The 144,179-nt window shown below is 32.6% G+C and overlaps 2 protein-coding genes and 2 long non-coding RNA genes across 4 annotated transcripts; all 4 read left to right on the forward strand.

The window, feature by feature from the left end:
- The first annotated feature begins 9,788 nt into the window (after nucleotides 1-9,788).
- LOC143069369 (uncharacterized) lies at nucleotides 9,789-10,965 on the forward strand. The gene is made up of 2 exons (XR_012976383.1): nucleotides 9,789-9,902; nucleotides 10,526-10,965. It is a non-coding gene; the product is annotated as an uncharacterized LOC143069369 (long non-coding RNA).
- Nucleotides 10,966-40,101: 29,136 nt separating this feature from the next.
- On the forward strand, nucleotides 40,102-60,025 carry LOC143061841 (uncharacterized). Its single transcript, XM_076233780.1, has 7 exons — nucleotides 40,102-40,124; nucleotides 41,646-41,757; nucleotides 44,018-44,190; nucleotides 47,011-47,210; nucleotides 48,829-49,179; nucleotides 51,120-51,203; nucleotides 59,811-60,025. Exons 1-7 carry the CDS (start codon nucleotides 40,102-40,104, stop codon nucleotides 60,023-60,025), a joined length of 1,158 nt encoding a protein of 385 aa, XP_076089895.1.
- A 20,948-nt stretch (nucleotides 60,026-80,973) lies between these two features.
- Nucleotides 80,974-95,908, forward strand: LOC143069421 (uncharacterized). Its single transcript, XM_076244080.1, has 8 exons — nucleotides 80,974-81,114; nucleotides 81,696-81,868; nucleotides 85,798-85,909; nucleotides 87,757-87,929; nucleotides 88,957-89,156; nucleotides 90,625-90,975; nucleotides 93,040-93,123; nucleotides 95,603-95,908. Exons 1-8 carry the CDS (start codon nucleotides 81,067-81,069, stop codon nucleotides 95,818-95,820), a joined length of 1,359 nt encoding a protein of 452 aa, XP_076100195.1. The 5' UTR covers nucleotides 80,974-81,066; the 3' UTR covers nucleotides 95,821-95,908.
- A 1,213-nt stretch (nucleotides 95,909-97,121) lies between these two features.
- On the forward strand, nucleotides 97,122-104,044 carry LOC143069545 (uncharacterized). Its single transcript, XR_012976437.1, has 3 exons — nucleotides 97,122-98,601; nucleotides 103,017-103,066; nucleotides 103,852-104,044. It is a non-coding gene; the product is annotated as an uncharacterized LOC143069545 (long non-coding RNA).
- The last annotated feature ends 40,135 nt before the right edge of the window (nucleotides 104,045-144,179 follow it).

Below are 144,179 nucleotides of genomic sequence, written 5' to 3' on the forward strand. Positions count from 1 at the left end.
GTTTATCATCTTAACAACGTGTTTTATTGTTCTTTCATTTGTTTTTGTTCAATTAATAATATTACTTTTTCAGTTGGATTGTTTTATGTAATATTTGACGTGGCTCGGTACTTATACATCACGTCAATGTGTTTGTATTGTCTTTCATTTTTTTTGTGGTGTGTTTTGTATATGCAACTTTTTGTGTTTCTTTGGTTCTTATAACGTGACTCTGTACTTTATAAGATCCCGTCAGTATGATATTGTTCTATTTCATGTCATTATGATATACTTCTATTATGAATTACAAAATGCGTTGAACTATAAACGTCAAAATCATTCATTCGCGTAGTGGAATTAGCTATTTGTGGAGTCTTATAAATTCAATATATAACTTTTGGACTATTTTAAATCTCGATCTATTTCTGAAATTTATTCTTACATACTTTTAATTTTTTAACCCTGTATGCTAACATTGCCTATGTGAAATTTTAAAATTGTTTTTTCAGTACATTAAACGACAAATATATGTTACGTATAAATTTTCTGACGTCAGACACGCAAATACACTTATGTGCAGCATAGGTGACTTTATGGTACAAATAAAGACTGTAATTTTTTATTGTATTCAGTCTTGTGTTATCATGTTTTGTAATTTTTAGAAATATGTAAAAAATAGTTAAGTTGGGACATATGTGATTATCTGACTTGAAACTCTTTGGAATTCTCTAATTGAAAGGGGGCGCTACTTCAAGCACATGTTTTAATATCCAGCCTCTTTTCCAAATTGCTGCCGAAGGAGAAACAAGTACAGAAATTTGGTGACATTCAATTTCATAAAATATTTTTATCCCCTCCCCCTTCCCCTTCTTCCACCTTGTAAAGAGGTTCGTTAATGGTGGATTTGAATGAGGACAATTAGAGCGGTATCTACTCCCAAAAGTTGCGATGTTACACTATTATTAACAAATTTATAGTCAAGGGGAGATAACTCTAAATTAATTGACTTTTCAAAAAATTCAATTTCAATAATTGATGACATTTGTCTTTTTATTATTACATAATATACTCATTGGTTCAGACTGTGATGAAAGTATTGTATATTTAAATTCATAATTGGTACTTATAATTGTAGTGTATGCAAATTTTATACATGTATCTTTTGATATGATTGATTCTGAAACATAAACTGTCACATCTGTGGCCTGCATCATCATAATATGTGTTAGTTGTTATTTCACATTTAGCGGACCATAAATCAATGAATGTGTTGTAGATAGATGTTTTTGTGTTTGTTAAATTGTTCCTTTTAAAATTGTTACACGATGATGACTGCTGTTCCCATATTTTGGCTATTTTACCAATTTATTTATATTGTAATCCTGTGTTGTCATTTTGATGTTATATTTCACATGGCCATAAAGTGCGAGGTTTGGCATGCCACAAAACCAGGTTCAACCCACCATTTTTTCCTTTAAAAATGCCCTGTACCAAGTCGGGAATATGGCCATTGTTATATTATAGTTCGTTTCTGTGTGTATTACATTATAACGTTGTGTCGTTTGTTTTCTCTTATTTTTGAGTGTAAATTCACATTGCGATAAGACGTGTCACGGTACTTGTCTATCCCAAATTCATGTATTTGGTTTTGATGTTATATATATATGTTATATTTGTTATTCTCGTGGGATTTTGTCTATGTGTGTTACATTTTAGTGTTATGTCGTTGTTCTCCTCTTATATTAAATGCGTTTCCCTCGGTTTTAGTTTGTTACCCCTGATTTTGTTTTTTGTCCATGGATTTATGATTTTTGAACAGCGGTATACTACTGTTGCCTTTATTTATTTATTGCCTCTGTTTAATTAACGCATCATTGTAAATATAACGGAATTTGACGAAACTATCATCAAAGTGACAGGATTAGCGCTATAGAACCAGGTTTAATCCACCATTTTCTACATTTGAAAATGCCTGTACCAAGTCAGGAATATGACAGTTCTTGTCCATTTGTTTTTGATGCGTTTTGTATTTTAATTTTGCCATGTGATTATGGACTTTCCGAATTGATTTCCCTCTAATTTCAGTGTTTTTGTGATTTGACTTTTTTCATTAAGATGCAAAAACAGTTATACATTTCATTGTCTTTTTTAATAGTTGATTTTATTTGTATATTTAGATATATGATATATATTTGTGTAAAATACAGAAAGATCTCTTTTTAATTAGAAATCTTTAAACGGATACTATGAAAATCGTATAAATGACACAGATATGATTTTTTTTTCATATCAATGAATCCCAGTATGTTTCTATAGCAAAAAGTCATTTATTTATATTAACAGTCATACGTCTCTGATATTAATAATCCGACTAAATTTTTCATATTAAAAATTTATGTTCTTTCAAATTAGGTTTTTGGCTTATAACTCAAAAACCGAAGCATTTAGAGAAAATCTGACAGGGTTAAATTGTCTATCAGGTCAAGATCTATCTGCCCTGATATTTTCACATGGATCGGACAACCCGTTGTTAGGTTACTGCCCTGAGTTGGTAATTTTAAGGAAATTTTGCCGTTTTTTGTTATTATCTTGAATATTATTATAGATAGAGATAAAAAATATAAAACAACACGTTTAATAATTTATTGCGTCCGAAGCGCTTTTCTGGATTTACCTTCATCAGGAACGCTCAAAGCCAAACATTTGAAATCCGAAGATGTATAAGTACCGAAAATCGTTGAAGAGCTATATGTTAAAAATACCTAAAATAAATAGCCAAATTCATCTAAAGCCAACTTTGCCTGAGGGAGTTGAAACCTTAGTTTCATAATAATTTCAAAATTTATAAACGGACAATTTTAGTAAAGTTTGTTTAATCATATCAGTACCGAAGCACTGACTACTGAGCTGATGATACCCTCGGGGACTGATAGTCCACCAGCAGAGGTATCGACCCAGTGATGTAAAAATATAAAACAACACGTTTAATAATTTATTGCGTCCGAAGCGCTTTTCTGGATTTACCTTCATCAGGAACGCTCAAAGCCAAACATTTGAAATCCGAAGATGTATAAGTACCGAAAATCGTTGAAGAGCGATATGTTAAAAATACCTAAAATAAATAGCCAAATTCATCTAAAGCCAACTTTGCCTGAGGGAGTTGAAACCTTAGTTTCATAAAAATTTCAAAATTTATAAACGGACAATTTTAGTAAAGTTTGTTTAATCATGTCAGTACCGAAGCACTGACTACTGAGCTGATGATACCCTCGGGGACTGATAGTCTACCAGCAGAGGTATCGACCCAGTGATGTAAAAATATAAAACAACACGTTTAATAATTTATTGCGTCCGAAGCGCTTTTCTGGATTTACCTTCATCAGGAACGCTCAAAGCCAAACATTTGAAATCCGAAGATGTATAAGTACCGATAAACTGTAAACAGCAATAATGTTCAGCAAAACAAGATCTACAAATACATTTCATGATCAAAATAGTCAATTGACCCCTTAAGGAGTTATTGCCCTTTATAGTTATTTTTAGCATTTTTCATAAATTTTTGTAAATATTTAGAAAATATTTTCCACTGTAATTACTGGGCCAAGTTCATTATAGATAGAGATAATTGTAGCAACAAGAATGTTCAGTAAAGTAAGATCTACAAACACATCACCATCACCAAAACACAATTATGTCATGAATTTATCTGTGTCCATTGTTTAATATGCACATAGACCAAGGTGAGCGACACAGGCTCTTGAGAGCCTCTAGTTTTTTTTCAAATTAAAGAAAATGATATGATTCTTTAATATCAATAAATGATTTTTTTTAATACTAAAAACATAGGGAATACATTTCTGAACAGCTTGCCATACTTTCTTTATTTTGAATCATAAATATTGTAGGTGTAGCCTTTTCATCAAAATTTGGGTTTTTAATGTAAAATTAGAATAATAGGTGAAAAAGCCTTTGTGAGACCTCGAAATTGAAGGTATTATCCTTTTCTTTTATTAAGTTATTGTTAATCAATAAAAAAAATCACTAAACAAATAATCGTGCTTTGGTACTAGCTGTTATCAAAGGGAGACAATTCAATCTCAATCTCAATGTGTTTAAATCCAAGGAAAAATAAATCTTGTTACACGTGGCGATAGCTCATCAACTATAGTCTATTTTTAAAACATCTTCTAGATATGTATTTTGCTTATCCATGTTTTATAATTAATTCCTCATTTTGGGCTCGCAAAGTAAACTTTAGTAGAAACCCTGAATATGTATTTGCTTTGTAATCTTTGTGGTTTTGTGAAAAGATAGTTTGTATTGTGTGCGTTGAGGACATGTAGTTGATAGTTAAAAACAGGATGTGTGAAAAAATGGCCATTATTTCAAGGCAAACAAATCTGACTCGTAATTTTTGCATGTAGGAAAGAAATCAGGTGGTATAATATAATTTGTCGCCGAATGATGGGTTGTTAATGGGTGCGAGTCATTGTGACACTGATAAGGGGGTGGACATAATTATGGGAACTATGGAATCAAAGCACTATAGAAATGAGAATTTGATGGATGAAAGGTTGAGACAGGGTGTTTTTAATAGTGAGAAAAGTGTCGTTAAAACAGGGATAATGCATGTTGATGAAAAAAAAGGAGTGCAGAGGAACAGAATATGTAGTGAAGTAGGAGTTTAGGGAGGGAACTGGGAATTCCCCTGTCCACCAAATAATTGAAAGCCATTAAAGAAATAAGGGAGCGGGGGTCTGACATGTATGTATACGTAAAAGGATCAATTATGCAGGGAATGCAGACCACAGATTGGTCTTATTTGACAACTGATAAATAGGAAGACGAAGGTAATAGTGCTATCTAAATTAAAAAAAAAATGAAACCAATATATGATTCAATCAGTATATTTTTGATTATGTAGACCAACAGTAGAGAAATGTAGCTTTGCATGACCATATTACTTAAAAATGCATCCAGTAGTACACAGCTACCCTTGGTGGCACTGAACTTCAGCCCACAAACATCTCAATCAGTTAGAGATGTCAACAAACCATGTATAGCTTTAGCCTAGGCAGCCCTGTATAGCGCTATAGACTGCTTTCAATCAACAATATTCTTCCAAACAACTTAGGGAGCTACCATTTGATTTTTATGGGGGGGGGGGGGGGGGGGGGGGGGCTAGGATGAAATTTGAAAAAAATAGGCAGGACAGGAGTTTTGAGTAAAAAAAAAGGCAGGATGAGACACTTGCAAAAAAAAAAGTCAGGACGACAATTAACGTAAGAAAAAGTCAGGATAAACTAAAAAAAAAAGGCAGGACCGAACAGAGTAAAAAATAAAAAGGCAGGACAGAGATTACAGCTAAAAAAAATGCAGGACAAAATTTTTCATCCTAGCCCCCCCATAAAAATCAAATGGTAGCTCCCTTATATAAAATGATTAAGACTTTCAACAAAGGTTATAAATGATAAGCAACGCTGCAAATATTGAACTTTAGAACATAAATAATTATCTTAAATAATGAATTTAAAACAGCAATATCTATTCAATTTATCAAATATGTACTGAAAAGTGGCATGTAAATTGTTAAATAAGGAAACACGCAATTTCTATTTTTAAACAAGGGAAATAATATTAACATGACAATCCTGTCTTTCAAATGTATTTTAAACATTTTGTTTTTATCAACAATTACTAATTAAAAAAAAAACACACACATTCACACACTGAAGATAACATGTATTTTAGTTGCAACAACTTTATTATGGATTAAGAACTGCCAACATGTACCAGAAACAACTAATGGTTTGGAACAAACTATACACTATGAACGACAACTCGACCTAGAATGTTACTCACATTTGTTCATAATGTAAACAAAACGCATATAAAAAAAACGGTAGTATATAGCAATTAAAAACAACCAGAAAGTTGTAGTAAAGATCATCGGGAAATTGATCTGGTTTGCCGCCCGGAGATGCCGATAAGTGATGTTTTACAAAATCATGTTTTCAGGGGAAGGGATGCATTGTCCTTGCCAAAATTACAATTAATTCAGGTATCTAGCATTACTAACGTATATCGATACCACGATAATACATCGATAATATTGCCTTGTTAAATATGTCTTAGAGTCAAAGAATGCAGCAATAATTCTGTCGTCAACGGCCAAAGAAAAAAATCGTGATGATAAAGCATGCAATTCCGGAAATTGACCGTCTCCAAAAATATCAAATTCTAAAATTGAGTTATCGTCCTTTTCGCGCCAGTCGACTATTGAAAAGGCTAGTAGGTGTAATCCACATAATCGTATTAAGGTAACTTACTATAAAATTATTTCAAGATTTACTTAAAAACTAAAAACCACAAAAAACATAGATGAACCTCTATAAAAAAAAGTATTGAAACTATTTTTAATCCGTAATGAAATGAGTCAAATATAATAATAGCCAATACGGAATAATAATCTCTTTTTTTAAATAAAGTATAAATATGTTGTGCAGTTTATACGATGTGTTATATTTTGAAAAAAAGACAAGTAAGGTAAATCAATTGAAATTTTCATTACTGTAGCGTACTGTTAATTTGACTTCAATATAGTTGCAGATACAATTCTTAAAAATTAATTTTCATAAATTAATATTTATTTCCTCGATGTATGTTTAAATATGAAATATAAGAACTCTGACATTTTATTTATTTTATATTTTTTGTTTAATAATTAATAAAGTTTTCTATTAGGTATCTATGTTAATTTTCTTTTTTAAAGTATTGATTACATGATGCAGTAAGTATAAATAGTGTCGGCGTTATGCATTTGCGCCGATCTGCATTTCATTTGCACCGATTTTTTCTGTCATTTGCGGCAATTTTCTGTTTCATCTGCGTTGATTTTTTCTACAGGTAAATTACAGGTGAATGTTATTTTTCATTTATCATCATAGACCTCTTCCGTTAGCCAGTTGTACAAATGTTATTATCATCAATCAATTGAGATAGCATAACAACTTACTAGATTTTCCTCCACCAGTTATGAGCCAGAGGAAAACGATAACAATCTATTCTACATCGTGGAAAGCATCCATAATTGCGTTATGCATTGCGTGTTCAAAGTCAATAGGGGAGGGTTGGGATCTCATAAACATGTTTAACCCCGCCGTATTTTTGCGCCTGTCCCAAGTCAGGAGCCTCTGGCCTTTGTTAGTAATGTATTATTTTTAATTTTAGTTTATTGTGTACAATTTGGAGTTTAGTATAGCATTAATTATCACTGAACTAGTATATATATTTGTTTAGGAGTCGGCGGAAGGACGCTTCCGGGTGGGGGAGTTTTTCGCTGCATTGAAGACCTGTTGGTGATCTTCTGCTGTTTTCTGTTTTAGTTTTAGCTGAATGCATGGTCGGGTTGTTGTCTCCTTTACACAATCCCCATTTCCATTCTTAATTTAAAAACCTCCAATGAAAAAAATGAAAATTTAAAAAAACGGCGCAAATGTCACCTAATGGGAAACTGTTTTAATTATTGACCAAAAAAATATGAAATTAATAGTTAGACTTCGTATATATCATATACTAACATACATCAAGGAAAAATGTTTTAATTTGAAAAAAATAATATTTAAGATTTTTTGTCTGCAAATACACAGAAGTCAAATGCACAATAGGAAAAACTCAAATTACATGTGGAAAGATATTTGAGGAGTCACATTTGTGAATGAGCAGTAATGAGTTTGAGTTGCCTTCCCTTCTACTATTCATCAATGTATTAAAATAAACAGATCCTAGAGCTCACAAGGGTCCACATATACCTTTTCACGTGCGTAGTTTTCAAGATTAGCATCGTGATGAGGGCAGCTGCAAGAAGTCATAGCATTGATAAAGGGATACAAAAACCTATGGAATAGGTTGCTGAAAATAGATTTTCATTGCAATATGAAAACAAAATAAACAGCACATAAAAGCTAAAGTAACACGCGATATATGATACTGGTTAGTTTGCTATAAACATACAACATAGTTCCGATTGAAAAGTTGTCAAAGGTACCAGGATTATAATTTAGTACGCCAGACGAGCTTTTCGTTTACGTACGATTCATCAGTGGCGTTTATATCAAAATATTTATAAAGCTGAACTTTTCAAAAGTTTGGTAACTTATATTTTTTTATAAATCTGATTTACTGAAAGAAGACCAGGTAAGACATACCTTGGACTTTTATCATTAAAAATTAGATATAAATATAAAGAGCAGAATATTCAGATATATAAACCAACATCTTTGAATTTAATGAATTCATAAAATAACCGACTCTGAATGATTTGTGGAATAATACCGACAAAGATAATAATAAACGACCATAAATGAGATTGAGGTTATTTACTGTAGATATACATGATTGACAATATTCAGACACTAGAAAGCATGGTTATCTTCTAAGGAAGTGCAGTTTAAATATTTTTAAAAAGTTGTCTCTATTATTTGGCTTTTGCATCATTCGGTAGAATTCATTTTTTCACCAGCAAGGTTTTATAAATTGTGTTTAACCCCTTTTCCCTGTCCGTAGCATCCATATTTTCTGAAGCATAATATCATCGTTAAGAACTTAAGATCTAAAATACGGCATCCCAAAAAAATGAAGGATACAATAGACAATATCCTGTAAATAAAACAATGATAGAATATCCCTATCTTGCCTTAAACAAGTCAAATAACCTCATGCAACGCAGAATCATTTTTAATTATCTATTTATTATAACATATTTACACGTACCTAGGATAATTTGGACTTTCTTATTAAAAGATATTTACGCCGTCCGCCTCTTGACTTTCAAATAATTGCATATCATGAGTATATCATTTGTTGTAATATTCTAATAAATATGATACAAACATTAAGGGAGAAAATTGATATTCGTTGGTACATGTACACATTACAAAAAAATCTCACGAATGCAAGGAATTTAACAAAACAACTTTTAGCCAGAAAAAAAGCGAAAGAGATAATCATTTTAAAGAATAATTGAAATCATAGATGTATAAAAAAAAAAAGTTTAGCAAAAATACCGATTTCAAAACCAAATTAAAAAAGGGGAAGTGTACAAAAATCAAACGTTGTCAATCAACAACAGTAGTATACCGCGGTTCGAAATTCATAAATCGATAGAGAAAAAACAAATCCGAGTTTCAAACCAAAACCGAGGGAAACGCATCAAATATAATAAGGAGAACTACGACACAACAGAAACACAATATTAAAATGTAACACACATAGAAACGAACTATAAAGGCAACAGTAGTATACCGCTGTTCAAAACTCATAAATCCATGGTCAAAAAACAAAATCGGGGTAACAAACTAAAACCGAGGGAAACGCATTAAATATAAGAGGAGAACAACGACACAACAGTAAAATGTAACACACACAGAAACGGACCAAGCATCAGACAAATCCCACGAGAATAACAAATATAACATCAAAACCAAATACATGAATTTGGGATAGACAAGTACCGTGACACGTCTTATCGCAATGTGAAATTACACTCAAAAATAAGAGAAAACATACGACGCAACGTTATAATATAACAATAGCGAAACCCACTATATAAACCCTACTATGTTTAAACCAAGACAGTACGATTTATGTTTGATTTTGTTAAATTGGGTTTGCTTTTTAATATTCAAAATTATACTCTTTCACTTTCTCTCAATTACAAAGATGTGTGGAATGATACCGACAAAGATAACAATAAACAAACATAAATAAGATTTGGTTTACTAATATGATACGCCTTTTATTTCTCTCCCAGATGGCTGGGAGTAAAATATTGCTCCTTTTGACAGCAATGGTATTAATCATAATGGTGCCAAGCTCTTCATCCCAATTTGGAATAGTAGATGAAACATGGGACGACAACAGTAGTAAGTTAAATAGTCTATGTATTATAGAAACAACGAATGAGCGTCGATTCTTGAAAATTAGAACTCACCCTTTCTCGTCCAATGCAAACTCAGATTTGTTTTCTCCTAATTTGCATAGTAAATTGCTTTCCATGCACTATTGAATGCTTATACATTGATAACGTTTTTGGTAGATTTATTTTGAAAGTGGATTCTTAATAACCACACTAATGAAGTAAACAGTGCCCTGAGGCATTTTCCTTAGGAAAACGGTGTACTGATTAAAGATGAAGAGGACAGATTTTTTTTTTTAAATTCTAACATTGCTAATCTTTTTAATGGTACATATATGGAACAACGGCAAATATTATGAAATGGTGTAGGTAAAATAATCTCTAAATTCATTTATACCAGACATTAGAACAAACAAAATATTTATTGAAAGAAAACAATGCCAGACTGCTGATATATAAAGCAAAGGAAATTTTACAAATAGAAAAAAATATTAGTAAGGGCTGATGTTGCGACACAATGTGGACATCCTGTACATCTGTTGACTCGGAAATCGCATGAGGAAACTTGCTAGCTTCTCCTTTGTTTGACTGCATTCACCAAACTCTTGCTTCTTTTTCCTTTTTTTTTAGTGTTTTTAGTGAATTCTGAGGGATGTTGTTGTCCTACTTGTCACAGTGAATGTACCTGCTGCTGTGCCTTTGCTTGGACTAAATGAACTAAAACAGAACTATTTTATACAAATGAAATAAATAAAATTATATAAATTATATACATGTACTTCTACTGTGATTTCTGTCTATTTGTACGTGTTTTGTACAAGATATATGAATTGTAGTAAGATGTCAATTATTTATAGGTATGACGGGCCTACTTTACAGATGTAATGGCGTTTTGACATATTGAAAATAGGGGAAGCAGTGGAGATTGAACATGCACTTACAAACTTTGACTAAGTTTTGAGATTATTGATTTCATAATTTTTGACATATGAGAGGAGAAAATTTATTATAATTTCAAATTGTTTATTTTATGTGAGAATGAAAATTTAAATAAAAGAAAACTTGCATAATATTATTTATATTTTTCTCATTATCTACGAAATGCTTTGTAAAAGCAAGATAACATTTTATTATTGAAAACAATATTTGGCCATCGGATGTCTTAACGTATTGTAACTAAGAAAATGTATCTGTCAGATGTAACCCTTCAATCTTCTAAGATAATCAAATATTAAGTTTGGTGCACGTATCATTGTGTTGTTTTTTCGTTGTTCTAGTTTGGAGCTATAATTTGAATAAATGAACCAGTTCCAATAAAACTGTTTTTCAGAATATGATTCTAAAATTAAAAAGAACTATTACTTGGAATAATTGGGGTCTAACAGCTGCATACACATTATAAAGAATAAAAAGAGTTATCCCTAGTTTAACATATAAATGAAAGTTACTATGCATAAAACTTGGGGGTAAGATAAAAATTTAGGATAGAATTATACAATTTAATCAAAAAGTTAAGTAAATTATACGTCTCGGCATGATAAGGTTATTGAGAACTCATATAAGCATGATTCCACTAAACCCGATGCTAGGGGCCGTATTAAACTTGCAGTGTGGTAAGATTTTTTTTGGCTATGTGTTGAAGGCCTCTTTGACTTTGAGATGAAGAACATCAACAAAAGCGGTTTTCCAATTACATCATCAACTTTGATGCAACTATGTGAACATAGATATAAGTCTATCATATCATTAACACTTTCATGCTCACAGCTTTTTGTGTGAAGAGAAAAGTTCGAAGATAAGTGTTTTTTTTTTAAAATAATATCTATGTACATCAATAACAATAGAGCTAATTCGTATAACAGAAAGAGGGGTGTAAAAATGTTCACTGCACGAAGCTTTCTCTAATTCATCAGCAATAACAGATGTGACTGAATAAGGATAACAAAGCATTTTTACTTTCAAATGTTAAAATATAAATATCAGATACACATATTATCAATTTCCCATTTCTCAGCAGTAACATACCATCTGCCCCTTCGTATGGTGTTTACATATCACAATTGATACGTTATTCACGTGCTTGTTCACACTATACGGACTTCATATACAGGAGTGTGCTACTTACGCAGAAACTTCTCCAACATAGTTATGAGGAGGACAGATTAAAATTGACACTCCGTAAATTTTATGGACTCCATCACGAATTGGTGGATCCATACGATGTGTGTTTAACCAAACTAGCTACGGACATTTTTACCACTTGGTAGATTGTGGTTTGTCGTCTAATCTTTTAATTACCAAACGTGACTTATTCCCGATTGTGACTGTTTTGCTGAGTGTGAATTCGCATTACTATAAGACGTGTTACGGTACTTGTCTATCCCAAATTCATGTATTTAGTTTAAATGTTTAATGTTATATTTTGTAATTCTCATCGGATTTTGTCAAATGTGTTGACGTCTTTTCTATTATATTTATGTGTTATGGAAACAAAAATTATTCACCGCCGTCATTTATTAGATTTAATTTTGGTCAACATAATCTGTACGATAATTTACGTTTGAAGTTGGATTCATAACAAACTGCACATATATATATATATATATATATATATATATATATATATATATATATATATATATATATATATATATATATATATATATATATATATATTATAGTTAATTGCTATTAATAAGTATTGCAATATTCATTGTGTTTAAAAACAATATCAGTATTTAGTTCTATTTTAATCTTTAATCAATCCTAATTCTATCTTACTTTTGAGATATAGTTTTTCATATGTGACGTAATTTTTAATGCCTTTTCACCATCGTATGTGACGTCATTTTCATAATTAACTGCGTTGAGGCCTGGACTGAGTCGGGTGTGTCTATTCTGTGTTGGTCATTCATTATGTATTCGTGTTTGTTTTATGTAATGAGTTAATACTTCAGTTTCATTATGTATATCTGTTATATTCATTTGATAAAATTTACTGATTGCAATAGCATTAATATGATATTATTACGTAAGTATTTCTGTATTGGCCTTGTTATTGGTCCGAGGCTTGCTGTATTGGCCTGAGGCGAAGCCGAAGGCCAATACAGCTGGCCGAGGACCAATAACAAGGCCAATACAGAAATACACGTAATAATATCTTTATTAATTAACTACAGTGTTACAATATTTTCTTAATATCATTTCAAGAGATAAATATTTTTACCTTGAAGTGGAACTATCCAAATCTCAGTTTGTTTCTTTGTATTAGATGCAATACATAATGATCTGGTGCTGTTTCCAGGTGTCTTCAGCATTTTCTCATCTGATGAATTTTTCTACCCTTTTCAGTCACTATAAAGTGTTACAACTTAAATTTAGACGCAACACATAAATAGTAATTGGAAAGGTACTGCCATTGCATGTGTTATGCAGAAACTAATTTAAAATCGATGTGTACAATCGTGAAATTATGAGGTCGTCAAGAAATGAACTTTGTGATAATCTACTCGTTCCCCAAACCTGAAATAGTTCTATCGTCTGCTTTCAAAATACCTTTTAAATGAATGTGACCGTCTTTCGCCTGAAATGTATGCCATACTGACATTTTCAGCATGTTTAAGATCACTATTAAAAAAATGACAACTGCGTCTTCAAAACAACTGTTTACCTTCAGTTTGTGTTTATCGTGACTTTCGATGTAAAATCTAGAGACGTTCCGAATTCCTGCACTTGTGTCAACTCGGCCAATATAGAATAACTCGGCCAATACAGAAAAAAATCTGTATTGGCCGAGTTATTCTGTATTGGCCTAGTTTACACATTATATTGCATAGGCAGTTTTCATCATATTAAGTCCAATAACAGTGTAGTTAATTAATAATTGTTCTAAATAATAAGGATGTTCTTATCCCATGCATAAAAACTTAGCCGTATTTGACACAACCTTTTTCAACTTTTGATCTTCAGTGCTGTACAATTTTGTATTTTTTTTTCGCTTTCGATCTTTTATATCTGAGCGTCACTGGTGAGTCTTGTGTGGACGAGGCGCGTTTTTGACGTATTAAATTTTAAACCTGATGCTTTTTGTTATTCATTAATCATGTGTTTCTTTGTCCAATACGTTTTCCTATTTATTTGCATTGTAGTCCTGTAATATTTTGTTGTCATTTCTATGTTATATTTAACATTGCCATTAAAGTGCGAGGTTTGGCATGCCACAAAACCAGGTTCAACCCACCATTTTTTCCTTTAAAAATGTCCTGTACCAAGTCAGGAATATGGCCATTGTTATATTATAGTTTGTTTCTGTGTGTGTTACAATTTAACGTTGTGTCGTTTGTTTTCTCTTATTTTTGAGTGTAAATTGACATTGCGATAAGACGTGTCACGGTACTTGTCTATCCCAAATTCATGTATTTGGTTTTGATGTTATATTTGTTATTCTCGTGGGATTTTGTCTGATGCTTGGTCCGTTTCTGTGTGTGTTAGTTACATTGTAGTGTTGTGTCGTTGTTCTCCTCTTATATTTATGCGTTTCCCTCAGTTTTAGTTTGTTACCCCGATTTTGTTTTTTGTCCATGGATTTATGAGTTTGAACAGCGGTATACTACTGTTGCCTTTATGGAATAGGACTTGTTAATTAACAGGTTGGTAGTTCGTGAGGATTTATATTGTACTTTGTGCTATGAAATCCAAGACTAAAAAATAAAAAAGGGAGAACAAGTCTTTCTCAACCACTTTTGTACTACTTCTGGTTACTTGAATTAATACAAAACCAGTGAGAGAAATAATTAAAAATATTTCTGTAAATAACTATATGTAATTTATAAATAGGTTCATGTAATTTGAACCAATATAAAAATGTCACATATTCCTTAAACATCCCTACTGTAGATATTTGAAAAGACGGACCTTTTAAATAATAACAAGAATGTGTCCATAGTACACGGATGCCTCACTCGCACTATCATTTTCTATGTTTAGTGGACCGTGAAATCGGGGTAAAAACTCTAATTGGCATTTTAATTAGAAAGATCATATCATAGGGTACATGTGTACTAAGTTTTAAGTTGATTGGACTTCAACTTCACCAAAAACAACCTTGACCAAAAACTTTAACGTGAAATTTGCACTATCATTTTCTATGTTCATTGGACCGTGAAATTGGGGTAAAAACTCTAATTTGGCATTAAAGTTAGAAAGATCATATCATAGGGCACATGTATACTAAGTTTCAAGTTGATTGGACTTCAACTTCATCAAAAACTACCTTGACCAAAAACTTTAACCTGAAGCGGGACAGACGGTCAAACGAACGGACGGACGAACGAACGGACAGACAGACGTACGAAAGGACGCACATACCAGAAAACATAATGCCTCTCTACTATCGTAGGTGGGGCATAAAAAAATCATGTCTTTTTCAGGACATCTGATCCAACCATGTAGTATGGCATGTTATTGAGATATGGTTCTGGTTGATGGATGTTCATGAAGGACCTGTAGTACAAAGTATATCACTGGATTGAGCTCTCTGTCTTAGTGTATTATTAAAGTGCATTGCTTTGAGCTCGGTTCATTGTTATGCAATTCATTCTTTGTGAAATAAAGATTTGACAGATAACTCTCATGTACAAGGATTTCTCAAATTCTTATCATTTCTATGTACAATGTAAGTAACAGGGAGATAAAAGCATTTTATTTTTGTTTGAACCAAACATTATTTGTCCATTGACTAAATTAAAAAAAAAAGAGAACAAATTTACACAACAATGCTACTCCCGCTACTAGAAAAATGATGCTAGGTTGTATTAATACATCTGTAATGCCTACTGATGACTCGGTCCTGAGTGTAAATGGTCATTCAATTATGTTAAAAATAAGACCAAAATTTATAAGGCCTATCTGGCGTAATTGATTTCTGAAACTATATTTCATTGTACATGTTCAACATTTTTCACTCGTTTGTTTATTTTGTGTGAATTAACATTGTAACAGTAAATGTTAATTACAACAGTAACACTTTCATACCACAACAAATACTGGATTGGTATCACTTATATTTGTATCCACATATTAACAAAAAAAAAAATGAAAAGAGAATAATTTTGCAATACCATTTTCATATTGAATACTATAACTTTTTAGATATTTGGACATATTAAGTAAATGTTTATAATATCCACTTGACATGCTTGAAATTCTTTCAGATAACTTTTGGAGCAGTTATGAGTCTTTGAAGTGCTCAGAAAGTTTCTTTCGGTGATATCATTTTCATATTGGTCAAAACTTTGTTTTGCTTTCACCAGCTTTGAAGGAGATATTATCAAAAAATTGATAGAAAACGGCACAGAAGCTTACTTTCTAGCTCATCAGGCCCAAGCATCATGTTAGGCATTGTCATTACTATAAACCAATAAATGTCTTCTAATCTGAGGATGAATTCAACATTTTAAAGTGTTTTACTAATGATACTGACAAGCCACCACAAAGATATATAAATAGAACCATACAAATAGTTAGCAAATACATATAAAAAAAGATGTGATATGATTGCCAATGAGACAATTCTCCACAACAGACCAAAATGACATAGAAATTAACAATTACAGGTCACCGCACAACCTTCAACAATGAGCAAAGCTAATACAGCATAGTCAGATATAAAAGGTCTCGAAATGACAATGTAAAACAATTGAAAGGAGAAAAATAACAGGCTTATTTATGTACAAATAATAAAGAAAAAACGAATATGTAACACATGAACAAACGACAACCACTGAATTACAGGCTCCTTATATCATGTTCTCAGATATCATCTCCCAATTTTTTAAAAAAAAACACGAAAAATTGAACCTATTATGTGTTGCTCTCCTAGCTATAAGATGTATCCAAAATCAAAGATGTGGGACATATTCTATCATTATCATTTGGTAACTAATGCAATTAGTGTCTCTTCCATGCCCGTCTTGAACATACAAATTAAACTTTGCAATATCTGAATATGCATTTTCGTACCGTGAAACCTTTTTTTCTGAAATATTTGCGAGAGTGGAATACCTGTGCTGCAGTAGACTCGGAAACGGAATAAGGAAATTTACTAGCTGTAACTTTGTTCGACTGTATTCATCAATTTTTCTTATTTTTCTTATCTTTTTAGAGTTTCCGTTTCCAACTACGTCCAGATGTTGTTGTCCTAATTGCCACAGAGGTTGTAGCTGCTGCTGCGCCAAATGAAATAAAAATAAAGAAGATTGCACATTTGCATAAATGATATAGATGTACATGTTTTCTTTTTGTCATTTCTGTTTATTTGTGCCTGTTTCAATTTTAAGATAGATGAATATTATTATTATCAAAAGATTTGTACGAACGTAATTTACAATTGTTTTGCCGTTTAGACATTTTGACAATAGCGCAAATCAGTGGAGATTATACATGTAATTTTAAAATGATGTCAAAGTTTTAAGATCAATTTTATTAAAATTTCAAAGATTTTTTTGGTCATGTGAGAATGGAAATTCTAACATGACGTCATTCAAACGCTTTGAGTACACACCCGTGGTAAAATATGAATATATTAATTTGGCTGTTCCGACCGTACACCCACGTCATATGCTTTTTTATGAATGAATATAAGCATGTTACGTGCAAATGCACGTTTGTGAAACCGAAAATCATCGAAAATCATCCCTCTGGGTAAAATATTTGTCATAAAGGGCCAACCCATGGAAAAATCGAGATAAATTCAAGCCCCCATGAATTATTTCTTAAATAAACTAAAAGAAATATCGCCTAATGTTATTTATATTCATACTCATTGTTGAAGCCTTGAAGACTATGATTATCCTTCGACACCTTATATAAACGCAATTAACTTCATTCTTGAAAGAAGTATTTAACCGTAGGATGTCTAAACTTATCGTGGAAAAGAAAAACAATGTCTCGCAGATGTATAAACAAGTGGTAGTATTTACAACTTTTTATAATAGAACCTGAACAAAACAGTGTGGCCACTTACACGTAATATACAGTAAAAATAATTTAACCCTTTTGACATATAAATGAAAATAAATACACACAAAATGTTCGGGATAAGATTACAATTGTGGATAGAAATGTACAATCTGATTGAAAAGTCAAGTAAATAAACTCATCATAGATACCAGGATTAAATTTCGCATTTACGCCAGACGCGCGTTTCGTCTAAGTTTAATCTAATTTATAAATATGCCTATATCAACTATAGTTCATGTCAGCATAGAAGTGCTGACTACTGGGCTGGTGATACTCTTCGGAAATTAAAACTCCACCATCAGTGGCATCGACCCAGTGGTTGTAAATAAACTCATCAGATACCAAGATTAAATTTTGTATTAAAGCCAGACGCGCGTTTCGTCAAAAAAAGACTAATCAGTGACGCTCAAAAAGTTAAAAAGGCTAAATAATGTACGAAGTTGAAGAGCATTGAGGACCAAAATTCCTAAATGTTTTGCCAAATACAGCTAAGGTTATATATTCCTGAGGTAGAAAAGCCTTAGTATTTCAAAATTTTTGTAAACGGTTAATTTATAAATATGACCATATCAATGATAGTTCATGTCAGCACAGAAGTAAATTGTACGTCGGAAGGGCTAGAATTCCTATACAGGCATGATTTCGATCAAACTGGTGCTAGGAGCCATCTTAAACTTTAACAGGAATATGTGAAAATAATATCAGTCTTTTATATCGTTAACGGATCTCATGCTCAAATTTTTGGAATCAGGATCTCTCCTGGGTGACAATGGATTTTTATTTTCACATTTTGAAAAATTGATATCAGACACAAAATGTCAAAATCATATCAAACACTACTACACAGTAATTTGCTGATAACCTTTTTGTCAGTGTTATTTCTTAATGTAGAATCGAACTGGTCATACCCAATAGGCGAAAAGCTGCATGGGTATGGTTATTTGTTAAGTTTTCAGTTCTTTTTTACTACTTTGTTTAGAGTTTTACTTTGACAAATTTTACAATATGAAAATAAGACACAACTCATTGTCTTGGTAGTGAAGTGGTTAATGTAAATTGTTGTTTTATTTGTTAACAGAAATAATTGGTTTGACGGTTGCATTAATTTTCCTCAGAGTACAGTAGTTTTGTGATTTTCCTTTTTACATGTTGTTATGTGCTGTTATTGAATAGACTCTTTTATCTAAATAAAATGTGCATGCTGTTTATTACCAACATAGCATAACTTATAGGAAAAGAGATCATTGATAACGTATTTGTTTATCGCTACAACAAATAACAAACACGGGTTTATTTTGGTTCTTGAATTGTCATGGCAACATTTAATCAAAATTCACAAAAAACAACAACAAAAACAATAACAACAAACATAACACAACAAAAATATTTGAAAGTCAACATTACATTGACGAAGATTGAACTGATCATTGTATCACAGCATGGCAATTCAGGGCTGGTTTACTAAGGCAGCATTATTTCGAAATTCAGTAGCAGCTGGGATATCACGTAAATAACGCTCCTTTACTGTAAATATCTTTTCTATGTTTCTATGATGTCACAATGACATATAAATGTAATAAGACTGGAGCATCAGAAAAATATATAATAACTGCAACAAACTAAGCTCAATTTATAAAGGTCGAAGAAGGATGGGTCAAAATTTGCCAACGTCTTTTGTCTGCTTTGTTTTATGAGTAAAAAGTAAATTCACAAAACTCCGAAGAAAATTCATAAAGGAAAGACCCTAATCAAATGGCAAAATCAAAAGCTCATACACATCAAACGATTGGATAACAACTTTTATTTTCCTGACTTGGTACAGGCATTTTCTTGTGTAGAAATGGTGGAATGAAACTTGTTTTATAGCTATCTAAACCTCTCACATGTATGACAGTCGCATCAAATTTCATTTTACAGACAACGATGAGTGAATGAAACACAAAGACATAATAGGTATAAATGTCAAAAATAAGGGTATAGCAGTCAATATTGCATTATAATCTTAATCACTATGAAAACAAGCAAATATGGATCAAAGAAGAACAAAAAGGAATAATTTAAATTTAACATTCTCTTTCATAGCTTTTTAGCTCACCTGATCTGAATTTTTTAACTAGACCACGGTACAAGAGATTCAGACAATGAAAACCATTTTCATATTTTACGAGTTACCATGGCAACAAACTATGACGAAGTTGGTATATTTTGCAAATTCTTTAGATTCAACTTATTTTTCTTCAAATGTGTAAGTAGATTTTAGATTGGCAAAGTCTATCCGCACCCAAGAAACATCTTTATATTTTAATAGTAGGTGAGATTAAGTCAATAGGTATAATAAACCAACTCTCCAATTATTTTGTGGTTTCTTGGCTGCGCACGATGGTTGTGTTATTCAAATGATGATGGAAAACTGCTCATATTATGTAATGTTCACCGTTTTCGTAAAAACTGTTCATCCTATATGATGAAATTGTGATGTAATCAGTTTAAAAATCTTATGGTTTTTCATTTATATTTCTTAACGTTATGCATTGCAAAACATTATGTGCCATTTTGAAATTATTTCCCAACATTTTTTTTCTTCATGGGCATCACAATTATATATTTTATAGGGTGGTAAATGAATTTTAATAGAAAGTCCCATTACATTATTAATAGTGACTAATATCAGTTGTACCAATAGAGTATCAGTAAATCATCATCAATCCTAGTACCAATCGAAGCCGGGATAAAATTAAAAGGGTCGGTATTTAATAAAATCTGTACAAGCTATATGAGACATGAATGTGTAAAAAAAAAGTCTTTTCATTGTGTTTTCCGCGTTAGACCAACGATTACAAAAAACTAAAAACGTTTAAGCATCAAAACCAAATTTTCATAAAAAGTAGAGCAAATACCGTTTTATGCCAATTAATACATGTGAGTTGCATCCTTACTTTTAATACAATTATGTAAAAACAATATGTATCAAGTATAATACCGATATTAAATTAAAGTATTAACACAAGTTGTTAAGATGGTGTTATTTGACATTTTCAAGAATAATACATTTATAATGAATGTACACTAAGGAAACTTTATGCGTTTAAAAAGTAAAGGGGTCCAAATAAGGTCAAAAATAAAAAGGTGAGAAAATACAAAATTCATTTTTAGCTTTGAAGAAGCTAAACGAACTAGAAAGACTATAACTATAGAAGAAAAAGGAGTCTTGTAAAAATAATCTGAGGGAAACACAGCAAATATAAGAGGCGAACTACGACACAACAGAAACACAACATTAAAGTGTAACACACACAGAAACGAACTGTAATAAAACACTGACCATTTTCCTGACTTGGTACAGGACGTTTTAATAAAACTAGAGGCACTCAAGAGCCTGTATCGCTCACCTGATTCTACTTGGGTTTTTGAAATCATATAAAAAAATATAAAATTTGGTTAAAAGTAACAACACTTGGCCAGTACCTCATAAAGAAAGGAACATTCATGCTATGCTTGATTTCATTCAATTCAGTGGATTTTTAGAAGAAGACTTTTGTATACATTTCCCATAGGGTCCAATGTTAAACTAAGTCCCCCACTGCCGGCCATCTTGGATGTTGCAATGGCGACAAAGTAACAACACTTGGTCAGTATCTCATTAAGAACATTCATGCTATGTTTGGTTTCATTTCATTTAGTGTTTCACTAAAAGAAGACATTTGTATGTATTTCCCGTAGGGTCCTATGTTAAACTAAGTCCCCCGCTGGCGGCCATCGTGGTTAATAGGTCGGCTACAAAGTAACACCACTTGGTCAGCACCTCATAAGTAACACTCATGCTATGTTTGTTTATTTCATTCAGTGGTTCTCTTAAAGAAGTCATTTGTATGCATTTCCCATAGGGTCCTATGTCAAACTGAGTCCCCATGCTGGCGGCCATTTTGGATGTTGGATCGGCTACACAGTAACAACACTTAGTCAGCAACTCATAAGGAAAATTAATGCCATGTTTGGTTTCATTCCATACAGTGGTTCTCTAAAAGAACCATTTGGATATATTTCCCATAGGGTCCTATGTTAAACTAAGTCCCCTGCTGACGCCATCTTGGACGATGGATTGGCTACAAAGAAACAACACTTGGTCAGCACCTCATAAGGAACATTCATGCCCTGTTTGGTTTCATTCCATTCAGTGGTTCTCTAAAAGAAGACATTTGTATATATTTCCCATAGGGTCCTATGTTAAACTAAGTCCCCATGCTAGCGGCCATCTTGATTGATGGATCGGCTACAAAGTAACAAGACTTGGTCAGCATCTTATAAGGAACATTCTCGCATGTTTGGTGTCATTCCATTTAGTGGTTCTCTAAAAGAAGACATTTGGATATATTTCCCATATCGTCCTATGTTAAACTAAGTCTCCCGCTGGCAGCCATCTTGGATGATAGATCGACTACAAAGTCACAACACTTGGTCAGCACCTTATAAGTAACATTCATGCCGTGTTTTGATTCATTCAATTCAGTTGTTCTCTTAAAGAAGACATTTGTATGTATTTCCCATAGGGTCCTTTGTTAAAGTAAGTCCCCCACTGGTGACCATCTTGGATGATGGATCGGTAACAAAGTTACAACACTTGGTCAGAACCTGATAAGGAACATTAATGCCATGTTTGGTTTCATTCCATACAGTGGTTCTCTAAAAGAAACCATTTGTATGCATTTCCCATAGGGTCCTATGTTAAACTAAGTCCCCCGCTGGCGACCATTTTGGATGATGGATCGGCTACAAAGTAACAACACTTGGTCAGCACCTCATAAGGAACATTCATGCCATGTTTGGTTTCATTCCATACAGTGGTTCTCTAAAAGAAGTCATTTGTATGCATTTCCCATAGGGTCCTATGTTAAACTAAGTCCCCCGCTGGCAGCCATCTTGGATAATGGATTGGCTACAAAGTAACAACACTTGGTCAGCATCTCATATGGAGCATTCATGACATGTTTGGTTTCATTCGATTCAGTGGTTCTTTAGAAGAAGTTTAAAATGTAAAAAGTTAACGATGACGACGACGACGGACGCCAAGTGATGAGAAAAGCTCACTTAGCCCTTCGGGCCAAGTGAGCTAAAAAATGGTGGGTTGAACCTTTTGCTGTTATGGCAATGTTAAATATAACATAAAAATGACAACATTACATGATAGTCCTACAATACAAATAAATGGGAGAACATACAGGAGAGAGAAACACAGGAATAATAGCTAACTAAAGGTGCCAGGTTTAAAATGTAATACGTCAGACGTGCGTTTCATCCACACAAGACTAACCAGTGACGCTCTGATGAAAAAAGTTCGAAAGCCAAAAAAAAATTACAAAGTTGAAGAGCATTGAGAACCAAAAGTTCTAAAAAGTTATGCCCAATACGGTTAGGATTTTCTGCCTGGGATAAGAACATCCTTATTATTTAGAATAATTCATACTTTTGCAAACTGTATTTTTTATAAAAAGACTATATAATACATATAATTGATAAAACTGGTGACTAACTACCAAATAAAAACGGATAGATAAATAACCTAAAACAGCACATAAAAAATTCACAGCCGCGTTATTCAAATCGATAAACGCACAAATTTAAGTGACTTCACATTTGAATTTCAAAATTTTTTCCAAAAACTAGCATATAATAAGGATAGAATTAAAGATTATGTAATGTTGATATAACATTTTTTAATAACAATGAAAATTACAATACTATTAATATCGAATTGTGGTAGTAATTAGATAATTAATTTGAAATTATCTACTTATGTCGGTATTTCTTCTAAATCAAACTGTAAACAAAATATATCGTATAAATTTAGTTGAACCAAACAAATATTGATCATAAATTAAATACACAATAAAGTGATACTATAAAGGGAACTATAATCATTGATGAATGTATAGATTCATTATTCTAGAAAAAACTCAACAAAGCTCCTGGATTTGATGGACTTAAGAGTGGAATTATAAAGAACACTTTGTGAAGAATTTCAAAAGCAAATGACACCTTAAGGGCATACGATACAGTTTTGATCCCGTATTTACATTGTAATACAATTTTCCATATAGACTATTTTTTACCTGATTAAATCAAATATGTTACAAAAATTAAACCTTCATGTGCTACTTTTTGAGTAAAATGAGGTCGAAATTTTGTATATTTGCTCAAAATTCGGATTTGTTGCCGTATTTGTTCTTTCGAAAGAAAGACATAACTTTTTTTGTTTTAAAAGATAAGCACAAATAGGTTTTTGTTAAATAATTTGTAGTTTCTGTATTTTATAAGTATCCTTAAAATGTATACATTTTATATTCAGAAATATCTCATAATTATCAAATATTCATGAATATAGAAAAAAAAACATAATTTTTTGCTGTATATTTATCAAATTTAAAAAAAATGCACTATTTACGTTTTCATGAAAATTGGCACATATAATCTTCTCGCGTAATCATACCAAATGGAATTTTTAAAAAGAGGGGTCCATAAACTCGTTTTCAAGTTAAATAATTTTGAATAATAAATTCCAGTCGAAAACTGAATCTTTTCCCGATAAGTCATAGTGTGACGTCGCGAGAATAATAATTTACGTTCGCAACGTCATTACATCCCCTGTAACTGTATCGTATGCCCTTAAGAATGATATTTGTTTGTTTACAGCGTGAAAGAAAATGTGGGTTTCAAAATGACTTAAAACTGTATATATAGAAACAAAAGGCGTAGTGATAAATTACTGGTAGATATCTGAACCCATCAACATTCATCAGTGTAATTATTTTCGTTACTGCTGTGCTGTAGAGATAACAGATTGTAAGCTAAGGAATGTATTGCAATAGATGGGAAAACATAATCATTTAAAAACAGTCATGTTTAAAAAAAAAACACCACACTTTATCTATCACAAAAAAAAACATACAAAAGGTTTTAAATATGATTGAAATTTTTGGCACATTATCGGGGCCTTAATCATAACAGAAGGCATTTCGTCGGAAACATATAAAAACTGCAATGGAAATTATAAAAAGCAACAAGTGGACAGACAAACCGGTAAAATGTTTTTTTCTTGAAAGAAAAAAGTGTGCTAAAAATCTGAGTAGATGATTGAAAATTGAGAGAAAAAAAAACTATACCATGTTGGGGAAAACAGTAATCAAATCACTGAGTATATCAAATAGCATTAGTTTGTTTCACATATAGAAAAAGAATGCATTGTTAAAACCTAAAAGTGTATTTATAAATTTTTTATGGAAAAGCAAAACATAATAATACATAGAATCTATCAAAATTTGGCTGGATTAAAATATTGATGTATTGTGATTCGCAACTGGAAAGTTACACATTAACTCAAGACTTTTTACAATTAAATAAAGTTTTTTAAAGATATTTTTCCGGAATAGATATTTAGAAAAAAAAATGATAGATGATATGTATTGTATATCTATAGATTATCGTTGGTTAACTCAACGAGATTGATTTTATCGCTTGAACGGCACGGCGAAAGTGAAAAAAAATAATCGAGTTGAGATGACGATGATAATCCGATTATCGCTATTTTATCTATGAAGACGTTGTAATTTCATTGATAACGGCACGTGTTCCCTTAAATTCTAGCGATAATTTTTCATATATCACTCGACTCCGTTGAGAAAGAGAATTATCAGTCAGCAAGACCAAAGTAAATTTCGTTAAATAGCGATCATGTTAAATAAATGAGTCTTATCTATATATCTGCATATTTCATAGTTGGTAATGTAATAATTTAGCTGTAACAAAAACTAATGTAGATGTCATATAATGATGCCCTGTATTGTTTATATTTACAAATAGGGACTCTTAACTGGAATTTTTTACTAATGAAGAACATTGTTAACAGCAAAAGTGCAATTTGTTGTTGAAAAAACCCCACAATATAATGGACTAAGATATGTTAGTCGCGGGTAGTGACACTGCACTTGCTGTGGTACCGACCCAACTTCTGCAATATTTCAATTGATGTACAGAAGATGAAAAATAGATTATTTTAGAATTAAACCGTTATACATACTTTTGTGATTGTGCCTAATATTGTGCAATGAATTTGATTACACAGTTTTACTTACGTACCATTTATTCTTATTCTTATTTTTTAAATGAACCCATGAAAAGCAGATAATGATTCGATCCAAAATGTATCAGCGTCAAAGGGTTCAAACATGACAATAAAAGTGTGTTGAATCTGAAAGAATAATAAGTCTTTAACTCCTTGCCTAATTTCAGTTTTTATTGAAATTGTCAAGTCTTGTAACAGAAATCTGAAAACTTTTCATGACATCGAAAATGATGTGCCAAATTAGAATTCACTGAAGCATTCTATTGATTAACATCTGCAAAAGATATATTCTTCCCAGTGACCTTTAAATGCTTTATACGTGGATTTGTTTTAAACAAAAGATGGAGGATTGTAGTGGATTTGTATAATAGCGTTAACTCATCTGACATCAAACTTAATCTTTCAAAGATTGTAAAATATATTAAAAAAAACCTGGAAGAAATGAAATGAAACTATAAAATTATTACTCAATATAATTGGTATGACGATAATTCATATAAAACACTGTACAGCAAATAAAAAATAGAGAGGAAACAACATTGTCGTTTGTTTTTGTTGCACCTCAGTGTGTCTGTTGGTTCGTTGTTTTCGTCTTATAATTGTTGTGCTTCCCTTGGTTTTAGTTTGTTATCCTGATTTTTTTTCTCTCAATCGATTTTTGACTTTTGAACAGCGGTATACTACTGTTGCCTTTATTTATTTAAATGCCCTATTGTTTTCAACAAATTCTGTAACTGCAGTTACAGATTGACAAACATAAGGAGCTAGTCCAGATAAGTAGGAATTTTTATGAAGGAAGGTGGGATGGGTTCTCAATATTGTCTGTAAATATCATGTCTTAGAATCAACGTTTCCGTCTTGCAAATGTTTGATGTTCCGTTTTTTACGACATATTAACGGTTGAAAATCTGTAAAGATAATGTTAACATATATTTGGTATTGAATTAATCTTAGGGATATATGTATATCTAATCTTGACCCCATTGTTATTATCATTAACTGATGAATATTAGGTTTTCATGATTAGGGAATGTCTATTATATACTAGATTTAAAAGATGAACTATGAATGGTTCATATAATGTTTGTAAGGGGAACATATATGTTGGAGTCTAAAGTGCGATGGTACTCTAAAGTGCGATGGTCACGCTAAAGTGCGATGGTCTACGCTAAAGTACGATTGTGTCTCACGCTAAAGTGCGATGTTATTTTTTTTGCTAATGTACGATGGTATATCACGATAAAATACAATGGACCAATAGTATAGGTCTGGGGGATTTAAACGTTGAAGTACATGGATTTTGAAAAATATTCTTTTTTGCAATAGCTAGTATATATATATGCTAAGGTATAACATAATGTGATAGGCTTAGTTATAATTTCCCGATAGGCTTAAGTATGTTTCTTAAATTTAGAAGACCAACCACGTACTAATTTCTAAAAAAATATGTTAGGTGTCACAAAATACTGTATTTCCTTTAAAATGTGTTTTTTTTTCACAATTCGAGCATATTAAATATTTGAATAATTGGTTTAGCTTGCCGTACACACATTCTATAACTACTGTGAAACTTTCTTACAGTCGTCACTGTACGTTACAAATACCTTTATTTTCAATAAAATCGACATTACTTTAATGAGATCCCTAAGTAGACTGCAACGTAAACAATGATATAAATGTATCTGTTCGTTTCCAACAGAAGCAGGATACAGGATACCTATGCGTATACTATTTTGTATCTATATAGAAATTTGGTCAACTGCATGACACAGTCCTTCTTCAAGCACCCGAAAATAAACACATCCGTGCCAGCCGACAAAGCCCGGTCCGGTTTGAAATTAAGTCATGGACATTCCGGTTTAAAAGTTGTTAATCAATTATTCCTAATCTATCTTAGCTTCCGGCATGTACATTAATTTTTGGTTTGTATAGACGTTTGTTAACGTCATGATCCAACTACGTTTTTACGTCTATTGTTTTTGCGGACCATCGGACTTTAGCGAATGTAGGCATCGTACTTTAGCGTAGATCATCGCACTTTAGCGTGACCATCGTACTTAAGCGTCCCCATCGCACTTTATAGTCCTACATATATATCTGAAAGGGTCCATTTAACCTTGTCCTCTTTTTAATGGTTAATTGATCAACACTAAATATTGTAATAAGTCACATTATCGGATACTGCTATTAATGTGTCGAATAGTTTTTATGTAGATGTCTGTCTGTCTAAAAGGGTTCATCGAAGCTCGACCTACATATCCTTGTTCATTAATCAATAAATAATAATTTTAGTGATTTGTTCTGTTTATTATATACTTGATATGAAATATCAACTATCTGGCATGTAGAATATGATTGTAAGGATTACACGTTTTTTAATGGTTTTGCTGGAAATAAACTCATCATAGATACCAGGACTAAATTTTGTATATACGACAGACGCGCGTTTCGTGTACAAAAGACTCATCAGTGACGCTCGAATCCAAAAAAGTTAAAAAGGCCAAATAAAGTACAAAGTTGAAGAGCATTAAGGATCAAAATTCCTAAACGTTATGCCAAATACAGCTAAGGTAATCTATGCTTGAGGTAGAAAATAAAATTGAGAATGGAAATGGGGAATGTGTCAAAGAGACAACAACCCGCCCAAATAAAAAACAACAGCAGAGGGTCACCAACAGGTCTTCAATGTAGCGAGAAATTCCCACACCCGGAGGCGTCCTTCAGCTGGCCCCTAAACAAATATATACTAGTCCAGTGATAATGAACGCCATACTAATTTCCAAATTGTACACAAGAAACTAAAATTAAAATAATACAAGACTAACAAAGGCCAGAGGCTCCTGACTTGGGACAGGCGCAAAAATGCGGCGGGGTTAAACATGTTTGTGAGATCTCAACCCTCCCCCTATACCTCTAACCAATGTAGTTAAGTAAACGCATAACAATACGTACATTAAAATTCAGTTCAAGAGAAATCCGAGTCTGATGTCAGAAGATGTAACCAAAGAAAATAAACAAAATGACAATAATACATAAATAACAACAGACTACTAGCAGTTAACTGACATGCCAGCTCCAGACTTCAACTAAACTGACTGAAAGATTATGATTTCATCATATGAACATCAGGCACAATCCTTCCCGTTAGGGGTTTAGTATCATACCATCATAACATATATGCGAAGAACATTACCCGTGTCATGCCAACAACTGTTTTTAGAATAAATGTGTTTAGTTCCGATGCAAAGACCTTATCAATGACTCAATATTAACGCCAAAATATGCAATCTTTAATGACTTGACAACAGTATCGTAATTATATCCCTTCTTAATAAGTCTATTCAAAGGTTTTGTAAGTTTCTGAGGTGAATACTGACACCTTTGTGCTTTATAAAGAATATTACCATAAAAAATTGGATGTGAAATACCTGAACGTATTAAAAGTCTGCATGTTGAGCTATATTTACGAATAATGTCTTTATACCGATGATAAAATTTAGTAAATGTTTTGACTAGTTTGTGATATCGAAAACCCTGGTGTAATAATTTTTCAGTAATACATAAATTTCTCTCGTTAAAATCTAAAACATTGTTACATACACGAGCGAATCGTACAAGTTGAGATATATAAACACCGTAAGATGGTGACAAGGGAACGTCACCATCTAAAAACGGATAATTAACGATAGGAAATGAAAAATCATCCCTTTTATCATAAATTTTAGTATTCAGCTTTCCATTAGTGATATAGATATCAAGATCGAGAAAAGGGCAGTGGTCATTGTTAGTATTAGCTTTATTTAAAGTAAGTTCAACAGGATAAATTTCATTAATATACATACTGAAATCGTCATTATTGAGAGCCAAAATATCATCCAAATATCTAAAAGTATTATTAAATTTGTTTATCAGATGTTGTTTCGATGGGTCTTTGCTTATTTTTGTCATAAATTGTAACTCATAACAATACAAAAACAGGTCCGCAATAAGTGGTGCACAGTTAGTCCCCATTGGAATTCCGATAATCTGACGATATACGGAATCCCCAAAGCGAACAAAAATGTTATCTAGTAAAAATTCAAGGGCATATATAGTATCAAAGCATGTCCAATTAACATAGTTTTTTTGTTTATTGCTACTAAAAAATGACCTAAAAGAGTTTGAACATATATATACACATTCTGATTTTTTGAATGCCCATTTAATTAGGTGTGTGAATTTTTTCTTAATGAGAATGTGAGGCAATGTGGTATACAGGGTAGAAAAATCAAAACTTTGAACAGATTCAAAATCACCAATATAAGCATGCAATTTATCAAGTACTTCCAACGAGTTCTTGACACTCCAAAAGTAATTTATTCCACTATTTTCGAAGGCCTTATTTGAACAATTTATTATCAGGTTTTTAATTGTACCAAGTGTGCTGGTAAGAAGAATAGACAATTTAGTAGTTGAACAATGGCTTGAAGACGAAATAAATCTATATTTGTAAGGGGTTTTGTGTAGCTTCGGAAGCCAATACATAGTTGGGACTTTCATTGTATTTGGCTCTGCTTGTAAAGCGGTGCCTAAAAGTTTATGTTTGTTACAGATTTCGTTTTCTGAAAATGGAGTCAGTTGGAATGTTGGTGAATTGGTGATTTCCTTTTTCAGAACCTCAATGTAAAATTTACGTCAAACAATAATAATATTATTAGCAGCTTTATCTGCCGGGACAAAAACAAATTCCTTGGCTAGTTCTTTTAGTTTATGTTTGATACGAGAAATAGGTTTATTGTTGTAAGGGTTTATAGTAAAATGTTCTTTAAAATGTTGAATACGTATATCAACTATCTTCATTACTGAATTAAAAAAAGAGTCCAAAGATTTTTTGTCAGCTTTTTCCCGTTTTATCCATTTCATACAGTAAGTATGGAGTGAGTCGTGGATGATATTACGACACTCATTCCAATTAATAATTGACGGGGGACGATATTTAGGTCCTTTACTGAGGAATGATTTTAACTCTCGGTCTTGAACGATGTTAAGATCTCCTGTTATAACATGGGAAATGGGGCCATAAATATATTCGGAATTACTGCAAGTACATGAAGTAGGTGTATTTTCACTGATATTAACATCTTTACACAATTGACTATAATTAAACACAAATTTCCGGGTAGATTTCTTGTAAATATAACAAATAAGAGGTAGCTCAGTTTTGTCAAAATATCCAGGAATTTGTTCTTTAACAGAATGGTCGTTAAATATACCGGCAATATTTACAAAATCAAAGCCTTTATTGACATACTTAATTTTAATAAAATGTTTTTTATGATCTTCAGGGCGATCAATTTTGGGAAATAGTTTTGAATAACAATATGCCATAATAATTTGAACAATTTCATACTTAGGACTGCTATATGAAATTGTGTTGCAATCCTCCAAAATTTTATTTAACTTATTAACCGGTAAGCCTTAGTTTTTCAAAAATTCAAAATTTTGTAAACAATTAATTTATATATATAACCATATCCAGGGCCGTAACTACCTATGAGGCAGGGGAGGAACTGCCTCCCCTGAAATTTCTACACCAATTTTTTTTTTAAGTAATAAAATGAAATATGTACACGAAGAACTTGAATTTAAATTATAAACAACACAAGTTTACAGTTTTAACAGTGTGATATATCTGTCATTTTCCGGATTTTTGATCGAAAGTTAACCGTTTCAGTATAATTTTATTTCTTTTTTCGTGTGGCCGTCTGTCTGTTATTCAGTATATATTCGTACGAGAACACATATGATACTTTGCTTTCGACAATTTTGAATAAAACTGAACTATTCACATTCATTTAAGGGCTCAATTAAGCAGAGGAAGTTTCCTTCCTATTGTAAGTCTTTTATGATATCGGAAATTCGTTACCGGCTGAATCAGCTGTTGGATCGTTTTTTTAACGTCACCCGATCGTACGAGTTCATTATGGTCAATGCCTTAGTAGTTAAACACTCCCATTCGTTGTAGCAGGGACTTTCTATACTAAGTATATACTTAGAATAGAAAGTCCCTGGTTGTAGTTATATACATGTCTGTTCAGCTTACAACGATATTGAAATTCAAGGTCCTCGATAAAAAAAAAATATCTTGCGTTCTATGATCTTGCCTTATATGCTTTGATTTGTACCAGTTTGATTTCTAACAAAATTATCTTACAATACAGATAATAATTGTTTGCATAAAAATTGCTTCCAGGATCCAGCAATACTGATGTGTTTCTTAAAGTAAGAAAATCGAATGAAACGGGTTATTTTTAGACATTTTACTGAGAGAAAAAAATCAGTGGTCACAATGTATTTAATGTTAATAATTATAGGTCAAAGTACGACCATCAAAACGGAGCTAGCCTTGGCTCACCACGAACAGCAATCTCAGGCTCAGACAGCTTGTTTTTGCATAAAAATTGCTTCCAGGTTCAAGCAATACTGATGTTACTTAAAGTAAGGAAATCGAAAGAATACGGGTTACTTTTAGCCATTTTAGGGAGAAGAAAAAATCGGCGGGGGCTGTGCGCCCAACCCCCCTTCCGCAATTGGCGGCCCCCAAACCCCTTCCTCCCCTGAATTCGAACCCTAGTTACGGCCCTGATATCAATGATAATTCATGTCAGCAGAAAAAGTGCTGACTACTAGGCTGGTGATACCCTCGGGGTAATAAATCTCCACCAGCAGTGGCATCGACCCAGTGGTTAATAATTATAGGTCAAAGTACGACCATCAAAACGGAGCTAGCCTTGGCTCACCACGAACAGCAATCTCAGGCTCAGACAGCTTGCTTTTGCATAAAAATTGCTTCCAGGTTCAAGCAATTCTGATGTTACTAAAAGTAAGGAAATCGAAGGAATACGGGTTACTTTTAGCCATTTTAGCGAGAAGAAAAAATCGGCGGGGGCTGTGCGCCCAACCCCCCTTCCGCAATTGGCGGCCCCCAAACCCCTTCCTCCCCTGAATTCGAACCCTAGTTACGGCCCTGATATCAATGATAATTCATGTCAGCAGAAAAAGTGCTGACTACTAGGCTGGTGATACCCTCGGGGAAATAAATCTCCACCAGCAGTGGCATCGACCCAGTGGTTGTAAATAAACTCATCATAGAAACCAGGACTAAATTTTGTATATACGCCAGACGCGCGTTTCGTCTACAAAAGACTCATCAGTGACGCTCGAATCCAAAAAAGTTAAAAAGGCCAAATAAAGTACGAAGTTGAAGAGCATTAAGAACCTTTCCTTATTTTCATGAATCATAAATATTGATAAAAGATGTAAATATAACCAATATTATTTCAACTGATCGGGAGTAGCTTAGATTTTCATTTGCATAAGGGTTGTCTATTTGAAGGTGTGTTTGATGCTGTTATACTTATTATTGATTTCTAATCACCTATCAGTGTCACCAAACGGATGAACAAAAAAAAATAGAGTAGTTTACAACTTATATCATTTATATGTGTTATAGCTAAGTACGTTGAATACATTGCATGTTTTTCAACTCCGTTTTACAAAAAAAATTAACGACTGGGTTTCACTACTAGTATTTCCTTTTTGAATACACATACAGTGTTAACATATTTCAACCTAATCAATGACCATAATTGGTCACTTTATTAATGAGCTTATCCCAAACCACCTTTCTATAGATTGACTGCTCTTTGATGAGCGAACCGGTTAAACCCCGTCGAATTAATGCCGGCATCACACATTTGCGTATAGACCGGCGTGCATCAAACGTACAGAGAAACTTGACAAAGTCGGTATACATTAGTTCCACGCCAGAGGAACGCTAAGCAATCGTTAAACGCGCGTTGCATAAGTTTAAAGTACGTCGAAATACAAAGGTATACGCTTGGTGAACGCTACAACTCGAGGAAATTTTTAAGCAGCATAAAAAATTTCATATAGCTCAAGCGTGTGTCTAGCGTATATCTGTACGCTTTACGCACGTAATTACATACGCTAGAAGCGCGTTGAAAACGCTACAGATAAGTTTGAGACACGTTTAGGGCACGTTGTATAGGCTTCAAGAACGTTCGACTTTAACTATAACGTATGCGGATGTGTTTGTAACAAACACCAAATATTAGAACGTCCAAGGTACGACCGGGACGCGTCTTAAATACATTCAAGAAACTTTTTATCTTTGTAGCGTGCATTCTATCTACGTTAGACAAACGACAGGCATACGCCAACATACGTTTCTCAAACGCCAGATAAACGCTTACGTACGCTTCTCGTACTCCCAATACACGATTAAAGCTCGTTGTGCACACGTTACAGATATGATTGACAGGTTAAATGCATCCAAAATTACTAGCGTGTTGGCAGCGTACAGGATTTTTTTAACACGCCCGGCGTACGTCGGAGCTATACGCTGATGTGTGACGCCGGTATAAGTGAAATACATTAAGTAATACCAGTAACAGGACATCGATTTCAAAGACTTTTACTCAAATTCAGTCATCAGTCAACAGACAAAACATATAACTCTTTCTTTATGGTTGATGATGAAAGGACCTCCTTTAAACTTGCCTTATTTTATCTTTCTTGAATGAATTGAGTGTCATGTATTTAAAGCCTCATAAAAACGTTCGTGAGTTGCCATGGATTACGTGAGCCTCTATTGCTCACCTTGGTTCATAGATATAGGAAGATGTGGTGTGAGTGCCAATGAGACAACTCTCCATCCAAATAACAAATTATAAAAGTAAACCATTATAGGTCAATGTACGGCCTTCAACACGGAGCCTTGGCTCACACCGAACAACAAGCTATAAAGGGCCCCAAAATTACTAGTGTAAAACCATTCAAACGGGAAAACCAACGGTCTAATCCATATAAAAAACGAGAAACGAGAAACACGTATAAATTACATAAACAAATGACAACTACTGTACATTAGATTCCTGACTTAGGACAGGTGCAAACATTTGCAGCGGGATTAAACGTTTTTATGGTACCAATGTTTATATTCAACAAAGGTCAATTGCCAACAATATAGTTCATGAAAAAAAAATCTTTGTCTGTTTAGGTTCTCCCTATCTTCTTTAATTTTTGCACAACACGAACGAGAGGGTAAAATAATCCTCATTTGAAGACGAAAAGTCTGATAACATAATCAACACAATTTGACTGATTTAAAGATATTGCCTTGCTAATAAAACTAATAATCAAGCATATTTAAAGTCGAAAACTTCTATGTAATACAATTTCACATTTGTTTATATTTCTGTGGTTCCTTACACATAATTCTCATACCCCAAAAAATGTTAATTATTCTATAAAGACATTTCTGTCATTCGTAAAGTTATTAACACGTTCTGTGATAAATTGTGCATGTCAATAATGTGTATTAATGCCAATTATATATGTAGGACTCTAAAGTGCGATGGGGACGATAAAGTACGATGGTCAAGCTAAAGTGCGATGGTCTATAGCTACGCTAAAGTGCGATTCTTCCATACGCTAAAGTCCGATGGTCCGCAAAAGTATAGACGTTATAAACGTAGTTTGATTATGACGTTAACAGTCGTTTATACAAACAAAAAAAGAACACGCCGGTAGACAAATTACAAATATTTGATTAAAAACTTTTGAACCAATAACTTAGATAATTTAAATCTAACCAGGCTTTGTCGGCTAGAGAAAATGTGTTTTATTTCGGTAGCTGGAAGAAGAACTTGTAACCTGCTGCAGTCAATCGTTTTACTATAGGCATAATAGATACAAGTAGTATTCGCAGAGATATCCTGTATCCTGCTTTTATTGGAAGCGAACGGATACATTTGAATCATTGTTTATGTTTCAGTTTATTTTGCGGTTCCCTTTAAAATGTCGCTTTTATTGAAAAGTAACGTGTACAATATAAAGGTACATATTTTTCATGCGTAAGTTATAACTAATCGCCGAAAACATTAGTTTGTACATTGCCTGAAAATATAACATGGATGTGTAGTTGCTACAAAAAAGAAGAAAAATAAGCTCGGAAAACATCGCCTTTCTCTCTCATTTAAATTAAACAAATAAATGTTACATATTCCGACAATAATCGAATTTTGTATCTTTTAACTTACAAAGACGACTGTAAGGGGAGGTGTACCCATAAGCGATAGACTGTGTACGGCAAGCTACACCAATTATAACAATATTTAATACGCAAGAGTTGTCAAAAAATCATTTACAAGAAATATATAGTATTCTGTGACACGTAAATTACCTTTTTAGCAATTATTACGTGGTCGGTCTTTGAGAATTATTCACTTAAGGCTACTGTTAAATTATACTGCCTTTCAAATCTATGGTATACACCTTATAATACTAGATAATACAAAAGGGCTACTGTTGCATTGAGTGTTCTTTAAAACGTCTTTTTTATAAAGCCCTCGAACCTAACCCTTTGGTACATCGCACTTTAGCATGATATACCATCGAACTTTAGCGAACAAACAACCATCGCACTTTAGCGTGCGACACCATCGTACTTTAGCGTAGACCATCGCACTTTAGAGTACCATCGCACTTTAGAGTCCTACATATATATATGACAAAGCAGAATTAAAACTTCAGTAAAAACGAATTTAAGGAAGAATATTAACAAAAACAAACAAAGTGACAGATATTAATTGATTATTGAAAACCCCCTTTATTTCCGTTAGATAAAAAAAAGTATCCTGTATTTGATATCTTATGACAAAAAAGAAAAAAATCGTGAATATATGCCGGGTTCATAACGGTAGACGTTTGCCAAAACTCTTGTGCTGGAGATTTGTTAGATTCAAAATTTTGTGAATAATAGATTAGGATTAATTCGAAAATGATTATGTACAAATGTGGGATATGGCTAATGGTATTATTCGTTCAGGTATTTCATTTTACTATATTTTTGATTCAACAAGACTCTTCTATGATATTTACATAGACGGTAGTAGTTAATGCAATTTGCCAGAAAGAGATCTTATTCCAGAACAAAAAATACCGCAAAAGAAATAGTATCAGGGCAAAACAATTAATATTGAGAAAATAAAGCCACCACTGAAGTAAAAGATGTATATTTACGTACATGATATAGGATAGCACTTAAGTAAGATTCATGCACAAAAATATGGGAATGTTGTATCATTGTCAATGAGTCTTCTATCCAACAACGACCAGAAACTAGGATTTATACAACTTAAGGTCACCATATGGCCTTAAACAATGATAAAAAAAACTAAACTGAAGACTTAAGACATGGGTACAAATAAAATTGAGAATATAAAGACTGTTACCCCAAGGGTATCACCTGCCCAATAGTCAGCACTTCTATGTTGACTTGAGTTATCATTGATATGTTTATAATTATAAATTAACTGCTAACAAAACTTGGAATTTTTGAAAAACTAAGGCTTTTCTACCTACGGAATATATTAGCTTAGCTGTATTTGGCCAAACTTTTAGGAATTTTTAGTCCTCAATACTCTTTAACTTTGTACTCTATTTGGCCTTTTAAACAGTTTTTGATTCGAGCGTCACTGATGAGTCTTTTGTAGACGAAAAGCGCTTCTGTCGTAAATATGAAATTTTAATCCTGAATGATTAAGAAATTTTAACTACGCGTTAGCACTAACGACAAGTTGAACAACAGACCCTTGGTATCTATGATGAGTCTATTTACAAGGTTACATATGTTATGAGCAAAGTTTTATAACAGCATACCATTAGAACAAACTGTTGAAAGGGCTTAGCCCATTAAATCAATAGGAGAAACCAAAGAAATAATCTTACAAAAAGACAAAAATCAAGTTCTGACCTCAGAGATATCGCAGTTACTGAAAATAAGTTCCTGTTAGATTCAAATAAAAGATAAACCATGTTTCAAAGTTTAATATCAATCGATGTAAATCCAACAGATTTAGTGAAAAGGAAATTATGATTATTCTAAGTAAAGTTCGAATATGTAATATAACAACATACAAGTATTATTTTATTTGTCTGTATGTATAAGTATTACTTTTACTGTTTAGTCTGTGTTTTTGTGATATCAATTGAAGTGACGCTGTACTTATATATCTCATCATTTTTTTTTTTATTTTCTATTAAAATTTTGTATTCTTGTCTTTCCTTTTTACATAGTAGTTTGTCATGTGTCACGGTACCTTCCTATCCCAAATTCATGTATTTGGTTTTGATGTTATATTGGTTATTCTCATCGGATTTTGTCTAATGCTTAGTTCGTTGCTGTGTGCGTTACATTTTAATGTTGTGTCGTTGTTCTCCTCTGATATTTAATGCGTTTCCCTCAGTTTTAGTTTGTTACACCGATGTTGTTTTTTGTCCATATATTTATGAGTTTTGAACAGCGGTATACTACTGTTGCCTTTATTTGTCTTTATGCCTTCTAGTATTTCTTTGGTACATATGACGTGGCTCTGTACTAAAATATCCCGTCATTGTGTTATTGTGCTATTGTAAATTTTTAAGTTTTTGTCTTTCATTTTTGCTAATGTATTCTGTCTTTATTCCTTCTTGTGCTATTTTGATACATATTGTTTTGATTTTATAGAGATTAAGATTATAACACAATGTTGACTGCGGTCCCCTATTTTTGACATCTTTACCTATTATGTCTGTTTGTTTTTATCACACGTCATTGTCAATATAATGGTCTATTGATCCTGTCTAATTCTAAAATACGCCAAACTTATTGATTTATTGACTAATTTTACTTTTTTTAAAGGTGATTTTTTTTTTAAAAAGGTTATCAATATAATACCGTAGTAATAGCTTTGAATACTGTAAAAATAAAGATATGATAACCCGTTTACAATAAAATTTCTACAACTAAAGACAAACTTCCAAACCAAATCTTCTTATCTATGAAAAGATAAATATGTTATGCTAGTTATGGTATTAAACCCTTGGCTTAATAATGCCTAGATATACATACATTGTAGATCCATTAATTGGACTTTGAATGTTTCGTAAATTATTGAATAAACTTTCTATTTTTAAACTCAATGATCTAAATGTAGAAAGAATATTCATTGCTGCTTATGTTCAATGTGTTAAAGTTAGGTTAGTTCACTTTGGTGAATAGTTGCAGTAATATTGAAGAATATAATCAAGGCTATAGTAGGTATTTCTTTAATGAAATAGTATTGAAACAGATATCTACTGAGTTTGGCCATATGAATCGTGGCAACACAGATTCAAGTTAATTTTCAATAGGTGCAACTGGGACCAGTCGGAATACCTAAGATCTGATGTTGATTTTTTTTGCCGAAACTCACATTAATGTTGTCATTAATGAACACTTCCTATATCCTAGATACTTACTAATTAGCATTGCACGATCCCATGCCTTTTCTATACTATCATTGACGTTGTTACACTGATTTCATTGGATTTGTTCTGAAGTATCTCTCGGACACGTCTCATTGTATTAGTTGAGATAACACGCCATCTGTATTCGTCAGTCTAAAACTCTATTGCCATCGACATGTAGCAAATAATTGCGTTCAATCGGTGCTAGAATTCTACTTTAACTTGCAGTTCTGTGTTGATAATAAACAAACTCGTCATACATACTAGGATCGCCTCACATTTGTTATGAAGATAAGAAGAATAACAAATGCGCTGTTCCTTTGGTTTTGGCTTAGTTAAGTGTGTAAGAAACTCGTGATTTTATTTAAAACACGAAATTTAATATTTTCATCTCACATAATTGCATATTCATTTTAAATCAATTTTCCGATATTTCACGTTTATGAATACTTTCGACTTCTCTAATGTAGATAGAAGAAACATATTGCAAAGGGACAATACGCTTGAAGTTCTTAGAATATGATAACCCTACAGGGACTGATGCTAAAGGAGACTGTTGTGATTCACCTGTTAATACTCCTGGTTGTACTATAGGAACTTGTGATCACTTATTTAGGATATGTTTTTTGGACAGTTTGTATCCGTAAGTATTCTGTAAATACAAACAAAACAAACAAAGATCTTTTTCAAATGAAAAGTTCTAAGATCTAGTAAAAAAGACTTCGAAAGATGGGTATTAATGTCTAGCTGTTATAACTTGATGTAAGTTAGTTGGTTCGGAAAGTAATATAGTCATTTAAGTTAAAAATTGAAAAAGACAACGGTATGAATACATCAAATATAGTTGACTTATATGAGAAATTATTGTTGCAAATGGAGTTAAATGTATAAATCACGTTCCAACAAATTATTTGATCATCTCAAGTACGTGGTTCGGTACTTATACTTTCCAATATTGTTTTATTGTGCTATTGTCAATTGTGTTTTCTTGTTTTTCATTTTTGCTTATTTATTTTGTCTATAGAATGTCTTTCTGCCATTTTTTATTTGTTTTGACAGTTATTTGTTTTATATTGATTAGAATATTAACAGTTTTTTGACATTTTGACATTTTATGTGGTTTTTTTTGTTTGCTCTCAAACTGTTGTCAAAATAATAGGCGACTTTTATACAAGTAAGAGGTTTAGCTAGCTATAATAGCTGATTTAATCTATCATTTTCGTCATTAGGAAATAATTGTACTAAACCAGGAATATGACAGTGGTCTTCCCTTTCGTTTGATGTTTTTCCGTTTTATTAGTACTATAAGTTTGGTTCTAGTAACTGCAGACATCTTTATATGCTTTGTATTTTAAGCAATGATTATTATGAAGCATTAACTTGATCTCCTTTATAACAAATTCAAAATTCCGGCCTATGATACAAGCATAAGTCAATAAGGCACATATTTTGTTGTATTTTGAGTTCTTTTACAGTAGCCCTTTTAAAAAAAATCTTAAGTGTAAAATTAATCTTACGATAAAAATATTTAGTTGAATTGTCAAGAAATATTTTAGACTTACGATAAATTTAACACTTAAGATTTTTTGTGAAAAGGGCTACATATTCTTATTTCATATATATTCGGAACATAAGGCTAAGTCTCCCGCGCTGACGTCAACCCTAGATATCATCGGTAAAATGCGACGTTGTAACTCCCGCACTATTACATTGTATCAACGGGTTTTTTTTCTACGTCAAAACAAAAGACATTCAAATGCAAAATAAAAAAAATAATCTAGAAATTAATATATGGATGACAACAATATATTCATTGACGAGTTGTCCAATTTCGGAAATATACTAGAACATATGGTTTTGTAAAATCAACACACTACCATGCAACAGCATTGTTCCTAATGAAGTTAAATCCTAAAAATAGCTTAGGGCACGAGTATTATCATTTTTTATCAATAATTAGAGCTAAACAGAGGAACTAATAACAGGAACATCGAGTGATGTTGGATGTACCAGTGTTGCATATATTTCCAAAAAAGGTCTTTAGTATTCATCTTGTTTTCCTTTGTTTAATGAGTTCTTGCTTTAACTAACACAATTTTACTTTGGGAGCAAATCATATGTGACTATAATAGTTGACCCATCAAACACATACAACAATCTTAAATTGTGACGAGATATTTATATAAATGTCTTTATCATAACAATCAAAACTGGGATTTCGGCAAATGCATACTTTTAAAAGTTTTTATCCTGTGATAAAGTATTTTTTCTATTGTATTTCAGTTTGAATATAAGCAAATGCTTGCAGTCTTCCGAAATAATAACTTCAGATAAAAATGTTGTCAAGTTTGACCAGAATCAACAACATGTACAGTTTGTATTTGATACTTGGAAGGTATGTGATTTTCACAATTCTTTACAAAGTAGTCAACAAATTATAAATGTGTACACACTATAAAAGAATGAAATTTATTCTGTTTACAACGCAGGTTGCAAATCAAATTGTTATTTGCATTATTATTCTATAATCATATGAGACTGTTATATATTACCAAATTGATCATAAATGCATAATTAATCCTCGTCTAAACATCATAAATAAAGTTATTTTTTAATACTTTATTACAGTAATAGTACAAAATCTTGAAAGTATTTTGTTCATGGTAACTTTGATGTTTGAGAATGCATTTTGTGTTCAGTGCCTGATAAGATAATATTTTTTACTCCATTTTAATAAAAGTTCGTCTTGATTTTGTACACGTAGTTGCAGTCTTTTCGGTCTGTTCACATTCAATGTTGACACTAGAATAAGGTCCGTTTCTAAAAGAAATGAAAAGAATACTAGATAATTTTAATATCTCTATCTTTCTCTGAAAAAAATTCTTTGAACACTTTTGATTTTTCAACCCTGTATACCATCTTTTCCCATGAGAAATTGAGAATATCTTCGAAAAGAAATAATCCCCAATGCTTTTCAGCATAAAATGGTATACATTTATTACTTTTGGGAAACAAAACGGCATATTATGTTAATAGTGGACAAAAAAGTTAAACAAAATGCGTCGCAGAGGAGCTGGAATTCTTTATTGACAACATATTTTGTTCAGTCAATCAAATAGTTAACCCTTGATTCATCTCTAATATTGAAATTATTCTCCTTTTAATAACTGAACATATCGAAACCATTGGTAAATATATCTAGCTAAAGGGTTTAATTGAAGGTCATATGAATACGGATTAAACGAGGTTGATAATTCACTTGTATCAAGAATATTTCTTTGATTATGTTGATAAAATTGAATTATACTGTCTGCTTTAAGTGAATTTTCATTTCACCTTTTGAAAATCATTTATCATTTAAAAAACAATCACAATTTAATTTTTTGTTATGTCTCGTAGCTAATGCCCGTTCAAAATAAACCGGAAATAGGACGAATATCATTGTTTTTAAAGATCTAAGACTACCAAATTATTCCCTCGGTTTTAGTGTTTTACCCGGATTGTTTTTTGCCTAAGATAAATACAACTATTGAACAGCGGTAAATTTATGTTGCGTTATTTGGCAACTTTTAAGTTGAAAGTCAAAAAAGAATATTCAAAACTTTAAAAAAACAGGTGATTGTCTATTAACAATTAGAGTAATTGTGATTTATGTCTTTCTTATATACTGAAATGTATAAAATATTAACAATCAAAACTTAATAATACAAATGTTTTATGATTAAACATTTTTTGAAAATTCTAATCTAAAAAGGTAAGCATACATGCATTTGTATCTTGTATATATCCTTTGCAGTAAAATCAGTTTACCTTAATTATTTGTATTTGCATTAATGTTCACATCAATGAGTAGATATGTTGATAAAGATTCAAACTGGATATTAATAAGAATTTTCACTGTTTTATTTAAGATATAAATATACAATATATGTACATTGTCGGAAAAAATAAAACTTATTTGTATGAGCTTTAGAAACAGTTTCGTAGTGAGTACAAATACATTTTATATTTTCCGACAATTTTCTTATATTGTTTTTATCATGCAATTTACACCCAGCACTGGAAACGGTCGTTGTCACGTGTTAATCATTGTTTCTAGTGTTTCAAAGAAATCGACAGTTTAAACACGGACCGCGAAGAGGACACTGTAAATGAACTGGTTCACAAAAGAAAAACCCCATAACCCTGTGCTCAACATGAAGCGGGGTTACAGGAGACTTTTTTGTACATGTACAAATAAAGCAAAAAAATATTTGTATACCTGTTATTTGTACAATAGATGGCTGATTGCAGGATAAATTGTATGACAGAATTGATTTGCCAGATCATACTTTTAACCGAATTCCCTCAAATATTCAGATTATTTTCATTACTTAGTATTGTAATTGCGATATTGGAGAAGCTTTACAAATCATGTGTTTTCAGTTTGAAAAAAATATTTTGAATATAAATTTTAAAGTACTTATTTACGCACGTTTATACAAGTCAAGTAAGGTTTATATAAGCATATCTCGGACATTGTTAAAAATCAGTACGGATCAGGAAATAAAGAAGTGTTCATGCCCTTCAGAAATATAAACTAAGATGCTACAGATAAAATATGTGCAACAAGGGGGATATTGAAAATCTGTTATATAAATACAAATTCATTTCAGGGAGAAGCACCTATCAATATTGTGGTATTGGACTCTAATACAGATGACAAAACGAATGTCTTAATTGATCATTTCTATATGACATATAATTCAACAAAGGCAGGATTCAATCAGACCAGCACTACGGCAGATAACTTCAATCTTATTGGTACAAGAAGTAATAATCCTACAAGGTGATTAGGGATATAGGCTCTGTTTAGCATATATATTGTTTGATTGTGGAACTGGTTAAGCCATGTTTGGCCGTGTGAAGTTACTCTTTATATATGTCACTGTTTGTTCATAAGAATATTTTAAAAGCAGACATTATCATGAATAACCAATAGTAGTTGACCCAATGATAAAATTCAAAAACTGAATATATTAAATGATTTCAGCCATATTGGGAGACTTATGTAAATGCATAAAATCTTGGTAAATTGCTTCCATGAAAGGATAAACCATCTATCGAGGAAATCGTGACAGGAAGAAAATCCTTGGAATATGGAGATAAACATTCTGTATGCAGGAGCTACTGGTGGTTGCTCTATAGAAATGACGTATATTCATGACGTTATACATTCTGAGAAAAATACGTTAATCTCTATGCTTCCTTAAATACTAGCAATACTTTTCTATCTCAAGCTAGAATCATGATATGAAAGTCACACAAAAAAATATATTCAAAGGATTCACATCAAATAGCGAAAAATAAATTTGTTACGTTCGGAGGACGTGTTTTTCAACAGACTGTCGGTATTCCAATAGGAATAAATTGTGTCCCTCTTCTTGCTGACTGGTTTTTTTTTATTATTATGAGGCTGACTCAATACAGGAACTTTTTATGAAGAAAGATAAGAAGCTAGCAATATCCTTTAACTGTGACTCTGTGTTCTTTGATTAAATTATTAATTTTCGACACCTCCTTTTTAAATTTCCGCTATATAGATAATGTTCTTTCACTAAATAATTCAAAATTTGGTGACTATGTTGAGTGTGACTCTGTGTTATTTGATTAAATTAATAATTTACGACACCTCCTTTTTAAATTTCCGCTATATAGATAATGTTCTTTCACTAAATAATTCAAAATTTGGTGACTACAGTTAAGTCGACCTCGTATCTTGACTTACATTTAGAAATTGACAATGAGGGTCGGTTGAAAACAAAACTTTACAACAAAAGAGATGGTTTCACTATACCAATTGTGAACTTTCCATTTCTAAGTAGCAACATTCCAGTAGCACCTGCATATGGGGTATATATCATCCAATTAATACGATATTCCCGTACTTACATTTCCTATCATGATTTTCTTGATAGAGGGTTGCTGCTCACAAGGAAGCTATTAAACCAAGTGTTCTAAATGGTGAAGTTGAAATCATCCCTTCGTAAATTTTACGGACGTCATCACGAGTTGGTTGACCGTTTCACAAATGATATCGGATATGTTCCTTCCGTCGTAACTACAATCCCCTTCCTTTTCATGAATGTGACCTACCGAATTAGACTATTTACCGGATTTATTATCACATAAGCAACACGACGGGTGCCACATGTGGAGCAGGATCTGCTTACCCTTCCGGAGCACATGAGATCACCCCTAAATTTTGGTTTGGTTCGTGTTGCTTATTCTTTAGTTTTCTATGTTGTCTCGTGTGTACTGTTGTTGGACTGTTTGTCTTTTTCATTTTTAGACATGGCGTTGTCAGTTTATTTTCGATTTATGAGTTTGACTTTACCTTTGGTATCTTTCGTCCCTCTTTTAAATGAACACATTAAGTAATGTCAGTTTGAAAAACTCAATTTATTTACGTTGTCATGAAATAACCTTGTAATGTATGACACGATGTGAATACGATCCGTAGTCAACTTCATGAAAACGTCGTGTATGCTTTAAAATGAGATTGACATGTGTCCATAAAAGTAAACACCAGAAGAAATTGAATGTCTGTTAATGGTTATAAGAAGTTTTCCGAAACTTACAGGTAAACTTACCAGTGGGTCATCTCAAAATACATAATGTCTCGAAAATATGTCTACATGCTTAATAAATGAAAACAATGAGAGATAATTTTGATGAAAATCTGCTATTTTTCACCATTTTTATAAGCAAGCACTGTTTTTATTCGTCTGAATCAGACGAGGAGCTAACTCCCAATGCTTTTTTTTTTGTCATAATTTTTTTCAGGGAAGCTGATTTTTTTTACAGGCTGCATCAAAGTTGCTTTTTAATGCTGTGCTTTCTTTTTCTTAGACACACTAGGTCCGGACTGCTGCTTGTCAGGTAGTTGCACTCCTCAAGATCCTCTTTCACTGCAGGGCATTTATGATGGCCGCCATCCTCTTCCACTGCATGACATGTATGATGGACGCAATCCTCTTTCACTGCAGGACGTATTTGTAGCCTGCCATCTTTTTCAGCTGTTTTTTTTTTTTTTTTTTTTTTTGTGGTGTGTGGATTATCACCGGATGACATTTCTAACATGACACTCTCTCGTATGTCATCAGCCTGACTTTTGTGCAGCGGAAGTGGTGACATCATCTTTGGGTTTGACCAAACTTTGTGTTTTTTTGGGACATCAAAATGACGCTCAACAGTTTGCAATTATAAGGTCAATTGGTAGATATGCGGAGCTTGACTTTCTTAAGGAATAGTTTTACTGGCAGATAAAATATATTCTTATAGATATCCTCTCATGACACCTATAAACGCCAGCAAATACAGCGAAAAACGGACAATTTATAAAGGATGTCCCGTCATTCGGTTTTCAATTTGTTAACATTGTACACTTGACATTAAATGACCACTCTAGCATTATATGTAAATGTCATCATAAATGTATATTAACATAAAAGTTTAAAACACTTTCCGAAAATGTATATTAACAAACATATGTATGATCATATATTAAATAAGAGATATATGGTACTTTTTTTTTAAATAAGACAGCTCGGCGAAAATACAAAGTTGATTCACATTTTTGTGTATTTAGTTATGTTTTATTTTACAGTTTGAAGTTTTCTATGTTAGTATTTTGTGATCCAAACTACTATGGAGGTGATTGTTCCATCAAATGTGTTCCGACAAACAAATGCGAAGGTCATTACTCATGTGACCATCAGGGGAACAAAGTGTGTATGAGTGGATGGAGGGGGACAGACTGTACAGATCAGGTTCCAGGCAGTGATGTCGACTGTAGTGTATACACAAGTAAGTTGACTTTAGGAACTGTGTTGACCTGGTTGTAAGGTGTGGACTTTTAGACCTTTCAAAGCTAGCAACAATCAATTTTAAAAAAACCCATCAAAAGCATTGGTCGTTTGATAATTATTTAAATGTATACTTTTTATTTTTGTTTTACTGTTAATCGGCTTAAACTGAAACCATAAATGTTAGTTTGCAATGTCTGAATACATAAGAGAAAATATACAAACTTGTGGAAATCGTTCTACCTCTGCTGGTGGAGTTTTAATTCCCCCAAGGTATCACCAGCCCAGTAGTCAGCACTTCTGTGTTGACTTGAGTTATCATTGATATGTTCATAATTATAAACTAACTGTTAACAAAACTTGGATTTATTTAAGTACTAAGGCTTTTCTACCTCAGGAATAGTTACCTTAGCTGTATTTGGCACAAACTTTTAGGAATTTTTGGTCCTCAGTGCTCTTCAACTTCGTACTTTAATTAACCTTTTTAACATTTTTTATTTGAGCGTCACTGATGAGTCTTTTGTAGACTAAACGCGCGTCTGGCGTATATATAAAATTTCAATCCTGGTATCTATGATGAGTTTATTTTTTTTCCCTAAGCATGAAAACTTTTTTCAAAAAGATAGTAATGATGAGTAATGAAAGTAAAACAAGCCACTTAATACCACTCACGAATAAAACTAAAACTACCAAGGATAGTTGCTTGCCTGACTCATAATATTTACCTGTTTTTTATACATGAAATTAAACAGAAAAAAAAAGACACAAATGTTTATTTTACTGTTCCAGTTCCATTAAAACTATTAACAGTTTATTTTCGATAAATGAGTTTGACCGTTCCTCTGGTATCTTTCGTCGCTCTTTTAAGTCAGTTAGTAATGGACAAAATCAGTTCTCTTCCGTTTATCAAAACTACCAAAAACACGAGTTACTGAAGATCATGAAGTACATTTACAAAGGTGAAATACCAAAGTGCATATTTAAAGCGCATAAGCGTATGTAGAACTGAAGATGACATGACTTATACAAAAGATAAAAAAAACAAAAGACAAAACCAAGCTGAGCGACACAAACTCCTATAAAAATCAGGACTGATATTGGTTGATTTGTATTACTAGATTCATTTCACTTGACAGGGCGGGGTTTAAGAAGTTCGTTCATTTAAGACCAGTCCATCTATAGACAGGAGCTTTGGGATAAACTCATCAATGAAGTGGCCAGTTATTCGTCACATATCAAACACTCAGTTCTTTTGTATACGCGTTTGATGACACTGATAGATGATTTGATTTTAATGATAATTATAACGGCGATCATCCTTTGGAATGTCTTAAATTGTCCGCAGAGATTTGAAATAAAATTGATAGAAATGTCAATTTGGTTAAGTTAATATTTTTTGGAAACACTGCAGAAAGCATCTGTGTTCATATAATTATTTGAACCAACCCTATAGATAAAATGGTGATTTGTGCAGTAACATGTGAGTATGAACACCCTTCATAGAAGGACATGTATACCGATGACTAGCCAGATGAATCATCTTGACATTTAATATGCTATTTTGTGTGTGTTCATATTCGATACCATTTATTTGTAATATTTTCTTATTGACTCTACAGATAAAACAGAGTTTTCAACAAGTGAATGGGAAGGAATGTATTCATGTGACAATAAACAACACAGCTATCCGTTCTTCTTGAATGCCACAAAATCTAAACATACACTGAATTTTGTTGCAACTGTTTCCTTTAGGAACATCACAGTCCAAGTATCTGGGACATATTCAAATTTGAGTAAAGCATTATCTTTGCAAGTGGAGACATCATTTTTATATGAAGGTCACAATTTAACAAAGATTTCCTTAGAAACCAGGAAAATAAGTACATCTGGTATGATTGGACAGTTATCTTTATACAAAGCAGATGGTGGAAAACTCACCTGTATTGTTGATCCTCTGAGTTTGAAAAAAGGTATGATAATTGTTGCCAATTGTTATTTTTTCTATCTTTAATCATTTTTTAATGTGTTTTCAATGAAAACTACATTCACCTTGTGTCATAATGACTGCATCCCTGCGACCCTTATCAGCATAAGCAACCGTTTTAACATTTACTTGAGTGCTACAAAACCAAAACAAAGGCCTGGCTGTTGATGTAGCTATTACCTATATAGAAGAACTGACAAACTAATAAAAACTAACAACATGATGCATCAGTGCATAAAAGCAGTTTAAGAAACACCAACCCAAGCTGTGTATCACCGTAAAAATTTCAAGTTGTCTTCAAGTTTTTTTTTCCAGTAACTTAGATAAATACAACAATACTTGTTATGTGATTTTAAAAAGGAAGTCCAAATGCTCTAATTTATCGTAGTAATTATATGACATATGAGGAAAACATGGTCGTTAGTTCATGTTTGTTTTTGTATCCCCCTTAAAGCTACAAGCTTGCCTAAATACTTATTGTTATTTCTAAATATGAAGATCAGAAACCATAATATCTTGATTATAAACATTTGTAGAAGTATATCTTACATCCACACGATAGATATATTTAAGTCCGAAACTTGTATTTTCAGCGATCCGAGTAGAAAAAAGCCACATACGACTCTGTAAAGTTGGCTGACATTATAAAAATATATTTAGAAAATGAAGCTCCGAAGTGTTTATTCAGACTAACCGACAATAAACTCTTCATAGATACCAAGATAAAATTTGTATTTTCGCCGGACGCGCGTTTCGTCTAAAAAAGACTAATTAGTGACGCTCGAATCTAAAAAAAGTTAAAAAGGTCAAATAAAGTACGAAGTTGAAGAGCATTGAGGTCCAAAATTCCTTAAAGTTTTGCCTATAATGATTCTTGGTCGAAGTGAGTTGTGGGTAAGCGTGAATTACAAATATTGATGATTTTTTTTTTTTATGAAAAAGCTGACACATAGTTGCATTTCGAACATCAATCAACAGACTGGACCCTTAGATGATATGCTTTCAACTTGTCAATGAAGCCTTTGCTTTACAAAACTAATGTATTCAAAAAATAGGTCTAACAAGCTTAAGATCAAAGGAACACATAAAGACACGTTTATAACCAAAGACTCTCGAACAATTTTAGATATGTTTGTAATTTATCTCCTTCCATTAAATCTTTGTTTCCTTACACGGCACTTATATCACAATTTATGATGATAGAACTTTTCTCTGATAATGGTTGTCGGCTCCTTCTTTTCTGTGGAATGCACAGGTCTCCATTAGTTCTTTATTTGTGCGCTTACAGTTTTATCAGATAACTATGGCCGTCATACTTTCAATATATTTTACTGCAGGAACTAATGGGCAAAACTTGAACAAAACATATATATATATAAAATCGAAACTTAAGCTACCCGCAGATTTTAATCAAATTTTTAGTTTTTTTTTAACTATTGTATTGATTATAAATCTAGCAAGTCTAAAATTGATCCACGTATGTCCCTTACAAATTCAAGGTTATAATTATACTATCTAGTCTTGTCTTGTGTATAATTCGGAGTTTAATATGACGTCCGTTATCACTGAACTAGTATATATATATATGTTTTAAGGGGCCAGCTGAAGGACACCTACGGGTGCGGGAGTTTCTCGCTACATTGAAGACACATTGGTGGTCTTCGGCTGTTGTCTGCTCTATGGTCGGGTTGTTGTCGCTTTGACACATTCCCAAATTCCTTTCTCAATGTTATTTACTATATATCAAATATATAACCGAATGAAACTGATTAGAGTACGCATTTTTTGTCGAGTATTGTTACTTTATTACATGAAATGTGTTTTAATTAACAAAGATAACAAAAACAAAAGCACTAGCACTAGCAAGCTATAAGATAAATGAAATTTGCATGCCTATTCTAATATAATAAGTTTTTGCTATTACAGCATATTTTGATGGATGTGATTTTAAAGGAACTTGTGTGAGATATGGAAAGAGTAAACAGAACTATTACTGCTGTTGTAATGATGGTAATGTATTATAACTCATAAATTTACTGTTTGCAAAAGTATGAATTATTCCTCTGCTGGTGGACTGTTAGTACCCGAGGCTATCACCAGCCCAGTAGCCAGTACCAAAGTACTGGCATAAAAATCAAGAATTTCTGTGTTATTAAAATTTGCTGTTACAAAATGTTAGAAATTATAATAAATTAAGGAATGCTTCTCCCTCATGCAAATATCTGATTCCTTTCACGGATTTGGCTATACTTTTAGCTTTGGATTTCAAATACTTTGGCTACGAGCATCACTGAAGGGACATGTATTGTCGAAATGCGTATCTGGTGCAGGAAATTGGTACCGTTAATGTTATTATTCGAAATACTAACAAATTTTTATCCCAGGTGTTGAATTCATAAACTTTGATCAGTGCTCGGAGCAGAAAAAATCAAGCTCGAAACATGAAATCCAGCATTTTGATTGGTTGATTTTTTTTAGTATGAGTACAAAAAAACTGACTCATGGCCAGGCGTAGTTTACCTTAGCCATATGCGTATTAGGCACAACTTTTTTGAATTTTTGGTCCGCAATGCTCTTCAATATTATACTTGTTAGGCTTTTTAACTGTTTGAACTGAGCGTCGCTGATGAGTCCTAACGCGCTTCTGGCGTAAAAAATTATAAGCCTGGTACCTTTGATAACTTATTATATAATTTATTGAAAACAACAATTTGGTCTTTTTAACTCTGCATATTCATTCTTTTTTGTATAAATGAAAATGAAATATTAAGTTGCATGCAAACACTTGCGAATACTTACTTTTACAATTCAAGTTTGATCTTTTTCAATATTGTAATTTTCAAATAATAATAAACTGACAATTTCATGCCAAAAAAGGAAAACAAATGATAATAAGAGAAACAACAGTATACAAAACAAAACAACGAAAACTGACACGAATCCCACCTTAACCGGGTGCCCCGGAATAGTGCACAGATCCGAAGGGTAAAGATGCGATGGATATGTTTCAATTTTTCGTAACCATAATTCCTTCCTGTTTCACTAAAGCGTGACATAATCTAATAAGAATTATCCCCCAATCTGTTCTTATATGAGCAACACGATGTATGCTAGAGAAGCTTCTGATTATCATTCGAGAGTGTATTATTAGCAAGCAAAATCAATGGAATTGTGCAAATAATACAAGCATGAAAATTAGCACGAAGCATCATAATTATAACTTTTTAAGAAAAAACTGCTGGCCATAAAAAAAACCCACATTTTTCAAGATGGCCACAACCTTTACTAAAATGACTGTTTTTACAGATTGAAATACCTATTTTTCTAGAAAACGTTTTCTTTGACCTTCTTTGAGTAAAAAAATAATATCAGGTTTTGTGAATACCTTCTGTACATGTGACGTATATACAAGAAAAATGAATATTTGACATGTTCTGGGTTTGTGCATGCATGAAAATGTCACAAAATTCACACACAAACATTTGAACTATTTATACTTGTTTAGCGCTTTTGAATTTTTAATGATGTTATGAATTTGTTTAATGTCATTTTTTAAAGATTATGATACACATGCGTTTAACAATTTCGCACATGCGCAAACTACAGTCAAACCTGATTAAACCGGACCCTGAATAAACCGGTTTTCTGTCCATTCCGGCCGAAAATGAAAGTCCCATATTTTTCCATTCAAAGTCTTTGTTAAAATACCCTTTGTAAACCGGACCCTGTGTATTCCGAATTCCGTTCTAATTATGAAGTCCCAATACTCTTAATTACATTAATAAGTACCTGTCAAAACCGGTTTGTCTAATTAATTTCAATGATCGATATGCAATCAAAACATATTTGTTTATACAATATGGCTTTTCGTGATAATCAATTAGTCAGGTGTCAAACTGTGAACCTAAAATCGTACAGTAGTGAGCTGTATTATTTATTAAAACATTATAAACGTGTCAATTAAACGAAAACAAACACCGAATATATCTCGGATTGAACTTCCGTTTTAACTTGGATAAACAAATTAAAATCGCGGAGTAAGAAATTCACATCGTGATTTCGAAATCCTGGGTTCCCTGTTGTGAACCCCTAAACAAATGACCTTGATAATGAAAAACACCCGGATGACAACAATCAATGGATATTGTACACTGTACGACAACGTTTCGAAAGTGATGAAATTACGTTTGATAATATTCTGGCTTTTTAATCGGCCATTCCAACATTTCAAATTATTGATCATGGAAGTAAATCGAAACTATCGTCTTACAATCCAAACAACGCGAGCATTATGATGCAAATGCAAACAATGAAAAACGAAGTGAAAGTATTTTAATTTATCAGATATAATTTACAATCAGAGAGAACTTTTACATGCAAAATGTCATTAACTTCCGGTCAAAACGGAAACCTGAATAAACCGACTCACTGTCCAAACCGGCCCTTTTTCATAGTCCCGTAGCCGGCCGGTTTATACAGGTTTTACTGTATTTATAAATAAGAACGAATTACACGCATTACAAGGGCACAATGATGGAAATCGTAGTTCGTGTAACAGATGAGAATTTGAATTTCTTAAACATATCTTGGTCGTCATTCATTCTTCTAAGCATTCCATGGATAAGGTAAAAAAGGTGGTTAACTTTCTAAATATCTGGCAAACATCAATTATAGCTGCAGATAAACCCTTTGGTATTGGTGAAGCATTGTTAGTTGGAATGGCCAGATTTGTAAGAACATAATTGTATCGTCATGTTTGGTGGATTGTACATTAAAATGGCTTGTTTTAAAATTCTGAGTGATATATTGCGTGATAGTGGATGGGCAGGTGTCCTCACTGAAGCCGATATAGCAACACCTGGAATGGCAGATGCCTTTCATGTATGTTCAAATGTAATTATGAATAGACACGGCCATCAGATAACTGCATGTGGTTTGCTTGAATTGATAATGCCAGCCGTTATGACAGCGTAAACACAGAAAATATGGTTCATGACTATGTGAAGTTCAAGTATGTGATCAACGGGTGTAAGGAAGAGAGTCATATCGACCACAGTTTAATTTCTGGCGTTCAATAATGAATTAAGAACTTGATGTGCCTTCGGTAGTACGCTCACTGCACGAGTCAGATCTCGTACCTTACATACAGTCCATATCAAGCATGATACCACTCTTGGTTTTGATCGTGTAAATTATGCTCGATGGTTACCGAGCCATCTCCAAGATATGTCTTCCCTTCACGAACATCACCCACATGTGGTAATGAAATTGCTAATGGTAATTGTTATTGTATGTAAGACCAGCAACCTGATTTTTACAATTTATCAGGCACAAACACAAAATAATGAGTCGTGAACGGCGATTTTGGTACCATACGTTTAATCGAAGATACCGTCGAGACGATTGATGGTAGTTGGACCAGAAGTTATAATTAGTAGACTGGTAGATGAATTTGAAAGATTTAGTGGGTTGATTCTTTCTGCGACAGATGAACGACATCATGAAGACATTACGAAAACAAAAGGATTTCTTCAAAAAACAATAAAGGCTTTCTAAAGTGATGAACGAGTTTGGAAATCCATTTCTAGAATAGTCGTCAGATTTGTACAAAATGTACTCTTAAGGAAGTTGTAGATTCAAAATGTAAAGATATGTATATAAACTCCAAGATAGTGGACTCCAAACAGCATGATCTTTTGAAGCAAATGTGAAACGAAGGAAAATCTGCTTTTTTAACAAGATGAAAAAGAACGTTTCCATATAAAGTACTGGTGCTAGATTAAAAGTTGTTGGTTCTGGTAGAAGGCCAAGGGTTTTGAGAAGTTTTCTCTGTGAAGATGACAACAAAGCAGAATTGGTAAAGTGTCTTTATGACAGAATTGCTTCTTAATAGAATAATGAAACTGCTTATGCTACTCAAGGTGAAAACATTCTTTGCAATTTCAATAGGGATACTTCCTAGCTTTCCCCTTGTAACCATGAAAAGGATGATACACAAATGATTGTCCATGATAAACATGCTGCTATTAATGGTTGTAAAAAGTAATTTTAAGTAGTACTGACATAGATGTAGTAGTATTAGGAATTGCCGTACTCGCAATATTAGGTGTGGACAAATTATGGATAGGTTTTTGAAGGAAGACTGTCGATGGCTTCCAGTACTTGTCATATCAAATGCGTTTGGTCCTCGTGTAAACGTAGCAGCTATTCCTTTCTTCCATGCACTTAGTTGGTGTGACACTGTGTCGGCATTTTATCGGAAAGTGAAGAGGTCAGCTTGGCAGACATTGGAAGTATTCTCAGATGTAACGGACGTTTTTTTCGCTGAGGTGTAGGAAGACATAGACATGAACATCATAGAAGTATTTGTTTGCATCATGTAAAGAAACCGTTTGATGTTAACGAGGCACGATTAAAATCGTTTGCAAGGAAACAGCGGCCTTATGATGCTATTCAGCCTACTACAAAATCATTATCATTACCTGTGGTAGGCGGATAGCATCATAAGGTCGCTGATTCCTTGCAATCGATTTTATCTTCTGGAGCATATCAAAAGAGAAGCATATATATATCAAGGTGGACATGTTTAGGCTTGTCCGAAATTATGCATTCGACAGGTTCGTGTACGCATACCAAGTCATGAACACAGGAGTTGGGTTAAAAAGAAATGACAATTGGAAACCAAAATGGACTTCTTTGGTGGCCGCTGATCCTTGTGTCATGATGTTTTTGAAATGCGGATGCAAGAAATTCAGCTGTGTTGGTAACTGTAAATGCTACCGTTCTGGCCTTTCGTGTACAGGTTTGTGTATTGGTAACTGTCAGATAATTATAAGATAAGCAACCTGTCTTTTTAACAAACTATATATGCATTTGAACTTAACAAATCCAGTGATATCACTAGTTAAGTTGATAGAAATGAAAAAAATTGACATTTTCCACGTTTTGCCGCCGTTTTGGGACCGGAAGTCTGTTTTTTCTTTATGCAAGTATTGTTTTTCGTACATAAGGAACTGTAATTTAAATTTTATCAAAACTTACATCGGATTATACCTATACACAGCTTTCAAAAGATTTACGAAATGTAACTAATTGGAAATATCGCCATTTGCAGCATGACCGGTGGCCATCTTGAAAAAATAATTAATTTTTTTTATGGCCAGCAGCTGATTTTTTTTAATTACCATTTAGTCCACCCATATACAAAATTTGATGCTTGTATCACGATTTGCACAATTATGTCCATAATATCTCCCACATGTTAGATCATCAATTTTTTTTCATGATGTGTGACTGTCGGTGGATTATGTTTGGTAATCATTTGAAAAAGAATTCGAACAAAATAAACTCATCATAGATACCAGGACTTAATTTTATATATACGCCATACGCGCGTTTCGTCCACAAAAGACCCATCAGTGACGCTCGAATCCAAAAGAGTTTAAAAAAGTCAAATAAAGTACAAAGTTGAAGAGCTTTGAGATCCAAAATCTTTTGAGAAAAAAGTGTTGCCAAGTACAGCTAAGGTAATGTATGTCTGAGGTAGAAAAGCCTTAGTATTTCAAAAAATTCAAAATTTTGTAAACAGTTAATTTATAAATATAACAATATCAATGATAGTTCATGTCAGCACAAAAAAAAAAGTGCAATGAGAAAAAACGTCAAAATTTTTTTAGAATTACACTATCTGACATATTGATGATGCCCTGACACTTCCAGTGAGTTCTTGTATCTCATTAATCCCATTGAACCTAAGCTTTAACATAATATGGAAACTAGATGGTCTGCCTCGTAACCTGTTCTTTTCCGCGATCTGGACATAGATGGACAAATTCAAACTAGAATCACCTGTGACAAACGTAATGATTTCAATTTTCCAATTGTCAACATTCCATTCCCATTCACACACCATCAGCCCAAGTTTATGCCTTTACATATTTCAATAATACGTTATGTGTTGGCATTGTTATACTATGCCGATTATTTTACCAGAGGTGTGCACCTGATGTGCTATTTACACAAAAGCTACCGAGCAACCTTATAGGAAGGAACGAATTAAAACGATCCATATTATTTTACGGTTGTAATCATGAATTGGTTATCTAATGCAGCAGTTTTCTCAGTCTTAGATCTTCAAATACCAGAATAATCGTTCAGTTTGTAATTTTGATAATTATCTCCATTTTCCAATTAACATTTTGTCTGAATGTTGATTTTATTGCGAGGTATCTACGCATAACAGGAGATTCTAGCCATTTCGATGCACCTGGTCTATTTCTGAAATTAATTCTTACATACTTTTGTTTGTTTAACCCTGTATGATGGCATTGCCCATGTGAGATTTTAAAAGTGTTTGTATAAACATTGAACGCCAAAAATATTTCATGTATAAAATTTTCTGACGTCAGGCACGCGAATCAATGAATGTGTTTGTAGATTGATGTTTCTGTGTTCTGTTTAAATTGTTCCTTTTAAAATTGTTACACGATGGTGACTGTTGTACCCATATTTTGACTATTTTATTTGTTATGTCTGTTTAGTTCACGTATCATTGTAAATATAACGGAATTTAATGAGACTGTCAACAAAGTGAGAGGTTTAGCGCTATAAAACCAGGTTTAATCAACCATTTTCTACATTTGAAAATGTAACACTCAGAAACGTGTCCTTCCCCCATAACGTGCCCGATTTGCCCAAACGTATCCACATTGACGTAAATGAACTGCAAAACATGTGTCTCATTGGCAATAATACCACATCTTCTTTTTCATACTAGTTGTAAAAGTGCGCCAAAGCTTTTTATTTGTATAAAACGCCCAAACGTGTCCATTTTTAATACCCACCCAAACGTGTCCAGTCCCCCATAACGTGTCCATCTCAAGCTTGTTTTCTTTTACTGATTTGACTACCTTTCGTTTCCATACTATAAATACGTAGGTAATTATGCCCCACCTACGATAGTAGAGGGGCATTATGTTTTCTGGTCTGTGGCTCCGTTCGTCCGTCCGTCCGTCCGTCCAGGTTAAAGTTTTTGGTCAAGGTAGTTTTTGATGAAGCTGAAGTCCAATCAACTTGAAACTTAGTACACTTGTTGCTTATGATATGATCTTTCTAATTTTAATGCCAAATTAGATAATTACCCAATTTCACGGTCCATGGAACATGGAAAAGGATAGTGCGAGTGGGGCATCCGTGTACTTTGTTTTTATTTATTTTATTTTTTATTGTTACTGTATACTCATTTTACGATCTTTTGCTATTTCATTAAAAGATAAAAAAATTTTTTTTTTAAATACCCGCTATAGGCGCTTTTATCTGCGCATAAAAACCTTTGAAGCATTCCACTTTTGATAATGGGCCATCAGTTGTATTTGGAAGGCAACATTTTGTTTTTAAATTTTCGTAACTTTTATTTAAAACGGCTTCTATTACATAACAGATATTGACGTAGCTGCCTGCTTCTTACTGAAGTTATAAATTTTTAAACAAATCCGATTTGGTCTTTACTTGCATTAGTTTTTTTTTAGACTAAAATCTCAACTAGTGTTAATCACAAATAACAGTAAAAATTAAGGCCAAATCTTAAATTCCCAGTATGCAAATAGAACCTAACTACAGAATATATTGTTAACATAATACCGTTCGAATAACGAATGTAATATTTGGTACTGGACGTTATGTCTCTTGTTCATGTGTCTTTGGTAATGCTCGTTACCTAAAATTAATTAAAAATACCAGAACTGTAAAATAAAAAAATGATTCACATAGCAAACGATTAATTCAACTGTACTCACATTATTTGTATGTTCGCTCTAAGTGAGCAAGAAATACTTGCAACACAAAAAGTAATTTCAGTCAAAAGTTAACTTATATGTTACAGATTAAATTTCAGTTATGATAATCATTAACAACCATCAAACTAATTTTAATAAATGACCACTCCATCAACTTTTATTAAACTGATGTAAACGTTATCAATGTCCTTTTTGACATACATGTATTAACGCTAATAGACGTGAGACCTTCTGCCGTTTAAAAGTGGACACGTTTGGGCAAATAACAATAATCGGACACGTTTGGGGATGCGAAAATCGGACACGTTTGGGCAACATTGTATCATATGGACACGTTTGGAGGAATCGGACACTTTTGAAGGGGATGGACACGTTTGAAAGTGTTACATATATACTTTTCAATTTTTGTAATTTGATGAAAATATTTTATAAGGAGTGAGAATTTTCAAATTTCACTATCTTTAGATTAAACTTAAAGTTTTGAAACTAAGAAAATTTGATGCCTCCACAAGAAAAAAAATACAAAGAAATCAACAACTAAAGGTCACCAGTCCATACGGCTTTCAACAATGACCAAAGCCCTGGACCATTGGCCATAAAACTTTCGAGTCAGTTTTTTGTACTCATACTTCAAAATCAACCAATGAAAATGCTGGATGTCATGTTTCGAGCATGATTTTTGTGCTCCGAGCACTGAGCAAAGTTTTATGACTTCAAGGCCTGACCTCATATTCAGAAAAGTTTGTTTATGGTTACAGTTCTGATCGTGACTTCCATATGTTTTCGCATACCCGTGCAGCAATGGCTAATTATTACATTTTAGGAACAATTGGTACAAGTTGTACCAAATCAACCATGCATACGAGTATAACTACAAAAATGAATACCAAGAAAATCAGCACAATTACAGATTTACCACAAAAATCTTCTAGACCATATGTCAATGTAACACATAAGCAAACAGCAATTGCCCAAAATACAAGAACTACAAGAGAAAGTCATTATACAGGAACTTCCGGTACGTATATCTATGGTTAAAGTCGTCCTGATCTGGAAATTAAATATATATATATATATATATTGTACTTGCAACACAAAAATAGTTGATTTTGTTCGAGTTTGTTTTTGTTATCTTATATTTTGTATTTATATTATAAAAACTAATATCCATAATTTTTTAAAGTAATACATGCGTCATGATGTGTATTCATTATTTTCCCAATCTACAAGTTTAAAACATTGCACTTATTTTGAAATTGATTATTTTACAATCACTAAGAAATCTGCCACAGTAATATAGCATATGCTTAACATGATTAGATATAGCATATGCTTAGCATGATTAGATATAGCATATGTTTTACATGATTAGATATAGCATATGCTTAACATGATTAGATATAGCATATGCTATACATATATAGAGATCGCATATGCTATACATGAATAGATATAGCTTATGCTTTACATGAATAGATATAGATAATGTTTAACATGCAGCTTTTACTCATAATTCATTAATATGTTCATTCATACAATTACTCAATTTTCCCCTGGTACTGACAAACCTAGTTGGCCAAGTGATTTATATATCGTTGGCTAGAAATTTGACTTTTGTACATTGTGATTTAAAATATTTCAAAAGTTAGAATTATATCATTTAGTATAATTTAACAAAATAAAATATGTCTTCTGTTAGTACTGAAAATAGTCATAAATATGTATTTATTATAATGTGCAAGGTTTTGAGAAATTTAACTGAATTTAATAAATTTTAAACAGTTTCCAGGATAGTTTAAACATTAAAAAAATAGTTTTTAAAGAATGTTATTAACTGTGACTAATGAACTGTTAACTTCATAGAGCCAAACATTAGCATACATGTTCGCGTTGAAATATATGTACCTGCTTTAAATCTGACTGAATGACATTTAGGTACCTATGCCTTATAATCGGTAAGTATACCTTAAGCAAATAATCATTTAATTAATTATACGGGGTGTTTTTTTCATATAGGTGTGTGTCTTAAATTATTCCATATGGTTCCATTACTTAAGAGAAATGAACTAAATAAACAAAAATCAGTAGAGTTTCAATGGAATATGGTATTGGTGGTATTGTGTATATTTTTAATCAATTTGTTGGATTGTTGTTTTAGTTAATGTTGTCTTCAACAATTAGAAATTCACATACCGTATAATCTAGTCGGCAATAAAAGGCTCCGGCATGAAAAAATGTTAAAAAAATGAAACAAGAAAACTAACGGTCAAATTGAAAGACAAACAATTTACGAAAAACAAATATGACAGCCTATAACAACTATCAGATGAATCATTTTCGTACAAAATAAAGAAACAGATTTAGAGCACAAATATCATTAAAAAAAATGAGAAAAGCATGACATTGTGCAGTACAAAAATAATGTTTTCATAATATCGAGAGTACATAGAACCTTAGTTTTCATAACTGTTTATTAATGTTTAAATCATAAAAAAGATATGCTATAAATATTGTACTATAACATAAATATAATCTGTTGTGTGTAAATATCTTTTTTAAGAAATAGTAATCACACGAGGCTTACAAGGTGTAGATGTTCAATTATAGATATTCCTTAAGAAGTTCAACAAAGCTTTCATGGGCATATTTCATCATAAAATGGATTCTAAATAAATTACAACAAATAGACATACGACAGACATATCGCTAACGTTAAAGGGTAGGTATTCTATTTGTTTGTCTTGTAAACAGCTTAAGAATGAATGTAACGTGTGTGCTCTTTCAGATGTTTCATAATTAGATATAGGAAGATGTGGTACGAGTGCCGATGAGACATATAAAGGCAACAGTAGTATACCGCTGTTCAAAATTCAAAATTCATAATTCGATAGAGAAAAAACTAATCCAGGTTACAAACTAAAACTGAGGGAAACATATCAAATATAAGAGAACTACGACACAACAGAGTCACAACACCGAAATGTAACACACACACAGAAACGAACTATAATGTAACAATGGCCATTTTCCTGACTTGGTACAGGGCATTTTATGAAAAAATGGTGGGTTGAACCTGGTTTTGTGGCATGTAAAACCTCCCGCTTTAATGGCAGTGTTAATTATAACATGAAAATGACAACATTACACGACAGGGTTACAATAAAGAAACAGATAAATTGGAGAAAATAAAGGACAGCGAAACAAACGAATAATAGCCATCAAAGGTAACAGGTTAAAGAATATTTTTATATGCCAGACGCGCGCTACGTCAACACAAAACTATGCTCTGATGTAAAAAGTTTAAAAGCCATAACAACTACAAAGTTTAAGATCACCGAGGACCAAAAGTTCCAAAAAGTTGTGAGGCCAGGGCTATCCGCCTGGGACAAAAACATCATTATTATCAAGGATTATACATAGTTTTGCAAACAGTTAATTTTATAAAATGACTATATAATAGATATCCATGATTAAACTGAAGTGGTGACTAGCTATAGAATAAAAACGAATACATTACAAAATCACAGCCCTGCTAGCCATAGTAAATGCAACGCCCAAAGTGACGCCGCATTTAAATTTCTAAAACGTGTTCCAAAAATTAAGAAAGAATTTGGATGAAATTCAAGATTAGATTTTTATGACTGATCTCACTTATATTAATAACAGTGAAAATTATAATACTAATTGATATTTAATTGTAGTAGTACTTAGATAATTAATTGTATTATCTAGCTTTGTGGGTGTTTCTTCTGATCAAACTGCAAACCAAATATATAGTGTAAATTTCGTTGATCCAAAATTAAATCTAACAAATGAACTGGATGAGTAGTTATCCCCAACACAACACAAGAATACAACAGAAAAAAAATACGATTTACAACTACAAACGTTTAGACTGAGAAATGAGAAATTGATAATTTGGAAGTTGAAATCGTCCCGTTTATCATAGATTTTCGTGTGAAGTCGTACATCTGTGTCAATATTGAGGAAAAGATCAAGGTATAAAGCAGTCTTTCTAGTATCAGTAGTATCTTTGATTTCAAGTTCACTGGGATATATGAGATGCAAGTATTGGCTGAAATATGGGTTATTCATTGATAGGACATCATCAATATATCGGAAAGCTAAATTAAAGAATTTCGCAATGTGCTTTTTCTGTTTGTCTTTTAGAAGGGTTGAATAAATTCTGCTTCATACGAGTACAAAAACAAATCGGCCAGTAGGGGCGCACAATTAGTTCCCATTGGAATACCGATTGTCTGTTGAAATAGGAATCCTCCAAACTCAACAAATATATTGTCGATCAAAAAGTCCAGCATTTTGATAATATCATCTTCAGTATACTTGAAATCACTGAAGAGACATGTATTGTCGAAATACGCATCAGGTGCAAGAAAATTGGTAGCGTTAATTCTAATACTACCACTGGGTTAATACCTCTGCTGGTGGACTATTAGTCCCCGAGGGTATCACCAGCCCAGTAGCCAGTACTTCGGTACTGGCATGAAAATACGGATTTTTTGTGTTATTAAAATTTGCTGTTACAAAATGATATAAATTATTATAAATTAAGGAATGTATCTCCCTCATGCAAAGCTCTGATTCCTTTCACGGATTCGGCTATACTTTTTTGGACCTTTTAGATTATAGCTCTTCATCTTTTATATAAGCTTTGGATTTCAAATACTTTGGCCACTAGCATCACTGAAGAGACATGTATTGTCGAAATGCGCATCTGGTGCAAGAAAATTGGTACCGTTAATTTTTTACTACTACTGGGTCGATACCTCTGCTGTTGAACTATTAGTCCCCGAGGGTATCACCAGCCCAGTAGCCAGTACTTCGGTACTGGCATGAAAATACGGATTTTTTTGTGTTATTAAAATTTGCTGTAACAAAATGATATAAATTATTATAAATTAAGGAATGTATCTCCATCATGCAAAGCTCTGATTCCTTTCACGGATTCGGCTATACTTTTTTGGACCTTTTAGATTATAGCTCTTCATCTTTTATATAAGCTTTGGATTTCAAATACTTTGGCCACTAGCATCACTGAAGAGACATGTATTGTCGAAATGCGCATCTGGTGCAAGAAAATTGGTACCGTTAATTTTTTACTACTACTGGGTCGATACCTCTGCTGGTGAACTATTAGTCCCCGAGGGTATCACCAGCCCAGTAGCCAGTACTTCGGTACTGGCATGAAAATACGGATTTTTTTGTGTTATTAAAATTTGCTGTAACAAAATGATATAAATTATTATAAATTAAGGAATGTATCTCCATCATGCAAAGCTCTGATTCCTTTCACGGATTTGGCTATACTTTTTTGGACCTTTTGGATTATAGCTCTTCATCTTTTATATCAGCTTTGGATTTCAAATTATATGGTCACGAGCATCACTGAAGAGACATGTATTGTCGAAATGCGCATCTGGTGCAAGAAAATTAGTACCGTTAATTTTATTATTCTGGTAGATTCAGTGTGGTTCTTTACAAAATATGAATTATTGTAATCCAAAACAAGAAATTTGTATCTATGATTCCCATTTTTATAGAAATAGCTCTGTTTAATGAGAGGGTGGAGTCGATATTTCAACTGAGCATGGGGAATAGTAGTGTAAAGGGTCGAAAAATCAAAAGTCTTTATGTTGCAGCAAAATTGCAAAGATTGTGATCGAAGATTAAGCAGTAGATCTTTCGAATATTTGAAAATTCACATCTGGTTAACACCACTGATAGAATATATCTCATCACAATATTTTTGAAGACCATCTTTAACTGTAGAAAGAATAGTAGTCAGTATTTTAGAAAGAGGTTTAGTCGAACCTTTTGACGATCCAGCTATGTATCGTTCTTTATATGGAGTTTTGTGTAGACAACTCTCCATCAAAGTCACAATTTATAAAAGTAAACTATTATATGTCAAGGTACGGTCTTCAACACGGAGCCTTAGCTCACACCGAATAGCAAGCTATAAAGGGGCCCAAAATATTACTAGTGTAAACCATTCAAACGGGAAAACCAACAGTCTAGTCTATATATATATATATATATATAAAAACGAGAGAAAAGAGAAACCCTTATGAACTACATCAACAAAAATCAATTACTGTGAAAATCAGAACATAAACCTACTTACTGCTTGAAGTATACAACGAATTATCAGAGTCGACAAATGTGATAACTGTTTTCGATAGATGTGAACAGACATCCCTCTGATTTCAAATGTCTGGTTTTGAGCGTTCCTGATGAAGGTAAATCTAGTAAAAGCGCTTCGTTCGCATGAAATTATTAAACGTGCTGTTTTCAATTTTTTACATTACTGGGTCGATACCTCTGCTGGTGGACTATCAGTCACCGAGGGTATTATCAGCTCAGTAGTCAGTACTTCGGTACTGACATGATTTATAACAAACCTTTCTAAACTTGTCCGATTATAAATTTTAAAAAAACTAAGGTTTCAACTCCCTCGGGCAAAGTTGACTTTAGATGAATTTGGCTATTGTTTTAGGTATTTTTGTCATATAGCTATTCAACTGTTTCGGTACTTATACATCCCTCGGATTTCAAATGTTTGGCTTTGAGCGTTCCTGATGAAGGTAAATCCAGAAAAGCGCTTCGTACGCATGAAATTATTAAACGTTTTGTTTTCAATTCTTTAACAAATGACTAACCAATTTTCAATTTTTTCCAAGTAGCCCGCATTTTAAATTTATGATTTTTCATGCGTATTAAGTTCGATACATATAATATAACTTGATATTATAAAATAGTGGACCAGAATCGACGCAATCATTCGTAGCACATGAAATATCACACTGAATTAAAATGATCGTGTTTCTCAGTCTATTGTTTCCTGTGTTAAGTTGCATAAACTGTTGTTTGTCTTTTTGTTTAGCAAGAACACTAGCAATGATATTTTGAAACTTTTTTTTAAGTTCCATCTCCTGTCGAAGCGTGTTCTGTCATAATTTTTCTAACTTCTTTTGTTTTTGGTTTTGACTCGTTAGAAAAATGTAAACATTACTATTTTGAATTTAAAAGTAAGTGTTCTATAACACAACTTCGTTAACTGACACTTTGATGTTTATAGAATTAACTCAAACACAAGAATCCATTTCTTGTATTCTAGATATACGCTTACAGATTATTGCTATATATATATTGTTATCATGTTGCTGACATGATCGAAACCAGCTTATTTAAAAAGTTCATCATAAAGAGGATGCAAATGGTGTTCAAGGATGCAATCCATGCACGCTCATAACTTATGCAATGTATTGACCTTTTTCTCCATTAGAATGTAGTCCTAGAAACGTCAATGAGACGGCATATATATTTTCCTTTACAACAAAAATTATACATAATAGTACAAAACTTAAATCTAGGACCCTCCAATGTTCAATTCGAAGAAACAGTGCATTGCATGAAAAAAAAATCGGCGTAATGAATTAATGAAATGTATAGTCTTTTGAGTTGTCATAGGTCAGGATGATAAAAAAAATGAACAAATATCAAACTACATCATAATTGATATTGGTATTTATTGTGTTTCTCTTTTTTCATATTGTTATGAATCTTCCTTAATGAAAACTCCTTTAGATAAATATGTGCAATATGCAGTATGCCAGTATACAAGATGAACAGTACTGATGATTCCAGTTTAGATAACATTTCACAATCAAGTCATCAATAAATTGTATGGATACTTTTGTCGCTGCAAGTAATAAAAGCCGTACGAAATGTATATTTCTTGAAGTGTAAGGGAGAAACTGAGCCAGTTTGGGATAAAACTGAAATGCAGTCGCTATCTGCAGTTCAACCTACTATTAGCATTTGATTGCTTGAAGCTAGCCTATAAAGTCTCATTTCCTCAACACTATGTAAATGAATGATTTGGCAAACTGAGTCAGTAATTATTTCTTTCATAATCTTATATTTGTACCATTATTGTTTTGATAGAAAAAAAAAACTTAAAGAAATGAAAACATTTGATGTTAACTTTTGTGGATTTGTCTTTTTTATTTGCTTGTAACTTTTTTATTGTCTTTCATTCATTTTTATGCGTAGATTGTCAGGTTGTGGATACAAACATGCAAAGTTTATTGTCGGGAATCTTTAACGTAAGGGTACTCAAATTGCACCCATATGACCTTAATTTTTACCTAACGTTAGATTTTAATACAGACACAACTTTACATTATGTGTTTCTTTAAATGTGTCCTTATTTGCTATATAGTTTCATAAAAATGAATTTGATTTATTGAATCATAGAAAAATGGGTTTGAATCCTCTCCACTAAAGATCCAAAATTATGAAATGATGAGTACGTAAACCTTTAAAAATAACAGATGTTTTGTTTTCTTCCTTCTTTTTTTTGTTACAATATTTTATGATTTTTATGCTATGTGTATGAAATGAATGTCTGGGTTATATTTTATATTCTCATTTTAAGTAGACTTTTTGTTGACGTTGTGTCAACATTTCCGCAAATTTTACTTTTGTCATTGGAAACTTTATCTGGTGGTACATAATGTGACCGTTTTGTCAGAGTATACTTTATTATATCTACTTATGTTGAAAGACAAAATAAACAATGGCAATCTATGCAAGTACGATTTGTTTTGTCTCTAAGAAAAGCTTAAAGGTTTCGTATGCTTGTCTGTACACCTTTTATGGCTGTAATTCGTGCGACTGGTTTGTTTAACTGTAATTGTGCCGTGTTACAAGCGGAATGTTGGCTAGCTATAAACCCAGCCATTTTTTCATCAAATGTCCTATACGAAGTCAGGAATATGGCAGTTGTTATCAAATAGTACGTTACTATGTCTGTTTTGTTTTTGTTGCACCTCATGATTTCTGCTATTCCTTTGATTTTCTCTTATAGTTGTGTTTCCTTCGGTTTTAGTTTGTAGCCGTAATTTGTTTTCCCTCAATTGATTAATGACTTTTGAACAGTTGTATACTACTGTATGTCTCTTATGGGTTTCTGTAATACGAAAACAGTAAAATCACAAAAATATTGAACACCTAGGAAAATTAAATCGGAAAGTCCCTAATCACATAGCAAAATCCAATGACAAAACACATCAGACGAATGGACAACAACTGTCATATTCCTGACTTGGTACAGGCATTTTCAAATGTAGAAAATGGTAGACTGAACCTGGTTTTATAGCGCTAAACATCTCACTTTAACGACATTCTCATCAAATTCCGTTATATTTACAACGATGCATGAACAAAATAGACATAATAAAAAAATAGTCAAAATATGGGTACAGCAGTCATCACTGTGTTACAATCTTAAAACAAACAATCATTTACAAACAAGAGGCTCTCAAGAGCCTGAATCGCTCACCTTGATATTTTGGCATTTATCTTTCGTTTTAGAGTGTCCAAGTGTTTTTTAAACAAATTGTGTAAAATTGTTCTTAAAGGGCAATAACTCTTTAAGGGGTCAATTGACAATTTTGGTCATGGACCTTATTTGTAGATCTTACTTTGCTGAACATAATTGCTGTTTACAGCTTATCTTTATCATTAACACTATTCAAGATAATAACAAAAAACTGCAAAATTTCCTTAAAATTACCAATTTAGTAGCAGCAACCCAAAAATGGGTTATCAGATTCATCTGAAAATTTCAGGGCTGATAGATCTTTACCATATGAACACTTTTACCTCATATCAGATTTGCTTTAACTGCTTTCGTTTTTTGAAATAAAAGCCAAAAACTGCATCTTCCCCTATGTTCTATTTTTAGCCATGGCGGCCATGTTTTTTTACGAAACAGAAAATAAAACACAAACTTTATTTAGGATACCCTAAGGATCATTCAGCTAAAGTTTGCTTGGAGTTGGTTCAGTAGTTTCAGAGAAGAAGATGTTTGAAATAGTTTACACCAGACGGACGTCGACGACGGACGACGGCGGACGCCAAGTGATGACTAAAGCTCACAGTTCCTTTGGAACGGTGAGCTAAAAAGCACAAAAGCATCTATCAAATTAAAAAAAAATCATTGCTTCGCGTGTCTGACGTCAGAACTAGCCCAAATAAACTACAAAAGTTGGACTGTAATGTTCCTTGTGTGTTGTAACTATTCCACTATTTCCTACACAGTGGCACCAATCGAATTGCTCGCGAATTATAATTGGCTATTAAGGTCAAGTAACAGTAAATGGGCTATGTCACAGATTTTGATAAAATTTTGCATACAACCTTGGCTCGCTGAACTACAAATGAAAATCGAAAGAAATTTATTATTTGAAATATTACAGATTGATTTCTTTCAATATGGGTGAATATTTGTATAGAAAGCACAAGAACTCGGCGAAAATCTTCTAAAATTTGGCCTAAAACCATCAAATCTTGCTCCATAGATTTTTCTTAAAAACGTATAAGTTATTAACATATTAATGGTATAAGTTATTAACATATTAATGTCTGTTTTAAGATATTAATAATCATATGGTCATCGACTTCGTTTTTTGTCTAATAACCAATGTGTTACCTTGTTGGTAGTGAAAAACGTCAAAAATGAACGTTTTTCCCTTAGCCATAGTTGGCACAACTTTTTTAGAATTTAAAGTCTCAATGCTCTTCATTTTTGTACTTGTTTGACTTTATAACTATGTTGATCTGAGCGTCACTGATAAGTCTTTCGAAGACAAAACGCACGCCTGACGTATTAGTACTTTTGATAACTATTTACGGTCTGCAACACGATGACGTTACGATTACTTCGTATTTTATTTGGCCTTTTAACTTTTTTTTTCGCTCGTCACTGATGAGTCTTTCGTAGACGAAGAGAACTTTTGGTGCAAATGTAAAATGTCAATCATGGTATCTTTGATGAGATTTTCTACGTTTTGTAGGATTTGTTCAAAAAGAACACAACTGTGAATGATGTATACCGTAAAACTCTATATGGCGAAATAGAGATTTGATGATTTTAAGAAACATTTTAGAAGGTTTTTCACCTTTTTTATGTGCTTTCTTTCATCCATTTTGAAAGAATTCAATCAGTAATATATCAAATGAGAAATGAGATAAATGCATTTTATTTTCGAATTTCAGTTGTAGTTCATCAAGTCAAAATGGTATGCAAAATTTTACCTAAAACTGAAAAAAAAGACATAGCCCATTTACTGTAACTTGGCCTTAAGTAGTGTTTGGTTATTAGTCGTGCTCTTAGAAAGAGTGACATGTTGTTACTAAAACAATAGGATTCTATTTGTGATTCAAAAGTAAAATTCAATCTTCCCTCCTTTGTTGTCAAAATGTCAATGAAAATATCCCGTCTTTTTAATGGATATCTAAACTGCTAGAAACTTCGTATAAAGAACGATACATAGCCGGATTGACTTGATGTTCAATTTGATATATTCCTAAGTTCTTGTTTCAATTATATCTACAGTAAAAGTTCATATTTAACAACATTATGATGAGGTACTACTGTATACAGCAAGTAAAAATTTGGAAGATCTACTGCAGCATCTTTAATCCCTATCTCAATAGTTATCAAAGGTACCATGCTTATAATTTAATATGCAAGACGCGCGTTTCATCTCCATAAGACTCCTCAGTGACGCTCAGATCAAAATAGTTATTAAGCCAAACGAGTACAAAGTTGAAGAGCATTGAGGACCCAAAATTCCCAAAAGTTGTGCCAAACACGAATTAGGTAATTTATGCATGGGATAATAAATCCTTGGTATTTCGAAAAATTCATATTTTTGTAGACAGAAAATTTATAAAAATGACCACATAATTGAAATTCATGTCAACACCGAAATGCTGACTACTGGGCTGTTGATACCCTCGGGAACGAAACGTCCACCAGCAGTGGCATCGACCCACAATTTTGCAATATTATCAAGACTCCTAAGTTGTCTATGCATACTCTCTACACTACTATTCCATATGTGTTTTTGGCTCATTTGTATTTCAGTAATTTCAATAAGTGCTTCATCCCTTATATCCGAGTGAAAAGGGGAATAATGATTCTACGGAAAATAAAGGTCTTATACAACCCTGGCTTTATTTTAGCGTTCTTGTCAAAGGTAAATACAGAAAAGCGCGTAGGATGCATGAAATTTATAACGTGTTATTTTTCAAAATAGAATCTATGACAAACGTGATTCTAATTGTCAACTTCCCGTTTCTAATTAGTAACATACCCAAAATTTGTGGCGTTTGCATATCTCAGTAAATACGTTACATTTGTACAAGTTCACACTTAACCGACTTCATTGATTGGGGTATTTCCTTACTCAAAAATGCTCCAATACATTTGTGTGTGAAAGCTACTTGAATCAAAATTACTTAAAGTTTAAGTTTAACATCACAAATTGGGTGACCGATACGATAGTTTATCTCACTCATGGTCTTAGATCTTAAGATAATATTATAGTCGTCTGATATGTAATATATCAATCGTATTCTATTCCTGATTTCGACATTTCGAAAGACTGTGAAATCGTATGGCGTTTGATCGATGCATATCAGAAGATAATTACCTAGTCGACGCACCTGTTCTTGATCCTTTTGGTATTCATTTGACTCCATATCTTTTAGTTTGTTACCTTTATTTGTATTTTCTTAATCGATTTAAGAGATTTGATAATCGATCAATTACTGTCGACTTAATTATTGACATGAGTCACATGATGCTAGTTGAGTATGGATGAATGATATTTCAACAGACAGTGAGTGCTTGGATGTCATTTATTCCCGTGAACTTGAGATTGAGGATACAACTTAAACAAGGTATTCATCATTTTTCCGTGATATTAACACGGATGGACGAATTCAAAATAAAATCTATGACAGCGTGATGATTTCAAGTTTCTAATTGTCAACTTCCTTTTTCATCAGCAGTAACATACACTCTGTCTGCTCCATCGTATTGTGAATACTGATCTCATTCTAAAATATGTTACAACCGTATGCATGTTTGCACTATAGTCTATACGGACTTTACTCACATGCCCTCCTGCCACATTAACTGGTCCCAGAGAGTTATCAGGACAAAAGACTGAAATTTATACTGCATAAGGTTAACGTCCACCATCACGAATCAGTATATAATTTTCCTGATTGTGACATTTTGTCTTGATGTAGATTCGCATCGCGAGTGATGGATGGATAAGTTCAAAAGACGCTTAATTACGACCTCGAATAAAAAAACATGAAAACAATCAAAATGTTTCATGTTATTTATTCCAGTAACAGGCACTGATTTTTCAAGTGTTGCATCCGATTTTAATTTGTTGGTAAATGCCTGTTCCATGTCAGGAATATGACAGTTACCCATTCGTTTGAGGTGATTGAGCTTTTGATTTTGTCATTTGATTATGGAATTTCCGTTTTGAATTTTCCTTTGAGTGCGGAATTTTTATTATTTTACTTCTTAGGACACACCTAAGACGGCATATTCAAGCGGTGTCAGATGTCTGAATTTCCTAATGAAATTACTGATCCTACACCTGAATGGAAAAGTGGCGATTAATTGTGTTTTCTATACATGAACTAGAATTGAAAACAAAAGCTTAACAAATGCGACATTGTAAACTCGCATATAAACTCTTATAATAACAACACTGCGGTGCAATCATAATGAAAAAATGCATTGCGTGTATATAAAACACTTATATTTGGTAATACCAAATAAGACAAATGAACGTGTACGTACAGTAAATAGAGATACATGGACATGGATTGGGACTTTATAGTTTTATGTAGTCAAAATCTGTAAACGACGCTATAAAGAATTAATTTATTTGTGTACGATTTCGTTAGTTTTGATGTTTGACTAAATTGTATTCTATCTTTTGTTAAGTTTTGTTTGTGCGTTTTTTTGTTATTTGTCAGTTTTTTGTTAGTTTTTTGTTAGTTATTTGTTTGTTTTTGTTTTTGTATTTGTATAAGACACGTTGTTTTCTAAATGTCAGCTTGGACATAGAGTAAAATGCACACATGTCTATCCCATGGCCATTTAAATCAAAGTTTGATAAAAGATTGTCCTAAAATATAGGACACTATTTGACCAAATACTTCTATAATATTATAAATTGAAATGAATGAGATAGAACATCCTTCCTATTTAGTTATCAGTTTAGATATCACAGAAGTATTAATTGTGAACTTTGAAATCAATAACTGCCCAATATTAAAGTTAAAGTCTTTTTATTGTTCATACTCGCTGAACATTGACGACTTATAGTGGTGTCTCTTGGATACTGTAATGCGATTAGATAAAACTATTAAATAAATTGTGAAGTGTACAAAGAGAGTAAATACTGTTCCACTGTAAAATCCACTGTACAAAATATGTCAGTTTAAAAAAGAAGTAATTACCACCCGAAAACTATTTTATCGAAAACAAACTAATTTTGTTTTAGTTTTGAACGTATATGTTAAACCTCATCTGTCCAGTCAAGTAAACACTGAAAGAACACAATAAACGTGTTTTGATTTATTATTTTTTTAAAGCCAACTATATTAAATGAACATTAAACATTTGCCTATTGGAAATGTAAAAAATTGAATAACCTTAGACAAATGTAAATATGTAACGTGTGCTATAAATCTTTTTGTATATTTTTATATTTTCCCTTATAATCAGTAAAACGAAGAGAGACAATATATTATAAACTATTCGTAAACTATGCATTGGCCTGTATCATCACCGCTTTCTGTGGCTGCAAACTGGAAATTCACAACTATTTTGAAATACTAGTCAAAAGCGAAAAATGTCCTTGAAGGATACACTTAATGGTGTCAAAATGAATTCAAACGTATGACATAGTTCACAAAAGACATGCAAGTTTCAGATAAGATCTCACATACCACTAGTCTATGCTAATATCAGTTGACCATTGATGTGACAGGTTTGAGGATGTGATTATACAACTAGTTTTAGTTATGTAGCAATAAAAAGAAGAAATAGTTTTGTCTTTTGTACAGAACTGCGTCACGTTCTTCGACTATTAATTATTCATATGTCATTTAAATCTCTCGAACAAATAAAAGAATCTTTACACAAGTCAAACCATAACCAATACTAAAGCTAAAGTTTAAACGTGTTTCTAAATTGACCATTCGAATCAGTTAATGGTCAAGTATCGGCCAGGTAATGGCTTCTTTTTTTCAATATAAAGCTGCTTGATGTATTTATTTCACGCGAATTCGATATATCAAGGCATTTGTTTTACTTCAGTATCAACTTCTTAATTAGTGCATGATAGTGTATGCTTCGGAAGAATCATATATATATTTATGAAATATACTCCCAGTTGTTGAGGTATATACAAATGCAACATTACGACAGTCCTCACATACTGCTCCTCAACAGCTGGATTAGCTGACAATCACCCCAAGTGTAAATATTGGGTAAAGCATATGTAAATTTGGTATATGTATTGTATACTTACATACTTAAATTGGTCTTAAGATAAATACGTTTATTGCAATAAGCACAATTATGCTATAGCACATTTAAATTACAACATTATCATGTGTAAGCAACATGAAATTTATATTAATACATAGGTATACAAAACTGCAGAGAACATAATTAACAATATGAACATTTTGTTAATGAAAAAGACAATTAGATTCATATATATAACTAAGTTAATATGAAAGTTCTGAGTTTCCAACTTTCACGCAAAAAACACATCAAATTGTAAATAACAGTTTTTGTTTGAACTTGTAGTAGTGAATACAGTTTGTTGATATTTGGCCATGTATGATAATGTTTTGAGAAGTATTTAAGTCTATACTGTCTATATGCTGGACAAACCATAATAAAATGATATTCGTTCTCTATACATTGCATAGTACAACATTTACAAATTCTATCCTCCCTTCGTTGTTTTATGTAACGACCAGTTTCCATATTTAGTTTTAATACACCAAATCTTAATAAAGACAACATTTTAACATTGATATTTTTCAATATATATTGTTCCATCTTAAAACCTGTTTTTATCACTTTGTACAATATTAGTTTTTCAGAGCTCTCTACAGACTCACGCCAGCTCTGATAAAATTGATCTAACAGACGTTCATTCAAAATATCAAAGTTTACATTAACATTCTCTTGTGCATACCATAAATAATTAAATCCAAGTTGAAAAAGTAAATTACGAACATTTGTGGCCCAATTTTCTTTACCACTATTACAGTCAGCAACTAGAACTTGATATATTTCATATACAATATCTGGTTTCTTGTTTATAATATTAACCCAGTATTTCAACAACTTTTGTTTCCTAGTAACATACATAGGTAAATGACCAAGATCGCCAATAATACAACAGACAGGCGTGTTTTTGGGTACTTTTAAAACAAATCTACAAAATTTATTATGTACAGTTTCGATTTCTTTTGCATGATGAAACCCCATACTTCAGAGGCGTAGTTTAAAATAGACATAACTAGACTGTCAAACATAGCACATTGCTGTTCTGGTGAAATATAAGTAGATCTTAATGAGTTTAACAATGCTGCAAGCGCTCTACTTCCCTGTCCCGCTAGGCGTTTTTGAGTTTGTTGAAATTTACCGTTGTAATGTAGAAGAACTCCAAGGTATACATAGTGATCGACTACTTTTAGTTCCGTATTGTCATAATGCCATGAATGGTTTACTCTTTGCCATCCTTTACGAAAAACTACAACTTCTGTTTTATCCTTATTAACCCCAATTTTCCATTTTGTACAGTAGACGAATAATTTATCTAAAAGAAACTGTAGAGCTTCCGGTGTTTTTCCAAATAGCACAGTGTCATCAGCGAATAACAACAAATATATCAAATATCCATTAAGGCTTATGTAATCACTAGTTCTATTATCATTCATACGTAGATCATCAGCAATGTCATTTATAAAAAATATGAAAAGTAGAGGAGACAAGGGTTCACCTTGTTTTACACCAATATTATTACAAAAAACATCTGAAAGTAATCCATCGCATTTAACGCGAATGTTCACAGTTGCATATACTGACTGCACTATGGAAACAAACTTGCTACTAATTCCACTATTGAAAAGCTTATACCAAAGTATGCGACGGTCGACATTGTCAAAAGCTTTACAAAAGTCCACGAATGCTGAATACAGTTTTTCCTTTTGCGACAAGGTTGTTGATATTATTCCATGAAGAATAAAAAACAGCGTCGACAGTTGATTTTTGGCGACGAAATCCAAATTGGTTTGCTAAAATAATCTCATTATCTTCGGCCCAACAAAGTAAACGATTATTCAAAATTGAAGTAAAGATCTTTGAAAATACACTAATCAATATAATTGGCCTATAGTTATTAGGGTTTGTAAGATCCCCTTTCTTTGGTACAGGTATAGCAATTCCTTCTATCCAATTATCGGGGTATATACTAAATTCAAAAAGTTTATTAAACAAAACTGTTAAAAATGTTGAAAAAAGTTGAGAATCTGATAAAAACATTTCTCCACTGATTTCATCTGTTCCTGTACTTTTACCACGCTTTAGTTTTTTAATAGCAGATTCAATTTCAGATTCAGTAAATTCGTTATCTAAATCGTCTATGTGAAGATCTTCCGAACGAATGTTGTCTATTAACGTTTTAACTTCTTCTGATAAATCACCAGGTTCCGCACCAAGAAAGTTTTTAAAATGTTCAAAAATGTCTTTTGCATCGGCCACGCATCTAGATCGACCCTTAGGTCTAACTTTTGACCAGAATTCTCTAGGATTCACTTTAGCCAATCGACTTAGCTCCTGTCCACGTACACGTTTATATCGTGTTTTCGCTTTTCGTTTAACTTTGTTGTATTCGTTTCTTGTTGACACGTATAATTGTCTATTGGGATTGCTTGGGTAGCGCTGAAAACGGTTCCGTGCTTGGTGAAATTCACTTCTAAACAGTTTACATAAGTGATCGAACCAATCATTTGTACTAAGTTTATGTTTACTTAAATGTTTTTTAACAGATGTTTTACCAAAAACATTAAGCGCGCATTTAAATATAACATCGGTGATCACATTTACGGCGTTGTTCGCACTTTCATTGTCATTTATGTTGTTTACTAGTTCCAACAGATCAGTTTGTTTCTCCCGTAATGCTTGCGTGTAATCGCTAACTTTCTCATTATCCCACTTTATATATGTATAATGGTTTGAAGAATGTTCCTCATTATACGTTCGATTAGTCTGAATTTCATAAAATAAAGGCGAATGGTCAGAAAATTCATTATGTTCCAGAACTTTAAAATTCTCAACCAATTTATAATCACATGGACAAGTTAACAGATAATCATTCACACTTCTTCCGTTTGAAGTACAAAATGTAAATTGACCAGCCAGATCGTTTCGTAGTCTACCATTACATATAGTTAAACCCGTGTTATGACACATTTGGACAAGCTTTCGACCAAACTTATTTACTGTTGTATCCTTTGAACATCTTGGAGGAGTAATGGGATTTTCATCATGCACTACACTACTAACATATCTATCTAAATTATCAAAACCTAGCCAATCATCTACAGAGTAGTACTATAAGATTTACAAAAAAAAACATTTCTCTTAATTAAAAAATGACGGAGAAAGCAACTGTAAATTCTGGTAACAGGAGCATCTTTTGAAACTCTTATATGACCAATTATATCCATATACTAATCGCAACTACCAAACAAATCTGTTTGAATTGATATCCCCAGAACTTGTTAATTTGAGTGAACTGTTTATAAAACAGAGACACCTTATATATAAACAAACAACATTTTATCAATTAATGTCTTACATTGTGTACAAATATTATGACATTAGGCTTACTAATGGTGACATGATTTCCTCTTTTAAAAACTTAACATCAATAAAATGGGATGAAAAAACAGTTTTATCACTTTCTGCAGCCCCATTGGTTATTGTGGTGGACATTTAATTTGAATAAAATATATATTGACTAATGAGAACAAAGTTAGTATGACCAATGACTTACTATGTAGAAGGGTTCATATTTTCTTGTGCTAGTATAATGAGACTTGAAACATGCAAAAGTTTTTTTTTTTTAAACATGTGAAAAGTTTGGAGTGAAAATCATATCAGACAGAATGGCATAATTACTAAAACGACAATATAGGTTTTGGTGAATATCGATTTAGTCTTCGACCTGTTGCTAAATTGGCAATCTCGAGGAAAGAGGAAATTGAACATCGATGGAAGAGCTAAGGAAAACTCATAAAACAAACATGTGAAAATGTATGCGACAAATCCACGAATTTTCGAACATTTTAATAGAAAAAAATAAACTAAAAATTACTTAATATATTTATTTATGCTAGAAGATGTGTGACACAAGTGATAAATATTAGTTGGAATTATCATAAAATCATAAGGTAGTTTTATTAACACAGAGATAAAATTGTTGAATAAATCGTTACGAAATATCCATATATGCAGGTATCTATTATTTGTTCCTACCTTAGAAACAGTTGTATGAGTAAGGTGCAGTAAGTGGGTTTATACATCTGTTTTATGGAATTTCTAGTATGCGTAGGTGTGTTTGAAGCATTCTTATGAGTAGCTCCAACTGCTAAAGGTACTTCTTGAAGATAAATGAAACGTGATATGGTTTTTATACGAACTATATATTTTGGTCTTAAAAATAATTTATTTCTGTATTCTGTAACACTTTTAATTATAAGCCTGTACACCATTAGTTTCATGTGATAATAAACTTTCATCATCGTAACATGGTAGTTAAAAACGGCGACTTTTTCAACCAAAGATGAAGAACTGGATCTTCCATCACTGTATTGGATACCTAAACTACATAAGTGTCCTTACAAACAACGGTATATTGCTGGGTCTTCCAAGTGCTCCACGAAACCTCTTTCTAAATTATTAACATCTATTTTATCAGCAATCAAAGACGGGCTTCAAAGTTATTGTGAAACTGCCTATTCTAGAGGTGGCGTGAATCAGATGTGGATACTTAAAAATTCCAAAGATCTTTTAGAGTACATACAATCTAACACTCTTTCATCTTGTAACAGTATTAAAACATTTGACTTTTCTACTCTTCACACAAGTATTCCACATTCCAAACTAAAAGACAAATTGAAAGAGTTGGTATTACTTTGCTTCATAAAAAAGAATGGCCAACGTAGATACAAGTATCTTGTCTTAGGGAGGGATAAATCATACTTTGTAAAGAATCACTCTGATTCAAACAAAAAATTCTCTGAAACCGATATTATCAAGATGCTTGATTTCTTGATTGACAACATATTAGTAACGTTCGGAGGACGTGTTTTTCAACAGACTGTCGGCATCCCAATGGGAACAAACTGTGCCCCTCTACTTGCCGACTTGTTTCTTTATTATTATGAGGCTGACTTCATGCAGGAACTTCTTCGGAAGAAAGATAAGAAGTTAGCAATATCCTTTAACTCTACTTTCCGCTATATAGATGACGTTCTTTCACTAAACAATTCAAAATTTGGTGACTATGTGGAACGCATCTATCCCATCGAATTGGAGATAAAGGATACTACAGATACAGTTAAGTCGGCTTCATATCTTGACTTACATCTAGAAATTGACAATAAGGGTCGGTTGAAAACAAAACTTTACGACAAAAGAGATGATTTCAGCTTTCCAATTGTGAACTTTCCATTTCTAAGTAGCAACATTCCAGCAGCACCTGCATACGGGGTATATATCTCCCAATTGATACGATATTCCCGTGCTTGCATTTCCTATCATGATTTTCATGATAGAGGGTTACTGCTCACAAGGAAGCTATTAAACCAAGAGTTCCAAATGGTGAAGTTGAAATCATCCCTTCGTAAATTTTACGGACGCCATCACGAGTTGGTTGACCGTTATGGAATAACCGTTTCACAAATGATATCGGATATGTTCCTTACGTCGTAACTACAATCCCCTTCCCTTTCATGAATGTGACCTACCGAATTAGACTATTTACCGGATTTGTAATCACATAAGCAACACGACGGGTGCCACATGTGGAGCAGGATCTGCTTACCCTTCCGGAGCACCTGAGATCACCCCTAGTTTTTGGAGGGGTTCGTGTTGTCTATTCTTTAGTTTTCTATGTTGTGTCATATGTACTATTGTTTTTCTGTTTGTCTTTTTCATTTTTGGCCATGGCGTTGTCAGTTTGTTTTGGATTTATGAGTTTGACTGTCCCTTTGGTATCTTTCGTCCCTCTTTTGCATCTTCAAGCAACAGTAATATTTCAAAAATGGAATAAAGAATAAAAGGACACCTAAACAAATAAAAAAACAAAAAATAACAAAAAAAAAACAAAAAATTAAAACATCATCAACGAAAAACAAAGACAATGTTAGTATTGGTAAAAACAATACAAAAAAACAACGAAATAACAAGTAAAAATAAGTTATGATTATCAAACGAAAAAAAAGGGGTAACTAAATAATAAACAAACCAACAAACATTATACTGACAAGAAAAATAATAATGTGAAAATGTCTATATTCATAACTTCCACTCATGAAATAGTTGCTGTACATGTGGTTGCTGCACATTGTTCTCAACGGAAAATTGTATCGGCCTATGAAGATCTCACGACCGTAGACCGTATTGGACATGTAACATGCATGTACATATATGTCACTTATGTCATTCGTGTAGGTATTGGCAAATTCTTACTATGAACAATCGTTCATGTCAATAACTGAGATTAAGAAACTTAAATGACCATGTATACTACGCATTGATAAAGCAGAATACAAAGTCCAGTGAATAATACATTCTGTCAGGGCGTTTAATAATAAGCAAACAAACTGACAGAAATAAATTTAAATTTTAATGACCCCTGTAGTTCCGCCCCCGACATCCCTGCCCTACACGCCTTTCTTCTCCTTATCAGCATACCACTGATGTCAGGTAGAAACAATTTCCATTATTGATATCTTAATACAAAAGGAAATAATCATTAGTATTAGCCAGGTTCATATCAGTAGACTTTGGACAATTCTGGTGCTGGATATTTGTTAGATTCAATGTTTGGTGATATTTGTAGTTTTGGATAACTAAAATGATTTCGTTAAAATTTGGGATATGGTTATTGCTATTATACGTTCAGGTATTTTATTTTATCATATTTTGAATAGAAAGAAACACTTATAAACCATTCTCTTGTGGAGAGTTATCTCATTGGCAATCATACTATATCTTCTTTTTTACAATTAATTTATTCGGCAATAGCATCGCACAATTACCAGATGAGAGACCTTTTACGTGAAAAAATAGCCAAAATATAAGAGAAAATAAAAAAGAAATAAGAAAAAAAGAGCATACAAACGACCGAAGAATTAGTAAAAAATCTAGCAACATGATCTGGTATATACATAATAAATGTATTGGTTAGATTTCATTCGTCCCCCTGAATTGGGTGTGCACAGATGTACTGTGGTCAACATCTTGCGAGCAATTGCCCCCGATTCTACGAGTCTTCTTCAACTTGTAGTGTTTTCTTAACTTTTGCTCGATTCGTGAGGAGCCTTGCCTTTGAAATAAGAAAAAAATACAACAACATTAACATCGCTTTTGATTTTGTCGAAACCATATATCTTAAAATTATTTGACTCTCCCTTTTCATTGTTAATCTTTTCTCTCCATTTTAAATCCCTTGTTTAATCATGCTTTCTTCTTTTTTGAATGCAGATAAAAGACACATACTGTAAAGGAAAAATAAGTTTGAAGTTATTAGAATATACTAATCCTACAGGGACTGATGCTAAAGGAGACTGTTGTGATTCACCTGTAAATACTCCTGGTTGTACTATAGGAACATGTGATCATTTATTTAGGATATGTTTATTAGACAATATATCTAAGTAAGTATTTTTTTAAACAAGAAACAACAACATAGCAATCAAAAGTGTTTTGAAAAAAGCGGCGGGTTTTACCTGTTGTGAAGAGGAGCTTACAATGTCAAGTATGAATGTCCAGCAATAACTATCTCATTTTTTTCCAGTTTTTCTGATGGAAAGTAGTCACAATTGAGGAAATTATGCATTGATCTAAAAATAAGTAAATAAAGTTAAAACAAACTGAATACGTGACCGCAATTATCTTATTTGTCTCTGACCACAACAATAACCGTTCTTTTTCTGAGTGACGAGACGATTACCAAGTTATGTGAGGTGTAACTTCAAGTAGTTCTATTATCATACTGTATTGAAGATTGATCTTTACGTCTGAAACTATTATAAAATAACTTATAGTAGTCTCAGTTTATTGCTATAAATTCAACAACACATCGTGCTTTTCTGTGGAGCTGACATGTCAGTAACTGCTAGTCATATGAGTCTGTTGTTATTTATGTATTATTGTCATTTTGTTTATTTTCCTTTGTTACCTCTTCTGACATCGGACTCGGACTTCTATTGAACTGAATTTTACTGTGCGTATTGTTATGCTTTTACTTTTCTACATTGGCTAGATGTACAGTATAGGGGGAGGGTTGAGATCTCAAAAAATATGTTTAACCCAGCCGCATTTTTGTGCCTGTCCCAAGTCAGGAGCCTCTGGCCTTTGTCTAGTAGTCTTCGTTTCTTGTGTATAATTCGGAGTTTAGTGTGACGTCCATTATCACTGAACTAGTATAGATATTTGTTAAGGGGCCAGCTGAATGACGCCTCCGGGTGCGGGAGTTTCTCGCTGCATTGAAGACCTATTGTGACCTTCTGCTGTTGTCTATTCTATGGTCGGGTTGTTGTCTCTTCGAAGCATTCCCCATTTCCATTCTCAATTTTATTTCTGTAACTTTTTACGACGTTTGTGGTTTCTATCTTAAAATTAATGCCAGTGGCCGATTTAAAAGTAAAAAATAAGAAGACCTGATTATTTGCCTGAGATTACTCTGACGACTCGCTCTCAGTAACTGAGCTGTTGAAAATTCGTTATTCTGTATTCAAAAGAATTTATTTCTTATAAACATTACTTTGGTCGTCTGTGATACCTTTAAGGTAAACGAAGGGATATGCCTAAGCCAGTTATAAACGATAGAAATTGTTAACGATTTGCAAAAATGACGTTTCTATCATGCTGTTTTCAAAAATATAACAAGAAGTAAGGGTCACGGAGAGGTTTATATCAAGCAACAGAGTGTGCAAAACTGACACATTTTGTTAGATTATACATTACAATACTGACTCATATTTTTGGTGAAGTGTTTTTATTTTCTGATGATAAAAACTTACCCAATATTATTCAGCGTTTCCCCCGAAATTTGCTGCTATATATTTAAATTTATGGATGTTAAAAATTTTAACATCCATATTATGTTATGTTCTATATTTCAACCGAATAAATTCTTTAAAAAATACTAGATGTATACTGTCAGAATATTTGCAGACAATTGTACGTAAATCTACATGATGAATACTTTAAAAATACAAATTAGCGTAGTTTTCGTAAACATTTCATGTTTGTTCCAGCATCGTTTTATTTAGACAAACATTTCCCGCCAAATGTCATCATAAAAAAAGAAAAAATCGTAGCAGCTGCTATAATTTTGCTGTCATTATAAAATGCGTAAAGAATGAATTATAAATAACTTATCATTTATTCATCCAGGACCATAGACGAGGTTGATAAATACATGTTGTGATCAAAATCAAGAATTAAAAACATCGCAACTTCCAAGCAAGAACGGAAGCTCATAAACTCGAATTCTATATAGTCAATTCAGCACCTTGCAAATTTGGCACCCAATGTAGTTATTTTGACATCCATGTTAATTGTTATAATTAAATTGTTCTGCAAGAAAACTATTACTGTACGTTTCGTCAATAGGAATTGAAAAATATGGCCCTACCACTGACCACAGTCTACTATGAGTAATGAAAAACAAGGATTTGTATAGAAAAATAACATCAAAGACTACCAGAAAAAAGTGTAAACATCAAGCTATTTATTGTTTAAAATGGGAAGCAGGACAAATCACCCCAATGGCATATCGGCCCACTTTTTCACGAACTCGCCCACAACCACTTTTTTCTATCCTTTGGAAGAAGTGCCTGTTAAATCCCTTTAATATTACTCCTGCAAACGTATATGTCCCCCATGTACGTAATATGGTGGAGGACTAGGGCCCCATGTACATTGTACCTTATATATATGTCTCTGGTTATTTGCATATTACAAATAAAAAGAAATCTGTTAATTGTATCATAATGCAAATGAAAAGAAACAAAAAGAAAAGAAATGCAAAAGATGTTTATCTAAGGTTTTCATAGGTATTGATTTTATATATAAGTGGCAGGAACGTATACAAGGGGAAAGCATATTTTTCCATAAGTGGGGCGAGTTGGTATTACTAAATTCGTCATGGATTATCTATTTGTCATGAGTGGGGCGAGTTGGCAGACTTTATTTCAGCGGGATTTTAACTCTTTTCTTAAGTGGGGCAAGTTATCCAACCTATTTTCAATTTGATTTTTTCTCATTTTATAAGTTGAGCGAGTTGGTAAATAAGAGTAAATCTATTTTTTAGAAAGTGGGGCGAGTTGGCTAAAAAGTGAGACGATTTGCCTGTGGGGCGATTTGTCATGGATTCTTAAATTGAATACCACTTTTTTTTAAATTAAGAAATAATTGATGCAAGCTATACTTTATTGGTTGTTTTAACATAGGTAGGCATTATATTTGTGAATTTTTGCCCGAGCGATAGTGAGGGCTAAAATAACATGAATATAATGCCTTCCCATGTTAAAACAACCAATAAAGTATAGCTTGCATCAATTATTCCGATACTGATTAGGACAATTAAGGTCATTTTTATGTCCGATGTGTATAAGGGTAAAGCGATTGTAGAGGATCTTCCATGAACTTCCCTTTTTTGTTTGTAAAGAAGCAAACAACTGACACTTATTTTTCAGAGGGAGGAGTTTTGGAACAGCCAGCATGAACGGTTGTCATATCTAGGTCAAATATGTCAATTTCGGAATGCAACACATTACAGTCATAATAAATGAATTAGTAACAACATGTGCATCATTTAAGAGTTTGGAAGAGTTTTAAGTTAATGAAATATATTAAATGCATGCTAATTTGATAAAATTCATTATTTTGCTGTAGTCAATATACATGTGCAGAAAAAAATTTATTGGATTTAGAGCATGGGTTTATTCATAAAGCGAAGGAGCACGTCATATAAGAATGATACGCAATCAAACTAAATCAATAAAATATCAAGAATACTTCAACCTATTTTATTAAAAATATATATTTAGAAAACAAAAAACCTGTTCTCCCCCTACAATAAACAAAAAGGTAAGAACAAGTATTAAACAATATTTAGTGCCAAATTGACTAACCAAATGCTCAAATGACTTTAGATAGATACTGATTTGACTGGATGCCTATTTGACTAAGTGCAGAATTTTAATTAGGCCATTAGTTTTCTTGTTTGAACTGTTTTACATTTGTCATTTTGGGGTCTTTCATATGGTTGACTTATATGTCTTATGGACTTTGCTGAAGGCTGTACAATGACCTTTAGTTGTTAGTTTCTGTGTCATTTGGTCTCTTGTCAAGAGTTGTCTCATTTGCAAACAAACCACATCTTTCTTCTAGAAGTGTCAAATTGACCAGGTGACGATAGCACTCTTACCCATTCAATATTGCAATGAGATAAGTTTGATATACATGTATTATAGTTCTAAACTATGCCCAGAAAAATTGGGAGTCTGCATTTACAAAATGTATATAATAGCTTTTTATTTATGATGTACATATTGTGTTATTTTTTATATTTCAGTTCAAATACCAGTAATTGTTTACAGTCTACTGAAGTTACAACTTCAGATAAAAATGTTGTCAAGTTTGACCAGAATCAACAAAATGTTCAGTTTGTGTTTGACACTTGGAAGGTAGGACATTTTTAACATTCTTTAAAAAAGTTAAGTTGTCTGAAGACTGCAAATAATTTTGCACATCTGCACAATTTAAAAATATGAAACATCTTTACATGCATGCCTTTTACAATACAGTGGACATTACAAGATCACATTGCAAATGATGTTTCATGACATCAATTATTTGTGCCCCACCAAGGGGCATTAGGTTTTTATACGACCGGTGCATGCATTTGTTTGTCTGTCTGTCTATCTGTCCCACTTCAGGTTTAAGTTTTTGGTTACAGTTTTTTGGTCAAGGTAGTTTTTAATAAATTTCTAATTTTAATGCGAAACCGGAGTTTTGACCCCAACTTTACGGTCCACACATGTATACATGTAGCTGAAGACTGTACTTTGATCTATAATGGTTTACTGTAACAAATCTTGACTTGGATGGAGAGTTGTCTTATTGCCACTCAAAGCACATCTTCTATATCTATATTAACCTACAACAGGATTTTTTAGGAAAAATAAACACGATGTTCTTGACAGTTCTTCCTGTGATGATCTTAACGTGTGTTCTTTTATCACTAAAAAATAATTGCACAACTATTTAAAATAGATTAATGTATTTTTTTCTTTAAATAGTTTTTATTGCCTAAAACTTTTGTATAAAAAAGACTTTTTACAAGTCTTTGGATATATTCAAAATTTGTCTCTCTTTAATGGTCTTGACAATTTAAAATTATGTGTCCATTTTTGGTTGTTGAAAAGAGTTATAGTCTGAATGGATATATCAGTATAAAATTGAATAAACAAAAAAATGTATTAAAACTTTTAAAATTATCTATTAGTTTTAACAATAGACGTCAAATGAATAATGACAAATGTTTTTAATATGGTGATATCATCATGTATCATGGGTATTTGTAACATTTATAATAATGATATGACAAAATATAGAAACACTCCTCTCAAAGTACTAAGGACCAGGAAAATCCTAAGAATTTGTCAAGTTCTGACAGTAATTGATTCTTTGAACTTTTATTAAGAAAGAAAGATTAGAATTTCAAAACTTAAGTAAACACTGCATGAACCATTTAAACCACACCTAAATCAATTTTGATTTTTTTTCTTATTGAAAGATTTCTTATCAATTCCTTTTAAATCCAAGTCCTGTATTTTGTTGGACAGTAGTTTAATGTAATATTCCTAATAGTTTGACATCATAAATTCTTTGGTAACGTAAGAATAAGAGATCGTCACGAGTGGAATACATTATCTGAGTTATCTTTATAGGTTCTTTGTAGGAGGTAATATTCTTGAATTGTTTCTATATTGACAAAAGTTCATTGCTCGTGTGACGTCAGATATTCAATGATATTGATCAAACAAAATGTTAGGCAATATTATCAAATGGAAAATGTAAAAATCACTGAAAAATGTGAAAAATGACAAAATATAGAAACACTCCTCACAAAGTACTAAGGACCAGGAAAATCCTAAGAATTTGTCAAGTTCTGACAGTAATTGATTCTTTGAACTTTTATTAAGAAAGGAAGATTAGAATTTCAAAACTTAAGTAAACTATAAGTTTATTTTTGGAAACTTATTTTACGCAAGGAAATCTAGATCAAATGTTTTTATCTCGGAAATGTTCAAAAATCATTGCGATCAAATAATTTTTAAATGAGTTTTTAATGTAAGCTCTCTTGCGTGCTTTTCCAGATGTTTATTTTATTTATATCAGCAAGGACTTTAAAAACAAGATAGAAATCAGTGCTTCTGAGCTGTATAAGATATCTTTGTACAGATAAAATATGTACAACGCGGAAGACTCTGGAACTCTGCTATTTTATATAAGTTCAAATCCATTTCAGGGAACAGCACTAATCAAGATTGAGGTTGTTGACACTAATACAGATGACAAGAAGAATGTCTTAATTGATAATTTTTATGTGACATACAATTTAACAAAGGCAGGGTTCAATCAGACCAGCATTACAGCAGTTAATCTCAATCTTATTGGTACACGAAGTAATAATCCTACTAGGTAATTAGTGATACAGGTTTTGCTGAGCCTATTGATTAATTATAAAGCTGGTAAAGCCATGTTTGGCCGTATGAAGTTACTCTTTATATATGTGTGTATTAAAAAGAATATTTTAAATGCAGCAATAACCAATAATAGTTGACACAATGAAAAATACAAAAACTGAATATATTAAATTAGTGTATCATTTAATGATTTCAGCCTAGTTTAAAATAGTTGGAGACTTATATAAATGCTAAACTCATATGTCGAAAATAAACACACGACGCCATGGCTATAAAAAGAAAAAGACTAATAGACAAACAAAAGTACACAAAACACACCATAGAAAACTTAAGACTGAGCAACAAGAATCTCGCAAAATTTGGTGGTGATCTCATGTGATCCAGAAGGTTAAGCAGATTTAAGATGGTATGATTCCAATTTCAAAACTAGGTAAATTGCTTCCTTGAAAGGATAAACACTCTATCGAGGAAATCATGATAGGAAGACAATCCCTAGAATATGGAGATATACATTCTGTATGCAGAAACTACTGGATGTTGCTATATAGAAATGACATAAGTTTATGAAGTCATACATTCTGAGAAAAAAATACGTTAATTGCTATGCTTCCTTAAATACTAGCGATACTTTTCTGTCTCAAGCTAGAATCATGATATGACAGTCATAAAAAAAATATATTCAAAGGATTCAGAGCAAATAGTGAAAATTAAATGAACACATTAATTAATGTCAGTGTGAAAAACTCAATTTGTTTACGTTGTCACGAAATTACCTTCATGTAATGTATGACACGATGTAAATACGATCCTTAGTCAACTTCGTGAATACGTCATTTATGTTTATTAAGAATGAAATGTGTCCACAAAAGTCAATACCAGAAGAAATTGAATGTCTGATAATGGTTACTAACAAACATATATATGATAATATATATAATAAGAGGTATATAAGGTACTTAAGATAGCTCCGCAAAAAAAAGTAGAATCACATCTTTGGTATTTTATAATGTTTTATTTTGCAGTTTGAAGTTTGCTCTGTTAGTATATTGTGATCCACAGTACTATGGAGGTGATTGTTCTATCAAATGTGTACCTACAAACAAATGTGATGGTCATTACACATGTGATCCTCAGGGAAACAAGGTCTGTCTGAATGGATGGAGGGGAACAGACTGTACAGAACAAGTTCCAGGCAGTGATGTCGACTGTAGTGTATACACAAGTAAGTTGACTTTAAGAACTGTGTTGAACTTGTGATAATGTGTGAGATCAAGGATTTCTATCAACTGTTTATTGTGTAAAACCGCAGTTCTTTCTTATATATATATTCTTTCTTCTTTTTCCTATATATTTGTTGTTAACTATTGAATGCATTCGATCATATTTTCCCATGATATTAAAAGTAATAATGCATATATGAATGATACAGCTTTATTGCATCAGTAGTGCATAGCCCAGTAGTCAGCACTTCTGTGCTTACATGAATTATCATTGATATGTTCATAATCATAAATTAACTGTTAACAAAACTTCGAAATTTTTAAATACTAAGACTTTTCTACCTCAGGAATAGATTACCTGAGCTGTATTTTGCAAAAAACTTTTAGGAATATTTGGTCCTCAATGCTCTTCAACTTGGTACTTTAATTAGCCTTTTTAACATTTTTTATTTGAGCGTCACTGATGAGTCTTTTGTAGACGAAACGCGAGTCTGGCGTTAATATAAAATTTCAATCCTGGTATCTATGATGAGTTTATTTACTATTTTGTTTCCCTAAGCATGGAAAACTTTTTTTCAAAAAGAAAGTAATGATGAGTAATGAAAGTAAAAACAAGCCCTAACTTACAAAACAAAACTAAAACTACCGAGGTTAATTGCTTGCCTGACTCATTCTATTTACCTGTTTTTATACATGAAATTTAACTCGAAAAAAATTCACAAATGGTTATTTCACGGTTCCTTTAAGATTATTAAGTCAGTAAGTAATAGACAAAATCAGTTCATTTTCGTTTATCAAAACTATCAAAACACGAGTTCTGTAAGATAATGCAGTAAATTTACAAAGTTGGAAGATACAAAAGGAGACATTTAAAGCTCATAAGCGGATGTAGAACTAACAATGACATGACATATACGAAAGATCAAAAAAGAAAATACCAAGGACTCAGCGAAACAAACTCCTACAAAATCTGAATTGATATTAGAAAGTTTGTAAGTTTAAGTAAATTTTGCTCTCCTACTTGCAACCACCCGTTGCTCATGATAAGTAAAATCGATGAAACATGTAACTCACGGATGTCACGTTTGAGAAACAAGTACAAATTATTCTTTTTTACTTTTATTTTATTTCTCAATGGTTACATTGAATAAAATCTAAAGATCTTAACTAAATGGAATGTTTTTAATTGTCTGCAGAGATATAAATTTCAATTTGGCTCAATTAATGTTTTTGGCGAATACTGCAGAAAGCATATGTGTTCGTATAATTATTAATATCAATCCTATATATAAAATGGCGATGTGTTTAGTAACTGGTGAGTATAACATCCTTCTCAGAAGGACATGTACTGATAACTTGTCTGATGAATCCCCTTGATTTTTTAAATGTTATTTTATGTGTGTTTTTATTCGATACCATTTATTTGTAATATTTTGTTATTTATATCTTTTTTTCTTATTGACTCTACAGATAAAACAGAGTTTTCATCGAGTGAATGGGAAGGATTGTACTCCTGCGACAATAAACAACACAGCTACCCATTGTTCTTGAATGCCACCAAACCTAAAGACAAACTGACTATTGGTGCAACTGTTTCCTTTAGGACCATAACAGTCCAAGTTTCTGGGACATATTCAAGTTGGAGTAGGGCATTAGCATTGCAAGTGGAGACATCACTATTGTATGAAAATCATAATTTAACAAAGATTGCCTTAGAAACCAGAGAAATTAGTACATCTGGAATGATTGGACAGTTATCGTTGTATAAAGCAGATGGTGGAAAATTGACCTGTGTTGTTGATCCTTTGAGTTTGAAAAAAGGTATGATATATAATTGTTGCCAATTGTTATTATTTCTATTTTTCATCTCTTTTCAGTGTTTACAATGAAGACCACCTTCACCTAGATGCATGATGGATGTATCCCAGCGACAATAATCAGCATATTCATCCATTTTCACTTGAATGCTACAAAACAAAAACAAAACTGGTCTGGCTGTAAATGTAACTATTTTCTATATAGAAGAACTGACAAACTAATAAAAACATCAACATGCTGCATCAGTGCATACAAGCAGTTTAAGAATCACCAACCTAGCTGTATATCACCATAAACATTTCAAGTAGTCTTCCAAATTTTCTTCTAGTAATTTATATAAATACAACAATACCTGTTATGTGATTTTAAAAAGGAAGTCCAAATGCTCTAATTTATCATAGTAATAATATGACATATGAAGAAAACATGGTCGTTGGTTCATGTTTGTCTTTTTACCCCCCTTAAGGTGTAATACCACCATTGATTTTCCCCTATAAGTCTTTGTTAAATTTGCACTTTTCAAAAAAATGTGCAGATTTCATCTTTGTTTCAAACACTTGGCATGAGTAAAGTTTTATCATGGACAGTACTATAGAAAAAAATTCACATAACAATTCATTGCATATAAGAAAATAACCATCACTAGAAGTTAAACAATCAAATGTCTCCCCTTATTTAATCTGTGTACAAGGTTTAGTGACCATGTAACCTCAAGTTTACAAAATATTCTATAAAAACCCCAAATAAAAAAATAATGGTGATTTATAATACCCAAGACATGTTTATGACACAGAAATGTTTTATTGCAATAAAATGTAGGATTAATTACCTACAACTGTCAAATTCAAGGGAATTTTTTTATGCCCCACCTACGATAGTAGAGGGGCATTATGTTTTCTGGTCTGTGCGTCCGTTTGTCCGTCTGTCTGTCTGTCTGTCTGTCCGTTCGTTCGTCTGTAAGTTCGTTCGTCCGTTCATTCGTCCGTCTGTCCCGCTTCAGGTTAAAGTTTTTGATCAAGGTACTTTTTGATGAAGTTGAAGTCCAATCAACTTGAAACTTAGTATACATGTGCCCTATGATATGATCTTTCTAATTTTAATGCCAAATTAGAGAATTTATTCCAATTTCACGGTCCACTAAACATAGAAAATGATAGTGCGAGTGGGGCATCCGTGTACTGTGGACACATTCTTGTTTCGACCTATTTTCGTATACAACTGGATGTGACGCACCATGATTTGGTGGTATTTCACCTTAAAACTACAATCTCGCCGAAATACTTATTGTTATTTCTGAATATGAAGATCAGAAACCATGATATCTTGATTATAAACATTTAGAAAAGTATACCTTGCATCCACACGATAGATATATTTAAGTCCGAAACTTGTATTTTCAACTGTCCGAGTGGGAAAAGCCTTTACTCTTTGCTGACATTATAAACACATATTTAGAAAATGAAGCTCGGAAGTGTTTATTAAGAATATCCGACAATAAACTCTTCATTAATACCAGGATTCAATTTTGTATTTACGCCAGACGCGCATTTCGTCTAAAAAAAAAGACTAATCAGTGACCAGTGACGCTCGAATCCAAAAAAGTTTAAAAGGCCAAATAAAGTACGAAGTTGAAGAGCATTGAGGACCAAAATTCCTAAAAGTTTTGCCTATAATGTTGCTTGGTGAAAGTGAGGGTAAGCGTGAATTACAAATATTGATGAAAATATTTATGAAGAGGCGGACACATAGTTGCATTTCCAACCTCAATTAACATATTGGTCCCTTAGAGGATATGCCTTCAACTTGTCAATGAAATCCTTGCTGCCTTGTAATGTATTCATAAACATAGGTCTAACATAGATCCAAGGAACACATAAAGACACGTTTATAACCAACGACTTTCTTGTTCTATAAGTAATTGTAGACAGAGTGGTTATAGGTATTGTTACTTTATTACATCAAATGGGTTTTAAATAACATAGATAACAAAATCAAAAGCGCTTGCAGCCTATAAAATATATGAAATCTACATGCCTATTCTAATATAATATGTTTTTGTTATTCCAGCATATTTTGATGGATGTGATTTTAAAGGAACTTGTGTAAGATATGGAAAGAGTAAACAGAACTATTATTGCTGTTGTAATGATGGTAAGGGATTATAACTTATAAATTTACTGTTCGCAAAAGTATGAATTATTCGAAATAATAAGGAATTTCTTATCCTAGGGGTTGAACTCATAAAACTTTGCTCAGTGCTCGGAGCAATAAAAATTCATGCTCGAAACATCAAATCCAGCATTTTGATTGGTTGATTTTGGAGTATGAGTACAAAAAACTGACTCGAAAATTTTATGACTTCAAGGCCAGACGTATATTTCCTTAGCCGTATGCGTATTTGGCACAACTTTTTGGAATTTGGGGCCGCAATGCTCTTCAACTTTATACTTGTTTGGCTTTCTAACTGTTTTGATCTGAGCGTCGCTGATGAGTCTTATGTTTACGAAACGCTCGTCTGGCGTATCAAATTACTACTATAAGCCTCGTACCTTTGATAGCTAATTCTCTAATTTATTGGTAACAACAATTTGGTGTTTACAACTTCGCATATTATTTTTTTTTTTTCTAAATGAAAATGAAATAATGAAGTGCAGGCAAACAATTGCGAATACTTGCTTTTACAATTTAAAGTTTGATCTTTTTCAATATTGTAATTTAAAAGTAATAATTGTCTTGATAGAGAAATTCCGATTACCAGGAAGCTCTTTAACCAAGGGTCCAAGTGATGAAGTTAAAATCATCCCTTCAAAATTGAAGGAGGCTTCGCGATATGGTTGCCCATTTTTATGCAGTTGCAAAAATATAAAGGAGACTTTCAAATTCATAAGTCGAAATTAAACTGACAATGTCATGCCAAATAAGGTAAAGGATAATAAGAGAAACAACAGTATACCAAAAAAAAAGCTAACACGAACCCCACCATAACCGGGTGTTCCGGAGTAGTACGCAGATCCGAAGGGTAAAGATGCGATGGATATGTTTCAATTTGTGGTAACCACAATCCCTTCCTATTTTACTCAAACGAGACATAATCGAATGAGAATTACATGAGCAATACGGTGTATGCTAGAGAAGCTTCTGATTATCATTCAGAAGTAGCATCTTATCAATGGTTTTTGAGGATCGTGTTATCTTTGGGTTTTTTTATGCTGTGTTATGTGGACTGTCGGTGGATTATGTTTCGTAATCATATGAAACAGAATTCAAACAAAACCATCTTACAGACAATGAGAACAAACGTCTTGCAATTTTTTATAATTACACTATCTGATATATTGATGATGCAACATTCCAGTGAGTTCTTGTATCTCATTAATCCCAGTGAACATAAGCTTTAACATAATATGTAAACTAGAAGGTCTGCCTCGTAAACTGTTCTTTTTCTCGATCTGGACACAGATGGGCGAATTCAAACTAGAATCACCTGTGACAAAAGTAATGATTTCAACTTTCCAATTGTCAACTTTCCATTCCAATTTCTTAACAGTCACACACCATCAGCTCAAGTTTATGCCTTTACATATTTCAATAATACGTTATGTGTTTGCATTGTCATACTATGCCGATTTTTTTTTACCAGAGGTGTGCTCCTGATGTTCTACTTACACAAAAGCTACCAAGCAACATTATAAGAAGGAATGACTTAAAACGATCCGTATTATTTTACGGTCGTTATCATGAATTTGTTATCTAATGCCACATTTGTTTTTTCAGTCTTAGATCTTAAAGTACCAGAACAATCTTTCAGTCTGTAATTTAGATTTTTATCTCCATTTTCCTATTGTGACATTTTGCCTGAATGTTGATTCAAATTGCGCGGGGGGGGGGGGGTCAATGCATAGCAGGAGACTCTAACCATTTCGATGCAACCTGACTTAATCTTTTTGGGAGTTCATGGGATTTCCTCGGGTTTTGTTGGTCATCTTGATTTTTCTTCCCAATTGATTTGAGTGATATATCGGTGAATTGTTGCCGCAATGTGTGTTTTTCTTGCATACTACAAGTTGTTTTGAAACGAGACCAAATTAGAGTATGGTTTAAACAATGTTGTTCTTCAACTTTTTACTTGTTTGGTTTAATAAATATTTTGATATGAGCGTCACTGATGAGTCTTATGTAGACGAAACGCGCGTCTGGCGTACTAAATTATAATCCTGGTACCTTTGATAACTATTGTAATATTGTATCGGTAGTAACTGGATTATTTTTATTTTTTCGACCCAATCAAACTGATTTGTATTCTGTTCATAGCGATCAAAAACAAATTCACGACATGACACGTTTATATATACTTTTCAATTTTTGCCATTTGATGAAAATCTTTTGAAAGGAGTGAAACTTTCAAATTTCACTATCTTTAGAATATACTTTAATTTATAATTAAGAAAAATCTCCACAAGAAAGAATGACAAAGAAAAAACTACTATAGGTCACCGGTCCATACGGCTTTCAACAATGACCGAAGCCCTTACCTCATAGTCAGAAAAGCTCGTTTATGGTTACAGTTCTGATCGTTACTTCCATATGTTTTCGCATACCCGTGCAGCAATGGCTTATTATTACATTTTAGGAACAATTGGTACAAGTTGTACCAAATCAACCATGCATCCGAGTATAACTATAAAAATAAATGCACAGAAAATCAGCACAACTACAGATTTACCGCAAAAGACAACTAAAACATATGCCAATGTAACACATATAAAGCAAACAATAATCGCACTAAATACAAGAACTACAAGAGAAGGTCATTATACAGGAACTTCCGGTACGTATATCTCAAATTAAAGTCATCCTGATCTTAAAATTAAATATATATTGTACTTGCAACACAAAAATAATTGATTTTGTTCGAGTTTGTTTTTGTTATCTTAATTCAAGACAAGTATCCATGTTTTGTATTAATATTGTAATTTTCATAATGTTTGAAAGTAACACATGTGTGTTTCATTATTTTCTACGCTACAAGTTTTAAACATTGCATTAATTTTGAAAATGATTATTTTACAATCACTAGGAAATCTGTCACAATAAAATATCAACTCTCGAATGCAGCACGAATTTGACAAATTATTTACCCATTATAAATTGCGACATATACAACTGCAATCTTGTCCTTTTATGTTAGTCTTTAATGAATAGATATAGCATATGTTTTATATGAATATATGTATAGCTTATGCTTTACATGAATAGACATAGCATATGCTTTACATGAATAGATATAGCATATGCTATACATGAATAGATATAACATATGCTATACATGAATAGATATATCATATACTTTACATGAATAGATATAACATATGTTTTACATGAATAGAGATAGCATATTCTTTACATGAATAGATATCGCATATGCTATACATGAATAGATATCGCATATACTTTACATGATTAGATATATCATGACCTATACATGATTAGATATAGCATATGTTTTACATGAATAGATATAGCATATGCTTTACATGAATAGATATAGCATATGCTTTACATGAATAGATATAGCATATGCTTTACATGAAATTATATAGCATATGCTTTACATGAATAGATATAGCATATGCTTTACATGAATAGATATCGTATATGCTTTACATGAATAGATATCGCATATGCTTTACATGAATAGATATAGCATATGCTTTACATGAATAGATATAGCATATGTTATACATGAATAGATATAGCATATGTTTTATATGAATAGATATAGCATATGCTTTATATGATTATATATATCATATGCTTTACATGAATAGATATAGCATATGCTTTACATAAGTAGATAAAGCATATGTTTTACATGAATAGATATAGCATATGCTTTACATTAATAGATATATCATATGCTATACATGAATAGATATAGCATATGTTTTGTATGAATAGATATAGCATATGCTTTACATGAATAGATATAACATATGTTTTACATGAATAGATATAGCATATGGTTTACATTAATAGATATATCATTTGCTATACATGAATAGATATAGCATATGTTTTATATGAATAGATATAGCATATGCTTTACATGAATAGATATAGCATATGGTTTACATTAATAGTTATATCATATGCTATACATGAATAGATATAGCATATGTTTTATATGAATAGATATATCATATGCTTTACATGACTAGATATATCATATACTTTACATGAATAGATATCGCATATACTTTACATGAATGGATATATCATATGCTTTACATGAATAGATATAACATATGTTTTACATGAATAGATATAACATATGCTTTACATGAATATATATATATAGCTTATGCTTTACATGAATAGATATAGATAATGTTTTATATGCAGCTTTTACTCATAATTCATCAATATGTTCATTCATACAATCATTCAACTTTTTCCTGTTACTGATAAACCTAGTTGGCTAAGTGATATATAGAAATTTGACTTTTGTACATTGTGATTTGAAATATTTCAAAAGTTAACATTATATCATTTAGTATAATTTAACAAAAGAAAATATGTCTTCTGTTAATGGAGAAAATAATCATAAATATGTATTTATCATAATGTGCAAGGTTTAGAAGAAATTAAACTTAAGTTAATGTTTTGACAGTTTCTGTGATAGTTTAAACGCTAAAAATAAGATTTTAAAGAAATAGTTCAATCTGACTAATGAATTGTTAACTTTATAGAGCCAAACATTAGCATAAATGGCCGCGTTGATATATATGTAACTGCTTATAATTTGACTGAATGACATTTAGGTACATATGCCTTATAATCGGTAAGTATACCTTAAGCAAACAATCAATTAATTAATAATACGAGGTGTTTTTGATATAGGGGTACATTTTATATTATCCTATATGGTTTCATTACTTAAGCGAATATACTCAAGTGAAAAAAAAACCCACATATTTTCAGTAGAGTTTTGATGGAATGTCGTATTGGTGGTATTATAGATAATCGATTTGTTTGATTTGAACATGGATTAACTTATGTTCTCTTCAATAATGAGAAAATCACATACCTTACCATATAATCTAATCGGCTATAAAAGGCCCCGGCATAAAGAAAAATGTGAATCAATTGAAACGAGAAAACTAACGGTCAAATTGAAAGACAAAACAATTTACGAAAAACAAATATGACAGACTATAACAACTATCAGATAAATAATGTTCGTACAGAATAAAGAATCAACCAGTACACAACCAACAGATTTAGAGCACAAATATTATTAAAAAAAATGAGAAAAGCATGACATTGTGCAGTACAAAAATAATGTTTACATAATATCGAGAGTACATAGAACCTTAGTTTTCATAACTATTTATTAATGTTTAAATCATAAAAAAGGTATGCTATAGCTATTGTACTATAATCTGTTGTGTGTAAATATCTTTTTTGAAAATAGTAAACACACGAGGCTTACAAGATGTAGATGTTCAATTATAGATATTCACTAAGAAGTTCAACAAAGCTTTCATATGGGCATATTTCATCATAAAATGGAATCTTAATAAATTACAACAAACAGACATACGACAGACATATTGCTAACGTAAAAAGGTAGGTATTCTATTTGTTTGTCTTGTAAACAGCTTTTAAGAATGAATGTAACCTGTGTGCTCTTTTAGATTTTTCATAATTAGATATAAGAAGATATGGTATGAGTGCCGATAAGACATATAAAGCAACAGTAGTATACCGCTGTTCAAAATTCATAATTCGATGGAGAAAAAACTAATCCGGGTTACAAACTAAAACTGTGAGAAACGTATCAAATATAAAAGAACTACGACACAACAGAGACACAACACCGAAATGTAACACCCACAGAAACGAACTATAATGTAACAATGGCCATTTTTCTGACTTGGTACAGGGCATTTTATGAAAAAATGGTGGGTTGAACATGGTTTTGTGGCATGCCAAACCTCCCGCTTTAATGGCAGTGTTAATTATAACATTAAAATGACAACATTCCACGACAGGGTTACAATAAAGAAACAGATAAATGTGAGAAAATAAAGGACTGCGAAACAAACGAATAATAGCCATCAAAAGGTAATAGGTTAAAGAATATTTTTATACGTCAGACGCGCGCTACGTCCACACAAAACTATGCTCTGATGTCAAAAGTTTGAAAGCCATAACAACCACAAAGTTTAAGATCACCGAGGACCAAAAGTTCCAAAAAGTTGTGAGGCCAGGGTTATCCGCCTGGGACAAAAACATCATTATTATCAAGAATAATACATAGTTTTGCAAACAGTACATTTAATAAAATGACTATATAATAGATATACATGATTAAACTGAAGTGGTGACTAGTTATATAGAATATAAACTAATACATTACAAAATCAAAGCCCTGTTAGCCATAGTCAATGCAACGCCCAAAGTGACGTCACATTTAAATTTCTAAAACGTGTTCCGAAAATTAAGAAAGAATTTGGATGAAATTCAAAATTAGATTTTTATGACTTATCTCACCTATATTAATAACAGTGAAAATTATAATACTAATTAATATTTAATTGTAGTAGTAATTAGATAATTAATTGTATTGTCTAACTTTGTGGGTGTTTCTTCTGATCAAACTGCAAACCAAATATATAGTGTAAATTTCGTTGATCCAAAATTAAATCTACCAAATGAACTGGGTGAGTAGTTATCCCAATCACAACACAAGAATACAACAGAAAAATAATACGATTTACAACTACAAACGTTAAGACAATTGACAAAATCCGATGACAACAACAAACACAACATCAAAACCAAACAAATTATTTTGGGATGGAAAAGTATCGTGCCACGTCTTAAAGCAATACGAATTCACACTCAGCAAAACAGTCTTATTCGGGAATAAGTCACGTTCGGTAATAAAATAAATCAGACGACGTAATGACAAACCACAATCTAACACGTGGTAAAAATGTCCATAGTTAGTTTGGACAAAAATACATCGTATGGATCAACCAATTCGTGATGGTGTCCGTAAAATTTACGGAGTGTCATTTTTAATCTGTCCTCCTCCTAACTTTGTTGGAGCAGTTTCTGCGTTAGGAGCACACTCCTGTATATTAAGTCCGTATAGTGTAAACATGCACGATATTAACGTTTCAAACACCATACGAAGGGCAGAGGGTATGTTACTGCTGAGAAATGGGAAATTGATAATTGGGAAGTTGAAATCGTCCCGTTTATCATAGATTTTCGTGTGAAGTCGTACATCTTTGTCAATATTGGGGAAAAGACAAAGGTATAAAGCAGTCCTTCTAGTATCAGTAGTATCCTTAATTTCAAGTTCACTGGGATATATGAGATGCAAGTATTGGCTGAAATATGGGTTATTCAGTGATAGGACATCATCAATATATCGGAAAGCGAAATTAAAGAATTTCGCAAGGTGTTTTTTCTGTTTGTCTTTTAGAAGGGTTTGACTAAACTCTGCTACATACGAGTACAAAAACAAATCGGCTAGTAGGGGTGCACAATAAGTTCCCATTGGAATACCGATTGTCTGTTGAAATATGAATCCTCCAATATATTGTCGATCAAAAAGTCCAGCATTTTGATAATATCATTTTCAGTATATTTTCTGGTAGATTCAGTGTGGTTCTTTACAAAATATGAATTAGTGTTATCCAAAACAAGAAATTTGTATCTACGATTCCCATTTTTATAGAAATAGCTCTGTTTAATGAGAAGGTGCAGTCGATCTTTCAACTGAACATAGGGAATAGTAGTGTAAAGGGTAGAAAAATCAAAAGTCTTTATGTTGCAGCAAAATTGCAAAGATTGTGATCGAAGATTAAGCAGTAGATCTTACGAATATTTGAGAATTCACATTTGGTTAACACCACTGGTAGAATATATCTCATCACAATATTTTTGAAGCCCATCTTTAACTGTAGAAAGAATAGTAGTCAGTATTTTAGAAAGAGGTTTAGTCGAACATTTTGACGATCCAGCTATGTATCGTTCTTTATATTGAGTTTTGTGTAGACAACTCTCCATCAAAGTCACAATTTATAAAAGTAAACTATTATATGTCAAGGTACGGTCTTCAACACGGAGCCTTGGCTCACACCAAATAGCAAGCTATAAAGGGCCCCAAAAATTACTAGTGTAAACCATTCAAATGGGAAAACCAACAGTCTAGTCTATATATATATATAGAGAGAAAAGAGAAACGCTTATGAACCACATCAACAAAAATCAATTACTGTGAACATCAGAACATAAACCTACTTACTGCTTTAATTTCAAATATGACGTCACTTGGCGTTGAGGTTTAAACTTATTCGGATGTGTCTACATTTTGTGTTGCAAATGTCTGGTTATGTAATGTATTTCAGTTGTTTCCTGTAATAAGTTAATACTTCAGTTTTTATCATGTACATCATTGTATAGTAATTTTATAAATTTACTGTTTGCAAAAGTATAAAATATTCTAAATAATAGGGATGTTCTGGTAACTAACAGAAAACCCTGGCCGTTTTTGGCACAACTTTTTTGATCTTTTGGTCCTCGATTTTTGAACTTGTTGCCTTTTGTTGGCTGTTGTTCGTGTGTTTCTTTGTCAATTGTGTCCTCCAATTTATTTATATTGTAGTCATTGGTGTTGAGTTGTCATTTTAATGTTATATTTCACATGGCTATTAAAGAGGGAGGTTTGGCATGCCACAAAACCAGGTTCAACCCACCATTTTTTTTCCTTTAAAAATGTCCTGTATCAAGTCAGGAATATGGCCATTGTTATATTATAGTTTGTTTTTGTGTGTGTTACATTTTAACGTTGCGTCGTTTGTTTTCTCTTATTTTTGAGTGTAGATTCACATTGCGATAAGACGTGGTACGGTACTTGTCTATCCCAAATTCTTGTATTTGGTTTTGATGTTATATTTGTTATTCTCTTGGGATTTTGTCTGATGCTTGGTTCGTTTCTGTGTGTTACATTGTAGTGTTGTGTCGTTGTTCTCCTCTTATATTTAATGCGTTTCCCTCAGTTTTAGTTGGTTACCCCGATTTTGTTTTTTGTCCATGGATTTATGAGTTTGAACAGCGGTATACTACTGTTGCCTTTATTAAGTACAACGAATTATCAGAGGCGACAAATGTGTTAACTGTTTTCGATAGATGTGAACAGGCATCCCTCTGATTTCAAATGTCTGGTTTTGAGCGTTCCTGATGAAGGTAAATCCAGTAAACGCGCTTCGTTCGCATGAAATTATTAAACGTGTTGTTTTCAATTTTTTACAATACTGGGTCGATACCTCTGCTGGTGGACCATCAGCTCAATAGGGGTACAGCAGTCAACATTGCGTTATAATCTTAATTACAATGAAAACAAACAAATATATGATGAAGAAACACAATAAGGAATATATCAAATTTTACAACCTCATGCATTGCTTTCTTATTTTTGTATTTTATTTATGTATTTTAAATGTAAGCAGTAGATGTTACATAAAAAATAATGACTAAATTTGGTTCGATGCCACTGCTGGTGGAGTTTGATTTCAGCATACTTTGTCGGTAAACTGATATGTAGTCACTTTCTATAAAGTAATTAGATTTTTCATTTAATTCATTCACAACTTCACTATTAGATATTGGTTTCATGACGAATGATACGAAAAATACAAAATTACATATCAGTTTACCGACAAAGTATGCTGAAATCAATGTCAAGGTCACAGCTGGTTTAAGCCAAAAAAAAGGCAAAATAAACAGGATTGAAAATAACTTTACCTGTACAAATAAGTAAGGTATTTGATAATACAAACTGAACTTCAACACATGCACTGTATAATTAAATCGAAATACAAAGTCCACTCAAAGCAAGAAAACCAGCAAAAGAAAAACTTTTGCAATCTATTTCAGTGCACACGACCTGGAATATCCTTCATTGCGTACTCCGCTTTATGCAATATGTGTTATAACATTAACGATACCATTTTTTTCTTCTCCAGATGTGGATATCGATTATAATTGTCTCGTCATTGATGCTTGCGGCCAAAATGTAAGAAAATTAAAGATTACCAAAAGGTTGAAGTGCTATAAAAACTCTCTAAGATAAACACTGAAAAATATACGTTAACATCCATTCTGCAATATTGGTACGAATCTAAGAATTTGGATACTAAAATATCGCATAAATGATTTTTTAAAGTAAAAAATGTCAGTTTATATAAGTATTAACAGGTCAGTTATCAGTATCAACAGAGTCTCTGATACTCATAAATCAGACATAATATTTTATAAGAAAAAACGATTTTATACTATTAAAACAATGATATAATTATTTAATATTTATAAATGATTATTTAATATTTACAAAACTTAGTAATACTTTAATAATAATAAATGATTTTTAATATATGAAAATTGAAAATCATTTCTCAACGGCTTGCCATACTTCTGACTTTCTTAACCCTTAACCATAAATATTGGACCAGTTATCCACATAATCTTATTAGGGTAACTTACTATAACATAGTTCCAACATTTACCAATGAAATTAAACACAACAAATTGGACGTAATACTATATTTGTTTATTTTAAAACTGTTTAAATCTGTTACGAAATGAGTCAAATAAAGCGACATGTTTTGCTAACATAAAATATTAATTTCTTTTTCTTTTAATCAAAGTATAAATATGTTGTGCAGTTTATACAATGTTTCATATTTTGAAAAAGACCAGTAAGGTAAATCTATTTAAAATTTCATTACTGTAGAGCAGGGAGAGCTAAAATTTAATTTGAAAAAGGAGCAGTAGTGAGTTCCTGTTGCTTTTTTTTTGTAGATTTTTCAAAGATATGGAAAACAATTAGAGGCTAGTGGCTCACAAGGGTCCACACATAACTTTTAATCTTTGTACTTTGCAAGATAAGTATCGACGAGGGTACGCTGCATGAAGTCATACATTGATTATAAATCACAACGGCATCATTTACAAGCATTCTCTCTCTCAGAATATTTATATTGCTAAAATGACCTCTACCGAATAGTTGTGAATAATAGGTTTTATTTCGTTTTACTGTTAACGTGTGTTGTTTTCATTTTGTGAACCCTTATATCTATAGGTTTCTTAATTTGTACTTTATCGCGGATGTCGATAAAATAGTATACCGCTGTTCAAAAGTCATAAATTGATGAAAAAAACTAAATCCAAAAGGAATACATCGGCCAATAATGTGCACAAATTAGTAAATGAATACTGTTTAAATATGATAACCAACATATGAAAAAGAAGATGTGGTATGATTGCCAATGAGACAACTATCCAAAGACCAAAATGACACAGACATTAACAACTATAGGTCACCGTACGGTCTTCAACAATGAGCAAAGCCCAAACCGCATAGTAAGCTATAAAAGGCCCCGATAAGACAATGTAAAACAATTCAAACGAGAAGACTAACGGCCTTATTTGTGTAAAACATGTATGAATTCTATGAATTCTCGAAAATAATTGATTGGCAGATTGTTATAGTGAAACCTACGCGAATGAAAATATTTAGACACTGCATAGCATGGTTCAATTCATGTAGAGTGCAATGTAGATATTTGTTGTTTATATTGTTTTGGCTTTTGTATCGTTCGGGTGAAATCAATTTCTTTCGTACCAGCCTTGTTTCAATAATTATACTAAACTCTTTTTCCTGTCCTTGGCATCATTATTTCCTAAATCATCATAGTTTCGTAAAAATGTAAGTATACAAAATATAACACGCCTAACAATGAGAGATACAATATGCTTTAAATACAAAACAATAATAATCAATGTCCATATCTATCACATTGTTGTATTGAGACAACCTTTTTTTCATGCAAAAAGATTCATTTTTAAATGTCTATTATAAATGCCCATTAACACGTTTCTGGTAAAAATTTTGAGTTCTTTACTGAACCTATTTAGATTTTTACGCTTTTGATCAAACGGTACCATAAAAAAGTAAAATCACACAATACTGAAATTCAAGGAAAATTTAGAACGGAAAGTCCGTTATCAAATGTTAAAATCAAAAGCTCAAGCTCATCAAAACGCATTTATACCATCAGAACAAATTTTGTTGTAAATTCTGAATGATGATGCAAATTTGGAGAGGAAATGGACATAGGTTGATGCACATTAAACATAAAACTCACAACTATAAGGAATTTAATAGTTATCAAAGGTACCTGGATTATAATTTAGTACGCCAGACGTGCGTTTCGTCCACATTAGACTCATCAGTGACGTTCAAATCCAAATATTTATAAAGCCAAACAAGTACAAAGTTGAAGAGCATTGAGGATCCAAAATTCCAAAAAGTTGTGCTAAATACGGCTAAGGTAATCTATGCCTGGGATAAGATAATTTGACAGCGACCAAACCATTAAAAAAACAGAACTTTTAGGTTGGTTCTTGCTTGTCAAAATAAAAGATGATATAACGAAGAAGAAAGTACCAAGTGAACTGTACATAATCATAAATCAAAGAACCAAAAGGAAAACGATGGAGAGAAAATCATCTACATGAATGATTCAAATCATAATTGTATGAACTCGGTTATGTTTAATTGAAAACAATATGATTTCTGTTCTTTATTCTAAGATAAGTTTTCGAAAATATATTCGTATTGCTTTACTATTACACATTTGATGTTTCTCCCAGTGATGAAGCTTTATGGTAAAATATTGCTCTTTGTGACAGCAATGGCATTGATTGTCTTGGTGTCGAGCTCTCCAGTTTATTCCGGAATAGCTGATGAGACCAGCGAAATAAGCAAAAGTAAGTTAGATTGCATCAATGAGATACAATTATCCCCTTATACTAGGATAAAATACTGCCGTTAAGTGTTGACAGTTGTAAGCATAAACAATAAAATGGTATTGATTGAATATCTGGTAAGTTTAATTATTCTTTATGACAAATAAAGAAGGTGATTCCAAAAAAAAAATGATTTCTTTGCAACAATACGGGTTGAACTGCATCTCCCCCTTCAGGAATTGGAAGCTCAATTTTTGTAAAGCATTGTTGCCCGAGTAATCTAGAGCACTAAACAAATTGTAGAGGATCTTGTTACCATGTCACAGAAGTAAGCATGAAATTAAATCTTGCTGAGAAAAAGAAATCAGTATTTGCTAAGAATTAAGTTTTTGGAATTGTATAGTAAATAAGGACAAGTCTAATTATAAACACACAGAATTGAAACTTTGTCTGTTTTTAAAATAAACGAAGAAGAAAAAATGATATTCAAATATTTGTGATTTTGGAAGCCTCTTGTGAAATATTTTTTCTGTGAATCATTTGCATGGTTTGTTTCCAAATGCTGTTTGCTGAATATGCAACTTCATTTTATAAATGAAATTGGATTTTTTTCTAAAATAACAAAGTATACTATATCAAAAGTTTTACACTATTTCAAGCTATTTTAAGCATCTGATTTCCAGATGGAGGTTATTTTGAAGAAAAGCAGGCTATGTTTTCAGAAATACGACAGCGAAATAGCCATAGTTAAAAGCAACAGTATTATATTGCTGAAAACAAATCCGACATTTAAGTACTATATGCCTGATGTGTACAACTATAATACTATGTCTTTGCAATATCTGAATATGCATTTTAGTACCGTGAAACTTTTTTTTCAAATATATTTGCGAGAGTTATCGGTGCGAATAAATTAGTTTTCACTTTAGTGGAATCCCTGTGTTGCAGTTGACTCGTAAACGGAATAAGGAAATTTACTAGCTGTAACTTTGTTTGACTGCATTCATCAACTTTTCTTATTTTTCTTATCTTTTTTTCAAATTGCGTCAAGATGTTGCTGTCCTAATTGCCACAGAAGTTGTAGCTGCTGCTGCGCCAAATGAAATAAAAATAAATAAGACTGCACATTTGCATAAATGATATAGATGTACATGCTTTCTTTTTGTTATTTCTGTTTATTTGTGCCTGTTTCAATTTTAAGATAGATGAATATTATTATTATCAAAAGATTTGTACGGACGTAATTTACAATTGTTTTGCCATTTAGACATATTGACAATAGCGCAATCAGTGGAGATTATACATTTACTTTTTTTGTCATGTGAGAATGTAAATACTAAAATGACGTCATTCAAACGCTTTGAGTACACACCCGTGGTAAAATATGAATATGTTGTTTTGGCTGTTCCGGTTGTACACCCACGTCATATGCTTTTTTTTTATTAATGAGCTACCCGAAGTCATAGAACGATGACGTCGGAATATAAGCATTTTACGGGAAAATACACGTCTGTGAAACCGAAAATCATCGAAAATCATCGCTCAGAGTGAAATATTTGTTACAAATGGCCAACCCGTAGTAAAAACGAGATATATTCAAGCCCCCATGAATTATTTCTTAAATAAACTAAAGAAAATATCGCCTAATGTTATTTATATTCATACTTATTGTTGAAGCCTTGAAGACTATGATTATCCTTCGAAACCTTATACAAACGCAATTAACTTCATTCTTGAAAGAAGTATTTAACCGTAGGATGTCTAAACTTATCGTGGAAAAGAAAAAAATATATCTCGCAGATGTATAAACAAGTGGTAGTATTTACAACCTTTTATAATAAAACCTGAACAAAACAGTTCGGCCGCTTACACGTAATATATACAGTATAAATAATTAAACCCTTTTGTCATATAAATGAAAATTGATACACACAAAATGTTCGAAATAAGATTAAAATTGTGGATAGAAATGTACAATCTGATTGAAAAGTCAAGTAAATAAACTCATCATAGATACCAAGATTAAATTTTGTATTTATGCCATCCGCGCGTTTCGTCTAATCTAATTTATAAATATGACTATATCAACTATAGTTCATGTCAGTATAGAAGTGCTGACTACTGGGCTAGTGATACCCTTCGGATATTAAAACTCAACCATCAGTGGCATCGACCCAGTGGTTGTAAATAAACTCATCATAGATACTAAAATTTAATTTTGTATTAAAGCCAGACGCGCGTTTCGTCAACAAAAGACTCATCAGTGACGCTCAAATTCAAAAAATTTAAAAAGCCCATATAATGTACGAGGTTGAAGAGCATTGAGGACCAAAATTCTTAAAGTGTTGCCAAATACAGCTAAGGTTATATATTCCTGAGATAGAAAATCCTAAGTATTTCAAAAATTTTGTAAACGGTTAATTTATAAATATGACCATATCAATGCTAATTCATGTCAGCACAGAATTAATAGAGGGACGAAAGATACCAAAGGGACAGTCAAACTCATAAATCTAAAACAAACGGACAACACCATGGCTAAAAATGAAAAAGACAAATAAACAACAGCACACACGACACAACATAGAAAACTAAAGAATAAACAACACGAACCCCAACAAAAAAATAGGGGTGATCTCAGGTGCTCCGGAAGGGTAAGCAGATCCTGCTCCACATGTAGCACCCGTCGTGTTGCTTATGTGATAAAAAAATCTGATAAATAGTCTAATTCGGTAGGTCACATTCATGAAAGGGAAGGGGATTGTAGTTACGACGAAAGGAACATATCCGATATCATGTGTGAAACGGTTATTCCTTAACGGTCAACCAACTCGTGATTGCGTCCGTAAAATTTACGAAGAGGTGATTTCAACTTCGCCATTTGGAACTCTTGGTTTAATAGCTTCCTTGTGAGCAGCAACCCTCTATCAAGAAAATCATGATAGGAAATGCAAGCACGGGAATATCGTATCAGTTGGGAGATATATACTCCGTATGCAGGTGCTGCTGGAATGTTACTACTTAAAAATGGAAAGTTCACAATTGGAAAGCTGAAATCATCTCTTTTGTCGCAAAGTTTTGTTTTCAACCGACCCCCATTGTCAATTTCTAGATGTAACTCAAGATATGAGGCCGAATTAACTGTATCTGTAGTATCCTTTATCTCTAGCTCGATGGGATAGATGCGTTCCACATAGTCACCAAATTGCGAATTATTTAGTGAAATTGTACGTCGGAAGGGCTAGAATTCATATACAGGCATGATTTCGATCAAACCGGTGATTGGAGCCGTCTTAAACTTTAACAGGAATATGTGAAAATAATATAAGTTTATCATATCATTAACGATCTCATGCTCACAGTTTTTGGAATCAGGATCTCTCCTGGGTGACAACGGATTTTTATTTTCACATTTTAAAAAAATGATATCAGGTACAAAATGTCAAAATCATATCAAACACTATAACACAGTAATTTGCTGACATCATTTTTGTCAATGTTATTTCTTAAATCAAAATTGAACTAGTCATACTCAATAGGCAAAAAGCTGCATGGGAATTGTTATTTGTTAAGTTTTCAGTTCTTTTTTTACTACTTTTGTTAGAGTTTTACTTTGGCAAATTTTACAATATAAAAAAAAAACACAACTCATTGTCTTGGTAGTGAAGTGATAAATGTAAATTGTTTTTCTATTTGATAAAAGAAATAATTAGTTTGAAGGTTGCATTAATTTTCCTCAGAGTTCAGTAGTTTTGTGATTTTCCTTTTTACATGTTGTTATGAGGTGTTATTGGATATACTCTTTTATCTAAATAAAATGTACATGCTGTTTATTACCAACATAGCATAACTTATAGGAAAAGAGATCATTAATAACGTATTTGTTTATCGCTACAACAAATAACAAACACGGGTTTATTTTGGTTCTTGAATTGTCATGGCAACATTTAATCAAAATTCACAAAAAACAACAACAAAAACAATAACAACAAACATAACACAACAAAAATATTTGAAAGTCAACATAACATTGACGAAGATTGAACTGATCATTGTATCACAGCATGGCAATTCAAGGCTGGTTTACTAAGGCAGCATTATTTCGAAATTCAGTAGCAACTGGGATATCACGTAAATAACGCTCCTTTACTGTAAATATATTTTCTATTTTTTCTATGATGTCACAATGACATATAAATGTAATAAGACTGGAGCATCTGAAAAATAAATAATAACTGCAACAAACTAAGCTCAATTTATAAAGGTCGAAGAAGTATGGGTCAAAATTTGCCAACGTCTTTTGTCTGCTTTGTTTTATGAGTAAAATGTAAACTCACAAAACTCCGGAGAAAATTCATAAAGGAAAGACCCTAATCAAATGGCAAAATCAAAAGCTCAAACACATCAAACGATTGGATAACAACTTTTATTTTCCTGACTTGGTACAGGCATTTTCTTGTGTAGAAATGGTGGAATGAAACTTGTCTAATAGCTAGCTAAACCTCTCACATGTATGACAGTCGCATCAAATTTCATAATATAGACAACGATGAGAGAATGAAACACAAAGACATAATAGGTATAAATGTCAAGAATTAGGGTAAAGCAGTCAATATTGCATTATAATCTTAATCACTATGAAAACAAACAAATATGGATCAAAGAAGAACAAAAAGGAATAATTTAAATTTAACATTTTCTTTCACAGCTTTTTAGCTCACCTGATCTGAATGTTTTAACTAGACCACGGTACAAGAGATTCAGAAAATGAAAACTATTTTCATATTTTACGAGTTACTATGGCAACAAACTATGATGAAATTGGTATATTTTGCAAATTTTTTAGATTCAACTTATTTTTCTTCAAATGTGTAAGTAGATTTTAGATTGGCAAAGTCTATCCGCACCCAAGAAACATCTTTATATTTTAATAGTAGGTGAGATTAAGTCAATAGGTATAATAAACCAACTCTCCAATTATTTTGTGGTTTCTTGGCTGCGCACGATGGTTGTGTTATTCAAATGATAATAGAAAACTGCTCATATTATGTAATTTTCACTGTTTTCGTAAAAACTGTTCATCCTATATGATGAAATTGTGATGTAATCAGTTTAAAAATCTTATGGTTTTTCATTTATATTTCTTAACTTTATGCATTGCAAAACATTATGTGCCATTTTGAAATTATTTCCCAACATTTTTTTTCTTCAAGGGCATCACAATTATATATTTTATAGGGTGGTAAATGGATTTTAATAGAAAATCCCATTACGTTATTAATAGTGACTAATATTAGTTGTACCGATAGAGTATCAGTAAATCATCATCAATCCTAGTACCAATCGAAGCCGGGATAAAATTAAAAGGGTCGGTAATTAATAAAATCTGTACAAATAAGCAAAATTTTTAGTAATAAAACATCAGCTATATCAGACATGAATGTGTAAAAAAAAGTCTTTTCATTGTGTTTTCCGCGTTAGACCAACGATTACAAAAAACTAAAAAAGTGTAAGCATCAAAACCAAATTTTCATAAAAAGTAGAGCAAATACCGTGTTATGCCAATTGACACAAGCGAGTTGCATTCTTACTTTTGATACAGTTATGTAAAAACAATATGTATCAAGAATAATACCGATATTAAATTAAAGTAATAACACCAGTTGTAAAGATGGTAAGGGTAAGCAGATCCTGCTCCACATGTAGCACCCGTCGTGTTGCTTATGTGATAAAAAAATCTGATAAATAGTCTAATTCGGTAGGTCACATTCATGAAAGGGAAGGGGATTGTAGTTACGACGAAAGGAACATATCCGATATCATGTGTGAAACGGTTATTCCTTAACGGTCAACCAACTCGTGATTGCGTCCGTAAAATTTACGAAGAGGTGATTTCAACTTCGCCATTTGGAACTCTTGGTTTAATAGCTTCCTTGTGAGCAGCAACCCTCTATCAAGAAAATCATGATAGGAAATGCAAGCACGGGAATATCGTATCAGTTGGGAGATATATACTCCGTATGCAGGTGCTGCTGGAATGTTACTACTTAAAAATGGAAAGTTCACAATTGGAAAGCTGAAATCATCTCTTTTGTCGCAAAGTTTTGTTTTCAACCGACCCCCATTGTCAATTTCTAGATGTAACTCAAGATATGAGGCCGAATTAACTGTATCTGTAGTATCCTTTATCTCTAGCTCGATGGGATAGATGCGTTCCACATAGTCACCAAATTGCGAATTATTTAGTGAAATTGTACGTCGGAAGGGCTAGAATTCATATACAGGCATGATTTCGATCAAACCGGTGATTGGAGCCGTCTTAAACTTTAACAGGAATATGTGAAAATAATATAAGTTTATCATATCATTAACGATCTCATGCTCACAGTTTTTGGAATCAGGATCTCTCCTGGGTGACAACGGATTTTTATTTTCACATTTTAAAAAAATGATATCAGGTACAAAATGTCAAAATCATATCAAACACTATAACACAGTAATTTGCTGACATCATTTTTGTCAATGTTATTTCTTAAATCAAAATTGAACTAGTCATACTCAATAGGCAAAAAGCTGCATGGGAATTGTTATTTGTTAAGTTTTCAGTTCTTTTTTTACTACTTTTGTTAGAGTTTTACTTTGGCAAATTTTACAATATAAAAAAAAAACACAACTCATTGTCTTGGTAGTGAAGTGATAAATGTAAATTGTTTTTCTATTTGATAAAAGAAATAATTAGTTTGAAGGTTGCATTAATTTTCCTCAGAGTTCAGTAGTTTTGTGATTTTCCTTTTTACATGTTGTTATGAGGTGTTATTGGATATACTCTTTTATCTAAATAAAATGTACATGCTGTTTATTACCAACATAGCATAACTTATAGGAAAAGAGATCATTAATAACGTATTTGTTTATCGCTACAACAAATAACAAACACGGGTTTATTTTGGTTCTTGAATTGTCATGGCAACATTTAATCAAAATTCACAAAAAACAACAACAAAAACAATAACAACAAACATAACACAACAAAAATATTTGAAAGTCAACATAACATTGACGAAGATTGAACTGATCATTGTATCACAGCATGGCAATTCAAGGCTGGTTTACTAAGGCAGCATTATTTCGAAATTCAGTAGCAACTGGGATATCACGTAAATAACGCTCCTTTACTGTAAATATATTTTCTATTTTTTCTATGATGTCACAATGACATATAAATGTAATAAGACTGGAGCATCTGAAAAATAAATAATAACTGCAACAAACTAAGCTCAATTTATAAAGGTCGAAGAAGTATGGGTCAAAATTTGCCAACGTCTTTTGTCTGCTTTGTTTTATGAGTAAAATGTAAACTCACAAAACTCCGGAGAAAATTCATAAAGGAAAGACCCTAATCAAATGGCAAAATCAAAAGCTCAAACACATCAAACGATTGGATAACAACTTTTATTTTCCTGACTTGGTACAGGCATTTTCTTGTGTAGAAATGGTGGAATGAAACTTGTCTAATAGCTAGCTAAACCTCTCACATGTATGACAGTCGCATCAAATTTCATAATATAGACAACGATGAGAGAATGAAACACAAAGACATAATAGGTATAAATGTCAAGAATTAGGGTAAAGCAGTCAATATTGCATTATAATCTTAATCACTATGAAAACAAACAAATATGGATCAAAGAAGAACAAAAAGGAATAATTTAAATTTAACATTTTCTTTCACAGCTTTTTAGCTCACCTGATCTGAATGTTTTAACTAGACCACGGTACAAGAGATTCAGAAAATGAAAACTATTTTCATATTTTACGAGTTACTATGGCAACAAACTATGATGAAATTGGTATATTTTGCAAATTTTTTAGATTCAACTTATTTTTCTTCAAATGTGTAAGTAGATTTTAGATTGGCAAAGTCTATCCGCACCCAAGAAACATCTTTATATTTTAATAGTAGGTGAGATTAAGTCAATAGGTATAATAAACCAACTCTCCAATTATTTTGTGGTTTCTTGGCTGCGCACGATGGTTGTGTTATTCAAATGATAATAGAAAACTGCTCATATTATGTAATTTTCACTGTTTTCGTAAAAACTGTTCATCCTATATGATGAAATTGTGATGTAATCAGTTTAAAAATCTTATGGTTTTTCATTTATATTTCTTAACTTTATGCATTGCAAAACATTATGTGCCATTTTGAAATTATTTCCCAACATTTTTTTTCTTCAAGGGCATCACAATTATATATTTTATAGGGTGGTAAATGGATTTTAATAGAAAATCCCATTACGTTATTAATAGTGACTAATATTAGTTGTACCGATAGAGTATCAGTAAATCATCATCAATCCTAGTACCAATCGAAGCCGGGATAAAATTAAAAGGGTCGGTAATTAATAAAATCTGTACAAATAAGCAAAGTTTTTAGTAATAAAACATCAGCTATATCAGACATGAATGTGTAAAAAAAAGTCTTTTCATTGTGTGATACGGTGCTTTTTGTCCGCAATTCGCTTTTTGTCCGCTTTTGCTTTTTGTCCGATAATTTAGCTTTTTGTCCGAAACTTTTGCTTTTTGTCCGTTGCTTTTTGTCCGTTTTGCCTTTTGTCCGATTATTTTGCTTTTTGTCCGAAACTTTTGCTTTTTGTCCGTTGCTTTTTGTCCGTTTTGCCTTTTGTCCGATTATTTTGCTTTTTGTCCGAAACTTTTGCTTTTTGTCCGTTGCTTTTTGTCCGTTTTGCTTTTTGTCCGATAATTTTGCTTTATGTCCGATATAAAATGTGCATATTTTTGGCAGGTTTCATTTTGAACTTCAAAATACCATGTCCTTTTAGGAGTTAAATACAGACCATACTCACATTATAAATGATTTGTACATGAAATTTCATGTCTTTTACAATATATCGCATTACCTCTAAAATGGCTCTAAGCACTAATATCCTAGACCCGTAGGTGTTGGTCAACAGAGGGCAAGGGGAATAGTCTTGTATATCCCTAAGTCTAAAAAACAACTATTGAAAGCTGGCTAAACTAAGACATACTCCAGGTAGGCCATTATACCAGAAGAAGAGGTAGTCAAACCCTTATAAATGGCTTATAGCACTTATGTCCTGGATCTACACGAGTTTATCAGCAACGAATTAAAAGGGGCATGAGTTTCGCCGGTATATCACGAAGTAAAAATAAACCTCATTATTGCCAGCTCTTCAAACTAAGAGATTCTCCACGTTGGCCATTATACCAGAGGTATAGGTAGGCAGTGCCTCTTAAATGGTCCATGGGCCATGGCACTTATGTCTTCGACCCGTACGAGTTGGTCAGAAGAGGGTAAGGGGAATACTCTAGTATATCACACAGTCCACCAAAAATAGTGACGGCTGCCCAAACTAAGACATTTTTAGGTGCGCCCTTATACTAGATGTTGGAGTAGTCATTCTCTTAAAAATGGCTCATAGCACTTATGCTACAGACCCGAACGAGTTTGTCAACAATGAGTTAAAAGGGGGATGAATTAGCCCGGTATATAACGAAGTTGAAAAAAACTGTTGCCAGCTGGCTAAACTAAGAAATTATCCACGCGGGCCATAATATGAGAGGTAGAGGAAGGGATTGCCTCTATAAAATGACCATGAGCACGTATGACCTAGACCCGTACGAGTTAGTCAGCAAAGTGTAAGGTTGGTACCCTAGTATATAATAAAGTCGAACTAAACTATTGCTGGATGGCTAAGAGATTCTCCGCGTGGGCCATGATACCAGAGGTAGAGGTTGTCATTGCCTCTAAACTGGCCTAAATCACTTATTCCCTAGAGAAGTACGCGGTATCATCAAAGGGTTTAAAAGGGAGTTGGAACCTCTGTTTACAAAGAAGTCGAAATAAATTATTGCCGGCTTGCTTAAGTACGAGATTCTCCAAGTTGGCCATTAATCCTAGGTTAAATGTGTGCATTGCCTTTTAAATGGCTGATAAAACTAACGCCCTAGACCTGTACGAGTTTGTCAGCAAAAGGTTAAAGGGGGGATGCGATGCCTCTTTTTACAACGAAAATATAAATTAAGCCGACTGGCCTAACTAAGAGATTCTATACGCGGGGTATTATATCAGAGGATGAGGTAGGCATTACCTCTAACATAGCCATAACACGTATGTCCCAGACCCGTGTAAGTTAATCAGCAAAGGGTAAGGGGGGTACCTAAATATATCACAAAGTCGAAATAAACTATTGCTGGCTGGCTAAACGAAGAGATTCTCCACATGGGCCATGATACCAGAGGTAGAAGTGGCCATAGCCTCAAAAATGGCCACTTATGCCGTAGACCCGTACCAGTGTTTCAGCAAAGTGTTAAAAGGGGAGGTGGTATCTATGTTTACAACGAAGTCGAAATGAATTATTGCCGGCTGGCCAAACAAAGAAATTCTCAACATAGGCCATTATAACAAAGGTAGTGGTGGACATTGCATCTAAAATGGCCCATACTTCTTATTCCATTGATCTGTACGAGTTTGTCAGCAAAGGGTAAGGAGGGTACCCTGGTATATAACAAAGTCGAAATAAACTATTGCCGGATGGCCAAAAATAAAAGATGATCCACGTTTATCATGATACCAGAGGTAGAGGTGGGCCTTGCCTTTAAAATGGTTTATAGCACTTATGCCAGCAAAAGGAAAGGAGGGTATTCTAGTATATCGCAAAGTCGTTATGAAATATTGCCGGCTGTTCAAACTACGAGATTCACCACATGGGCCATGCTACCAGAGGTATAGGTGGTCATTGCCTTTAAAATAGCCTATAGCACTTATATGGCATATACCCGTACGAGTTTGTCAGTAAAGAGCTAAAATGAGGAGGTGGTACCTCTGTTCACATTAAAGTCAAAATAACTGTAGCCGGTAGGCCAAACTCCGGGATTCTCTACGTGGATCATTACACCAGAGGTAGAGGTTTATTTCGACTTCGTTGTAAACAAAGGTAACACCTTTTATTTTTAACCCCTTGCAGGCAAAATCGTACAGGTCTTTGGAATTAGTGTTTATATGCCATTTTAAAGGCAATTACCATATTTATCTCTGGTAAAATGGCCTACGTGGAGAACCTCTTAGTTTGGCCAGCCGGCAATACTTTATTTCGACTTTGTTGTAAACAGAGGTACCATCTCCCCCTTTTGATTCATTATTGTCAAACTCGTACGGGTCTAGGGCATAAGTGCTATAAGAAATTTGTATGGCAATGCCCTCCTCTATCTCTGGTAAAATGGCCTACGTGGAGAATCTTTTAGTTTGGCCAGCCGGCAATTATTAAAGTGTATTTCGACTTCGTTGCAAACAGAGGTACCACCTTACCCTTTTAATTCATTGTTGTCAAACTCGTACGGGTCTTGGGCCTAAGTGATCTGTGCCTTTTTTAAGGCAATGCCTACTTCTACCTCTGGCATCATACCCTACGTGGAGAATCTCTTGGCCAGCCGGCAATTGTTTATTTCGACTTTTTTATATACCAAGGTACTTCCCTAACCCTTTGCTGACTTACTCGCTGGCTTATCCCTTATTGTAAGTAAGTAAGTTCAATAAATATAAGACTATATGCCAGGTCTTTCTGACAACCAATTACAAACAAATTGGGGTTTATCTAATGAGGCTTTTCCCAGGATGCAATTGCTCGTAGACTGTATACAGTTGACCAAATAATCCACAAATTCCGCAAAAGGATCTTTTAATTATAGGCCATGTCCATTTAGACATTAAGCAACAAAAGCCCAGCATGACCGATGCATTTGTCTTTAACATCTCCGATATTGATTCCGCGTGGCCTTCCAATTGACATGAGTGTCCATTGGTGTTCATTGTTAAACCTTTGGAGCTATATCAGTTTGTGTGGAAATTAAGAGCACGATGACCTTCTCTTGGTGATAACAACATGACCAACAACCATATCGTGTGTTACCAAAAGCCGTCAGCGATAGTCACACCGACAATTTGCTACCTTCGTGGAACAAAGCCTGGCTTTTCGCTGGATTCTTATTAACATCTAGTGTTGTCACTACCATTTGCTGTAGAGATTTAGTTGCACAACATAACAGAAACATTCTTTTTAAATACTCTATGTTGATATTTTGACATTTGGATGGTTCATATACCAATTGTAGCCGAAAAATGATAATGAAACATTTCTGTTTAATATCGATCTATTGTTGGAATTGTAAATTTTCAAATTCAATGTTTGTTTGTTTAAAGATGACCATTTTAAATAAAGATTTTAATTTTTTAAAAAGCAAGTGTTAGACTTGTGCTTTTATTGCCACTCAGTTCATATAACCTGTCATTTTAGTCGAGCCTGTAACTTTTGTTGCAGAAAGCTCGACATATGAATAGTGATCCGGCGGCGGAAAGCTGAAAAGCTTAATATTTTAGAAGGTGGAAGAATTGGATGCTTCATACTCTGTATATAGATGCCTCATGTTACGAAGTTTCTGTCAGTCACATGTCCAATGTCCTTGACCTCATTTTCATGGTTCAGTGATCACTTGAAAAAAAAGTTCAGAATTTTTGTAATGTTGAATTCTCTCTTATTATAAGTAATAGGATAACTATATTTGGTATGTGCGTACCTTGCAAGGTACTCATGCCCGTCAGACAGTTTTCACTTGACCTCGACTTCATTTCGTGGATCAGTGAACAAAGGTTAGAATAAGTTTTGGTGGTCAAGTCCACATCTCAGATAATATAAGCAACAGGGCTAGTATATTCGGTGTATGGAAGGACTGTAAGGTGTACATGTCCAACTGGCAGGTGTCATCTGACCTTGACCTCATTTTCACGGTTCAGTGGTTATAGTTAAATTTTTCTGTCTTGGTCTGTTTTTCTCATACTTTATGCAATGAGTCTACAATATTTGTTGTATGGAATGATTGTAAGGTGTACATGTCTAGCGGGAAGATATCATCTGACCTTGACCTCATTTTCATGGTTCAGTGGTCAAAGTTCAGTTTTTGAGTTTTGGTCTTTTTATCTAATATTATATGCCAAAGGTCACTATATTTGGTGCAAGAAAATATCTTATGATCTATATATAAGTCTCCCAGGTTTTATTTGACCATGACCTCAATTTCACGGTTCATTGCACAGTGTTAAGTTTTTGTGTTTTGTTCTGTTTTTCTTAAACTATAAGTAATAGGTCAAGTATATTTGTTGTATCGAAGAATTGTTAGCTGTTCATGTCTGCCTGGTATGGTTCGTCTGACCTTTACCTCATTCTCATAATTCATTTGGTCTTTGTTTAGCTATCTTGGTTAATGTTAAGTTTATGTGGCAGTTGTAATAAATCTTTATACTTAGGGCTATCAACATAATATTAATGATAAGTAAAGTAGGCGAGACATTTCAGTGTGTGCACTCTTGTTTAAATGTGCTTATTTATCCGAGTCCTGGACTGCATTCCAGTGGCTTTCATTCGTTTACTTTTGTGTAAATTTTATACAGATCAGTATTTTTTCAAATGTTTTACCAATATTTTAGCTGCATGTAACATCTTGAACACTCAGAACAGCAAAACAAAATTTAGATTTCAGAAATAAATAGCCTTTAGTCATCGACGAATAGCCGATGATTTCAAGAGTTGTTTCCGTTAAAGGATGATTCCTTTTTTTTTGTGCAATACTTGCTCTTTCGGAGGCTCGAGGGTAATTTCAGCAAAAATTTTATCATTTTTGTTTTCATTACAAATTTTATTTATTACACTATTAGTTATAACTTTATGAATTGGCTCAAAAATCAACCCAAAAAATCGAATGATTTTGGCCTCAGATTTATTTTTCAAATGTTTATATCACTGTAAAAGCTCCAAATTGTCTCCCTTTAGTGCAATAATGACATTTTGTTTTGGCATTAGAATTAAAATGTATTTTTCAACTCATCGGTGACCTATAGATATTTTTCAAATATGCTTTACGTAAACTAAACAGTTGTAAAATTAAATCGATTTCTGTAATTTAGTTCTTTTTTTATTTCGATATATATATCTCTCTATTTCTCCTATTAGTTCAACTTAAAAAAAAGTACCTTAACAAAAATGGTTGCTTCTTTCGAGGGCAGATTGTGAGCTTAAGTGAACGATAACCCCATGTTTTTATTTGATTTTTCTATTTAGTATATGATAAAAGTTCATCTATAGAAAAACAAGCAAAATCCTACGTGTATATTTAAAAAAATAATGGATTAATACCCTCCAGTCCCCTTAACGACAAAAAAAATAAATAGAACATTACGTTTAAGTATCACCTACAGTATTTTACAACCTCCATTGGTGATACATTATATGTATTTCTGCTGTTGTTTTATATAAGTTATTGTCCTGAATAAACATCTTTATGCGTTTTTGCGTTTTTGCGTTTCAGTTTTTATTGTGAAATTTCTTCAATCAGCCAAGACAAACTTTAAATTTCGCCTTAACGATGTTAAATTATAAACTCCTTATAGGATTATCAAAAAGCAACTATTAAGGACCCCCTTGGAATAAAGATCTTCCAAGACAACGTGTTCGAGAGTTTAATACATGACTTTTTAAAACTTAATGGACGGAGCAGGATTATCTTACTCTTCCAGTTAACCATACATCATTACAGTTGCATTGGTTCTTGTTGCTCAGATTTTAAATTTCAATGATTTCGTCCGAGACCACAATTGTCGTCCCTTGATTTCGTTATTAGTCCCTAGTGATAACAGTGGGTTACTTGCCAATAATTTTTATACCCCTTCCAAATTTATTTCTCCTTGTTTAATGCCTCACATTGTAAGTAGGGGGGGGGGGTGTCCCAAAATTAGTACAACACACTGTAAAAGTTTCATTGAGAAAGCGCAGGTGGGATTTTTTAAATTTTCATTTATGTTCTAAAAGAAATGCACTACGAATTAATTGTGTTCTCGGACCATTTGTTTTGTGGACTGTTGTGTATCTTGTTGTTTTTCATTCAGCTGCGGCTTTGTTGGTTTGTTTCAACCCTTTTTAGTGTGATTATCCTTTGGTACACTTTGCCTCTCTCTTATATATGATATCGCAATAATTATATATATGTAAGCGTTCATATACATTTATATGGATACAATATTGAATTAAAATAGATATAATAATTAGATGAGTGAAAAAAAGAAAATGAAGTAATAATTGTACGTGTGAGGAGTTGGCACTCTTATAAAAAAGAAGATGTGGTATTATTGCAAATGAGACAACTATCCACAAAAGACCAAAATGACACAGACATTAACAGCATTAGGTCACCGTACGGCCTTCAACAATGAGGAAAGCCCATACAGCATAGTCAGCTATAAAAGGCCCCGATAAGACAATGTAAAACAATTCAAACGAGAAAACTAACGGCCTTATTTATGTCAAAAAAATAAATGAAAAAACAAATATGTAACACATAAACAAACGACAACCACTGAATATACAGGCTCCTGACTTGGTACAGGCACATACATAAATAATGTGGCGAGGTTAAAGTCTTTTACACTAGAAATATTTTAGATCTTGTTATATAGACTAATTCTTATTCATTCTGGTCGTAAGTTAGTCTGTCATCCTCAAACGTGTGAGCAATGGTGTACGTACACCAATTTGTAGAATACATGGGATATTCAAAGATTTAAACGAACGTTAAGTCTCAGAGGCATTACTTTTTATTAGTTGTTAGTGGCTTTGAAATAGCTGTCAGATAACTGCGAGTACTCTCAGATCTGTTCATTGTGACTTTTTGTGTCGGGATGTATAAGTACCCGGCCACGTCCACTTGTATTTGTGTCTATCTGATGAGTTAAGCCTTTTTCAACTGATTTTTATAGTTCGTTCTTATGTTGTACTGTTATACCACTGTCCCAGGTTAGGGGAAGGGTTGGGATCCCGCTAATATGTTTAACTCCGGCACATTATTTAAATCTGTGCCTGTCCCAAGTCAGGAGCCTGTAATTCAGTGGTTGTCGTTTGTTTATGTGTTACATATTTGTTTTTCGTTCATTTTTTTACTTAAATAAGGCCGTTAGTTTTCTCGTTTGAATTGTTTTACATTGTCTTATCGGGGCCTTTATAGCTGACTATGTGGTATGGGCTTTGCTCATTGTTGAAGGTCGTACGGTGACCTATAGTTGTTAATGTTTGTGTCATTTTGGTCTTTTGTGGATAGTTGTCTCATTGGCAATCATACCACATCTTCTTTTTTATATGCTCGAAACTTTAGAATAGTTTAGAAATTTATCAAATCAAATAATCCTTGAGTGATGGTTTCGTTATTGAAATTCTAAATTGATGTTTAACCGCGCTAAATATTATATATGATAATCATACGAATAAGTCAGGAACGGAGTTTCAATCTGTAATTCAATAGTTGTTGTTTGTTTCTGTATTTGTTTGTCGTATAGTGTTTTGTAAATCAATGGTTTTCTCGTTTGAATAGTTTTATCATTATGTTAAATGGTGTCGGCGTTTGCTACATGTGGAAGAGCACACATTTACGACATGTTATTGTTTAAACGCACAGTTTCTTCTTCCCGCTAATAATATATAGTCACCATTTGCACTTATATGCGAATGGCCGATTGACAGTCGCTCCAAAATATTTTGCAACATTTCAGTTAAAAAAAAACTTTTTTAAGTCTGGTAATATTTTCGTCATATTTCCAACAAATTTATTTTTCTTAAACATTACAAATATTACAAATATAACAAACAAACAAACTTCATTTTTGGAACACTATCACAAAGTTTACGTAATACATGTGTAGCTATTTATTTAGATAAACTGTATTAATCCATACATTTCGGAATTATTTAGCAACTATATCCAAATGACGAGGAAGTTCGAGGTTATTCAAGTAATAAGATTAAGGAAACTTTGGTTAACACAACAACATTTTCAACAAAGTAATTTATTTTTGTTTGACAAACTCGAAAAGAGGGGGAAAAGTAATAAAATGGTTACTTAAGCATTTACTTAATTTCTATCACGAAATAAATGCGTTTAATATTTTAGATACAGATACAATATAGTGCATTCGTAAATGTAAAACACTTTTTAATAGAAAATTTAAAAGAGATACATCAACAGTGTTTATTTTAGAATTGCTCAAGTCTGTAGGGCTTATTCCCGATTGTCCCACTTTTTTTTTAAATTAAGAGCTCATATTGTCCCACATGAAAAGTTCTGACTGGTCCACATTATTTTATGAGGCGAAATGTTCTTATCCCTTGTTAGATTGTCTCTATGGTTTTGTTTCAGATATATAAGCCAAAATCTACATTTTATGCGATGCTCTTCTTTTAGACATTGCGGCCATCTTAATTATTGGGCGGGGTCATCGGATACTTTTTTGAAACTAAATACCCTAAGGATGATTTTGGCCATGTTTGCTTTAATTTTGCCAGTAGTTTCAGAAGAGAAGATTTTTGTAAAAATTAATGACGACGACGAATAATGAGAAAATGAGAAAAGCTCACTTAGTCCTATGGTCCAGGTGAGCTAAAAAGCAAAACGGACAAAAAGCAACGGACAAAAAGCAAAAGTATCGGACAAAAAGCAAAATTATCGGACAAAAAGCAAAACGGACAAAAAGCAACGGACAAAAAGCAAAAGTATCGGACAAAAAGCAAAATTATCGGACAAAAAGCAAAACGGACAAAAAGCAACGGACAAAAAGCAAAAGTATCGGACAAAAAGCAAAATAATCGGACAAAAAGCAAAAGCGGACAAAAAGCAAATCGCGGACAAAAAGCACCGTATCAATTGTGTTTTCCGCGTTAGACCAACGATTACAAAAAACTAAAAAAGTGTAAGCATCAAAACCAAATTTTCATAAAAAGTAGAGCAAATACCGTGTTATGCCAATTGACACAAGCGAGTTGCATTCTTACTTTTGATACAGTTATGTAAAAACAATATGTATCAAGAATAATACCGATATTAAATTAAAGTAATAACACCAGTTGTAAAGATGGTGTTATTTGACATTTTCAAGAAGAATACATTTATAATGAATGTACACTAAGGAAACTTTATGAGTTTAAAAAGTAAAGGGGTCCAAATAAGGTCAAAGATAAAAGGGGTAGAAGAAGGTGAGAAAATACAAAAGTGTAACACACACAGAAACGAACTGTAATATAACACTGACCATTTTCCTGACATGGTACAGGACGTTTTAATAAAACTAGAGGTTCTCAAGAGCCTGTATCACTCACCTGATTCTACTTGGGTTTTTGAAATCATATAAAAAAATATAAAATTTCGCTAAAAGTAACAACACTTGGCCAGCACCTCATAAGGAAAGGAACATTCATGCTATGTTTGATTTCATTCAATTCAGTGTTTTTTTAGAAGAAGACTTTTGTATGCATTTCCCATAGGGTCCTATGTTAAACTAAGTCCCCCCACTGGCGGCCTCCTTGGATGTTGCAATGGCGACAAAGTAACAACACTTGGTCAGTGTATGTGGCCGACCGTGCAAGGGCTATATACCCAGTCAAGGTCGTTAAAAACTGCCATATATATATAGTATCTCATAAAGAACATTCATGTTATGTTTGGTTTCATTTCATTTAGTGTTTCACTAAAAGAAGACATTTGTATGTTTTTCCCGTAGGGTCCTATGTTAAACTGAGTCCCCATGCTGGCGGCCATCTTGGATAATGGATCGGCTACAAAGTAACAACACTTAGTCAGCACCTCATAAGGAACATTCATGCCATGTTTGGTTTCATTCCATACAGTGGTTCTCTGAATGAAACCATTTGTATCCATTTCCCATAGGGTCCTATGTGAAACTAGGTCCCCCGCTGGCGGCCATTTTGGATGATGGATCGGCTACAAAGTAACAACAGTCGGTCAGCACCTCATAAGGAACAATCATGCCATGTTTAGTTTCATTCCATTCAGTGGTTCTCTAGAAGAAGTTTAAAGTAAAAAGTTAACGTCGACGACGACGACGGACGACGACGACGACGACGGACGACGGACGACGACGACGGACGACGGACGACGACGACGGACGACGGACGACGACGACGGACGACGACGACGACGACGACGGACGACGACGACGACGACGACGGACGACGACGACGACGACGACGGACGACGACGACGGACGACGACGACGACGACGACGGACGACGACGACGACGTACGACGGACGCCAAGTGATGTGAAAAGCTCACCTAAAAAATGGTAGGTTGAACATTTCGCTGTTATGGCAATGTTAAATATAACATTAAAATGACAAAATTACATGACAACCCTACAATACAAATAAATGGGAGAACATACAGGACAGAGAAACACAGGAATAATAGCTAACAAAAGGTGCCAGGTTTAAAATGTAATACGTCGGACGTATGTTTCATCCATACAAGACTAACAAGTGACGCTCTGATGAAAAAAGTTCGACAGCCAAAAAAAAAAGGTACAAAAGAAGAGCATTGAGAACCAAAAGTTCCAAAAGGTTATGCCCAATACTGTTAGGATTTTCTGCCTGGGATAAAAACATCCTTATTATTTAGAATAATTCATACTTTTGCAAACTGTAATTTTTTTATAAAAGGACTATATAATACATATAATTGATAAAACTGGTGACTAACTACAAAATAAAAACGGATAGATAAATAACCTAAACCAGCACATAAACAATTCACAGCCGCGTTATTCAAATCGATAAACGCACAAATTTAAGTGAATTTCAAAATTTTTTTTCCAAAACTAGGATATAATAAGGATAGAATTCAACATTATGTAATGTTGATACAACATTTTTTAATAACAATGAAAATTACAATACTATTAATGTCAAATATTGGTAGTAATTAGATAATTAATTTAAAATTATCTACTTGTGTCGGTACTTCTTCTAAATCAAACTAAACAAAATATATCGTATAAATTTAGTTGAACCAAACAAATATTGATCATAAATTAAATACACAATAAAGTGATACTATAAAGGGAACTATAATCATTGATGAATGTATAGATTCATTATTCTAGAAAAAAAACTCACAAAGCTCCTGGATTTGATGGACTTAAGAGTGGAATTATAAAGAACACTTTGTGAAGAATTTCAAAGGCAAATGCCACCTTAAGGGCATTAGACACAGTTTTGATCCCGTATTTACATTGTAATACAAATTTCCATAAAGACTATTTTTTACCTGATTAAATCAAATTTGTTACAAAAAATAAACCTTCATGTGCTACTTTTTGAGTAAAATGAGGTAGACATTTTGTATATATGCTCGAAATTCGGATGTGTTGCCGTATTTTCTCTTTCGAAAGAAAGAGATAACTTTTTTGTTTTAAAAGATAAGCACAAATTGTTTTTTGTTAAATAATTTGTAGTTTCTGTATTTTATAAGTATCCTAAAAATGTATATATTTTATATTCAGAAATATCTCATACTTCTCAAATATTCATGAATGTAGAAAAAAACATAATTTTTTGCTTTAGATTTATCAAATTAAAAAAAAATGCATTATTTACGTTTTCATGAAACTTGGCACACATAATCTTCTTGCATAATCATACTAAATGGAATTTTAAAAAAGAGGGGTCCATTAACTCGTTTTCAGCACCAAAAAAAAACATTGTTAACAGCAAAAATGCAATTCGTTGTTGAAAAAAACCTACAATATAATGGACTAAGATATGTTATTCGCGGGTAGTCATGGTAGTGACACTGCACTTGCTGTGGTACCGACCTAACTTCTGCAATATTTCAATTGATGTACAGAAGATGAAAAATAGATTATTTTAGAATTAAACCGTTACACATACTTTTATGATTGTGCCTAATATTGTGCAAGGATTTTGATTACACAGTTTTACTTACGTACCGTTTATTTTTATTTTAACTAAATAAATATATGAAAAGCAAAGGTTAATTCGATCCAAAATATATCAGCGTCAAAGGGTTGAAACATGAAAATAAAAGTGTGTTGATCCTGAAAGAATAAGCCTTTAACTCCTTGCCTAATTTCAGTTTTTATTGAAATTGTCAAGTCTTGTAACAGAAATAAAATCTGAAAACTTTTCATGACATCGACAATGATGTGCCAAAGAAGGATTCACTGAATCATTCTATTGATTAACACCTGCAAAAGATTTATTCTTCTCAGTGACCTCTAAATGCTGTATACGTGGATTTGTTTTTAAACAAAAGATGGAGGATTGTAGTGGATTTGTATAATAGCGATAACTCATCTGACATCAAACTTAATTTTTCAAAGATTGTAAAATATATTAAAATAAAACCTAGAAGAAATGAAATGAAACTATATAAAGACCCAACATTTCTCAATATAACTGGTATGAGGAAAATAAAATTGAAATTAAATCAAACGAGACTACAGTTGTACAAGCAAAAGTAAGACGACAGCAGTACTGACAGTAATTCATATAAAACGCTGTACAGCAAATACAAAATAGAGAGGAAACAACATTGTCGTTTGTTTTTGTTGCACCTCTGTGTGCCTGTCGGTTCGTTGTTTTCGTCTTATAATTGTTGTGCTTCCCTCGGTTTTAGTTTGTTATCCTGATTTATTTTTCTCTCAATCGATTTTTGACTTTTGAACAGCGGCATACTACTGTTGCCTTTATTTATCTAAATGCCCTATTGTTTTCAATAAATTCTGTAACTGCAGTTACAGATTGACAAACATAAAGAGCTAGTCCAGATAAGTAGGAATTTTTATGAAGGGAGGTGGGATGGGTTCTCAATATTGTCTGTAAATATCATGTCTAAGAATTAACGTTTCCGTCTTGTAAATATTTGATGTTCCGATTTTTACGATATATTAAATGTTGAAATCTGTAAAGATAATGTTAACATATATTTGAATTAATCTTAGGGATATATGTATATCCAATCTTGACCCCATTGTTACTATTATTAACTGATGAATATTAGGTTTTCATAATCAGGGAATATCTATTATATACTAGATTTAAAAGATTAACTATGAATGGTTCAAATGTTTGTAAGGGGAACATATATGTTAGCGTCTAAAGTGCGATGGTCTACGCTAAAGTACGATGGTGTCTCACGCTAAAGTGCGATTGAATTTGTTTGCTTATGTACGATGGGATGTCACGATGAAATGCAATGGACCAATAGTATAGGTCTGGGGGATTAAAACGTTAAAGTACTTGAAATTTGAAAAATATTCTTTTTTGCAATAGCTAGTATATATATATGGTGTCACAATATCACAGTAGCATGGGTTCGAATCCCGGCGAGGGAAGAACCAAAAATTTGCGAAAGCAAATTTACAGATCTGACATTGTTGGGTTGATGTTTAGACGAGTTGTATATACATTATGTACACAGATGTATCATTGATGGCGATCCGATGGATACATCTGTTGTAGGGTTGTCACTGACTCAGACGTACTTATAAATATAATTATTTTCTGTGACTGTATCTTACATTAATTTGTAGGATCCTTTACTATAGATAATTTAGCTGATCTGTAACAATGACATCTTCATGCCTTATATATCATGTACTGCAGTACGCCTCTAGATTAAAACTGACGTGGAAAGGTAACACACGGCCAGCGAAAGATCTATTTTTAAGAGCCCAGGTGGTTGTGTGGTCTAGCGGGACGGCTGCAGTGCAGGCGATTTGGTGTCACGATATCACAGTAGCATGGGTTCGAATCCCGGCGAGGGAAGAACCAAAAATTTGCGAAAGCAAATTTACAGATCTAACATTGTTGGGTTGATGTTAAGACGAGTTGTATATACATTATGTACACAGCCATGTATCACCATCATTGATGGCGATCCGATGGATACATCTGTTGTAGGGTTGTCACTGACTCAGACGTACTTATGAATATATATATATATATATATATATATATATATATATATATATATATATATATATGCTAAGGTATAACATAATGTGATAGGCTTAGTTATAATTTTCCGATAAGCTTAAGTATGTTTCTTAAATTTAGAAGACCAACCACGTACTAATTGCTAAAAAATATGTTTGGTGTCACATAATACTGTATTCCCTTTAAAATGTTTTTTTTTCACAATTCGGGCGTATTAAATATTTGAATAATTGGTTTAGCTTGCCGTACACACATTCTATCACTAATGTGAACACTTTCTTACAGTCGTCACTGTACGTTACAAATACCTTTATTTTACCGACGTTAATTTTCAATAAAATCGACATTACTTTAATGAGATCCGTATAAGTAGACTGCAACGTAAACAATGATATAAATGAATCTGTTCGTTTTCAACAGAATTAGGATACAGGATACCTATGCGTATACTATTTTGTATCTATATAGAAATTTGGTCAACTGCAGGACACAGTCCTTCTTCCAGCACCCAAAAATAAACACTTCCGTGTCAGCCGACAAAGCCCGGTTCGGGTTGAAATTAAGTCATGGACATTCCGATTTAAAAGTTGTTAATCAATTATTCCTAATCTATCTTCCGGCATGTACATTAATTTTTGGTTTGTATAAACGTCTGTTAACGTCATAATCCAACTACGATTTTACGTCTATTGTTTTTGCGGACCATCGGACTTTAACGAATGGAGGTATCGTACTTTAGCGAAGACCATCGCACTTTAGCGTGACCATCGTACTTAAGTGTCCCCATCGCACTTTAGAGTCCAACATATATATCTGAAAGGGTCCATTTAACCTTGTCCTCTTTTTAATGGTTAATTGATCAACACTAAATATTGTAATAAGTCACATTATCGGATACTGCTATTAATGTGTCGAATATTTTGTATGCAGATGTCTGTCTGTCTAAAAGGGTTCATCGAAGCTTGACCCCGATATCATTGTTAACTATTAAATTTTAGTGATTTGTTCTGTTATTATATACTTGATATGAAATATCAACTATCTGGCATGTAGAATGATTGAAAGGATTACACGTTTTGTAATGGTTTTGCTTGAACTTTTCATTATTTTTATGAATCATAAATAATGATAAAAGATGTAAATATTACCAATATTATTTCAACTGATCGGGATGAGCTTAGATTTTCATTTGCATAAGGGTTGTCTATTTGAATGTGTTTTTGATGCCGTTATAATTATTATTGATTTCTAATCACCTATCAGTGTCATCAAACTGATGAAAAAAAGAAAATAGAGTAGTTTACAACTTATATCATTTGTATGTGTTATAGCTAAGTACGTTGAATACATTGCATGTTTTTCAACTCCGTTTTACAAAAAAAAATCAACAACTGGGTTTCACTACTAGTATTTCCTTTTTGAATACACATACAGTGTTAACATATTTCAACCTAATCAATGACCATAATTTGTAACTTCGTTGATGAGCTTATCCCAAAACTTCTTTCTATAGATTGACTGCTCTTTGATGAGCGAACCGGTAAAACCCCGTCGAATTAATGCCGGCGTCACATTTTGGCGTATAGACCGGCGTGAACCAAACGTACAGAGAAAATTTACAAAGTCGGTATACGTTAGTTCCACGCCAGAGAAAGACAAACGCCAGGCATACGCCAAAATACGTTTATTGAACGCCCAATACCATATTAAAGTTCGTTGTGCACACGTTACAGATATCATTGACAGGTTAAATGCATTCAAAATTACTAGCGTGTTGGCAGCGTACATGATTTTTTAACACGCCAAGCGTACTTCGGAACTATACGCTGATGTTTGACGCCTATATAAGTGAAATACATTAAGTAATACCAGTAACAAGACATTGATTTCAAAGACTTTTTATCAAATTCAGTCATCAGTCAAAAACAAAACATACAATTCTTTCATTATGGTTGATGATGAAAGGACCTCCTTTAAACTTGCCTTATTTTATGTTTATTGAATGAATTTAGTGTCATGTATTTAAAGCCTCATAAAAACGTTCGTGAGTTGCCATGGATAAAACGTGAGCCTGTATTGCTCACCTTGGTTAATAGATATAGGAAGATGTGGTGTGAGTGCCAATGAGACAACTCTCCACCCAAATAACAATTTATAAAAATAAACCATTATAGGTCAATGTACGGCCTTCAACCCGCAACCTTGGCTGACACCGAACAACAAGCTATAAAGAGCCCCAAAATTACTAGTGTAAAACCATTCAAACGGGAAAACCAACGGTCTAATGTATATAAAAAACGAGAAACGAGAAACACGTACAAATTACATAAACAAATGACAACTACTGTACATCAGATTCCTGACTTAGGACAGGTGCAAACATTTGCAGCGGGATTAAACGTTTTTATGGTACCAATGTTTATATTCAACAAAGTTCAATTGCCAACTATATAGTTCATGCAAAAAAAAATCTTTTTTCCTGATCTTGATTTGTTGATCATTTTGTCTGTTTAGGTTTTCTCTATCTTCTTTAATTTTTGCACAACACAAACGAGAGGGTAAAATAATCCTCATTTGAAAAAGAAAAGTCTGATAACATAATCAACACAATTTGACTGATTTAAAGATATTGCCTTGCTAATAAAACTAATAATCAAGGATATTTATAGTCGAAAACTTCTATGTAATACAATTTCTGTGGTTCCTTACAGAGGCGGATTTAGGGGGGCAGGGGGCCCGGGACTCCCCTTTTTGGGAAAAAATTTGGTTGCTTATATAGGGAATCACTGAAGCGTGACTGGAGCGGGCCCCCTCTTAGGTCAGTTCGTGGGCCCCCACTTATCAAAATTCTGGATCCGCCACTGCCTTACACATAATTCTCATACCCCAAAAAATGTTAATTATTCTATAAAGACATTTCTGTCATTCGTTAAGTTATTAACACAGAACTTGTGCATGTCAATAATGTGTATTAATGCCAATTATATATATATATATGACAAAGCAGAATTCAAACTTCAGCAAAAACGAACTTAAGGAAGAATATTAACAAAAACAAACAAAGTGACAGCTATTAATTGATTATTGAAAACCCCCTTTATTTCCGTTAGATAAAAAAAAAGTATCCTGTATTTGCTATCTTATGACAAAAAGGAAAAACATCGTGAATATATGCCGGGTTCATAACGGTAGACGTTTGCCAAAACTCTTGTGCTGGAGATTTGTTAGATTCAAAATTTTGTGAATAATAGATTAGGATTAATTCGAAAATGATTATTTACAAATGTGGGATATGGCTAATGGTATTATTCGTTCAGGTATTTCATTTTACTATATGATTGATTCAACAAGACTCCTCTATGATATTTACATACTAGACGGTAGTAGTTAATGCAATTTGCCAGAAAGAGATCTTATTCTAGAAAAAAATACCGAAAAAGAAATAGTATCAGGGCAAAACAATTAATATTGAGAAAATAAAGCCCCCACTGAAGTAAAAGACGTATATTTACGTACATGATATAGGATAGCACTTAAGTAAGATTCATGCACAAAAATATTGGAATGTTGTATTATTGTCAATGAGTCTTCTATCCAACAACGACCAGAAACTAGGATTTATACAACGTAAGGTCACCATATGGCCTTAAACAATGATAAAAAACTAAACTAAAGACTTTAGACATGGGTACAAATAAAATTGAGAATATAAAGACTGTTACCCCAAGGTTATCACCTGCCCAATAGTCTGCACTTCTATGTTGACTTGAGTTATCATTGACATGTTTATAATTATAAATTAACTGCTAACAAAACTTGGAATTTTTGAAGAACTAAGTCTTTTCTACCTACGGTATAGATTACCTTAGCTGTATTTGGCCAAACTTTTAGGAATTTTTAGTCCTCAATACTCTTTAACTGTGTACTCTATTTGGCCTTTTAAACATTTTTTGATTCGAGTGTCACTGATGAGTCTTTTGTAGACGAAAAGCGCTTCTGGCGTAAATGTGAAATTCTAATCCTGAATGATTAAGAAATTTTAACTACGCGTTAGCACTAACGACAAGTTGAACAACACACCCCTGGTATTTATGATGAGTCTATTTACAAGGTTAAATATGTTATGAGCAAAGTTTTATAACAGCATACCATTAGAACAAACTGTTGAAAAAGCTTAGCCCATTAAATCAATAGGAGAAACCAAAGAAATAATCTCACAAAAAGACAAAAATCAAGTTCTGACCTCAGAGATATCGCAGTTACTGAAAATAAGTTCCTGTTAGATTCAAATAAAAGATAAACCATGTTTCAAAGTTTAATATCAATCGATATAAATCCAACAGATTTAGTGAAAAGGAAATTATGATTATTCTAAGTAAAGTTCGAATATGTAATATAACAACATATAAGTATTATTTTATTTGTCTGTATGTATAAGTATTACTTTTACTGTTTAGTCTGTGTTTTTGTGACATCAATCGAAGTGACGCTGTACTTATACATCTCATCATTTATTTATTTATTTATTTTCTATTTAAAATTTTGTATTCTTGTCTTTCCTTTTTACATAGTAGTTTGTCACGTGTCACGGTACTTTCCTATCCCAAATTCATGTATTTGGTTTTGATGTTATATTGGTTATTCTCATCGGATTTTGTCTAATGCTTAGTCCGTTGCTGTGTGTGTTACATTTTAATGTTGTGTCGTTGTTCTCCTCTGATATTTAATGCGTTTCCCTCAGTTTTAGTTTGTTACACCGATTTTGTTTTTTGTTTATATATTTATGAGTTTTGAACAGCGGTATACTACTGTTGCCTTTATTTGTCTTTATGCCTTCTAGTATTTCTTTGGTACATATGACGTGGCTCTGTACTAAAATATCCCGTCATTGTGTTATTGTGCTATTGTAAATTTTTAAGTTTTTGTCTTTCATTTTTGCTAATGTGTTCTGTCTTTATGCCTTCTAGTGCTATTTTGATACATATGGTTTTGATTTTATAGAGATTAAGATTATAACACAATGTTGACTGCGATCCCCTATTTTTTACATCTTTACCTAATATGTCTGTTTGTTTTTATCACACGTCATTGTCAATATAATGGTCTATTGATCCTGTCTAATTCTAAAATACGCCAAACTTATTGATTTATTGACTAATTTTACTTTTTTTAAAGGTGATTTTAAAAAAAAAAGTTATCAATATAATACTGTAGTAATAGCTTTGAACACTGTAAAAATAAAGATATGATATCCCGTTAACAATAAATTTTCTACAACTAAAGCCAAACTTCCAAACCAAATCTACGAAAAGATAAATATGTTATGCTAGTTGCGGTATTAAACCCTTGACTTAATAATGCCTAGATATACATACATTGTAGATCCATTAATTGGACTTTGAAGAGTCGAATGTTTTGTTAATTATTGAATAAACTTTCTATTTTTAAACTCAATGATCTAAATGTAGAAAGAATATTCATTGCTGCTTATGTTCAATGTGTTAAAGATAGGTTAGTTCACTTTGGTGAATAGTTGCAGTAATATTGAAGAATATAATCAAGGCTACAGTAGGTATTTCTTTAATGAAATAGTATTGAAACAGATATCTACTGAGTTTGGCCATATGAATCGTGGCAACACAGATTCAAGTTGATTTTCAATAGGTGCAACTGGGACCAGTTGGAATACCTTAGATCTGATGTTGATTTTTTTTGCCGAAACTCACATTAATGTTGTCATTAATGAACACTTCCTATATCCCAGATACTTAATAATTAGCATTGCACGATCCCATGCCTTTTCTATGCTATCTTTGACGTTGTTACACTGATTTCATTGGATTTGTTCGGAAGTATCTCTCGGACAAGTCTTATTCTATTAGTTGAGATAACACGCCATCTGTATTCGTCAGTTCAAAACTCTATTGCCATCGACATGTAGCAAATAATTGCGTTCAATCGGTGCTATAGTCGCCGTCACGTAAAATTGCCACCTTGTTTTTTGTCAAATTTTTCTTAAATATCGACCGCGTTTACTAACGATCATGTTTTTTAATTAGCGGAATCAAATATCATTTCAAATATCAACTACTGTCATACCTTTCATTGTGTTTGCACTGTATAATCCTGACCTTCACATAATCCAAGATTATTTTGTATGGTGGAATCCGCCATTGTTATTACCGGAAGTGTTGCCGTGGAATTCCACGTGCTCTCCATTTTCTTGTGTCTCTCGGAGCTTTTAATCATCTTTACGTAAAAAGCGCGGGAAATTGTATCATCAATGACAATGATATTACCGGAGAGTAACGAATTTTATGGGATAAGGGACCCTCGTAGAAACCAAGATGGCGGTTATACAATGTAAATAATCTTGAAAAATGTGAAGGTCAGGAGTATACAGTGCAAACACAATAAAAGGTAGGACAGTAGTGGATATTTGGACAGGATTTTACTTCCGCTAAATGAAAAACATTCTCTCGAGTAAACGCGGCTGATATTTAATTTGTTTTGACAAAAAACATGGTGCCAATTGTATGTGACGGCGACTATAGAAGTCTACTTTAACTTGCAGTTCTGTGTTGATAGTAAACAAACTCGTCATACATACCAGATAGCCTCACATTGGTTATGAAGAGAAGAAGAATAACAAATGCGCTGTTCGTTTGGTTTTGGCTTAGTTAAGTGTGCAAGAAATTCGTGATTTTATTAAAAACAAGAGATTTAATATTTTCATGTCACATAATTGCATATTTATTTTAAATCAATTTTCCGATATTTCACGTTTATGAATACTTTCGACTTCTCTAATGTAGATAGAAGAAACATATTGCAAAGGGACAATACGTTTGAAGTTCTTAGAATATCATAACCCTACAGGGACTGATGCTAAAGGAGACTGTTGTGATTCACCTATTAATACTCCTGGTTGTACTATAGGAAATTGTGATCACTTATTTAGGATATGTTTATTGGACAGTTTGTATCCGTAAGTATTCTGTAAATACAAAAAAAAACAAACAAAGAAATGAAAAGTTATAAGATCTAGTAAAAAAGACTTCGAAAGATGGGTATTAATGTCTAGCTGTTATAACTTGATGTAAGTTAGTTGGATCGGAAAGTAATGTAGTCATTTAAGTTAAAAATTGAAAAAGACAACGATATGAACACATCAAATATAGTTGAATTATATGAGAAATTATTGTTGCAAATGGAAAACTAAGAGTTCAATGTATAAATCACGTTCCAACAAATTATTTGAACATCTCAAGTACTGTTCTTCTGAAGAGGTACTGGCGTTGCTTATCATCTAAACGAAATGTCGTATTGTTCTATTTGTTTGTCTGTGAAAATTTGTAACCCTTACTGTTTAAATCATTGTTGGTAATGAACTGTTTACGTGGCTCGGTACTTACACTTTCCACTATTGTTTTATTGTGCTATTGTCAATTGTGTTTTCTTGTTTTTCATTTTTGCTTATTTACTTTGTCTATAGAATGTCTCTCTGCCATTTTTTATTTGTTTTGACAGTTATTTGTTTTATATTGATTAGAATATTGCCAGTTTTTTTTTACATTTTGACATTTTTTGTGTGTTTTTGTTTGCTCTCAAACTGTTGTCAAAATAATGGTATTTTAGGCGACTGTCATACAAGTAAGAGGTTTAACTAGCTATATAAGCTATTAGGAAATAATTGTACTAAGCCAGGAATATGACAGTTGTCTTCTCTTTTGTTTGATGTTGTTTCGTTTTATAAGTACTGTAAGTTTGGTTCTAGTAACTGCAGACATATCTATATTCTTTGTACTTTAAAGCAATGATTATGATGAAGCATTGACTTGATTTCCTTTATAACCAATTCAAAATTCCGGCCTATGATACAAGCATAAGTCAATAAGGCACATATTTTGTTGTATTTTGAGTCCTTTTGAAGTCATATAGTTAACATATCTCCATTGATCGCACATGTTCGCACTGTACGGACTGACTTCATTAAAAGGTATGTGTTCCTTACTAAAAAAAATGCAGAGATTTACTGAGTAGTTCTCAAAGGTACCAGGCTTATAATTTGATAGGTATGACTCGCTTCATCTTAAAATAAGACTCATCAGTCACGCTCAGATCAAATTAGTTAGAAAACCAAACAAGCATCAAGCTGAAGAGCATTGAGAACCCCAAAAAGGAACTCTCATAACTTTTACAATCCCTATCAAAACTATATTTCTGTTTCCCTATTCAATAGCGTCTTATGGTAATAGATATTTAGATACCAGACTGGAGGTCTTAAAGGCAATTTTACCGTTATGTTCTAATCCCGATTGTGATATGTTTTTACTTGAACATCGATAAGCAAATGTTGTTTTTTTTTCTCCTCCATTAATTATCAACGACAGTACTTACTGATTCAGATTAACATCATGTTAAGCAGTACTGTCGTGTGGCAGTCTATTGTTCTAATGGGGAATTGTTGATATGTGAGATATTTTATACTTATTGACTGGGTATAAGTGGAGTAGAAAGTTTAATGTCCAAATGTGCATTATTTGCCCTGAGAGGGCAATAGTTGTATTCGAGGGGACAATAAACTAACCATTTCACGAATTTACAGTCAGTAAATGTTTTATTATATAGAAAGAGACAACAAACAATAAATGTCTGGACTAAATCAACTATCGTAATATGAAAAACAGTAGCCCTTTTCAAAAAAAATCTTAAGTGTAAAATTAATCTTACGATAAAAATATTTAGTTGAATTGTCAAGGAATATTTTAGACTTACGATAAATTTTACACTTAAGATTTTTTGTGAAAAGGGCTACAGATTCTTATTTCATATATATTCGGAACATAAGGCTAAGTTTCCCGCGCTGACGTCAACCCTAGACATCATCGGTAAAATGCGACGTTGTAACTCCCGCACTATTACATTGTATCAACGTTATCCCATCCCATAGTAGCATTCGAATTTCTGACCTTTGATCAACTAAAACTAAATTTTGTATGGCTGGAACACTAGATGTTAATATCTTTAAATACATGTTGTTATGGGTTTTGTTTCTACGTCAAAACAAAAGACATTCAAATGCAAAATAAAAAAATAATCTAGAAATTAATATATGGATGACAACATATATATTTATTGACGAGTTGTTCGATTTCGGAAAGATACTAGAACATATGGCTTTGTAAAATCAACACACTACCATGCAACAGCATTGTTCCTAATAAAGTTAAATCCTAAAAATATCTTAGGGCACGAGTATTATAATTTGTTATCAATAATTAGAGCTAAACAGAGGAACTAATAATAGGAACATCGAGTTATGTTGGATGTACCAGTGTTGCATATATTTCCAAAAAAGGTCTTTAGTATTTATCTTGTTTTCCTTCGTTTAATGAGTTCTTGCTTTGACTAACACAATTTTACTTTGGGAGCAAATCATATGTGACCATAATAGTTGACCCATCAAACACATACAACAAACTTAAATTGTGACGAGATATTTATATAAATGTCTTTAGCATAACAATGAAAACTGGGATTTCGGCAAATGCATACTTTTAAAAGTTTTAATCATGTGATAAAGTATTTTTTTCTATTGTATTTCAGTTTGAATATAAGCAAATGCTTGCAGTCTTCCGAAATAATAACTTCAGATAAAAATGTTGTTAAGTTTGACCAGAATCAACAACATGTACAGTTTGTATTTGATACTTGGAAGGTATGTGATTTTCACAATTCTATACAAAGTAGTCAAAAAATTATAAATGTGTACACACTATGAAAGAATGAAATTTATTCTGTTTACAACGCAGGTTTCAAATCAAATTATTATTTGCATTATTTTTCTGTAATCATATGAGACTGTTATATTATACCAAATTGATCATAAAAGCATAATTAATCCTCGTTTAAACATCATTAATAAGGTTAGTTTTTAATACTTTATTACAGTAATAGTACAAAATCTTGAATGTATTTTGTTCATGGTGAAATAGATGTTTGAGAACACATTTTGTGTTCAGTGTCTGATAAGATAATGTTTTTTACACCATTTTAAGAAAAGTTCGTCTTGATTTTGTACACGTAGTTGCGGTCTTCTAGGTCTGTTTACATTCAATGTTGACACTAGAATAAGGTCCGTTTCTAAAAATAATGTAAAGAACTTCTAGATAATTTTAATATCTCTATCTTTCTCTGAAAAAAATTCTTTGAACACTTTTGATTTTTCAACCCTGTATACCATCTTTTCCCATGAGAAATTGAGAATATCTTCGAAAAGAAATAATCCCCAATGCTTTTCAGCATAAAAATGGTATACATTTATTACTTTGGGAAACAAAACGGCATATTATGTTAATAGTGGACAAAACAGTAAAAAAAATGCGTCGCAGAGGAGCTGGAATTCTTTATTGACAACATATTTTGTTCAGTCAATCAAATAGTTAACCCTTGATTCACCTCTAATATTGAAATTATTCTCCTTTTAATAACTGAACATATCGAAACCATTGGTAAATATATCTAGCTAAAGGGTTTAATTGAAGGTCATATGAATACGGATTAAACGAGGTTGATAATTCAATTGTATCAAGAATATTTCTTTGATTATGTTGATAAAATTGAATTATACTGTCTGCTTTAAGTGAATTTTCATTTCAACTTTTGAAAATCATTTATCATTTAAAAAATAATCGCAATTTTTTTTTTTGTTATGTCTCGTAGCTAATGCCCCTTCAAAAATGAACCGGAAATAGGTCGAATATCATTGTTTTTAAAGATCTAAGACTACCAAATTATACCCTCGCTTTAAGTGTTTTACCCGGATTGTTCTTTGCCTATGATAAATACAACTATTGAACAGCGGTAAATTTATGTTGCGGTATTTGGCAAATTTTAAGTTGAAAGTCAAAAAAGAATATTCAAAACTTAAAAAAACAGATGATGGTCTATTAACAATTAGAGTAATTGTGATTTATGTCTTTCTTATATACTGAAATGTATAAAATATTAACAATCAAAACTTGATAATACAAATGTTTTATGATTAAACATTTTTTGAAAATTCTAATCTAAAAAGGTAAGCATACATGCATTTGTATCTTGTATATATCCTTTGCAGTAAAATCAGTTAACCTTAATTATTTGTATTTGCATTAATGTTCACATCAATGAGTAGATATGTTGATAAATTTCAAACTGGATATTAATAAGAATTCTCACTGTTTTATTTAAGATATGAATATACAATATATGTACATTGTCGGAAAAAATAAAATTTATTTGTATGAGCTTTAGAAACAGGACCACAAGCGAGGCTCCGCCAAGCTTTTCTCCAGTTTCGTAGTGAGTACAAATACATTTTATATTTTCCGATAATGTTCTTATATTGTTTTTATCATGCCATTTACACCCAGCACTGGAAACGGTCGTTGTCACGTGTAAATCATTGTTTCTAGTGTTTCAAAGAAATCGACAGTTTAAACACGGACCGCGAAGAGGACACTGCAAATGAACTGGTTCACAAAAGAAAAACCCTTATAACCCTGTGCTCAACATGAAGCGGGGTTACAGGAGACTTTTTTGTACATGTACAAATAAAGCAAAAAATTTATTTGTATACCTGTTATTTGTACAATAGATGGCTGATTGCAGGATAAATTGTATGACAGAATTGATTTGCCAGATCATACTTTTAACCGAATTCCCTCAAATATTCAGATTATTTTCATTACTTAGTATTTTAATTGCGATATTGGAGAAGCTTTACAAATCATGTGTTTTCAGTTTGAAAAAAATATTTTGAATATAAATTTTAAAGTACTTATTTACGCACGTTTATACTAGTCAAGTAAGGTTTATATAAGCATATCTCGGACATGGTTAAAAATCAGTACGGAATACAAATTTATTTCAGGGAGAAGCACCTATCAATATTGTGGTATTGGACTCTAATACAGATGACAAAACGAATGTCTTAATTGATCATTTCTATGTGACATATAATTCATCAAAGGCAGGATTCAATCAGACCAGCACTATGGCAGATAACTTCAATCTTATTGGTACAAGAAGTAATAATCCTACAAGGTGATTAGGGATATAGGCTCTGTTTAGCATATATATTGTTTGATTGTGGAACTGGTTAAGGCATGTTTGGCCGTGTGAAGTTACTCTTTATATATGTCACTGTTTGTTCATAAGAATATTTTAAAAGTAGGCATTATCATGAATAACCAATAGTAGTTGACCCAATGAAAAAATACAAAAACTGAATATATTAAATGATTTCAGCCTAGTTTAAAATATTGGGAGACTTATGTAAATGCATAAAATCTTGTTAAATTGCTTCCATAAAAGGATAAACCATCTATCGAGGAAATCGTGACAGGAAGAAAATCCTTGGAATATGGAGATAAACATTCTGTATGCAGGAGCTACTGGAGGTTGCTCTATAGAAATGACGTCATACATTCTGAGAAAAATACGTTAATCTCTATGCTTCCTTAAATACTAGCAATACTTTTCTATCTCAAGCTAGAATCATGATATGAAAGTCACACAAAAAAATATATTCAAAGGACTGTCGGTATTCCAATAGAAATAAATTGTGCCCCTCTTCTTGCTGACTGGTTTCTTTATTATTATGAGGCTGACTCAATACAGAAACTTCTTAGGAAGAAAGATAAGAAGCTAGCAATATCTTTTAACTGTGACTCTGTGTTCTTTGATTACATTATTAATTTTCGACACCTCCTTTTTTTAAATTTCCGCTATATAGATAATGTTCTTTTACTAAATAATTTAAATTTGGTGACTATGTTGAGTGTGACTCTGTGTTCTTTGATTAAATTATTAATTTTCGACACCTCCTTTTTAAATTTCCGCTATATAGATAATGTTCTTTCACTAAATAATTCAAAATTTGGTGACTACAGTTAAGTCGGCCTCGTATCTTGACTTACATTTAGAAATTGACAATGAGGGTCGGTTGAAAACAAAACTTTACAACAAAAGAGATGGTTTCACTTTACCAATTGTGAACTTTCCATTTCTAAGTAGCAACATTCCAGTAGCACCTGCATATGGGGTATATATAACCCAATTAATACGATATTCCCGTACTTACATTTCCTATCATGATTTTCTTGATAGAGAGTTGCTGCTCACAAGGAAGCTATTGAACCAAGAGTTCCAAATGGTGAAGTTGAAATCATCCCTTCGTAAATTTTACGGACGTCATCACGAGTTGGTTGACCGTTTCACAAATGATATTGGATATTCTCCTTCCGTCGTAACTACAATCCCCTTCCTTTTCATGAATGTGACCTACCGAATTAGACTATTTACCGGATTTGTTATCACATAAGCAACACGACGGGTGCCACATGTGTAGCAGGATCTGCTTACCCTACCGGAGCACATGAGATCACCCCTAAATTTTTGTTTGGTTCGTGTTGCTTATTCTTTAGTTTTCTATGTTGTCTCGTGTGTACTGTTGTTGGTCTGTTTGTCTTTTTCATTTTTAGACATGGCGTTGTCAGTTTATTTTCGATTTATGAGTTTGACTGTACCTCTGATATCTTTCGTCCCTCTTTTAGATGAACACATTAATTAATGTCAGTGTGAAAAACTCTATTTATTTACGTTGTCATGAAATAACCTCATAATGTATGACACGATGTGAATACGATCCGTAGTCAACTTCATGAAAACGTCGTGTATGCTTAATGAGATTGACATGTGTCCAAAAAAGTCAACACCAGAAGAAATTGAATGTCTGTTAATGGTTATAAGAAGTTTTCCGAAACTTACAGGTAAACTTATCAGTGGGTCATCTCAAAATACATAATGTCTCGAAAAATGTGTCTACATGCTTAATAAATGAAAACAATGAGAGATAATTTTGATGAAAATCTGCTATTTTTCACCATTTTTATAAGCAAGCACTGTTTTTATTCGTCTGATTCAGACGAGGAGCTAACTCCCAATGCTTTTTTTTGTCATAAATTTTTTCAGGGAAGCTGAATTTTTGTTACAGGCTTCATCAAAGTTGCTTTTTAAGGCTGTGCTTTCTTTTTCTTAGACGCACTAGGTCCGGACTGCTGCTTGTCAGGTAGTTGCACTCCCTCAAGATCCTCTTTCACTGCAGGGCATTAATGATGGCCGCCATCCTCTTCCACTGCATGACATGTATGATGGTCGTAATTCTCTTTCACTGCAGGATGTATTTGTAGCCTGCCATCTTTTTCAGCTGTTTTTGTTTTTGTTTTTTTTTGTGGTGTGTGGATTATCAACGGATGACATTTCTAACATGACACTCTCTCTTATGTCATCAGCCTGACCTTTGTGCAGCGGAAGTGGTGACATCATCTTTGGGTTTGACCAAATTTTGTGTTTTTTTGGGACATCAAAATGACGCTCAACAGTTTGCAATTATAAGGTCAATTTGTAGATATGCGGAGCTTGACTTTCTTGAAGGAATAGTTTTACTGGCAGATAAAATATATTCTTATAGATATCCTCTCATGACACCCTATAAACGCCAGAAAATACAGCGAAAAACGGACAATTTAAAAAGGATGTCCCGTCATTCGGTTTTCAATTTGTTAACATTGTACACTTGACATTAAATGACCACTCTAGCATTATATGTAAATGTCATCATAAATGTATATCAACATAAAAGTTTAAAACACTTTCCGAAAATGTATATTAACAAACATATGTATGATCATATATGAAATAAGAGATATAAGGTACTTTTTTTTTAAATAAGACAGCTCGGCGAAAATACAAAGTTGATTCACATTTCTATGTATTTAGTTATGTTTTATTTTACAGTTTGAAGTTTTCTATGTTAGTATTTTGTGATCCAAACTACTATGGAGGTGATTGTTCCATCAAATGTGTTCCGACAAACAAATGCGAAGGTCATTACTCATGTGACCATCAGGGGAACAAAGTTTGTATGAGTGGATGGAGGGGGACAGACTGTACAGATCAGGTTCCAGGCAGTGATGTCGACTGTAGTGTATACACAAGTAAGTTGACTTTAGGAACTGTGTTGACCTGGTTGTAAGGTGTGGACTTTTAGACCTTTCAAAGCTAGCAACAATCAATTTAAAAAAAAAAAACACCAAAAGCATTGGTCGTTTGATAATTATTTTAATGTATACTATTTATTTTTGTCTTACTGTTAATCGGCTTAAACTGAAACCATAAATGTTAGTTTGCAATGTCTGAATACATAAGAAAAAAAATACAAACTTGTGGAAATCGTTTTACCTCTGCTGGTGGAGTTTTAATTCCCCCAAGGTATCACCAGCCCATTAGTCATCACTTCTGTGTTGACTTGAGTTATCATTGATATGTTCATAATTATTAACTAACTGTTAACAAAACTTGGATTGTTTTTAGCGTCACTGATGAGTCTTTTGTAGACTAAACGCGCGTCTATCGTATATATAAAATTTCAATCCTGGTATCT

The sequence above is a fragment of the Mytilus galloprovincialis genome, chromosome 1, assembly GCF_965363235.1.
Source record: "Mytilus galloprovincialis chromosome 1, xbMytGall1.hap1.1, whole genome shotgun sequence".
Taxonomy (NCBI): domain Eukaryota; kingdom Metazoa; phylum Mollusca; class Bivalvia; order Mytilida; family Mytilidae; genus Mytilus; species Mytilus galloprovincialis.

What these genes read in the sequence shown, in the direction of transcription:
- LOC143061841 (XM_076233780.1), top strand. Translation starts at nt 40,102, where the DNA reads ATGTCTAGCTGTTATAACTTGAT. An exon ending in TTGTATTTGATACTTGGAAG is followed by an intron (nt 41,758 to 44,017) that starts GTATGTGATTTT and finishes AATTCATTTCAG; the next exon opens with GGAGAAGCACCTATCAATAT. An exon ending in TCCTCTGAGTTTGAAAAAAG is followed by an intron (nt 49,180 to 51,119) that starts GTATGATAATTG and finishes TTGCTATTACAG; the next exon opens with CATATTTTGATGGATGTGAT.
- LOC143069421 (XM_076244080.1), top strand. Translation starts at nt 81,067, where the DNA reads ATGATTTCGTTAAAATTTGGGATATGGTTATTGCTATTATACGTTCAG. An exon ending in TATTGCTATTATACGTTCAG is followed by an intron (nt 81,115 to 81,695) that starts GTATTTTATTTT and finishes TTTTGAATGCAG; the next exon opens with ATAAAAGACACATACTGTAA. An exon ending in CGAAGTAATAATCCTACTAG is followed by an intron (nt 87,930 to 88,956) that starts GTAATTAGTGAT and finishes TTTATTTTGCAG; the next exon opens with TTTGAAGTTTGCTCTGTTAG.